Source organism: Chaetodon auriga, chromosome 5 (genome assembly GCF_051107435.1).
Source record: "Chaetodon auriga isolate fChaAug3 chromosome 5, fChaAug3.hap1, whole genome shotgun sequence".
In the NCBI taxonomy this organism is placed as follows: Eukaryota; Metazoa; Chordata; class Actinopteri; order Chaetodontiformes; family Chaetodontidae; genus Chaetodon; species Chaetodon auriga.
This window is the reverse complement of record NC_135078.1, coordinates 9,670,243-9,793,413: the sequence shown is the minus strand read 5'-3', so window position 1 is coordinate 9,793,413 and position 123,171 is coordinate 9,670,243. Positions and strand designations below refer to the sequence as shown.

The 123,171-nt window shown below is 41.0% G+C and overlaps 4 protein-coding genes across 4 annotated transcripts in view; 1 reads left to right on the top strand and 3 right to left on the bottom strand.

Moving 5' to 3' along the window:
* The first annotated feature begins 1,783 nt into the window (after positions 1-1,783).
* On the top strand, positions 1,784-30,460 carry prkg2 (protein kinase cGMP-dependent 2). The gene is made up of 19 exons (XM_076731642.1): positions 1,784-1,936; positions 2,850-3,384; positions 7,041-7,207; positions 11,357-11,470; positions 13,224-13,329; positions 14,329-14,392; positions 19,283-19,360; positions 21,534-21,628; positions 22,006-22,074; positions 22,414-22,512; positions 22,644-22,794; positions 23,099-23,235; positions 24,301-24,390; positions 24,650-24,791; positions 25,235-25,398; positions 25,600-25,722; positions 25,839-25,901; positions 26,290-26,356; positions 27,720-30,460. The coding sequence occupies exons 2-19, from the start codon at positions 2,858-2,860 to the stop codon at positions 27,813-27,815; spliced, it is 2,352 nt and encodes a 783-aa protein (XP_076587757.1). The 5' UTR covers positions 1,784-1,936; positions 2,850-2,857; the 3' UTR covers positions 27,816-30,460.
* A 3,158-nt stretch (positions 30,461-33,618) lies between these two features.
* Positions 33,619-39,191, bottom strand: bmp3 (bone morphogenetic protein 3). Its single transcript, XM_076731090.1, has 3 exons — positions 38,531-39,191; positions 36,374-37,299; positions 33,619-34,354 (listed from the first exon to the last, which is right to left on the bottom strand). The coding sequence occupies exons 1-3, from the start codon at positions 38,805-38,807 to the stop codon at positions 34,163-34,165; spliced, it is 1,395 nt and encodes a 464-aa protein (XP_076587205.1). The 5' UTR covers positions 38,808-39,191; the 3' UTR covers positions 33,619-34,162.
* Positions 39,192-43,940: 4,749 nt separating this feature from the next.
* On the bottom strand, positions 43,941-110,880 carry cfap299 (cilia and flagella associated protein 299). Its single transcript, XM_076731916.1, has 6 exons — positions 110,773-110,880; positions 107,767-107,909; positions 95,277-95,367; positions 57,808-57,950; positions 46,640-46,769; positions 43,941-44,077 (listed from the first exon to the last, which is right to left on the bottom strand). The coding sequence occupies exons 1-6, from the start codon at positions 110,878-110,880 to the stop codon at positions 43,985-43,987; spliced, it is 708 nt and encodes a 235-aa protein (XP_076588031.1). The 3' UTR covers positions 43,941-43,984.
* A 6,133-nt stretch (positions 110,881-117,013) lies between these two features.
* Positions 117,014-123,171, bottom strand: part of fgf5 (fibroblast growth factor 5) — an 11,454-nt gene continuing 5,296 nt past the window's right edge. Inside the window, exon 3 of the mRNA XM_076731940.1 lies at positions 117,014-117,415. Within this exon, the coding sequence (XP_076588055.1) occupies positions 117,041-117,415 (375 nt within the window). The 3' untranslated portion in view covers positions 117,014-117,040. The remainder of the gene's footprint in view (positions 117,416-123,171) is intronic.

Sequence of the window (123,171 nt, the reverse complement as noted above, 5' to 3'; positions counted from 1 at the left end):
AAGAAAAAAAAGAAAAGAAAGTAAAATGCATAACATTACCACACGAGAGGAACATGATCAGTTCAAAGACATACTGAGCTTTGTACTTATAGTTTTAACCATCTTGTACCATCTCTTTGATTTCTTTGCAGCTGCTCTGATGAATAACTTTATTTTAGCAACGACTACATTGTTTTCTGGCCCACAACACTACTGTTTACGCTCCTTCTCACTGCTCTGCAGCTCTCACAGCTGGAAATAAAGCAACCTAAGCATACAGCACATTCTACAGTTTGACCCCACTGCAAATGAATGCTCCCCTGCCTGACTTTGGTCTCTGCTTTTACACACTTCATTGGGCTCATTCACAGTGCATACATGATACAAATCTCCATGCACTGGTACTTATTTGCTTTTGTGTATTATATTTGAGATTTTTCACATCTTCTGTCTCAAATCGAACACGCTGCCCCTTAAAAGCAACCCTTAACCCTCAAACAGCCCTTTAACAGTTGTGGGGACCGGCCAAAGTGTCCTCCCTTTCAAAAAATGCTCAGATCACACCCAACTTTGAATTCAGCCTTCATTTTGACCTCAATTACACTCCTGTTAGGTTTGGTGACTGTATCTTGCACTGTTGTGTTGACAAAATCTGTCCACAGACAGACATACTAACAACTGGGAAAGCAGTCCAAACCGCCTCTGTGGTCGTTCCCGCTATAATAGGTGTCTCCAGGACCACATTTTGCCGTGATGACACACACACAGACTGACGAGGTGAAAACAATCCCGGCAGTGCTGTCGCAGCTGGTAATGACAGGATAAGGCTAAAACAGAGCGTGATAGTGGCAGAGGACCTGACTCATGTCTGTTACACAGTGATGTCTAAACATTAACCTTAGTCAATATGAGTGTATTGACTTGGTTGTGTTTCATTTCTTATCAATTTAACTTTTCCTCTATACGAGGAAGAATGTGTTTCTTTTTATTCGTTTCTCCATTTATTTACATTATTCACATTTCTATTTAGATGCTTCTTTTGACAAACTGTTAGTTAAACTACAGGCCTGAGGCGTGATTCATTGCTAAGTGGGGCTGTTGATGCAATCTCAGATATCACTTCTTCTCTACAACAACCTACATGTTTGAACGTGTGAACCGCCATGCATTGTGTTACCAGGCCTCATTTTCACTAACAGTGGAAGAGTTTTTACGTATGCTGCTCCTTCTGCCTTGAACCGCTGCAGTTACATCAAAAATGACTACATTTTGCCTCTCTCTGTGAATTCACATCACTGCTGCAGAAATGCTTCAGCCTCATGCCCACACGTACAGTAAACATGCAAACAAATGCCCATCGCCTCTCCTCAGAAACCCCATTTGCATCACATCCAAACATAAGTTTCTGCACCCCATCAGCCTCCATCTTCCCTTCTGCCTTATCCTCTCTTTTAAGGCAATGTCTCACTGTATGCATGTTCTAACATGCCAGTTGTGTTTGGGATTGGTTGGAGTTATTTCTATAATTTTATACAGATCTTGGGTTCTTTAAAAGTGATATTTAGGTTGTATTTAGGATGATTGTATTTGCTATTCATGATATTCTAAATCACATGTCTGTTTTTCCTGGATAAATAAAGGTTAACAAAAAAAAGTTAAGCCTCATTATTACAACGAAACCTGAGTGAACAGATAACTGCTTAATTCTTCTCCAAATTTGTTTAAAGGGGTCTACCTCGCTCACACCTCACCTGTCAGTCAGAGCGGCTGCCGCGCGCGAGCAGGAACGCGCACCGCCGGGGAGGAAAGAGAGCGCGAGAGGCAGACAGAGGGAGGAGAGGATACGGACAGCCTGCTGGATGGACGGCTTCTCTACGGATGCTCGAATGTGCAAACACGTTATTTCTTCTTTTAAATCGTCGTGCAGGCTCGTTTGAAGGCTCTGGAAACTAATCAGGTGAGCGCGAGATTCACTCTGAACTGAAGTCATTTATCACTCTGTGGGGAGGAATGACGAGGCATCGTGAGGAGCAGGTGCACGGTCCTCTCAGGAGTCCTTTTAATAAGTGAATTTAAACTGAATTCGTTTTGAATTACCTTCACGTTATAACAAGAGTTGGGGAATATTCTTAGAGTATGAGAGTACGAGTCCTCGGCTGAATGACAGTAAATCTGTTAGTGGCACTCTGGTTTTAGCCAGCCAGTGTGTGGAGTTGAGGCTTTTAAACAAAGGGAAAGATAAGTTCTGTAGTAATGTCTGTAAAAAGGTTTATAGATGATGGCAGGCATTTAGTTTTCAGAATAATGTCAGAACAGTCTGATCTGGCATCTGCTCACTGTATCCAGCAGGAATGTCATGAATGAAGTGGACTGTGTGTGTGTGTGAGTGGGCGACAGTCCAGAACGACAAAAGCAGGATTGTTCTCTGACATTTTCTCCCATATGCACTCTTACTATCTGCAGAGAAAAATGGCTGAAAAGTTCACTTCAGAGTGAAATGCTATCGTTCAAGTTGTTTGTATTTTGACATGTTTTCTTTGAAAGCTTCCTGAGCAGCATCTCCTTCACTGCTGGCAGATAGGGAGTGACTGTCTGTTGATGTAATGTAATACTTCCTGCCTTCTGAATAATAAATGGAGAGGACACACTCATTGACCATTATATACTGATTTGCTCTCTCTCCTCTCTCTTTCCATCTTTCTCCGGTTTTCTCTCCTCACAGCGTCAGCACTTTTGTCTGAAACCTCACTCCCAGCTTCCTCAAACAGATCTTCCTGTGCTAAATGTCACTGTCCTGTCGGAAAAGCTCACTTCTCTATGATAATGTTTCAGTCACTTCAGCAAATATTGACTTTCCTTCCTATCCTCAGGTGATAAGATGGGGAACGGTTCGATGAAATCAAAGCGTTACAAACACACAGACGGCTCTGCTGCTGCAGCTTCCAACAGCCGAGCCCACAAAGATAACGGTGGCAGGTTCAAAAACTCATCCCTGGACTCCCTTAGGGCCCGAGTGGACGAGCTGGAGCGAGAGGGCAAGAGGAGGGATGAGGAGCTTTGTGCCAAGGAGCAGCAGATCAAAGGTCTCCAGGAGCAGCTGGCCAAACAGACGCGAGCTCTGGCCGAGCTGAGCGAGGAGCTGCAGAACAAGTGCATCCAGCTCAACAAGCTGCAGGACGTGATGAGGAACCAGAGCGGAGCCTCGGCAGGTCTGCCATCGAGGCCCCCCTCCATCAAAACCAGTGGTAAGAGCAGCCCCAACCTCAGCGTTCGCATCAAGGAAACCCTCAACAGAAGGAAGGGGGCCAAAGCTGGGGTGTCGGCAGAACCCACATCCAGGACCTACGACTCCAGCGGCCTGCCAAAGTTCTCCTTCGAGAAGGCCCGGGTACCGAAGGATGCAAGGTGAGAGGTTTGTTTTCAGGGAAGTTCAAAGACACAAAAAAGAGGATGAAAATGAGGCCAGACAGAAGGCAGTTAAAAGGTTCACGATACCCTCAGGCTCAGTCCATCTCAACCCGGTGGAGGAGAGCTGCAAACACAAGCAGCAGCAGCAGATTTCAGTGTGATGATGTGCAAAAAAAGATGTCGTAAGGACCAACGCTATTCAGGTCCAGATTTTTCAGCTGCTGGTCAGGGACTTAAAGTCAGGACTGATGAAGACATAGAAAACAAATGTGATATATAATCAACTGTGCGTCCAGGATGAGTCTATTTTGAACATGTAATCCTTGGAAGTACATATACTTTTGTCCATGTAGTGTAGCTTTGATACTCTCATGAAACAATAAATGGCTTTTTCAGTTTTGGTTATTATAGCCTTGTTTACAATTAATGGCAAAAATGCACACAATGGTATTACCTGAAAAAAGCTCCACCCCTCATATGAAAAACAACTGTCATTCCATTGATTTAGACTAACAGTGTGCCCCACCCTGACAGGAAATATATCAAATTAAGAAAGTAAGCTGATCTCAAAATGCTGCCTCGTGGGGACGTTAAGGCTTCAAGCCTAAAAAAAAAGGACACCAAGGATCATTTAGACTGACAAAAGAGGCTCAATGAAGCAAACATTTCAATCCATCAGAGCTCTCTGCCTCTGAAGAAGTAACATGTTAAATATTAAGCTTGCATACGAAAGCGGCCCAGTGGCTGTGAGCATGATCAGAGAGGTCGACACTGAAACCGGATTGATCCCTGATCTTCTGATCACTGGTAATACTGCTGAAGATGCGACTCAGCTGCTCTCCAGTTCGACATACAGCCCAAATACTGGCTTCAGTTATACTTTTCTTAGATTTTTTTTTTTTATTAACAGTAAACAGCGTGTTTCTTAGCAAATTGTTTAGAAAAGAGATGACTGTAAGGTTGTTTTGTATAGCTAGTATGTATAGTGATTTTAAGTCACCTGTCTAATTAATCAGAAGGACCCACAGATAACCATGCTGATAAAGACGAGTTGTGTTAAAAGTTGAAAAGTTAGAGCCTACTCTAAAAACCTGTCAAAAATCAGGAAACTGGACAAAACATTTTGAGATCCGCTGCACTTGATATCACTTTCATATCTGTCAGTTTCCTGGCTCAGCAGTTGCGAGGCAACCAGCGGCGATTCCAGGAAGTTAGTGACTGGCCAAGAAACAGTCTGACACTCGACCCTCTGAACTGTGAACCGTCACTTTCACACTGTGGTTTTTATATGGATAAAATAAACAAGTTAAAACGTGTTAATTAGTGAGCTTTAGAGCTGCTGGGAGATGGATTTTGTTACCTTTGGACAGAGCCAGGCTAGCCGCTTCCCCCTGTTTCCAGCCTTTGAGCTAAGCTAAGCTAATCATCTGCTGGCTGTGGCTTCATAGTTAACTAACAGACAGAAGAGTGGTATTGATCCTGTCATCTAAGTCTCCACCGGAAAGTAAATAAGCTTACTTCGCAAAATATCAAACTATCCCTTGAAAATTTCCTGCTCACTTCATTCTGTTTCACCCAATTCTGCTTTTTACTCATTAAGAAAAAGGAGCTGGTGATGGGAATTCCAGCTCTTCTTAGTGAGCAAGATCATTTGGCTCAGCTCAGCAACAAGAGCCAGGTCTGAAACGCCTCTTCATTTAGTCCCACTTCTGGCTCTTATAATGCAGCCAAATTTATCAATGCGTTGACTGATGATGGGTATATGTGCACATTTATAACTCATATTATTCAATGTCATTTCCTTATCATTTCCAGAATACCAAAAATTGCAATGCATTGTAAAAACATCAAAAACTGCCAACAGTCATATCCTAATGTGTGACCCCAGTCAGTCAGTCCTGTTAGATTTTCCAACATGAAAGCCGAAATTGCCTTTTGTCACAGTAAGTGTTCTTCATATTGTACTACATGAATACAGCGCGCTGCAGTGAATACATGTGAGCATGCAGAGTCTCCCTCTTTCAACCTGATCCTCATGTTTCAAACATATGCTGCTAATAAGCCCAGTGTGCATTATATAACCAAAACCAATGTAAATGAGGCAGGCTGGTACCCTCATGCAGACGGGCCCTCCGGAACAGAATCCTCATCCTGTGTGAGTGACACTGTAGCGTGGTGCAGACCCGGGAAAGTAATGACACATCTAGGTGGGAGGAAGGGATGTGGGTTGAAAAATAAAGGGCTGGATGTCATCTGCTCTCGTTTTATGAAGCCCAAAGTGATAATTTATCACACACGATAAGGTGGATAAACAGACCACCCACCACCTGCGCCGCTCGCCTCTCCGAGCAGCGACTGGGTCTCATGATCTATAGTTTGCATCCAGCCGTGACTCTTAACCTTTGCGGTTTACAACTCCCCAGAGGAAGCGATGTCTTCTTCTCGCTGCAGCTGTTAAAATGCACTACGGTGAAGTTCGACAGCTCATGATGATTTTATGTTTTCGCTGTTACACTTGATTCATTGTCGGAAGGAGCCCAGTGGCTGCAAATAGTCATCTTTTCGCAGGAGACAAAATATTTTTCACGCAGACTAAAAAGTGAGTAATGTGGATGTGGGCGTCCTGGTGGCTCAGTGGGCTCAGGAACGCACCGCATAGCTGCAGTCAGCGGTGGGAGAAGTACTTAAAATGATCCTTCACTGAACATGTATGAAAACTGCAATGGAAAACATGCCTTTAAATCAGTTTTAACTCAGTAAACATAAACAAGTACTATAAGTAAAACCTACTACTATCAAATGTACAAAGTTGAAGTGTTTGTGGTGAAAAAGGCTGTTTGGCTGTTTTGGTGATTTTGATGTTTTAAGATCAGTTGAAGAAGGACATAGAAGGAAGGGAAAGGTAAATTAGGAGTGAAGGATGAAAATAAAGGAAGAAATAGATAAAGAGGGAAGGAGGAAGCAAAACAGCAAGAAATAAGGAAGGAAATAAGGAAAGAAAATGTAAAGAAGGAAAGACAAAGACGGACAGGAAAACAAAATGAAAGCAGAAATGGATGAATGAAGAATTCAAGAAAGAAACAAAAGCCAAGATACAAAGAAGAGAGAAATGTAGAAAGGAGGGACTGACACAAAGAGAGGAAAAGGGAACAGAGGAAGGATGGACGAACAGACTGAAAGAAAGCAAGAAAATAGAAAATAGTGAAAAATGTCCATCCCAATCTTTCAGAATAGGGTTGGTATATTTGAATTGTTTGTTGTGGTCAACCAGCAGCACAAAACCCAAAGAGCTTCACTTCACTAAACATGCAAGACCAAGAAAATAGGGAAGAAATGGGCACTTTTTTTTTTTTTTGCATATTTGTTTAAACATTATTATTTGATTATCAAAATGTTTGAAGTTGATATCAGTTCAGTATCATTTAGTTTTTTTAGATCCTTCTTTCTTTTCTTTTTGTTTCTCTCTGCCTAAAAAAACACATTACAAACAAAAACGTAATGACGAAAATGCAAAGTTAAGTGACCGGCAGTGCGCAGGTCATCCAGTGTAACCATTCAATAGCTAACACAAACGACAGCGTTCAAGATCACCACTTATTTTCACAGCAGACGTCACATTTCTAAGCCTTCCTCTGTTATCTCTGTGTGAGCAGTGTGAAGAAGCTGCTGACGGATGCCCTGAACAAGAACCAGTACCTGAAGAGGCTGGAGCTGCAGCAGATCAAAGACATGGTGGAGTGTATGTATGAGCGCACCTACCAGCAGGGAGAGTACGTCATCAAGCAGGGAGAGCCTGGGAACCATCTGTTCGTCCTGGCAGGTAGGCTCAGTCCTGTTTGATCATCGTCTTCTTGGTCAGGAAGTTAATTAGGAAATGACTTCTTCTGTCCACGTCGTTCTTCTCTCTGTAGCGTAGGTCACACTGGGCCATGCTTTATCAAAGGAAAGGTTGATAATGCCGACCCACAGTTCTTTGCATCAGCAACATTTAAAGCGACGCACCATTTGGCTGTTCACAACGATAAACGATCAACATGTCACAAACATGACAAACCCACAGCCTCTATCAGCCATAACAACTTCAAAGCACCGTTGAGTTTTCATTAGCGTATAATCACCTGAAAATAAGAATTGTTTTTGTTACCTGAGACTGAGCCGGTCTTCTTCCACAGAGTCCACCATGTTTGTACAGCAGCCCAGAACGGACAAACCAAACACTGCCTCTAGAGTGTGCCTTTTGTGTTTTTTGTGGCCACTGTAGGAGAGGGTGAGACGAGGGGTGTTCACTTGATTGCAGTCTGCAACCTTACCACTAGAGGCCACTAAATCCTACACACTGGACCTTTAAGAAAGATGACATGGACAGTAGCAGACTTGTAGGCTTCAGACGTTACGGCCATGTTGCATAAATTATACAATAGTTTCCATACATTTGAGAACCTTTTACACAAAACTAATGCATGACAACTGCAAGGAGATGTGACGCATGACCAAAATGTATCATGTGAGTAAATGTCCACTTCAGAGATGAAAACATCAGATCTGTGTTATCTGCATTAGCACCACCTACTGCTTATCTTGATGAATACAGCAGTGGATGGAAACACATACATTCACATTTTATTTCAATCAATCAAAGTATGAATTTATTCAATGTGGTTTTGGAAAATGTACAAACCCAAATCTCATGATCTCATCATTTGACCGGTGATCTTGAATAAAGCCATTAGTGGGCTTTATTCAAGATGTCTGGTCAGGGAAAATATTACAGTAGTTGTGATGCTATGGATGCCATGATGTAAATGACAAGCCAGATGTGGAGCATTACAGACAGCAATTACTTTGCTAATTTTATTTTCTGTTTTGTGTCCATGCGTATCCTTCCCGAGCTGTGTATTATCTTGCATTTGACTGCTTTTTAAGTGACCAATTATGGAGTTAAATTGTGCTGACTGCAGGGTCAGAGGGTCTGAAATGAACAGAAAAACGTTTGGCAGGAAAAGCTGAGCCACCTGCCACTCTGGAAAGCAGCTTTTTAAGATGCTTAATCACTGTTTTGGTCTTTCTGCATCTTCTCAACCTCCGCCCTCACTGGCTCCTGCACAGCCTCCCTGACCACGAGCCAATCAAATCACAGGGAAACAGCCGATCTGCATCAAGCATGCTTTTGATTGGTTCTCTCCCCAGATTAATGGCATCTAAACTTTTGCGAACATTTGTACCAGTTTGAAAGGTTAACTAACCTAATGTTGTTGGTTGAAGAACGTAGACTGTGATTATTCTGGCCTATGAAAAGCATTATTGGCAGGTGTATACAGTATAAATTCCTCTGGTTTATCAGCTCTTGGCAGGAGAGTGAAAAAGTTAATTTGCATTCATACAGTCACTCAGACACACTGTGTTATGAAGTACATGGAAGTGAAGCGCACCATAACCTCAGTCTGTATTTATTTTTTAAATATTTACACATTGTTTTTCATCTATTTATTTATTTGTTTACTTCTTCGTTTGCTTGAATCGATTCATTCAGTGCTTGGTTTGCAGTTTTTTGATTGATACAGGGCCCCCACAGCTAACGTTTTCCATCTGTAGCAACTGGTAGGTCCCAAATGTCACTGACAACTCTTTCAGAGTAACCAGGCAACAAAGTTTCTTGGATGACCACATGGCACAATGGTTGGTCATCAGCCAGCGTGGTTGGTGGTGAAATTAGCCATTCACAGACAAAATGTCTGAGTATTTGTTCTGCTGTCTGGTGTTACAATGATTTCTGACTGGAGAGGAAAATGCAATACGTCGGTACAGTAATGGAGTCTCTCCAGTAGAGTTAATGTAACCAATCACACACAGTCAGGTGTGTTCAAATGTGACCAAACATTGACATATTAGAATGAATGCAGAATGATGAATCTTTAAGACAAATGATAAAAACGGAATCTTGACTGCACTGAATGAATCTGAATCCAAGACAGATTTTGCTTTTGTGATTGGAATAATTATGAAGGTATTAAAACTGCTCATGATTAATGATTATTCTCCAGTGAAAACCCTTGAAATAGTCACACAGACATCAGGAGCCAGTGATTGTAATCTCATTAATGAAGTCTTTAATTTGAGTTGTAATTTGTGCAGCACATGATTTTATTTCAGGGTCACTGATGGACCGAGAGCCTAAAAATAAATGTTATGTCTAACGTTGCTCCAGCAGCAGGTACAGATGAGGGGATATTTTGTTGTTTCCTTGTCATATATAAATGATTTTAGCAATTTAGAAAAGATATTCTTCTCTTTTTTTTAAGCCACTAGCATAAGTTTTAGCTGAGCTGGACCCAAGGAGTTTTTATTCTTATTATTTGCGATATATCCCAGAATTAATGTTGTAAGTCAAAGGAAATGGAGGAAATTAAGGATGCTTCATGTGCTTAAAGTATTTCTACTGAGTCTCTGTAACAGGTAGCATATACCTGCTTGTTTGTGGGGATTTCTTCAGGCTCTATCCACATCTAGCAGGTGGTGAAATAATGAAAAGCACAAGAAGAACGTTGTGATGTTTGAGCCAAAGGAGCCTGATGAGTAACCTAACCCCTTGTCCTTTGTTAATTGAATTGAATGAAACTTAAATGTCATTCGATTGTGCCTGTAGCCAGGGGCGTAGCACCAAATTCTGGGCCCTGTACACTCTCAATGTCAGTGGGCCCCTATCCATGCCAGTGCACGAGGCGCGTGGGCCAAAAAAAAAAAAAAAGAAGAAGAAGAAGAAGAAAAAGACAAAAAGAGGGTATTTATTTAAAATTAAAAAAGCATAAATAGGGTTTTAAGCTACAGCCAGATCAGATTATATTGATGAGTGGTTCTTTCATTCACCACCTGAATTGATGCATTTGGTCTACTTCTGCTCAAATACCTAAAACATTAGGCTACATCTGGTTTCTGTACTAACGTTTTGATCCATGACACTCTTGCAAATTTTGATTTAAAAACATTTATTCCTGAACAGGAGAACAGGAGACAACTGCACACTCAGGATCAAATCAAATAAGCTGCATTACTTTTGTAATGAGATGGTACAGTATAAATGAACAGAAAAATATTAAGGTTCAATGTGAAAAAAAGAAGCTGTGACTGGTTTCTGCTTTTTACATTAAAGGCCTATGTCATTTTATCAACAGAGCTTGCGATAGTACAAAATGTTGACTGTCAAATTGTTCTTCAGCTTGCAGAAAAAGAAATAAAGCCTTGCTGACATGAGATGTAAAGTGACAACTAACGTTATCTAAAGCTGCAAAAAGCTGCAAGCAGCCTGGTTGGAAACTAGCAAAGCTAAAGACTTCACATGAGCATACAACATCAGCAGCAGCTGTCTGTAGTGGACTACGTTAACTTTAATTGGATTTTGCATAACAAGCAAACTCGGTTCACCTTTTGGAAAGAAAGCAGTCAACAGCTGCCTCCCTTCATTCTGCCTTTTTTCTTTTGCCTTCCGCTCTTTCTTCTTTTGATACCCCGATTTTTGCTTTTTGGGCAGCATGCTGTCTGACCCCCAGGTCATTCAATCCGGGCTCACTGATGTTCCACTTGTCGCCGGTCGCTGTCGGGCGGACTAAACCATTTTGCGCGTCCAAGAGGGGGGGGCCCAGAATGTCCAATATGTTGGGAGGACTGTGACATAAAGTTCATTCTCTCAGTTGATGTTATAAATATATTTGAAATAAATTATGACACCAATAAATTGGAGGGCCCAATTCATTCGAAATAAAAACATCACAAAAAAAAAAAAAAAAAAAAAAAAAAAAAAATCAGGATTGTCATGGGCCCCTCTCCCAACTCGGGCCCTGGGTAGTCAGGTCCACTTTTCCCCCCACTACCACGCCCATGCCTGTAGCACACTGTCTGTCTCCTGTGTCTTTTCATCCGTGTCCTAAATGTGGGTTTAAAAAAACTATTGATTGTCCTTGTTTCATACTTACAGATGGGAAGCTGGATGTGTTTCAACACAACAAACTGCTCACATCTATAACGGTGTGGACCACGTTTGGAGAATTAGCCATTCTGTACAACTGCACACGGACTGCATCAGTGCGAGGTAAAGGCTTTTACATTTATGCAGACAAAGTTCCTCAGAACTCAACTTCTCCTGATCAGACTGTACTTTTGCATTTGCTGCATCAGACTGTAGTGATTCTTCAGTCTGCCTAAACGTGACTGAGCAGTCAGTCGGTGTGCCCGTGATGGCTGAGGATGGACACACTGACCGCTGCAGGGACTGACACTGTGACCTTGTGGCAGACACGATCAAATGTCACGTAACAGAAGTCTGATGCTGTGTCCCATTACCCTGCTTTGCTGTCGCCCCTCCCTCCTCAGACTGTGCATCCACATGTAGTCTAGTGGTGTCCCAATTCAACATTCATGAAGTTAGGATTTCCACACATGATCAGCAGTCCGGGCTGTTCACACTGCAGGCACAGAGCACAGAGGCAATGTGCAGTGAAGGATTACGTCACCAAGTTGTTCCAGGTAGCAGGAAAGTGCTAGAGAAATGTAAAAGACAAGACAAAGATCTCTGTCAATTATGTCTCCTAATACTAAAAAGGGACTGGCAGACAGCTGAGAGCCCGAACATCAGACAGAAACTGGGAGCAGTGACTTGTTGGTGGGCTTCAGAGGTTCTTTGTTTTTGAGCTCTGGACAAAGCCAGGCAAGCTGTTTTTCCCTGATGACCTATTACTTTAAGTTGTGGACAACTGTCACTGACAAAAATCTATCTAAAGACCTAAAGCTGACACTGACTGAACATTGAGCACAGCGGTGAGGTGTAAAATCCAAGGTTTGGTGCTTCTGTGAATCTATGTAGATATTCACATAAGGATAATTAACACCTGCAGAATAGTGACTGTGGCTGAGGGGAAAACATGGTAGCTACCCTTGTTCTGTTACCGGCCACAGTGACCAATGAAAATGAGGTTCCCATCTTGCCCCTTACCCTTTAACAGGATATTTTCTTATTTCCCTGAAAACGCACCCCTGAATGTAATCTGACACTTCTCTGACCTTCGTCTGAGTTGCAGTGACTTCTCAAAGCTGATAATCGCCTGATCTTGCGAGCAGGAGAATCAGAGTGGTCATTAGACTGAAGTAAACAAGCTTTTGCCTGGGTGTGTTGACAAAGGCTTTACATGATATACACAGCTTTGTATTCTGATCGGTTTTCACCTCTTTGGCATTTGGGAAGCACATACCATATGCTATGTGAGTGCTCTTTGTTCAGGTTTGTGTATTTTACCAAGTAATTGACCGGTGGCCCTTGGGGGAGGGACACTGAGTTGACCTCAATATTCAGGGTGAAGTGGAAAAAACGTGACAGTTTGACAAGTCTCTCTCAGTGGGTTTTACATGCTAACAGATGAAGCAGATGAAGGGGAACTCTTTCTTTGCTACTGGCTCATGTCAGACTTTCAATGCTTCTTCCACCTTGCACCAACGGACGCTCGTCTCAGAGTTTCTGTAGATTTGATGTGACTCACCACCACCGATAGAGGACAGATTATAGTGTTTTTCTTGCCTCCTTTGTCCATCTGACACAACAAAACAATACGTGATGTCTTTGCAGAGATAGAGGGGTTTAATTAAACAAGAAAATGGGAAGAAAGATAAGGGAGAAGAATGTTCCTTTTTTTGTCACTCACTATTCCATCATGATTATCAGTCTCAAGTTTTCCTCTGCTATTGGAAACAGCTGCTCCTTTGATATTTACTAATCAGGTTAACTAGTTTGTTGAAAGGTCAGAACCTGGATTGTGTCCTGCTTTCTGATGGAGGTGATGTTGCTTTTACAGCGGTGAACAAAGTGAGGACATGGGCTTTGGACCGGGAGGTGTTTCAGAACATCATGAGGAGGACGGCTGAGACACGACATGAACAGTACCGCAACTTCCTCCGAAGGTTAGCCCCAAGCTGTAGCGACAAAGCTAGCCTCACCTTACTGTAATGATTCTTATCAGCAATAATGTCCAACAAACGTTTCCTATATAAGAAAGTAATGGCCAAGATAGAGGTGGAGAATGACATTGTTCTTCAATGATTTGATGTGCAATATATGATTTTAGTGGATTCCCGTCAGCCAATCAGGAAGCACTTTTTAGGGGACATGGTAGAAATATGGTCAGTAAACATCTACATCAAACTATTCAATGGCCACTAGATGCTAACCAATATTTAAAGAAAGAGAAAAGATTAAATTCCTGAGTCTTAGCTAAATAGGCCATAAACAGAAAATAGACAAGGTGATTGGGGTCTGGGGGTTCTGTTGGACACAATAACAATATGAAAGAGATTGTCTTTAAGTGTGTAGATCATTTTGGACAAATTTTAATGAACAAATTTTGTCCCTTGGAATAGAAGTAGTAGATGTAGTAGCAGTGGGTTTTCTCACCATAGCAAAAAGACATTTATACTGACAGAATATTTTAAAGCTGCATTAAGCAATCGTGGACCACTAGGGGGCAGAAAGATTCGAAAACAAAGTCATGGCTGCAGATCCATGGTACACCACTGCTGGCCTAATTTATTAGCTATTCCGTGGGCAGGTAGCCTGCTGTGGGCCTGTCTCAGCTGCAAGCTTAGTTTGGTGGCTGAGAACAAAACCAAGCAGCTTAAAGAGACTGAAAAGGCTAAAAGCTTGAACATTGAGCGACAGAAAATGATGAATGTGAATTGTTACTGATGTGTGAACTATCATTGACAACCTAACTTTGAAACATGACATCAAGCGTGGATCATGTCATTTGTCAGTTGCATTGTCCTGCCATGTTACTTGATTACAGTGACACAGGAAATATGGTTCTACATGAAAGGACCCTGGTAGTGTGTGCATAGTAATTTGTATTCTAATGTACATGTAGAAATCAATGTTCATCATCTGCGTTTTGTCTTCTCTGTCAGTGTTTCACTCTTGGCTAATCTACCAGAAGACAAGCTAAGCAAAATAGTGGACTGCCTCGAGGTGGTAAGTTGTTCTGTCAAACTATCTATATTTCTACTGGAGGGACAATTAGACTGTTCATTGTATTGCCTCAGTATTGCACAACCCACTGGCAGCTCATGGGAGTCCCAGCGTTGCAGATAGCTGCTGTCAAAATATCATTACCATTTGGCCATATACCATTACTGCGTGTCAGCATATTCTTCCTACCTCCAGTCGGCAAGACCTCACAAATTACCTTGCTGATGAACAGAGCCGATATTATTCCTGTCATCGCCGGGCGCTGTATATTGTTACCGTAATTATTTGACCAAGGCCCCAGAAAGTGTTTATTCAAATGGGGGACGAGTGATTTCTTAAAGATGTGCGAGTGACAGGCTTTTGGTGTGAGAACATACAAGTGTGTAAAAGTGAATATGTGTGTATGTTGAAACGTGCAGGAGAAAGGCTTACTCCAGCTCTCCTCCGTAAGCATTGTATTTCAACAGTGAAGGAGAGAACGGAGCGGAGCTTGTCAGCTTCAGGTCAAAAACAGCCTGTGTCAGCGTCTTTTCACAATGAAAACTTCAAGGACGCTCCTTGCAGTCGTTGGTTGTCCCACTACTTTCCACTGTGGGAGAATTTCCTTATTCAGTCCTTTCTGAGGGCGCCGATTCTATTGCCTCTCGGGTGGGGTGGGGGGGTGAGGGGGACCACTATTAGGCAGAAACCTAATAGTGGTGCAGATGTTCATGGAGAATCTGCCAGATAATATTGAAGCTTCTTGTCAAACAGTCGGTGAATGGAATTTGGTGTGTTCTGGTGTGTGTGTTTTTGCTTGTATAGTATGTCTATGTGTGTGTGTGTGTGTGTGTGTGTGTGTGTGTGTGGGTGTGTGTGAGGGGGGTCCACCCATCCCAGTACCTCGTTTTTAGGATTCTCTTTCAGGTTTTCGGTCTGATCTGCATTTTGCAATTAGAACTGGAATGCTTCAAAGTACAAAGAAGGGGCTCTGCTGTAAGTAAAAACATACGATAGAAATGAAAATAACTTATCTTTTCATTCACTCACGATCCTGGTGTGAAATAATTTCTATAATAAATGTCATCACACAAGACTGACGGTCAGAACTTGGCAGCTCAGTTCACACGCTAAAATTGTAGCAGTCATAGCTTGCAGCTCTGTGACTCCTTCACTAAGCCTGAAATTTGGATCTGGCAACATGACGCAGCTACAAATTTATTTTTGTCTCAAGAGAGGGATTAAATACTGTATATCTTATTTGCTTTAAGAGCATTGTTTACTAAAATGAGGAAGATGCTCAGAATATCACAGAGCTCAAAGACAAACACAGATTGTAAGAGCTTCCATATGATACTATATGTTGTAGTGTGACACTGTGACAGATGGTGAAGCTGAATAATGACATCAGATGTGCTTTCAGACAGCGAGCACTTACCGCTGCATCTGTTTAATGTAATTAATGTTCAGTAGTCCAGCACATATATGTGACCTGCAAATTGTCATCACACTTTGTCGGTTTTATTTAACAAGATGTAAGGTGTTAGAGAGCTTTAGAGGTGCTAGAGGGTGGATGTTGTTACCATTGGAGTGTTTCTGCTGTGCTACCTCTATTGTATGGCTAAGCTAGCTAGGTTCATTCAACCAAAACTGCTATTTGGTTAAATTTAGGGGAAGATAGCCTTTGTGCACACAACTGGTTGTTGTCTGGAAAGTGTAGGTCATTTTAAAGCAAAGGTTTACATGTTTGGAAACACGCTTATTATCTTACTGTCAGACCGTTCCACGATCAATACCACTCTCACATCTGCCCATTAGCAGCCGGTTAGCTTAGCTTAGCACAGAGACTGGAAACAGCTAGCCTCGCTATGTCAAACAGGAACAAAATCCACTTACCGGCACCTCTTAAGCTCACTGCTGAACACATTATGTTTCAGTCCTTTCATCTGTACAAAAACCAGAGTGTAAAAGCAGCCAGAAGAGAGAACAGAAAGTTACAGGTTGCAGAAGTTACTGTCCAACTACGCCTTCAATAACAAACCTTTGCCATTATGCTCTGATCTTGAGTGCATACAAATGCAGAACATGCTTTGACACAAATGGGACATGGACCATGTGGCCTATATGTTGTACATACGTATAAATTCTAGCATACTGTAATTCAATTTTAAAAAATCACTCATACAACCACTTCTTTACTAGGTTTCTTCTCTCTGTGTCCATAAATGTCACTTCTCTGCAAAAAAGGGGTGGCTGAAAGTAACAACTGTCATATTTTACCCCTTTTTAAATGATTCATGCACGTCATGACTGATACTTCAACGGCTCTCTGATGGCAGTGTGATGCTTTCAAGGAGCTGCACAGGACAACCAGTCCACCTGGGGGCTGCTGAAGACTGGGGTGGTCTTAAAAATAGGTTTAGTCCTCCCTCTTATTTTAGTGTCTCTGTCAATGGAAGCAGAGAGAGACATGCAGTTGAAAATGTGCTGTGACTGGTCGATTGACAGTCTCCAAAAATAGGATGACTGCAGCCAAACCCCGGCACACACAGCAGAGCATTAGTGGCTTTCTCTGACACCGACATGAGCAAAGCAATGTAGAGCGTGCTGATGGTAGAGATAAGAGGGCTGTATGTAGGTGATTGTTGGGGGTCAGGGTCTTATGATGAGATGTACTTTTAAGCTTTATAGTGAAAATGTCCTCTTTCTTTCCTGAAAAGGTAATTGTTCGGGTCAAGTTTAGGATTCAAGCTCAGAAGCCGAGTATAACAAACCTGAGACACAATTCAAATGCTGTCGATCCCCTGCACAGTCACTGTATCATCCAGACAGTCTTTATAAACAAAACCATGGCATGTTGTCTCCGCTGTCACGGGCGGGTGTTAAACTAGGCTCTCCTGAAGCGTAAACGGGACGTAAACAAGCTCGGACGCTCAAGGAAAATGCCACTTGTGTCAAGAGTTTTGACAGTAAACACCAGGGAATGTTTACGCGTGGTTGCTCTGATTTGTTTGTTCACTTTTCGCCAAAGTCCTCTATAGTCAAATGGATTACTGCCGTTGTCTCAGCGGCGGGAATCTGGCATCCGTCCCAGTGAACATTTCATCCTGGTCACCTTCATTCTTTGCACTTCCCCTTCTTCGCCTAAAAGCTTTAAAATGGAAGGCGCTGTGGAAGCTCGCTGATTCAGCAGCCTGGCTCGAGTGCTGCGGTCGGGCCGGTGTGTTAGGTTTGTTATGGGCAGAGAGTGACTGACAGCATGAAGTGGAGGAGTCTGTCTCTGAATGAGAGCTGAGCAGACTGAGAGAACATACTGTGCCTCAGAGTCTAATTAGTGTCATCCACTTTTACGACGCACCTAAAACTCAACTAAACATTGAAACTCTCTCAGTCATGTGATCTTACTTCTGCATCAACTGCAGTGTGTCTGGGTGTAAATGACCGACCTTCCTACCCAGTCTGGGGGTTTCCAGCAAGGCCAGAGGAACTCTTTGGTTCTGATGAGCTGACAGATGTCCATTATGATCAAATCAAGACACCTCAAGGTCAAACCGTCGTTTTAAAACAGTGCGAGGGGCATATTAATCTGTAAGCAGCCGTAGCAACAATACTAAGACCTCAGGCTATGTGACCATTTAACTCTTCCTGGTGAGGCCAATGACACAATGAAAAAAAAATGGATGACGATTTGAAAACAAACTGAAATCAAGTCAGTTTTCTTCATATAGCCCAGTATCAGTTTTAATTATATAGCCCAACCAAGTCACAAACCCTCCATCCTTAGACCCTCAATTTAGTTAAGGAAAAATGCCCCAAAAACCCTCTTTGATAGGAAAGAAAACTGCAGTAAGAGCGACAAAGGAGGGATCCTTTTCCCAGGACAGGTAGACATGCAGGAGATATAGAACAGACCAACGTGGAATTACAGCACAGATGATCAGGTTTGATATTACAGGTCGATTGTTAACATACATGTAGGCAACCTGATATTGAAAATGGTCTAGAATTTAAAACCCCGTAATCTGAGCCCCGCTGCTCTTGTGAAATGCTATTAGCAGTTGTGTATTAGCAGGAGGACTACTGTACAGAACGCATATTTCTGATGACTAAAGCTGTTAATGTCAAAATCAGTAATCAAAGTAAATGGACTGATATTTTCTGACAAATGGTAATTTGCGTGTTGGCTTGTTGTTTGTGCCTTAACGCTTACATGACTAGTGCTCAATCAATTAGTTGGTCAATCGAGTAGTTAAACGATTTTGAATGTATTAAAAAAATCCATTCCAATTTATACGTTCAATGGTTTCAGTACATGATCATGTGAAGTGTTTGCTGCTCACTCCTCAGCATTTGCTTGTTTCTCTCAGCTTCATGTCAGTATAAATTGAATATTTTGGGATTTTAGACTTAGCCAAAATCAGCAATTTGAAGCCATGTCCCTGTTAATGTATGGTCATCTCTTTTTTTTGACATTTCTTGAATTAAATTAAGGGGATATTAAAAAAATAATTCACCAAGTGATAACAGAGGTAATAATAATTTTGACAAGCACTTAAATCAAGGGTAACAGAGAGCATGGTGTCAGAACACAAATATCTACCACTGACAAATTCATCCTATCACCATGACCATGAAAGGCCCTCATGACAGACATTAAAAGAATCATAATTAGCACGTACTATTGACCTATACTTCATGGTTCATTACTCCTGTGAGCCCCCAAATCCCCTCCTAATCAGCAGGTTGAGAAGCTCTGAATAACAGAACATCGATGGCTGAACTCCAGCTCTCATCCCGCAGGGGACCAGCTACCAGGAATCAGACCAGCCGGGTCGATTGGTTAAATCAATATAATGCTTCAGCTGTGACTGTTGTCCTCACCCTCCTCACCCTCACTCTCCCCCATCCCACTAGGAATACTATGACAAAGGAGAGTACGTCATCCGGGAGGGAGAGGAGGGCAGCACCTTCTACATCATCGCACAGGGAAAGGTAATGTGTCTTACATGCTGTAAAAGGTCACGTGAACAAGCAGGAGAAACATGCACACACAAACACATCATTTAGCTTGACAGTTATATGACGACCTTCAAACTGCAACTCCTGTTAACTCAAGAAGAAAAACACACCACAGTTGCACAGAGAGACTGATGCTACGAACATTTTCCAACATCAAAACTGATCATTTCACCAATTTACTAATATTTTGTCCTGATTTAAGTTTCTTTAATTTTTTGCCAAAACTGTTAATAACCGTTGGTGTTATCTCAGTGAAACAGGCTCTCCAGACATTCAGGGTCTAATAGAACAGATATATTACTGCCTTCACAAACACTCCCCCCCCCAAAAAAACAAAAAGCTAAATGCTAACAGTGGCGTGCTGACATGGTCACAATGACAATAATAACATGCTGATGTTTAGCAGGTATAACATTTTCCATATTTAGCATGCTAACATGTGAGTATTTTCTAACAATATATCCAATAATTGTTGAGGAATTTCATTCTCAAAGTGGTAGATCGATATTTCTATCACTAAAACCAAGCTGCTTGTACGGCTAAACAACAATAAATGTAAAGTCAAATGATTCAAAATAGATGTAGTCTGGGAGGAAACTTTACTATGCGAAGAGTCCACAACATTACAGGCAAAAATTTAAAACTTACAGGAGAAATTCAGCTCATTTTTTAAGTAAGTTTTTGTCGTTATTCCCCTTGGTTATGATAAGATGTTAAACATGGGCTGCACTGCAGAGATATCTGAGACATTTTTAGACTGTGCAACAATGGCACTCATTAGGGCCAGAAAGCCTTAATCCTGTCCTTACAACAATGAAATAAATCCTCCGCTGCCTCGGTTAGACAATACCGTGTGACGTCTCTACTGCACTGATGAGGGTGCTGCTCCTGCAGGCTCCGGACAAAGGCTTTTCTCATTAGTCAGCATGAGTGTTGAATGACTACAGAATTATCAAAAGCCTGCGTCTCTTTCTGCTTTAAATTCTTCCTCTTTTCCGTTCAGTTTGGCTTCCACCTGAACGTAAACAAAACTGCATGTAACAGTGAATTTAGCAGGCATGTCATCCTGCAGGTACATGTGCAAATGGAGAAGTTCCTGGTGGCAACTTTCAACAATGAACTCACTGATTCATTGACTCAAGTTCTTTGGATCATTGGACCATTTCTTTTAAAAACTTGTATAACAGGTAATGGTCATTGTTGTATATCTGACCCCATGTCTGAAATCATGCTTCAAGGTTACCATGACCAATAGAAACAATGTCCAAAATACAAACAAAAACATTGATTTTCTTAAATAACAGACCAGTTTTGGACAATTCTTCAACAAAACAAGATGTTGGTCAAACTGTATGTGAGTCTGGGAGGTGTTGGACTATGACTCACCCACCCGTCTGTCTGATAAGTCAGCAACCTGACACCGAGCAGCGAGGGGAGATGGAGAGGGGCCAGAGCTGTCCACAGGGGACTTTCAAAATGCCATTATGAGCCGATGTGAGACAGCAGCTCCTCAGTGCTAAGCTAACCAAACCAGAGAGAGACACATGTTGTTTGGGAGGAAGGGGGCTAATACAGGAAATGGCTCTACCACCCCCCGCCCCTTCGTACCCCCTAACCAGGGAGGGGATAAACTCTGAGAGCGCCTGCCACCAGGAAAAACAGGGGAAGTGAAGGTCACTGAGGTCAAACAGAATACTTAGCTCAAACACACCCCAGCCGTTACGGCTGTGATGTCATCGCGGCATTTCTCCAGCGAGTGGGATGTTTGACCTTGACCGGGGTGGGCCACTGGTTTTTAAAACCTCACAAATGAAGAGGAAGTTTCACAACATCCAGGCTGGTGGGGTATTTTTGCTCGTCTATAGGCAGCGGATTGAAGGAGCAAAAGCAGAACAAACAGAGGCAGCTGATTCGAACCCTCTCTGACAGCAGGTCAAGACATGAAGTGCATCAACAACACTTTATTACTCATAGCGCATCATGCTCCAGTTCCTGTAACTCAAAGTCAGTCATTTCAATTTCTTCTAATTTGAGCTTTTTATAATGCATGTAAAAATATTTGGACAAAACTCCAGTAGTGGACTGGACGGCGGTGTGAGGAGCAAGTAAAACATGCTTTAAAGATCCAGCTAACTGTGTCCTGCAGGTGAAGGTGACCCAGTCCACCGAGGCCCACAAGGTGCCGCAGATCATCAACACGCTGCAGAGGGGAGACTACTTTGGAGAAAAAGCACTCATAAGGTAAAAACTAACATCACACATTGTTCTTTCTCTCCTGCCTCTGGATTTTCGGGTGGAAACAAACACTGTTTTAACAGCCAAGACATGTCAAGTCATTTCCATTGAGATTCAGTACCTGCTTTCCATATTGAAAATAATGAGAGGAAGGAGCAGAGCTGAAAAGAGCCTCTGGAGAATATGCAACCTTTCAAAATCTGCAAAATGAGAAACTGTCATTTCATTTTCACTAACCTTTAAGATCATCAAATATAATCTGCTGTACTCTGATTGACAGCTTTAGCTCACACTGAATACAAAGTGCCCTCCTAATCCTAAAATCACGATCGCAGCAGAGTGTGTTTTTACGTGTGTAACGTACGTCTCTGTGTCTTTTCCAGTGACGACGTCCGGTCAGCTAATATCATCGCTGAGGAGAACGGAGTGGAGTGCCTCGTCATCGACAGAGAGTGAGCCTTCTGACGTTTCAAGGAATTAACAGCAAACACCGGCAAAATATTGCTCCCTCTGTAATGGAGGGTTATCAAGTAGCACATGTGCCGGTTCCTGTATGTCCTCCCATTACCCCAATATGATCTCCCTCAGGAAGCACACAATGGGGATATTTTGGTATCTATCAGCTGCTGTCAGCAGTGTTGGCTAAACCGTCTCTCTTGCCCTGATTTCCGCCTTTAATGTCGTTTTTTATCTCAGTGGGACACCTCTGTTTAATCAGAGTTGGGGTTATGAAGCCTCTCAGCCAACATTCCAGTGGTTACACTGTTGACGTGCGGTTCTTGTTTTTCTAGGACATTTGATCAGACAGTGGGCACCTTCAATGAGCTGCAGAAGTACCTCCAAGGCTACGTGGCAACACTTGATCGTGACGACAAGAAGAGACACGCCAGGTAGGCTCAGCGCTGCGTGCTCGGGGCAGAACACAGCAACACTTTTACTGAGTGAAACTAGAAACACAACATGTTTCTCATCAATCATTGATTGAGATGAAGCCCCTCCCTCTGTCTGTGCCACCATCCAGGAAGTCGGTGTCGCGCCACCAGAGTCAGCCGCTATCAGCAGACGTAATCCATCTGAAGGACATGGTGTCAGTGTTCTCACCGTCCAGGCCCTTCGACCACCTGGAGGTCATCGCTACGCTCGGGGTCGGCGGCTTTGGACGAGTAGAACTGGTGAGACCTCAATCCATGAATATGAAATATTTATTTAGACTGTAAATAACATTTGAAAGATGAAATGCTCTGGTAATCAATTTAACTGATGAAAAAAGTCATTACCGTTTTTGGTTCTTTAGCTCTGCCTGTATCAGGAAGGGATATTTTAACGGTCATTATGAACAGGAGGAATTATTGCAAAGCCTGTTTCAAGATGTTTTAAAGGCAAACCTGCAAAATGTTATTAATTACAAATGACAAATGAAAAAGTGTGTTGTGAATACAGTCTGTCTTCATCCCACCCTGCTGTTTCCATCTGCAGGTGAAGGTGCAGGACAAGGACGTCACCTTCGCTCTAAAGGTCATCAAGAAGAAGCACGTCGTGGACAACAGGCAGGAGGAGCACATCCACTCGGAGAGGAAGATCCTCGCTGAGGCTCGCTCGCCTTTCGTTGTCAAGTCAGTCCTCCTGCTCAGCCTCAAAACCCATTTCCACTTTTTATCCTACATGATGAAGCTCTGCTCCATTAGTCTGGGAAAACAGTGCGGCGCTTATTAGTTTTTGATGAGATCACAGTTGAGGCTCAAGCAGATTACTTGTTCTCAGTGGGGTAGAATGGCAGGGGATATTGAGATGTCTGCTAGGAAAATGTAGTTATTTGTTATGAAATATCACAGCAGTGGCTTTCCTTTTGTGACATTGCCATGATCCGATTTCACCGTATACAGTGGAGTCACATATTAAAGCCATTCTTCACCTTGTGAAAAGCTCCTCCTGCTGACCACCCTATGTATTTATTTGACCCTTCTCGTATGTTTTAAATATCATCTCTTCGTATTTCTAATCTGTTTTCAAGACTGATGTAAGACGATCTAGGATTTAAGACTGTGACATGGTGGTTAATGTCCGTGTCTTTGTCATCTTGGACCTGTACGTGCTCCTGGGATTTTATTAACACAAGCACAAGACAACGTTAGCACAAGAGTCAATCAATTAAAATCACTTTAGTTCACAAATCAAGCTATAATTTGTGGAGTAACGTCTGTACATCTGTCATAGTCCACTGCAGTGCATCGTAGTAATAACCACTTGGCTGCATTTATTTCTTTAAGTGCCCTGCTTACTGTTTATGATCCTTTTTACATCATTAGTTCTCTCCCTGCTGCTTTTTCATATGTAGTTTAATATTTAATAGCAGGGAATTAAGCCTGAGTAATGCTGGAGTTTACCTAATGAAAGCTAATGTGCACTGTTTAGGCAAGTGATTATTAAATGTAAATACTGTCAACTAATTTTAGTGACAATTAATTTAATTAATTAATTTAAACAGGAAGAGATTATAGAAAGAAATTCTGCCCCCTTAATATTTTACAACCAGCAAAATCTGATTGTAACTGAAGCCTCAATAATCATACAAATATAGAAGAGAAACAGGACAAATGCAGAAACAGCACGGCCAATGTCCTGTTTACATGAAAACTCTTATTTTGAAGCTGAACACGTCTGTGCTTCTCTTTCTCCAGACTGTATCGCACATTTAAGGATAACAAATATGTGTATATGCTGCTGGAGGCCTGTCTGGGTGGAGAGGTCTGGAGTCTGCTCAGGGACAGGTAGGAGAGACCAACCGCTGACTGATGCCGTCATATTTTTGGAAACTTGCTGGCTTGTGTAAAGTGTATTATTAGTTTACCACCTAATGAGGGAACTTATCCCATCCTGCAATAAAGAATCTCAGGTCCAACTGTCATAAATCACTGAATAATGGCTGCCTCCAAGTGGGTTCAGGTGCTGTTGTGTAATGAGTCCACTGCTGCTGCCTCATGAACAGCTTATAAGCAGAAAGTTTCAATTTGGCTTTCTTGTCTTTAGGGGAAGTTTTGATGAAGCCACTGCCAAATTCTGTGTCGGTTGTGTCACAGAGGCTTTCGATTACCTCCATCGCAAGGGCGTCCTCTACAGAGACCTGAAGCCTGAGAATCTCATGCTGGATACTGAAGGATACATCAAACTGGTGAGTGTGCCACAAGCGATCTAACATTTTCTGTCTTGAAAACATGAAGTAACTGCACAGACAGCTGGCAGGATGTTGTTAGATCTGCGTTGTTAACAGTTTGATCTCCTCTGATGACTAGTGTGCCTCTGGTAGATCCAAGTGATCAAGCTTAGTCATAAATTTGTACTGTGCAATTGGTGGATAATTAAGGAACTCTGCAGCTTCAAGCCTCAAAAATTATCTCTCTAGCTTTTATGTATTTGATTGACCAGCTTTTTTGATGTGCACTAACTGTACTAAAGTTATAGAGAGAAAAGAATGTACTTATCAGGAGGTACAACCAGATCAGATCAAAGGGAGCCAGTAAGCACCTCAGTGTTACTCAATAAAAATACAGGCCCCTTCAAGTTTGCGGTATTTTTCTGGGAAAGCTCGTTGAGTTAACTGATCATCTCTCCCAGGTTGACTTTGGTTTTGCCAAGAAGATCAGATGTGGCCAAAAGACCTGGACCTTCTGCGGGACACCAGAGTATGTGGCCCCTGAGATCATCCTCAACAAAGGACACAACTTCAGTGTGGACTTCTGGTCTCTGGGCATCCTGGTGTTTGAGCTCCTTACTGGCAGGTCAGTGCATGTGGTCATCAGTGCCTTCAGTATCATCCTCCATCTAGTTATCACTTCAGTCCCCTGCTGCTGATTTGCAGTAATTCTTGTTTCCTGGCCTGAATAGAGTACTGCTGAACAACCTTCACTCCAGCAGACCTCTGTTAAATCAAAGCTCAAAGGAATTAAGTCTTTGCCCTTTTTGTTTCCTCCACTCTGAAGTCCTCCGTTCTCAGGGAGTGACCAGATGATGACTTATACCTTCATCTTGAAAGGCATTGAGAAGATGGACTTCCCCAAGAAGGTCACCAAGAGACCTGAGGACCTCATCCGCAAGCTGTGCAGGTACACGATCACCCGGGCAGAACAACATTCAAGATTAAAGCTATGAAAAAAAGAAAAAGAAACTCCAAGTTTCTTTGTGTCAAAACAGTAATTTCCCACCCTGATCTGCTTTACAGGCGAAATCCCTCAGAGCGACTGGGCAACCTCAAAAATGGAATAACTGATATCAAGAAGCACAGGTAAGGAGCTGACTCACTCTGCTGCTGATCTCAGCGTGAAGATCAGCTGCACAAATAAGCACTGATTGAACATGATGAATGTGAGCCAGTGGTTCATGACCTCACGACTAGATAATCACTGAACACACTGTCCAAAGCAGTGGATGCAAAGCATATTCAAAAGCTTATCGCTATTAGACTTAATACAGTCTTCATGCTCTTGCCTCCACAAAAGTTCTTTGTAACAGAATCAGTCACACCATCCAGGGAAAGTACTGCTACCAAACTATGATTTTAAACATCTGTCTCTTGTGTTTGTGAGTCCAACTCATGACTATCTAAGAGAGAGAAAGAGATATAGATTGATTTACAGACATGTTTATATCTGCTCTCTATAATGTGTCTGAAGGTGGTTTAACGGCTTCAACTGGGAGGGACTGAAGGCGAGGAGTTTACCATCTCCACTGAAAAGAGAAGTACGTATAAATATTTATCCAAACTGGTACAACCCTCATTTCCAAAAAAGTTGGGACGTTGTGTAAAACGTAAATAGAAACAGAATGTGATCGTTTGAAAAACATTGAAACTCCATATTTAATTGGAAGTAGCACAAAGACAAAATATCAAATGTCGAAAAGGAGAAATTTCATTGACTTTGAAAATGATACCCTCATTGATGCCAGCAGCACATTTCAAAAAAGTTTGGGCAGTGGCAACAAAAGACTGGAAAAGTTGTTGAAATGCTAAAAGAAAACAGCTGGAGGAACAACTAACAATGAATTGGCAACAGGTGAGTAACATGATGGGAGAGGTTCACCCCTCTGTGACACACTGTGCTAAGAACAATGTAAAACTGCAAAGAGTTTGGGGATTTTATTGTCTGATAAATAAATACAGTGCATTATGTCATTAGAAGATTCAGAGAATCAGCAAAAATCTCTGTCTGCAAGGGACAAAGCCAAAAACTAATATTGGCTGGCCGTGATCTTCAGATGGTTAAAAGGCACTGCATTGAAAACAGACGGGATTCTGTAGTAGACGTCACTGCGTGGGCTCAGGAACACTCCAAAAAACCATCGTCTGTGAACATCAAATTCTAAATGAGGCCATCATTTATTTAACCAATGAAATTTCTCAGTTTGAACATTTGCTATTTTGTCTTTGTGCTATTTTCAATTGTCAGTGTTTTGCAAATCATCACGTTCTGTTTCTATTTACATTTTATACAGCGTCCCAACTTTTCTGGAAATGGGGTTGTAAAACTAGGAGTCTTTGAAAGTTCTAATAAAAAGCAAATGGCAGAAAAATGGATCGGATTGAGTTTTCACTTTTATTACTTGGAGAAACGATAAAAGCTGCCGTGAAAAACACCACTCTGCTATGTGTATGTGAATTTAAACCATTAAACTACATGATTAAATTACTGTATTGAGCTTTTAAATTTTGCATTGTCTTGGAGCAGGCAGCTTTACCTCATCACTTTTTTAATTGTCCATATATTACTAGGTTTAAGATAAACACATGTTGAAAGGAAGAGGAAAATTCCCATTGTGTTGTTGCTCATGTCTGTGATGCATGTGTCAACAAGGACGGCAGATGTAGCAGTGAACCTCTGATTGCTGATGTCTAGCATTCCTCGAGGCTTCTCAGAAGCTGAATATAAACTTTCTTATGATAGCTCGAATGACCACCACAATAATTGACCTTGAAAATTGGCATTTTGAATTCAGGTGCTCTTCCACTCTTCCAGTTGGATTCTGAAAATGGGTGAATAATTCAGGAGGTACCTTAAGAAATGTCTCATTCTTTCCTCCTTCATCGTCTTCCCTTCCACAACAGCTTACAGGGCCGACAGATCACAGCTATTTTGACAGCTACCCTCCAGATGACGACAGTCCTCCTGATGAGCTGTCTGGCTGGGACATGGACTTCTGAGACTTTAACTGCTCCATCTTTCCATTACTTTCCTTCCACTGCACACCTTAATGACCAAAACTGAGCGGGCAAAGTGGGTTGTCAGGTGACCTTACATCACCTCTGGCAGATATGGTGGAGGTCCTCGGGGTCTGGGCAACAGTTGGCGTCTCAACACAGATGCTAACCGCCATGGGAGGATGGTCCATTGAGTTTGAACAGGTGTTCCGAACAGGTGTTCAACAGCTTGTTATGTAACTATCACCGTCCTTTTGGTTAATATATCTGGCTGGTACTCTAGCTAATCAACAGGCCTACAGTGCAGTGCTCATAGCAGCACAGCAGTGGTGGCACGTTAGCATTAAAGCTGAAATCAGTAATTCTTAGCTACTGAGGTTCTCCTCAGTCTGGGGCAGTGGATAAACACCTATATCGAACACACCCAGCAGTGTTTATGGGTGGGAAGCCAGTTAGGATCGAGTCCTTACTTGTTACTTATTACTGGCCCTTTCTGGATGGTTGGGGCACCAATGCAGATACCAATATCGGTCCGATGCTGACTGAAATAGCTGGATCAGGCATCCTGACAGTGGGCTGATCTGGTGTCAGACACCATTATTTTAATAAATGAGAATTCTGTAGATTTATATCTCTGTATGCATTTGTTACATTTTATTTTACAAAGTTAGGAAAGCGATTTTTAAGTCAAGCCTGATGTTGCCGCACACATAAAAAATGATCCCAGTGTCCTCCGTGCAGTGAGGCCAAAGCCCAGGCATTGGTATCAGGACTGAAAAACTGAGATCAGTGCATCCCTAATAACAACCTTGAACTCATGGAAAAGCTTTTCATTGCACACTGCAGATGCCCAAAGATAACTTTTCAGTGCACTTCAGTCTACAGTTCCAGTACTCGTGCGTTAATGCTAGCGTAGTGTTTACAGTATGGCAGACAGGAGCTAGCACTCACAAGTGTTGCAGAAAAGAAAACAGTGAAGACAAATCGAATGGCAAGCGCTGTCCAATTTAATCACTTGCGTGAGAGAGTGGTGCGTCAACGACATTTTCACCACAACTGCAAAAATGCAACAATAGATGCTTTGTTATCTTCACTGTGGTTTCAAAGTTCAGACAGTTATTGATGACAGCTTTGGCAAATTAGCCTGCAGGCAAGTTGTAACTAAGCTGGCCTCCTCAAGCTTCCTTTCATATTACTGTGGAGGGAGTAAGTCTTGAATCAGTGTCCTGCGTCACAGTATTATGTTTTTACATTCCTTAATCAATCTACGCCCATATAATATTATTTTACAAATACCTCTAAAATATTGTTTTGAGACACTTTTCTCTGGGCCCTCTTGATGGTTCCAGATGTGGCTGGTAGGGAGATTTGTGATGCAGCTGCAAAGTCTTTATTTCGTGCAGCTGAGGGACTGTGTGATTACATCTGCAGTTTGTTTATGGCTGTAGGGGAATGAAGGTGTGTAGGGAGGCACCATGTGTGGAGACGACAGAGCAAAAAAAGGCGAGCAGCTTCACAGCAAGTCAGGTTCCTGAGAAGAAAATCTACTTAACGACTTCAACAGCATCTAAGCACAATGTACAACTATCCCAAGCATCGAGATTTCCTTGTGCCAACAGTCTCCCCACAACCCCCCCATCACTGCCCAAACTAGACACACACACACACATGAAGACCTTCTCCACTGATGTTACAGAGAGTGAACATCCCTTTGGCAGCGTGCCTGACCTGAAGAAATATTTACCTTTTTTGAAGCTGAATCAACTCTGCGGTTCTTAGTGTTTTAAGGAGAGAAGGCGTTCTGCTCGGTCTGAGGCACCAATGATGTGAGGAGGACCAGCAAAGAGACCAAAGTGAGCAGAAGATCTCTGGGGTTTACTATCAGGGGAGTTTCAGGAGTTAAAAAAGATACGTATTTCCCATATTTGGGTTTACAGTAGATCGACTGTGTACCATGTGTCTATGTATATACTGTAAAACACAAGCAGCAAAAATACAGTTTATACAATCCAAGCTACTTGTTCCTTTATGTATGTATACCTTTTGTAAATACCATATATATTGTATATATACACACTGACTGAATGTGTGTGCCGTATGTACTGTATGTGATAAAGCACCTGAAGAAGCTGTGGCCTTAAGATAATGACTACTGATTTCGGGATACAGCTGTTTGTTAATATCTCAAAATTATTTTTGACATTTTGCAATTGAATTAAACAACTTTTAGATCAATTTAAAAAACTGTTTTATGGCATAATCGGTTCTAATTATTTCTTTTACTTTCTGACCAAAATGTGCAGATCTTTCACACTGTGGACATTGTGACTTCATGAATAACATGAGTAATGGCTGCATGTCCGTCCATTGACAGGCCTGGATATGGCCTGATAATCAGGCTAAACTGACACTTCATTCTGACATCATGTTCATGTAAATGAGTGTTTAGCACTGAGCTATGTTTGGTCCTAATCAAGCAGAAGTGAATGATGTAAGAAAGATGCCAGTTTAAGACTTGAAGACATTAGTTCTCCCAGTAGACTTACAACAGCCTGTTGTTGTTGTCATCCTCATTTTTATTTTTTTTTGTGTTATTTTCCATGAATGTAGCTAGCTAGCTTGCTGTAAAAAAAAAAAAGAAAAGAAAAGATGACAACCATAGTTTTAAGTCTACCTACAAAGCTCTGATTGGCAAGTTGTTTCTCCAACCAGGGAAACGGCCACCAGTGAGTAATATTTGAACCACTGAAGAAATCAAGGTTTTGGGCAGCAATTGAGACGTCTGCAACCAGAGCAGCCCTGTTATTGAGCATGCTGGTTTACAGGACGCCTAAATAAAACTTCCATCATCAGTGTCATTACACTTGCTTTACCAAAATGACAAGTGGAAATGTCTGCCACCAGAATGGCCTGCTGCTTGACTTGTGCGGATTCATGACTGAATTGTACCTGAAAATAAAGTTTTACAAAAACAGAAATGGAACCAAACTGTTCAAAGCCTCAGAATATATTTAGAGCTCATATTCACGGAGCATTGTTAGCTCTGGAAGATATCAAATGTCTCTTAGCCTATATTTAGGCACTGGGGTTAAAACATTTATAGTGCAATAGAATTTTATGCACACAATTTAGGCTGTTACGGCACACATAGTGTATGATCTACCTATGAGCAAGCTGCTGCTGCAATCCTACAAAATATATACTGTACCTGCTCAGAAACTGTACATTTTTCATTTTTTGGGTAGTATGCAAAAGCATCAGACCAACAGACAAAGCAGTGATCCTGTTTTTATGCACACTGGTACAAAGGGAGAGTATAAAGGAAGCAGATTTTGAGTATTTTGTTTTGTTCGTGTGTTGTTTTGTGCCACTCCCCTTCAAAACCTTCAGGTTAGAAACCAAAAAAACCTTGATAAGATCTGAGTCTTGCATATGTTTATTCATTTCTTTGAATGCTTTGCAAGGATGGTCAGAGCTCTGAGGGGGGAGACCTTTAAACAGTTCACCACACTTTCACATCAGTAGTGACAAATGTCCATCACAGATATAAAGACCATCGACATGTCAGAGCTTTGATCCCCCTTTCCCAGACCACACCTCTACAAGATATGCAACATACAGATAATAAATAGATGCATGTTAAAGGTCATTTCCATATACAAATATATTTTATGAAGCTTATTGTACAAGCATTTCTTTTTTTTACCTACAGCATAACATTTACAAGATAGGATTGAACAGTGAAGTGGAGTAAGCTCTGATAAACTGCTGATATACTGCACCGTATATTTGATACTTGCTCTCCAAAAGACATTAGTGAAGTTTAGAAACGGGTTGAGTCTGAAATGCAGCAAAAGCACAGGCTCCAAAAAAGACTTGCAAGCAGTCATCACGTCTGCCAAGTCATACTAGCACAACCAGAGGAAGCCACTCCATTCTACAGCAAGAACTGCTGAAATCTGTATTGGCACGAGCTGAGGAAGCACACACTGGAAAAAGTGTCAGTACAAAATATATAAAGTTAAAAAATCTGCCCTTAGCTATTGACACAAAATAAATGTCTCTGAAATATCAAAATAGTGAATTATTTGAAATACATTTTAGAATAAATTCCACTGGCGATCATACTTATCAAAAGAATATGCACTATGTTCACTCACTGAAGACTACTTTGTACCATAAAAAACTTTTCTCAGCTGCTTGCTTTGACTTGAGCTTCAATGCAAACTGAGCTCAGTTCTCTGAATGACTGAGCGCCTCTGAACAGGCGATGAATCAAATCAAACTTTTGGAAAAGCAGAAATCCACCCATTCAAAAGGCACTTCATTCTCAAAGAGACAACAGAATGTCATCAACATATTGTGAGCTATATACACAAAACAATGTACAAGTCTATAGAAAAAAGATTTGCTGCTATATTTCAGTCTATTTGCTCTGAATAAATACTTGGTTTTATGAACTCTGACAATAATGCACAAACCAAAGCAGCGTGACAACATGATAAATTCTCGTAAAGGTGTGCCTGTTGCTCAATGTTGACCTGACGTGAAGCACACGCGATCAAATACCACACCGCTCATGATTTATGTAAAATACAGTAACATTAAAGGCTTATGCGACCCAGGAAAACAGATCAGCTCTCCCTGATCTTTCAATATATTACATGTATTGCTCATCAGTTTTGTTTTTTTTTATTTTGAAATAATTGGAATTTGATGGAAATAAGATGAAAAATCTGACTGAAAACTGGGTTTTAAAATCCTCGCAGCACAATTTATCGTTAACGTGCATTATGCATAGCTCTGTTTTCTCTCTATTTTCATCTTCAGTTTCTATTCGCAGAAGCATTTTAAGAGCTGTCCTTGCCACCAGAAGACCCCATTTACTGTAAACTACAGTTAGCAGTTTTTTCTTGGAGCTAGAAACACAACAGCTTTTAGATGTTTAAGAACATAGAATCCAGGAGAAAATATGATTTTAAAGCAATATCAACCTTTAACAACATCCAGGCATTTTTCAATGAAAACTGGTCAAGAACAAAAATAATGAGCCTTAAGGATATGTAAAGCAAAACTGATTCCAGACCAGCAGTGTATATTGACTTAATATTGACTTTTCTTCTTGATACTTTAGTTGATAAAAGCAGATTTCTAGAAGCATTCTGGCAGTTTATAATAGTTTTTCTTCATTAATGTCATTCTATGCTGTAAATACGATACATCAACTTACACATCATGTAATGGCAACAACAAATAAGATCAGCTTGGTATCAGGCTCGTTGAAACCGTCGATGCCTGCCAAGTCCAACGACTTATTTGATTTCTTTCTGAACTTATCACGTCCAACAAAGGTTTCGAGGTTTCCACACAAGCATCAAGTGGCTTTTAGAGTCCTGTGGTTTTACACTTGCAGTAAAAACACTGTGATAACCCTTGTTCAACATAGCAGTTTGTCATTTTGATATGCTTTAACCCTTTATCTTTCAAAATGAAATCTGAAGTTTATTGGTAAAGCTTGAACATTTTCTTGGCGAAGCACTGGCATAAAGGGTCTCCTCAAAAACTCCTCATTCCAAATGTTGATGAAGACCACAAATGAAAAGTAGCTTACTCCTCCACATAAAATAAACTCTTAAAATGTGGGTTCTGTACAACGATGGAGCAGTGATCTAACACAAACGTGTACGGCTATCTATTGTACCGCCTACATCATAATTCTGGCTTTGGAATCTAATATATCTCTCTATAGCAGCCAAGCCAATAATTATACAATAACTTCTCATATAGTGAATAACACAGTGATAGTACAGACATAAAAACATAGACATAGTAACAAAATCCATGCAAGTGCGAGTCTGACTTTGCGGTAATGACCAAAGACAACTTCAAGCTATGAAGGAGAGAAAGATGAGAACGGCCCCCCTCAGAGGCATCAGTTCAAACTGAGGTCATTTTTCCTGAAAAGTGATTTTTCCTCCAGTTTTAGTCTCTCTTACGCCTCGTTGGTATTTGTGTATCTTGACAGTGAAAGATAAAGAGTGGTGCCGGTGGAGACATTGGAGCATGGAGATTTAACTTTCCATCCCAGTTATCTTCCACGAGGATAACTCACATGATCCATTCGTCGCCGTGAACAGACCAGTCTCCTCTTCACCTGCAACAACAGGAAGCACTCTCCTCCAGTGCAAAAGGTAAGTTGCTTTCAACGGGTGTCTGTAAGTGAATGAGCGTGTGACTAAAGAAACAAGAGGAGAGGGTGTTGTTCTGGCTGCATGTGTTGATTTTTTTTTTTTTTGCTTTTCTGGATGACATGAGTTTTATGTGAACAGGCACTGAAGGAAAAAAAAAAACTATCTACAGGCGCAAGAATCTACAGTCATGTTGGGGTAAACTTTCAGCACCACATTCTTGTCCTCATCAAAGAAGAGGATGCTGAGGGAAGACATCTTCTCTGGGACACAGCACGGCTCGGGGATGCCCGGGACGACGCCCACTGCCCGTACTATGCTCTGGATGGTGGCGTGGTTAGAGGGCTTCAGAGCCTAAAGCAAAGGAACAAAAAGGATTAAAAAGGATTCTTTAAAAGCAACGTCTGCCTCTGATTGGATTCCTGATCACTTTGTACAAGAATGTGATTGCTTTGCATATTATCACAGAACTTTCTTTTTAGATGCACTTAAAGGGAAGGATTTTAACAATTTAGGTCTTGTTGTCGTAGTCTTGGTCATCATTTCTCTCAGTAATACTCAAGTTGATGCATGCCATCACTAAAAAGAAGTCTGATAGGGCAAAAAAACACATTTACCAGACTTATTTGGAAGAGAAAAAGAAAGCAAATGGTATAATTATTAGCCAAAATGGTCATCCGTCACAGTTTACAGGTCAAGTTCCTGGTTCAATTTTGTGAGTACTGTGTTATCATAACCAAAAAAATGATGGACAAATCTATGGAAAAAAGACCGAAAACTACAATATACCAATATACCAGAGTTTTTTTTTCTACAACATCCATCTTTCCATCACACAAACTATCACCCAGAGCATTCAACAAGCAGCTGCAGGTAGATCAAAACCCGAGGGCATGAATGCTTGCTCTATCCCTCACAGTTCCCACACCTGATCAATCGCTTCATGTCTAACAGGATCCAATAAGTGACAGGGCTCGTCCCACACATCATAATAGACTAGGCAGAGCAGCTTTTAATCGTAGGCCTTTAGCAGCTTCTAAAGCTTTAGCCTGACAAAGGAGGAGCAACATCACAGGATCACAGGCCTGTCTGACTGAGCAGCAAACCTGCAGGACAGGGAGGGGGTTGCTTTCGCCCGAGGCCCTACTTCTGGGACTAATTACATCCGACTACAAAGGCCGGTGACTCCGAGGTAATGAATTAAGTGGATGGACCTCGTGCATTCCGGCCATGTTTAAAATACCTGTGATGTTATCTTGTCACCAGGGTCGCAAGCTATAAGGGGAGCTGATGTTTAACATCAGTTGAAGCGCAACTCTCTTTGTATGTTCCTTCAAACGTGTAAAATCATATGTCAGGTTGCCTCCACCTGAAGAAAAACTGTCAAGGCTGGCATGAATTACCTGAGTTTCTTCCTTCTCAAGCATGGTTATAAAGTTTTATTGATTTTCGATGTCAAGGTCAACCACCTACTTCCCAGGAAGTTGTGCAAGGACAGTTTTTCACTTTTTGCTACAAAGCAGTTTAGATTACATCATCTGTAGTTTGACCAGTTTTACTGCACGTTTAGTACAGTAGGGCTTCACAGTACCTCCAAAGATCTTAACTCCTAACATATACTGTAGAACATAAAAGCATGGAGAACTTGTATTATTATCTATAATGCAAGACAGATTGGCCTCAGGGACTTCTGATGTAAATGTTATCTAAGTGATCATACTACAGTTACAGTAACTGCAACAGTAAATGATGGACTGAAAGCTTAATGGATAGATGTACTGATAGCTCAACATAGCCTGTTTTATTTATATAATAAATACCATACTGCCTGAAAAAAGCACAGTGTTTGAATGTTAAACATGCAGACTGATGTGTGTAGTCTTCTGTACTGTATGTTGACCTCTGGTGATATCGTGTGCATTAGTTAATATATATCTGAACCATAGTATCTAAAATATATTTTTATATACATTTACATTAATATACTTGGTGACAAAACACCAAATTAACGTGCAAGCATAAAACTGAAATGTTGTTGTGGTTCAGAAAGTGGCAATGACCACCACTTATCTTACAATTTGTAAACTACTATAGCAGAGAAAAGACGATGGCTGGTTACAAGAAGTGCTGGAAATATGACTCATTAGCGTAGTGGTTCCTAACCCGAAAGTAAAGCAGTGTCAACTTGGAACCACTTCTCACAAGTTGCAGATGTCTGTTTGTTATGACCAGCTCGACCTAGAAGTAATTTTTTCCTCCTGTTTTATTCTAAAAATTTTTTAGAAGAATGAAATGGTCAAATAATCCAGTAAGTCTGCTTTCCCTCAGGTTGGGAATCACTGCAGAAGTGCACTACAAGACTCCGACTCTCACCTTTGGCATGGGGAACTGGCAGGACCCTGAGCAGTAGTAGGCATCAAATGACTTAGGTGATATAATCCATTCGCTCCAACCGATATCAGCAAAGTCCACTTTCAGGTATCTCCGAGCGCAGTTCCTGGGCTCATTCCATTGCTTCTTCCTCGCCTTTTTAATCGTCTGCTCATCGAACTGCAGGAGGGGCATCTTGTGCCGCTGATTCTTGCGCGTCTTTTTACGTGGCCGACGGGCCTGCTTGTTTTCAAAAGGTTCGTATGGACTCGTCTCATCCCACCCGGTCGTCTCATATGGATACTCGGGCCCTGGAAGCTCATTGTTTTGCAAGGGGAGCAGAACGTTCACCGAGCGTTTGTGTCTGGGTTGTGGCTGCTCTTGCTCAGTATTGTTTCGCTCACGCAGTCCCAGTTTATGGAAGCTGTGCGACAGGGAGCCTTCTCCTCCCACCGGGTGATGTCTCTGGAGGGTGGCTACCACACTTTCTGGTTCTGAAATGGCCGAGTCATTGGCGTAGACCAGGATGTAGGGTGAGCGGTCTGACAGGAGCTTCCTCCACGGCTGGGGCCCTTGTGAAGCCACATCAATCCCAATAAGCAGCTCATCATGGTTTTTGGCCTGGTTGACCACACGAGTTATGTCCTTCCACTGCCAAGATATGAAGTCCCTGTACAGAGTGGACACATTGATCCGAAAGTGTCCAAGAGTTCTCATCTTGTTATCCACAGAGGCGAAACTCCAGATAACCATGTGGATGTGGCTGTGCCTCCGGGGGCCATGGCGGCCACAGCTTTTGGACCTGGAGCAGCCCTGGGTGCTGTTCTGAAGGTCTCCGATGTAATAATGAAGAGTGGCTGACAGAACGTCTTCTGACTTGGTGAGCGAGGTGAGGTTGAAAATCTGCAGCTGATTCTTGTTTATTGTACCTGTGTATATAATGAGTAATATTATTTACACAATGCAACACAGTGCAGGATTTCAAAAAACACTCATGCCTGTATTCATTAAATACACAATAATGATGATAACATGCACGTTTTTCTGATCTAATGTTTTAGTTGGCCAGGCTATGACATTTCTGTCTCCTCCACCACAATACAATGGTGTTTGGTTTGTGGTTCTAAAAGCATTCAAGCATTACACTTAAAAAACACAAATCCTATCTCTTCTCAGAATTTTCCCATTACTCTGGATCATCCACAGAACACCCTTAACAGTTTGAAAAGGCACTCTTTCATCAAAGATAATAGTTTCACTGAAGACCTTCCGCAGTGTGGTCTGTGGATGATCCAGAGTAACCAGGACAGGGTGCCAAACCTGGACAAACAAAACCAAAACTATCTGCATGACTAGATTCCACTGAGGGGTTGAGAAGATGTGTTTGTAATTTGGGTGAACTCACCCTTTACATGTCATGACATACTGTCATCAGACGATAGGAGGCAGTATAATCTAACAAACTTTGACCCAGTGTGGAAACTGGTCGTCGTTAATGGTGCCCACATCCAAGCGATAATAACACGGCGTAGCCAGTAAGCAATTTTGAGTTTAATAAGATTGAAGTTACTCTAAAAGTTGTTGGAGAAAACACTAACAAAAGCACCTGAAACGCAGAGGCTCACTGCAGTGAAAAGCCTCCAGTTCTGCCGCCAGGCTGGGCAGCTGCCAGATGCTGGCTCGAGGGAAAACCTGTCTGGACTATCTGACACGAAAATCTCAAGGTGTGAAAACAATTGTGTCGGCATACGATTGTGAGTTGCATGCAGAGATCTGTTGCAGAATCTTTGCTCCTGGCACAGGGAAGGGGTAACAGGTTGATGACATTTCCATGACTGGATCAACAGGTGTATTTCAGTGTCAGCTCAGTAAACCAGTATGTGAATTGCACCAATTTTAAAGTGTTTTTGTAGCTTCTTTTTAGTCTTAAAACCTAATTTTCTACAGATTGTTACTGTGTTTGTGCATTTTAAATACTAAATCCTAAATTGCGCATTCTGTGGCCGCACAGCTCGGTGCACGTGTAGAGTAATTCCAACTGAGCGAGACAGGAGACTCAAGTTTAGTTCTAGAAAATGTCAAACCACAATACACACGTGTGCCCTTTCTAGACTGGCAGAACTCAGTGCCGTCAACATGCGTAAAACTTTGGACACCTACCCCAGTGCGCTTTGAAACTGCGGACAGTGTTGCCGTCCTTGAAGGGAAATCCAGCTCGGTTGTACTTGGCGTAAAGCATCTGCATGTGTTCCGTCATTGTATCCTGTAAAAGCAGATCCTGGTCGTCTTTCGCGGGGTGATTTTTATCCAACGAATGCGTAAAATCCACCTTTCGTCTCTCGGGCAAATTGTCTGTTTTCAGCATCGCGCAGTATCCAACGCATAGATAACTCCATCCGTAAAGCAACACGACCACAGCCCGGGAGTAGAGAGCCATGCTTGAGCCAAAGCGGAGGTAGCAGCAGAAAAAATAACAGGCCTAGTTGTAGAAAACCTAGCACGTTTCCAAAAGTGGTCCCTATCTCCAAAAAGACATACCATCACCTGAAGAGGAGCCCTGTGTTTGAAAATGATACCATCACCTTTGACACCAGTCACAGCAAGACAGGAAGGTGGGCAGGAACAAATAAGAGCGTTATCCAAGTGGCCTCACTACTTCTGGTAAATTGCAGGTCTAAACGTGCGACAGTCAGTAAATGATAAAATTCCCGGCGCTCAGCAGAAGGTGGACTGGGGCAGATGTGGGAGAACTAAGCTACTAGAACAGCGGCGCTCCTGGTTTTGTATCCGGGCTCTGGGCTGATTTCAGGACCAGCAGTCAACCGTCCCTCCGTCTCAGCTTTCATTGAAGGTAAAGCATGTTGTGCTTGGTATTATAGGGCTTGTGGGACCAGCTGGGTATTCCTCGCGCACACACATACGCACACTCAGAGAGAGAGAGAGAGAGAGAGAGAGAGAGAGAGAGAGAGAGAGAGAGAGAGAGAGAGAGAGAGAGAGAGAGAGAGAGAGAGAGAGAGAGAGAGAGAGAGACTGTGTTTCCTGTTCAAGATACTTTTACGCACATTCAGTCTGGGGATAAATTATCAAATGTTATCAAGAACTGAAGGAGGCTATTATTTTGTCAGGTGATTTGAGAAGGATTTTAAAAAATCGTTAACGGACATTCCGCCGATTTATTGAACTGATTTCAATATCTAAACTGCTGCCAGAGAACAGCCCCTCCGTGCGTAATTTCTACTCCGCAGAGCTGTGCGTCTGGGCCGCGCTGCTGAATGAAGCGGCTTACTGTGGGCATTAAAGGCTCTCTCCCCTATTTAGTTTAGTTCAATGGAGTTAAGCACACACATCCTGTACCATCACGGTCCGATCCGGATGCTGTACTGTGCCCACCCCCCCCTCCCCAACGTCCCCCAAAACAGCCCATCCAGGCGGGGTTGAAACACCCCATCCAGCCACCCTCCACCCCAAGCCACAGGGCTTCTCTTTCAGGGGCACTCGTGAGGAAATGATTAGGGCATTTCCCCGCCCTTGGACATCTGATGGCAATAATATTAGCATGCCATGTCCTTCATAGCAGTCAACTGAATGGGTTTAACCCTTCCAACCGGGAGGAGATGGGCAGGAGCGACCAGATGTAAACAACAGCAAAGCAGCAGCAGAGTGAAGTCAGCAGGTTGCAAGGACATGACTGGATCAACTCAGAATAATCAATCAATCTATCAATCAATCAATGCACTGTTTCAGGCATGTAACCCATAAAACAGACATTAAAGGAATAAAAGGCTAAATGACACAAAACACGTTAAAACATGCTTTTTATATTATTCCTGACATTTAAAATGAAGGAATCATAACTGCTTGGACCTAATGTGTATTTGTTATGATGCACATGATGGAGAGGTTTATACGTGTGGAAACTACTGGATTACTGCTGCCAAAATGCTACACACACACACACACACACACACACACACACACACACACACACACCTATCTATCTATCTATCTATCTATCTATCTATAAAATAAACCAGTGCCATTATTGAAAAAATAATTGAACCAAAGTCGCTCTAATGATCAAACACAAAAATAAATTGGTACATGCTTGTTCATGAATGTCAGTGTGTCAGGTGCCCCTGACCATAACTTTGGAAGAGCCTGACTATTGTTTTAAGACACAAAAATGTGAACCCCTCCTTTAAGACCTGCTTAACATTTTGAGGTACACATCCCTGGAGGTTTAGTTCATCCAACATGGGGAGTAAATCAATCAGTTTCCATAAACTGGGTTAGAGTGAATAAACTTGGCTATGCAAAGTGTAGTTTCCGCGAGTCGCCTTAGCCACCTTACAGAAAACTGGAGAGGTCTGCAGGAATTTGTTTTGTTTGGGCAAGTCGCAATTGTTCTTTCATGTCAGCTAGTATTGGCCATGTTTCATGCTACCTGGAGAAGAAGATCATGAAGACGAAGAGCTTTATGGGAATATCCTGTAAGAGGGCGACAGCTGAAACAGCTTCTTCTTCTTTGGGTTTTTTATAGTGGAAATGGCTTAAATTTTTATTTTATTTATTTATTTATTTTTTTTCAGTTTTGCCATTTCCAGCAAGCTTTTCAAATACAATATTTCAAAATGTGCATAAAAACACCCTGATGGAAACAAGTCTAATGTGTCAGCTGGACTGCATCATTGTTACTAGCCCTCATAGGTGGATGAACATGTGGATGCTTGTTACACCTGCTGATAGGCTCCCCAGGCCCTGTCCTTGTCCATATGCTGATAGCATGTATTCATCTAAGTCGTGTAAATTTAGTGCCAAAATGTCATGGCTGCAGTCCTCAAAAGCTGCAACTGAAAATGCTCATTTGTTCAACACTGCAAATTTTTATATGTATGAATTTTCACTTGCTTCAAATTAGGGTTGGCTCTGCTTTTCTTAGCTGGGGTAGAAGAACTTGTCTGCTTTGTTAGCATCCATCAAAGGCTCAAATATGGCTGGTAATGAAGTGTCAAACACATGAAGAAGCAACAGTGTCAAAAAAGATGCAAACTACATGAAGAGACATCCAATTAAGCTGAAACTGAGCTTCTTACATAGAGAAGGCTAAATAGAATGCCTTCACTATATCCAAGGCCCAGTTTAGTCTGAATCCACCTCTTTACCTCATGTTGTGTATATTAGACGCAAGTCAGGCCTCAAACTAATAAAACCACGCTTCAGTTAAAACCCCAACAGCTTAAAAGCCCAATAAAAGAAATGAAGAGGGATATAACCATTTAAATTAGACTTTACTGTGAAATCATTACTATTTACAGACACATGATCTGTCTGGGTGAGTTCCAGCAACTCGTTTTTTTTAAAGGGTTCGGTCTTCCACAGAGGTAAGGCACATAAAAAGTAGCCTGTGCATTTCATGAGCGATACTTGTTTGTCAACCCACCAACATTTTAAATTAGTTTTTCACGTGCACATCTGCTGTTTTGATGGGCTGGCGCTCCAACGATTGATGCCACTTCCAGGGAGGGCGAGCAGAGCGGGGTCGTTCCATCGCCGTCACCGTGCCACATGAATGAGCTGCGGCCCATAAACTTGAACAGCTGTAGATGAGGGTGAAATGTTTGCCACCTGGCCGGTTTGAGTGCGAGTTACAGCCCATTCAAAAACAAAGCAGGGCAGGTAGTGAGACAGTCAGGTGGACAGTTCATCGATTGTTAGAGCCCTCGCCCTGAGGTAAGATCTGGCCTTTTAGAAAGAGGTCAAAGAGGAAATGACACTGTCAACACAATCCTTCTGCCAACTCTGAACGTGCCTCTCTTCCCTCTTAGTTCAGTTCGCTTTGTTGAGACAATAGCAAGGGAAAAACAGTTTTTTCAGACATGTTTAACACAAACAGCTCAAAATAGACATTTAAAAAAGTATCTTCAGACATACAACAACAAAAACACATTTAGAAAAAAAAAAGAAAATTAAAAAAGCGCTTCCGTCCAGTCAATCACATTGTTTTGGTAACCCCTTAAGACTTTGACAAAGTTTGTTTCATCATCACCCCAAAAACAGGCCCATCTTCTTTAAAAAACAACAACCAGAAACACACTGACTAAGAAAACCCAAAACCAGACCCCCCTTTCCCCAAACTCCTGCTTTTACAGAACCAGAACCCACATCCCCGTGTCACCACACATATTGTTTCAATGAGGCAAACAGGGTCCAATTCAGTCAAAACAGACAAACAGATGCAGCCAGTGGAAGGCTGCTCTGGTATCAGGGTGGCTAAGTGACATTAGAGGTTTGTTTCAGAATGAACTAATTTGTTTGAACCTCGTAACTTTCCCAAATAAATTTCAGCTGAATGGATGCACGGGAAATGAGTACAAAGGCATGTTAACTATGGCTGCCACTATGTTATTGTGAAGGAGTCGTTTAATATGTTGGGAAATATGCCTTTTTGCTTTCTTGCCAAGAGGTAGACGAAAACTTTGGTTTTTGTACAGTTGTTGCCTTTGAGGAGGCTGGCTGTTCCCCCCTTTTCAGTCTTTATGCTAAGCTAAGCTAACTGGTTGTAGATTCATATTTACCATATAAACATAAGCGAGGTGTCTTTCTCATCTAACTCTCAGAAAGCAAAGCACATTTCCCAAAAAATGTCAGTGTTGTCGAAAGAATATTGGTGATCCCCCCCCCCCCCCCCCCCAACCTCAACTGTGTGTCTGCAGAGTCTACAAACAACAAATTTATGAACAAATAACAAAGACCCTGTAATTTGTTATCTTATAGACATAGAAAATGTTACTTGTGGGACAAATGATTCCTACCATGTGTTTCAATAAATACATAAAAAAAACAGTTAATCCGGAAATTAAAAGGGAGCAAGTTGCTAAAAGTCTTCTGTACTTCCTAAATAATCCCAAAAGTAGGTTATTTGTAGAGTTGTCTTCCATTAAAAATGTCATAGTGAATGAATAATATGTAAATGATAGAGCACTTTGATGTCCTGTAAGTGTGCCTTGCATCTGGGAACATGCGGAATGCTTTAAGCCCATTACCCATTCTTCCAGTCCAATTGGAGCTACCGCAGCCTGGGGGAGGACATAAAAGCAACCCCCATCATCTTTCAAAGCTCTTACGCCTTTAATTTGTTTAGACAAACAGCCCAAAACATGCCAGGTCAAACGATGGGACGAACCCGGGGTCCCAGTGCAGGTTCCTGTCCCTAACTAAGACTACTGCTTGGGAAAGGCCAAACAAACTGAGCCAAACTGGGTTCTGTTCTTCACAGAAGAAGAAGGATACAGAATTTAAGGGCAAAAAAAACTTTAAAATGATTTTGTCGCTTCGGACGAGGATAATATGACAAAATCTGAAGTAACACACAGAATCAGAGTTATTTGCGACGAAACTGCTGTCATATTATAGTCCATCCACTTCTTCCTCTGGGCCTCCTCAGTTTAAAGCTGTTTTTTTCACTGCGGCACCTCCACCCAGATGGCATGCATGATATGAGGGGAACAGTTTGTAAATGATAGTGCAACTAAAGCAACTCAGTCAAATTAGAGGCTTCCATTGCTCTCCAATATATGCCATATGTATGAATGTGTCGGCAGCAGCCTCTGAAGCTTAGACTGTCCTGATGTTGTGGTCGTAGATGACGACATGGATGTAGAGGTCCGACTGCAGGAACGTCCTGTTGGAGTCCTCACCAGGACCAGACTGGAACCCAGCACAGATTTAGAGCAGTTAGTAGGGGTGTTTGGACAGTGTTATCTGCAGTCTGTTAAGGTGCATTCAGAGGAATTCCAAAGTGATTTTCCACCTTTCTTCAATGATTTTTTGTGTTCATTCACTGAAGTGTGCTTGAGGGTGTGTGTGTGTGTGTGTGACAGTTTTACTCCTTTTTTGCTTCTTGAATATAAAGTTTCATGATCAAGCTAGCATTTTCAGCTCATGTGGATGCATCATTTCATGGCACCACCTTTTCCTTTCCATTGACTTTATATACATCTGCTCTTCCTATAACTATAAAATTTGCCTCATTTTCAGTCTGAGCACGCCTTGACAAGTATCTTAAAGTGTCATTCATTTTTTCTGACCACTAGAGTGCAGACAGTCTCTAAAGCAATGACCCTCTTAACATACCACTGGTCTTTCAAATTGCTTAACATATTAGCAAATAATAATAAACAAACTTAAAGCTGAAACGTGTTTCTCTGGGCTGCTTGTAGGTGAATGTCCACGAGGTCTGGAGACATTTGCGTGGTGTTTTGAAGCTGCCTCCTGACAGGCACTGAATCAGCCAATCAGCTTGCTTGACGCGCAGTTCCACACAAAGTTAGACATATTTGACTTTCTAAACAAGTCACTTGCTAACTTTTTCTGTCTGCCATTCAGTGCTGGGCAGGCCGCATACGGTGTGTTTATCTGAGCTATATCACTATAAACAGCTGCACAGTTTCATACAGGGGTTAATAAAAGTCACAAGACTCAACTATAGCATGTTTGTTTAACCGGAGAACCAAAACTATGAGCTAGAGGAAGCTAAAAAGCTGCATACAGCTTTGGAGTTGATGCTAATTCTCAGCGCGTTTGGAACTACGAACAACACCTTTCCCATTACAAAGAATCATTAGACTCAGTGTTAATGTAAAACATGTCTCTTAATGCAGGTTTATTCAGAACACATCTCTTTACAGTAACAGGTATATTAAATGGGAGGCCAAGTGCAGCATAATTTGACAGTGACAGTAATTGTTCATTTTCGAGATGTTTTCAGTTACTTAGAATGTCAGAACTCACATGGCCCCACCACTAAGATGTGACGGCACTGCCAGCTGGGAGCATTTACTTAAGGCTAAGTGTGTCAAAAGCTTCTAGTGGGAGTGGATCCATAGCCAGCCATTACACTCAATTTACACTTTTACCTCAAACACACTTGTGGGTGTCCTAATAAGTCAGGCGGTCTTCCTTTGTGAGTTCACAAGAGCGTAAATAGAGCTAGACCAATACAAAAATGGCACATTAAGAGAAAATGGGAAATGCTGGGTGAACTAAATGATAAGCATCTTTTTTTTTTTTTTTTTTTTTTCTTTACGGCAGCCGAAATGTGTCATTAACACGTCATCTTCAACCGAAAAAACAAAACAAAGCTGTTTTACTGAGATTGAATCAAGCCATTGTCATAACTGAAATATGACAAACCCTCCATCCCCCAACCCACTTTTTGGCAACGACAAAAAAGTGGTCACGGTATGACAAAGGCAGAAAAACAAACAAACCACCCAAAATGAGTTGATGCGAGCCTTGATTTTGGAAGGTTCAGCTGCGAATCTGCGGCCACATGAGCAGCTAGTGAGCTCATGGTGGGTTAAAAGCCGGACGGTCCTGTGCTTCTCCGTGCTGAGCCAATCTGGGCTGAGCTGAGCTGGGCTATGGGCACAGGGGTGGTTTGCTGTGTCTGGCTTCCTATGCCTTCTCTTGTGTTTTTAATAGACAGCCTGGTCGGGGCGGTGCTCGACCGCAGCTAGAACACTGTGCTGCCATTTTGGCACTTGGCCTCAAAAACGCAGTCCCCACAGCTCTGTCTGCAATTTCAAAATAGTTCAGCCCCACCAACTACTTCCCTACCCCCCAGCAAAGAGGAAAACTGGAGAGAAAAAAAACACAGCCTGTCAGTCGTTTTTCTTCCAGGGCCCCTGCTGGACTGAGAGTGTGGAGGAAGCACCTGTCTCGACCCCTTGATCCTCCATTCTTTGTGCAGGTGGAAAGCAAATATCTCTCCCTCCCACTGATTTCTTTCTCCTTCTCTCTCAGTCTCTGCTTCTCTTATACTGTAGGCTCCCTCTGAAAATTACTGTCTGATATGTGGCTAATTAAGACTCCCTAAAAACGAGGCAATTAGCAAAGCTGGCAGAGAGGTGATAATAACCGTTTTAAAAGTTTCAACATTTTTACATTGGATGGTTAAAACCAGAGACACTGGGAGAAAGTAAGGGAATGGAATGCAGCAAAAGGTCCCAGACCATATTAAATAAACAGGATGTTGTGGGTGCATGGCAACTTAGCTTCCTGAGCCACAAGGACAACATAATTAGTTTTTAAAGAAGTCCTTGGTGCAGCAAAACAGATTTGAAAAGGGGTTTTTTTGCCCCATAGGCTTGCTGCTTTCCTGGGACATTTTTACTGCCGTGGAACAGGTGAACTGATCTAATTAGCATGGCCATTTGTCTCCTTGGGGCTTAGAAACAGAACAGGACAACAACAACAAAAAAAACCTACCAAGGGGTCCACGTTCATGATCTTTTTGTCCCTCTTGTTCTTAAAGAGAAGGCCGTTAGGGTCGTCATAAATCACCTCAAAGTTAGGGCTCGAGTTGGATGTGGACACCTGTGTCTTCCAGTTGTAGTAGCTGTCGAAAAAAAGGTAATAACACTTGTTAGATGACTGAGGTGAAGCCATTTTTGAAGCTTTAAGGTGCTTTTAAACACTCAGCAGTTGCGCTTGCTGTGCTGCACACGGACATAATCCTTAAGAGAAACACAATTGAAACCCATGTATTTCAATGAAAGAGTGAAACCCGTAGCATACAGGCAGGGTGGGGGAGTGGCGCGACATTGTTCGATGTTTTCGTTGTAAAATAAAAATCATTAAACTAGGTCAGCTTTAGATTAGACGCTATGTGAACCTGCACCATTCTGTACTGTTACTTCCATTGCGTTCGGTCTATCCTCTTGTCCTCTGTTGAGATGCACCAAATCCATTCAGTGTGCTTGTGTTTCACTGTCTAAACTGGGCCTCATATTTACAGTATGGATGTTGGATGAATGAAATAGACAGTGACCCCACTTGCAGACTGCGTGCTCCAAATGTACACAGCAAGTCAAAATGCTCAACAGTCCCTGAATTTCACTTGAATTTCAAAAGCGTGGAGAGTTTTTGTTTTGAGGCTGGACTGTAACTCATCACTGTAACAGAACACAGAAGATAAACAGGGGACACGGTTTCATTTTCCGGTTGCAAGCAGGAGTGCAAGTCGAAGTGGCAGAGCTTCACAGGACGAGTATGTTGACACTTGGTCAGCAACGCGTTTCAGCTCCAAATGTCTGCACAGAGGATAACAGTGGATACAAATGTTGTGAGTGTAATTTCTCTGCTCAAGATAAAAAATATATGATATTATATATATTGCATACCTAAGTGGTAGTTATGTTTGCTACCTGATCATTTCGCATCCTGCTTTCTTCCTCCTCTACAGGTTCACACAGCAGGAGACTTTAAAATAACACATAAGCACCATATTGAGGTCACGACTTAGCATGTTTCATGGAGGAAAGAAAACTTCATGGATCGCAGAGCGTCACTAAGCCATTGTTACCATATCAGCTCTCAACAGCAGGTTATAAAAGGACTTTGCTTTGCAGAAAAGAAAGTAACCTGCAGAGTAAAGTATATTTTGTGAGAGAGACAGAAGGTAAAGGTCTGTTTCCAATTTGATTGTGAGGGCGCTGTGTTGGAGTTCGCCAAGCCAGGCATTAAAGTAAAGCTGTGGCTAATAAGCAACTGAAACCAAAGAAAGGGTTGAATTCCAAAATAAATGGCCGATTAATTTACAGCATCCGACTAGATCCTGCTCTGCTTTTAGGTTTTCTGTTATTTTTAATACAGCAGAGCAACAGTGTGCAACTTTGTGACAGAGTCAAAGGGACAGAGATGTTTGGCCCTTCAGGGTAAATGAATAGGTTTAGGATGTGATTCATTAACATGTGATATATTAAGCAAATGTTTACACCTGTCAAATCATTGATCAACTAAAGACTGCTAAAGCAGTTTGCTGGAGGCAACATGTTTGCTGAAGAAAAGGAAAACATTCAGCGTGACATTTGCTGCCACAAACCTGGCAGACCTCTGTCCTTGTTGATGTGAAATATGAGGCGGGTTGGGAGTTGAAAACATCTCATTAAGGTAGTGTTGAATACTGCATTGTTCCCATGTTAAGTTTGGATTCAGCACAGGCTTTTGGTCGAGAGGAGCCAGGCACAGAAAGGAGAAAACCAAAGACACAAGTCACAAAATTGGTTTAAATTTGGTCTAAAAAAATAAATAAATAAATGAAAATCAAAACATTACTGAGGCCAGATTGAGCTTTACTGCCCCAGCCTGTTTTTAATTCATCACATTCATTTTAGGACACACTTATGAAACAAACCACTTTTTCTCTACTATGTTACGTACTGTCCGAGAAATTATCGCTATTTTATTGTTCTGGAATGTTATTTTATTGTTATTCTTTAACTCATCATTAGCTGTTCACATCACAAGTAACACAACTGCACGTCGCACTTTGAGGCACTGAACTCGCTTTAGTGAGCCTCGACTGCTCGAAAGCAGCAGATTTTAGTCCAAGAACAAAGTTGGACCTCGGGGAGGAGGCTCAGTGTAAATCTGGGAAGAGGTACGTTATGTTAGGGGGGTTGGGTGGGCTGAAGCTGCAGCAGCAAGTTGTAAATATGGGAGCATAACATAATGGAGAGGTGCCAGCATGCTGCAGGTTATATTTCACTTGCTGTGATGCTTTACTGGAGCCAATACATGATGAACAGCTGGCATAAAGTATTAATGACCCACACTATGCAAAATACATCTCAAAATATTGACATTGTGAGACCTCTGCAAAATATTTCGGCTGTTTGGCTGCTGTCAAGATGTTTTCTGCAGGATCTGTTTCAGAGATAATCTCTAGTGGCTCATAAAACCTGTTTGCAAATACCCATTTGCATTCGAGCCATAAAAATATTTTCTGACTGCAACATATCAAGCATGCTTGCTACAAATTACAAGAAAGCATATAGTACAAGCAATATAAAAACTAACCCATGTGGCCTTTCCAAAACCCACAGACCCCCACCATGCAATTTTGGGAAATGTAAATACATATTTTTGCAGAATGGTCTGTTTTTGAATAGCTATGAAAAGGTCCAGGTATTCCAGCCAATAACGAGAGTGACTGACTTTACTGCTGGTATCCTGGCAACATGGGTTTCCTGAACTGGACATTTGTCATATTCCCAAAAACAGTTATTCAGAATACGGGGAAAGGATCGATCTGCATGTAGAGGCTTGACACAGAGACCCAGATCCAACTCCTGGGAAAAACAATTCAGTCCATTTGTGGACCATATTTCAGACAACAAATGCTGACCAAAGCACTGAACAGAGGCATTGAAGAATACAACTCAAAATTATTACAGACATGGTCTTCAGCAATTGACTTCAGCATTCAGAACTGAAAGACATATGTTAACTTGGGACTAACTTGGACTTGCCATCAATCACTTGAGACACTTCTTACTTATTCTGATAGAGTTGGGACTGATTTTGACTAAAGACTTGATTTGGACTTGTTTTGATAAACTTTTTCTTGATAAATGACTTGGATTTGTCTCAAATGACTGACTTGGGACATGACATGGACTTGTCTTAAATTACTTTAACTAGAGATCTTCTCTGCAAGACTCTGAAAGACTAGACTTGAACTTGGGACTTGACTTAGACTTGTTTTGATTTACCTGAAACTTCTTTGTACTGGCCTTGATTGACTTGTCTCCAAGGATTTGAGACTTGACTTAAATTGCTTTGATTGACGTTGAGTTGACTTTAGTTAGTTTAGTGTGCACCAGAGATTGTTTAACAGCTTTCACATCAGCCTGAAAGAACTAAGCAAAACTGACAAATGCATCAGTGTAACAAATGTGTCAAAGAGAGCTAACGTACCTAGAAATGATCAAAATGGACAGAAAATCAGTTCAGTAAATCTAAATCAAACGACAGCCTGGTAGAGAAACACCAGAAGCACCAGAGATTTTATCCATGCTGTCCACTTCTTGTAGGCTCTACAATATTTTGATTTAATAAAATACAATGAATTTCAGGCCATGTGACAGTTGACACCAGCTGATGTCTCAGATATCTGTCTACCATCTCCTGCCAGGAAACACATGCACTGGATGCCTCTGAACAGTCCAAACTGTTTGGGGAAATACACTGATGCATAAAATTATAAGGTATGATAGGACGAGAGGTCTGGCATTTTTTTTTCTCAAGTTGCCAGCACAGCTGAGTGAAGCAGGTTCAGAATAGACTGCTGCAATGCCCCAATTATGAAATACAAATTGAGGTTTTTTTCCTTAAAACTCAGAGGAAAATTATATTGTCTGAGTCTTGCTTTCAGACATATGCATACTTCTTCTCTTTGTAAATTAGATCTGACAGTAGTTCAGTGACTATTTATACCGGAATGCCATACAACAATTAACATTTTTTGGTCAACCACTTTTATTCCACGGTGAACCGCTCACTTTTGCTAGAGAAATGGGACAGATGTGAGATATTTTAACACCGAACATTAAAAAGACTGACGAATGTGTGAAAAAAGTATTTTTGAAGCCATGCCGAGAACTTCGTTCATACGCTACTTGGATGTGTTTATTGGACCCACCTCCCCCACTGTCCCATATGAACTGTCACCAGGGCAACTAACTGCACGGTCGGTGCACATTTGGTCACAAAGAAAGCTCCAGCAGCTGGATGGCACCACACCCAGACACATGGACCAGTAAAAGTGTGGGAACCTGGATTTGGTGGAAACAATGACGGTGCTCCCAGCACCGGTTCCTGGTTCCCTATGCATTTACCATGGCTGTTTGACACGTGCACTGTGTCCTTTCACTTTCCATAGTTACCGTGCTTAGCTGCATTGTTATCTCCAGGCGGTCATTTTCCAGGGTAATGTCAACAGTCTCATTATAGGGCTCAGAGGAGCTGGACTCTGCGCTGGATGGATGATATATATCATAAAAGAGCAAATACCTAGCATGTGTATTCGTTCAGCAGTTTTTTCTGTAGCGGCTGAAGAACACAAGTCCAGTAACTGTTTCTGAAGTTTATCTTTCCCGTGTAAATCACAAAAGGCCTCTTCAGTGTTGAGAGGCAGAATGTAATGGGTTGAATTTACTGTTCAGCCTTCTGGGGTGTCATGGATCTGATTAAACAACAAATCACAGATGGGCCATGACCAGTTGACAACCCCATTAACAGATCCTCATCTAACCATCCACATACACACAGCTTTAATCGACTTTCTCATTATTTTACTTTCATCTGGGAATTTATTAATGTTTGTTCTGAATATTAATATAGAAGTGAAGTGTATCTGCTGTCATGGGTTGGTAAAATTGCACACTTTGGTGCTAATGGGTACAAACAATTATTCACGTTTTAGACATTCACAGTAGATTATAGTTATACTGCATATTGTTTATTGATATATATATTGTTATTTTGAGTGCATTGCACCCTACACTCATATCAGTGTGATACCATTTTGCATAATCTTTTGAGACGTTTCAGTTTGCCATCAGGTTTTCCATCAGATCCACACACACAAACACACACACACATACGTACGGCATCGGCCAGATCCATTACATAAGGCAGTGACACAACTGGGTGTTATCCCATATTCCATTTGAATGGAGCTCAAGAGGCTAATAGCGCCTTAACTGAGGGAGGTTAGGGGTCACCCTCTGTTTGTAAAAAGGGCCCAATACCTTCACTCATATTCAAAGAATGCTCACTAATGACAGCTCATCAGTCTGGTCTGATAACACCTTGATGAAAAAGATTTATGAACCCTGATAAGAGTTTTTGTCATTTTACATGGACAGAACAGCCCATCAAACTTGCCAGGAGGTCTCTGATGATCATGCTGCTGTTGGAACACTGAGTTAATCTATCAGAGACAGTGCAAACACTATCAGCACTGAGAAAAAGCAGTGCGATTGGATTTAACCCTGAGGATCCAGCCAATGAAGTATATGTGCACCATGTGTGAAGATCAACACACGTGACATGGAAAGTTCCGGCTTACCAGCAAATATTTATTGAGTTGGCAAACTCTGCTGTGGTAGAATACCCCCCCCCCCATTAAAGCTCGGACACAATGCTTCAAGCCGGGCCGCCAAATCACCTTCGGAGCTGGAACAGTTTCTCTTTTGTATTAAAAGTTAATAAAATAGGACAGCAGTGCAAATATTTTTACAGCAGAAAATGAAGCCAGACACACAGGTGCATTGCAGAGGCTGAGCGCGGAGGCAATATGGTTTTGGCCTCGGAGGAGGCATGCGCTGTGCTTCAACTGAGCAGATCCTTCAGGTTCAATCTTTCAGCCTGTCGCCAAATGCACGCAGGGCAGAGCGAGCGTGCCGGAACTTTTTATATGATGCAACGTTTCAGTATGTTTATTAGAAAGATTCATTCAATAAGTAAGGTACAGCACTGCTACTTCAGAGGAATGTATCCGTATTATGTAGTCGAGAGGATATTGAAAAAAAGTCTACTAGGAACAGTGCCTTAACACACTGTAACAATTTAAAGAGGAAAAGAATCAGTTAGGACGATATATGTCAGATGTTGCCCAGCCTCTTAAAAGTCTTTACTAAACACAGGGACTGAAGCGGGAGAGAGATAGAGAGAGGAAGGAGGGGAGCAGCCAGAGTGCATAAACAGATGGTCACTTTGCTGGGGAACATTAAATAGACATCAGAGATGCTGTAGGCACATCTGGAGTGGCAGGAAGCCGTGCGCATGGAGCTGCAGATCTGTGGGATAATTAGATGAGGGACTTTAGTGTGTGTCTATTTATGTGTGTGTGTGTGTGTGTGTGTGTGTGTGTGTGTGTGTGTGTGTGTGTTGGAAGCTCACAGTGAAAAGTAATGGAGACAAAATGAAGTGAAGATTTAGCCTTTCAGTGTGTGACACTGTATATTTTAAATGTTTTTCTTTTAATGCCACATGTGCAGCATCAGTGACAGATTTTGGTTGAATTTCTATAAAGGCGCACACACACTTCGCCGTGAAGTTACAGGAACTGAAACAGACTAGTTTCACATGTGTTTCGGAAAGTTATTGTCTCTCAGAGGCAGTTATATAGTCTAATAAAACCACAGTCATTCATATGTTTGGACTTTTTTGCAAGTTCTTATCAGTTATCATCACTTAATTTCACTATTTACAAAGTTTGCCAAGAAAAGTGTGGTTTTATTAATATAACTGCCAATACTACTTCTATTGTTATGCGGTTTTGTGGTGTTAAGTGCTTCTTAGATGTAAACTTTCTACAGATGCAACAAGGAAAATGCTGTGCTTGATTTACTTTAAGCAGGTTTTCCAGGAGGTCAGAGGCTTACAACATATGCCTTTACAAATGATGTTTATATGACCCACCCACCCAGTGTGCCTGCTAAAATAAATCAAGTCCAGCATTCAACTGATTTCTGCTCCTTGCTGTTCCTATAGAGTCAGTGCAAACAGCAACGTCCTGGAGGTGACCGAGAATGCACTGTAAAAGAAAAAAAAATTAATACGTACTTCAAAATGTACAAGCAAGATTCAACCTGATTAAGATCTCTATGAGCCATGTTTTTAGTTGTCTAATATGTCAGATGAGTGAACACAGAGATCCATTAATGACAAAAGTCAAAGCTAACAGTGTCCCGGCTGAAAGCTGTGGTTCCTGTTTTCCCAGCTGACGGAAAATTGAACCAAACTGTATTATGATTTGGTCTTGCTTCCGTAATTGCACATATTTCAAGCTGGAAATGACAGTTGATATAAGAAATAAGAGAGAGAAGCCCTCGAAAGAGTTCAAAAAGTTGTAAAATCGCCTGCATGTACAAATGTTGCGACAATTAAATATGAATACATTTAAAGGTTAATGTCAAAGGAGAAAAGTTTGATGTATTTGGTTGTACATGTTGTAAAGTGCTATCACACCGATTACACAAAACTGCAAAGCAATGATCACGTCTAACTATTTTCTCTTCTTCTTGTCTTTCAAATTCTTATACTTTGCTCCAGGGAGACACTCTGCTACTGCTCTTTTTTTTCCTCGAGACATTGCAGACTGTGTGTACGTGAACCTATCCACCCTTCGTTGCTGGAGGTGGGAGGTGGAGGCCAGAGCTGGCGCTGGTGTCGCTGCTCTGTGTTCTTTGTGGCTGTGGAGGAGGAGGAGGGACAGGATTCAGAGTCCTGCGGTGGGAGGTTTAGTGCACTGAGTGGGCAGCAGCTCCAGCATCTGCTCCCTCTTAGCGGCAACCACACTGGGTGTTATTGTTCCCGACAGAGATGAAAAAAAAAAAAGGGGGGGGGGGGGGGGGGTGACATGGGAGGGGAGAGAAAGGGAGAGGTAGCAAAGCTTGTAACACAAGGTTAGAATAGTTGAAAATAAAGACAGAGAGATGTGTAAATCTGATGATGTAGAGTTTTAGTGGGTGAAAAAAGAGAACGAGTATGAAGTCAGATGTCACATGGAGGGAGGGCAGGGAGACCCGTGTAGGGGGGAAGCCTCATAAAAGCATCATTAGGGAGTAGGTTGTACCTCCAGGCATGCTCGCCCAATGACTCACACCTACAGCTTGTTAGGGCTTCCACTCGCCAGAGAGAAGGCCCAGTTCAAGGCCACGAGCGGGGTTGTGTGTCAGAGCACGTGGTGAGAAATGGATAAATAAAACAACAAAGCTTCGCATGTCTGACACTTTGGTTTCAAAGAAAGGGAAAACCACTTCCAAGAATAAAACACAGACTGTCATTCTTGTTGTACTTCGGCTGCTGTTGCAAAGGCACTTTTCTACAAACCAAAATATATCACGCTTTTAATATTAACATGGATATTTTGCTCACAAAGCTGAGGATCTCTGTGATGCTTGATGACTGACTCGCATATTGTGCTTATGAACTTTAGAACAATGACATTCTCAAAAGGTTTGTGATAATTAGTGAAATGTTTTTAAGGCAGCTATGCAACACACATCTTGTATCAATGCCAATACTGTTGAATGACAGGACACTGCATGTGTGTCATTATGTAAGAACACTAATAATGGAGGTATGCTTGGCTGGGCCTTTAATACTGTGATACTTCAAATTTTGAGTATAATTAGTAACATTCTTTAGACAGAACGCAAAGCAAACTTTCCATGCTGTGTGATTGTATATGAAGTCAAAGCGAAGCCGTGAGCAGATGTGAACAGTCAGGAATTCGCCTGGGATGGCGTGAATTAAGGCGAATATGCATTCACATGCACTGAAAATCTTTCAACTTGAGCAAAAACATTTGTGCAAATGTCAGGGCTTTATGAACCCAATTAATGAACGTACAGAGTTAAGAGGAAAAGGCAGAGAGGCTGAGGGGAAATAACAAAGAGCTGGAATTTTTGGCGAGTTCTCAGATCAGTCAGAGTCTGAACTGATTATAAACACACTCCGGACACACTGGTTGGTACGCACGTATGTAGCTAACAAGCTATAGCTACGTTTGGGGCAAAGTTGCTCATAAAAGCAATCTTAATGCTCTGAAAACCTGAATGTTTTTTTTGTCAAATCAAGGAAAAAATGTACTTTTTATTGGTTCTGCAACCTCTGTCTTAGTTTTCTAGTTTTGGCCTGACAGTCTGTACATGAACTGCCAGTTAACCTTGTTATCTAAACCACTTATTTAGAGGTGAAAACAAAGGTGATAGTCAGACTCTGCTCTGAAATACCCATATCGTTTTCAGAGCTTCTTGTGAGCTACTGTACTTCTTGACCTATCTGCTCTTACTGTAGATGCACTGGCAAGTAGTTTTACAATGTCATGAAAAATGATAATGGTCACATCAGGTATGCTCTGTATCACTTTCACGTCCAAATACTTAGACAATATGGTCAAACTGGGGATTTGTTTACAACCTCTGTGATTGTAATGTTCGCCCTAAAGGCCTCTGTAGTAAAGTGTGACTCCTGATTTGGTCGTGATTGGAGCTGGATACTAAAAGCAACAGGAGTGGTGGTCGAAACTGAGAAAATAAGATCTAGTTCATTGTCAAAAGCAAAAATCACCTTCAGAATCTGTCCACATTAGGACATTAGAGACCATGTTCTGCCTAGTGTCAGTGAGGTTATAGTGGGTGCATGTCATTTGGCTGAACTCTGAGAATAACCATGTAATATGCTCTCATTCCCCTCTTGTCCAGTTGAGTTTGTCCTCAAGAAATTTCTCACACGTATCTGAAATGTTGGTTATATGTTACTATGCACGAGCATGTGGAATGTGGGAATGGTTTTGGCTCCGGTAATTTGCTGACAGCTCTCTATGTACACAGCTCTCCCGATAGACAACAAATTATAAAGATGTTACCTGCCCCACTCAGGGATACCAACTAGACTTTAGCTTCCACCTGTGAGGTCAGCAGTTCACTTTTGGTTTGGCCTGGAATTGTGCAACTGGCACTGATGAATGCAGCTGTTCAACATGTATAGTACGTGATACATCTTTGCTAAATATACAAGATCTAAAGAACCTGAAGACTTGGTTTTCAAACCAGTAGTATCACTTTCTTTTTAGCAACTAGAAGGATTTTAAGATTGTAAATGTTGGGGCTCTTTCAGCTATTTTTTTGTTTGTTTGTTTTACTGCCCACAGCTTTATTGTTCTGGTGCACAATCATCCCTTATCAACCTTGTTTGCAGCACTGTACAAGACATGCCCAGCACCAAATGGAAGCCAAAGTTAGCAACTAGCAGCTGAACATATGGAGCATTTTGAAACTAAACACTCATATATTTCCCTTGGCATATTTCCCTCAACATTAGGTATGAATGGCTACATCAGAACTGGTTAACACTGTGGTCTTTCAAGCAAACCACCCAACAACTGTCACACGAACTCTGCATAGAGGCACATGGAGACAGCTGACTAGTGCTACAACTAGCAATTATTTTCATTATGGTCTAATCTGAATTGCTTAGAGCCCCAGGTGCTTTAAAAGTGCTTCATTTGTTCAACCAACAATGAAAAAGTCAAAGATATTAAATTCAAAAGGATATGAAACACAATTGATTTTCAAAAGAATCCCACTTCAAATCGGCAAGAGGAAGAGAGAAAAGCACATCAGTTCGTTGATCTATTTATCTCTCAGTGTATTTTCGGTAATCTCTGTAATTTTGAGGCCTCCCATGGTCATAAAATCTATTACATTTATCTGTGATGACAAATTTACTGCACACTGAAAGAAGATCACAATCTCATGGTTTAAACCCACTTTAATCCTGATTCTAATCATGTCTGACTTGTTCAGACAGGTTCAGCACTTTGGCAGCTCTACTCAGCTTTTCTTTAGAAGTGTATGCTTATTCCACTTCTATGGTGAGGCCACAAGGGCTGGTGCTGTACATACTAACTATACTGGCCCTTTGCACAGCTCCTTCCAAGCCTATATTGGTCTCTCACGTCAACCTGAGTCTTTAATCCTGGATAATAAGATTTCCTTACCCTTCAAACCTTGTCAAATCCCACTCGAGTCAAGGCCTCGCCAACCAACGTGGACATGCTACAATGGAAGGAGACTTACCATAAATCCGAGCGTCCTGGCATGAGCCTCTTCTTTCCGCTGAAATATGGTTCAAAATCTTGCGTCTTGAGTCTGTGGGCGTAGTCTATATAGCCAGATACTTCCTGTCCAAGAGTATTATGATCCCTTATGAAAATGACCGACTGTAAAAAAAGAGAGAAAAAGAAGTAAACCCTCTGTGTAAATAATCATGGCCATCAAACCTCTCCTGAGTAAAAGCCATAAAGCCCAATGTCACTTGTTAAAAGTGGACTGATAGAGGGGATCTGTTACAAATCCTCCCACTTTGAAAGACAAAGGCTCATGTTATACTTTGAATCAGGTCCAAATCAGAAACTCCAACCAATGTTGTCTTGCGATGGCCCGAGCTCACCGAGGTGGGCCGTCTACAGAATATCCTGCTCAGATAAATGCGTGGGACTCGAGCTGAATCCTTCGACTTACAGTAACGAGAGTCTCAGTTCCGTTCCAACACACCTACAGTCCAGGCAAGAATGTAGCTTGAAATGACATGAAAAGTTGACTGAGCTTAAACTTAATGCTGTAAGTTGTGTGAATAGTTAAGGGGGTAAAGTCAGGGGAAGACCAAAGAGGGCCCTCAAAAAAATGTGAGAAAAACTAACAACCTTCCATATTCAAAGGAATTAGAATAGAGTTAAGTTGCATCTTATTTTTAAGTTTTTAACTTGGCAATTAAGCTTGTCTTAGTTCGGTGTGAGAGAGAGAAACCTCCTGAGCTGACAGAGGTCAGTCGGAAAGTTTTAACAATCACATGAAAAACACTGAAAATGGAACACTACTGCTTTGTTGTTGAGATCAGGACCTGATCTCAAATGGGAGATTAATGTTTTGTTTTGTTATTTTATTGTTTTTTCAAGAAATCTACTCCAAAAGGGGGCAGCAGACAGTCAGCCTGGTCCAAAGTAAAACCCAGCATAGTTAGACCCAATCTGAGATGTAGTCAACCTGAATAGACCCAAACAGAGGCAGAACACTGGCAGCAGCACGACGCTCCACCACTTAAGGGGCAGCACAAAAACACTTAAAAAGTATTTTTTTTTTATGCTGAAATGACTATGATGTACCATATGATCAGACCTGAGAGCAAGATATGAGACGATTGACACTCTGACCCAAGAGACAGGATAATCTACCCTTGCTGAATGCTACAAAAATGTTATTATTCAATTTAGTTTCACTGGCCAAAAAGGCTCAGAAACACAACAGCCAAACATCAGCTTTGGGGTTAAAGATTCCGGCCATGAACTGCAGCATCCCATCTGAAACAGGCCACAGACCTTTGTTACATCTCTCTCCCTCATTTCCTGTCAATTCTCTCTTTCTACCATTGCTGTTGAAGAAAAGAATGTAGTAAAAAAGAAAAGAAAAGAAAAAGACCTACTGGATGTGAGGGTGACATAAATAACCAAACCTATAACCCAAACACTGATTTCTGATTAGAACTCAATGAGTAAGAACAAAAAAGGCTCGGATTCTCCAACACAAGCCATCACAAAGCACATAAATGCACATACATCTAAAGGCAGTTTCCAGGTCTTTGAAGTGAGCTCAAACCAGACATAACCCGGAAAAAAACAAAGGAAAAAAAGATGACAAATGGTTTTGTCACCGGATTCAGACGAAGGAAATGAAAGGCAAGTTGTCCAAATCCCCTCAGGTGACAGCGGAACATGAAATCTTTTCATGTTGATTTGATGGTTCAGATAACACATGATGACAATGGATGGGAAGAACTCCAAACAGAGGACACACTCAGGTGTGAAGAGGTTGTTTTGTCTGCCAAAGATAAAAAGCTCTTCTTTCTTTCTTTCTTTTCTTTCTTTCTTTCTTTCTTTCTTTCTTTCTTTCTTTCTTTTCTGCCTCATCTTGAGAAAGGAGGACTCTTTTTGTGTCTTGTTTACTCTGAGCATGAATGAGTCCCACTTGCCGGCCTACAGTAACACAGTAAGTGGATCCAAGCGGAATACCTCAGCCAGTGATATCACATTTGTATAACTGTCAGGACACGGGCCATCTGTGGATCCCTTTACTAAAAAGGCGTGAGATAACTAGCACTCCAGAGCTCAGAAGAAAAGAGGGCTCCTTTCTCTCTGCCTCTGAAACGTTTAAAACAGATGCTATCAGGTTCACAGCTGGCTGGAGGCCTGGACCAGATACCCTATCTACTGGCTTCTGTCCTCCTGCAGCCAGTCTTGAAAAGACATCATCAGGTGAACCCAGCATATTCAAAGCAGGCGAGTAACATTTGGGTAAAGGTGATAAAAATATCAGTTAAATTCTTCTGTGGAGGATACGTCAATCACCGAGGTCGGTTTGCTAAATGAACCAGTACCTGTTTCACAATGTAACAGTGAAACATACAACATCTCACTTTGATACAATCTTTGGTCCCTGGCTGTTTTCAGGTTTTAGAATTGCATCATCTCAAATTGTGAGCCAATTGTATGCAGATAAAGCAGTGGCTTTACATAGAGCAGGCTCCTCATTGGCTGCTTGTTATGCTTCTCTACGCAAAATGCAGCATCTAAACTGCTAATCTGATTATCTCTGTACACACATGCTAGAAATTAGATTATACTTGTGGCAATATGTAGCAGCTGTGAATCACAAAAACAGAAGTGAGAACAGTTTAAAAATAAAAAAAATTGCTCTTATTTCTGGATAAAACGCTTAAGGCTCATGGTATAGTTTTTTGTTTTATATAAGTCAAAAAGAATTTTGATTCTGATCAGTAAATTGTTTGGAAATTCAATTGCAAAATGTCTACTGTAAGAGACAGGACTGTCTTTTTTTTTTTTTGGCAAATCCAGCAAATGAAATATCTGACAAATAAACACCAAAGTTGTATTAAGCTGGAATTTTACATTAGCCATGCCGTTAACATGTTTTTGCTCCATTTTCTTTTTCAGGTTTTGGAGGCATTTTCTGAAGTGCAGAAAAGCATTAAATCAGGGCAAAACGTATTTTAAGACTTGTCCAAAAGTACATGATTACATTTTATTTTACTCACTGGCCTCCAACAGGTAAGCCAAAGTTCACCTCACTCTCAGGGAACTGAGGGAAGAACAATCAAGTCAGATGCTTATTTGCTGCAAACAACCAACGTGGCTTTCCAGCCTCAGTGTTGGAGGGAGCTGGGGGACCTCCACCTTACACCATGGAAAACAAGTGGAGGCCTTACGTCACCTGCCAGCAATTACCAAGAACAGGTGCTGTGACCTCACAGGGCAGCGAGCGAGAGGCCTCCTCGCTTTATGGCAAACAGCAGTCTGGTTAGTGCCTGAGAAGCTGAGCGCTGCACAGGTCCCAGGTAGACATCCCAGCTCTTTGTGATACTCAATATTCAGTTTGCTCCTCTTTGAAACTCTCTTTTTTTGAACGTGTTCACAGTTGAAATTTCAGCTGGATGGAAGGAAAACACCAGTGACCTTAAGATGAAGGTTACATAAACCGTAAAGAACAGTAGAGCAGGAGTTTCCTTAAATCCATGATCTGTGCAGCTAATAAATACAACAAAGCATCTCAAATCCTCGCGGGTACCCCACCCTCAGAAAATCCACTATGAGCATGTTTATGTGCTCCGAAACAAACTGTGAAACTTGAACAGTGTTGACAATCGTAATTATTGTGGTCTGTGAAAACTGTGGAGGGATCCCGTGCCTCTTGACAATAAGTAAAACCCACACAGATGTGAATTACTCCACAGACCTTTGGCTAATCTTTCAAAGCCCCACGGCTGAGAGAGAGGGATTTACAAATTCAAGTCAAACAGAAGCTGACAGCAGGCTGACACGTACTGTGCCCCTCCTTTGTGCTTTGACAATGTCCTACAGGTGGGGACACAATGGCTGGACCACCTGACATCCTGTGGCAGTGTATGTCTGAATGTGTGTGTCACTGCCAGTGTTTGTGTGGTGTGTATGACACACCAGAGCATGACTGTACAAAACTTTCAAAGTTGGCAAATTGCTTTAAGATGACTGTAGTGAGTTAACCATATCCTTTTAAATTTAACATCCGCTTCCTGTTAATATGGTGTGAATCTTTGACGAGTCTTTTTTAACTATTGTTACCTGCAAAGGGGCTGCAGAGACTTCACATATTACACAAACACACACATTGGCCCCTCACATATAAAATCAATGAATAAGTCCCTCCATCATAAATTACAGAGGAAGAAAGTGAAGTGAAAAGGTCTTCTGTCTTCAGCTGATTACAAAATAAATTCAATTACACAAAGCTGGTTTTACTCACTTATAAGTGTGTTGTTAGGTTTGTCACCAGGTCAGTGAGACTAACCTGTAACACTGACTGCTTTTAGTTTAGTTTAACTACCCCCTCCCTGACACACACACACACACACACACACACACACACACACACACACACACACACACACACACCAACCCCCCCCCAGTCCCTGGGAACAATCCTGCAGTGTCAGGGAGCTGTGCAGGTGTCTTGCGGTGTCAGCTGCCATACTGTTTATTATTGGTGGGCTGCGCTTCAGGAGGAATCCCGGGCCATCACTAACAACTGTGTAAATTTGTTGGGGTAAGGAAAACATGGCCTGTACTACAGGAATGTTTCTAGGTGGGAGCCCTTTTTCTGGCCGGGTTTACCCTTGTCCCCTTTCTGGATATCCCTTGAGAAGAGCAGTGTGGGCGTATGTGTGTGTTTGTGTTCCTTCATTCAGATCCCCATTGGCTACTGTAACGACTACTGTTGTTACAGTGCTCCTCCTGGGATCAACATGATGATACTCCAATAAGAAAAAAACAAAAAACAAAAAACAGATGACACTTAACATCTGACATCCATAAGACTGAACAGGACTAATGACACACACTGAGACAAAACAACACAATAATTCAAAACCTGTCAAGTACGATAGATAGCAGCGCATAATTATACACCTATTAGAGATTTAAAGTCATCAATAAAGAAATATGCATCCACTGACTGCAAAGGAATCAGGATGGATCATCTTTAGGAGTGAAACAGGACTATGTTTAATCACTCCATTTCGCATGTACATAAATACAATCTCTATAGAATCAATCTATTTATCTATTGGAAGTTCCTTTCTATAAGAATATCTAAAATATTTAATTTTTTTGTTCTTCAGACTACAAATATTTCTGTAGGTTATACTTAAGGTCTGTATTTATGTTAGTTTTTCCTTCAACAATATGTTCAGCTTTGACACATGCTCGGTATATATCAATGTGTGTGTGTTGTCCAGAGAGTCTGGGGAGGGGTTCAGGAGTAGGACGAGGATCATTACTTATTTGAGTTGGAAGTGACTTCACACAGCCTGCTTGTGTAATAGATGCAACGGTAGAAACCATATGTGCTGAGGTGTGTTGCATCCGTGGGGATCTACCCGAATTACACATCCTGTGGGATATATGATGCAGAGCCAGAGCTGACTTACTGAGGAGTTTGTATGCAGCGAACCAGGTCATAGCAGCAGCACATTATAGCTGGCACTCACTGCTCTCACTTCAATGTGAATGTAACACTGACAACTTATCATGTTCTTAACAGTCATAATTCAGTCCCTTGTTTTCCCATTGTTCCAAGAATGCATATTTTACTGCTACTGCTCTTTCACTTTAATCACAACAAATCGTTGATCAGCGTTGAGGTTAATACCCCAATAAAATGATGAGTAATGTAAGTAATGCATGTCCAGACTCCAGGGTTTAAGAACAAGTTGTCCGCAATCTGCCCCAGTGAGACAGTACAGAGTAATGATTGCGCCATCACGTCACCAAAAAGAGTGGAAATCACAAACACACAGCTCGGATGGAAAAACAGAAGTTCACGTTGAGAAAAATGGGCCTCTGAGGGTAAAGTCAGGCTGGAATATGGACTAATGCACCACTGTATCTGCAGCATTTCATCTTGAATGGGAAGTCTGTGGAGTAGTTCAACATGACCGATAAACTGACATTTTAGAATTTCTGCTTTTGTACAGACCTGTGATAATTAGTGACCTTTCGAGGTGTCGGTAGGTGTATTTTTGGACAAACCCTCAGTCGTTGTGTCCTCATGCTTTTAGTCTTTAGGCTACATTAACCACCTTCTCTCTCTACAGAGTGGTATCGATCTCCTCAGATCACCCCAGAAAGAGAATCAATAAGACTGTTTATTGAATTATTCTTTTAAATATGGTGGGACTGAATATATGACTAATCTCACGGTCTGTCTGATAATCGCTTGATTTGTCAGGTATTTCATTCCTTCAGATATGACAAAAACTTCCATTCTCACCTGGTTATTTCATCTACAAACAGGTTTTAAATTGAAATGTATAACATCGCAATATGCAATCTATTTATATTGTGACACATAATTACATATCTTTCCTAGAGGATTTTAAAAATATTCGCCACTTTCACCTCTGTGCATGTAGTAGTGTGATGTTAAAAAAAACAATGTAGTTCTGTATTACAGCCTGACTGATACTGGATTTTCAAGGTCGATGTATCAGTCTTTTATTACAACCAGCACTTGCAGGAATTGTGGGAAACAGCAGCTGAATTTAGTTCATATCAGAGACATTAAGTATTGGGCTACACAGATAGCACACACAAACACACCTACTGTAAGCACTCACTCATTGTAAAAAGTGTTGGAGTGTGCCTTTTACATACAAGAGCAGGGTTGTAAGTTGTTTGTACAGTGCTGTGAGTCACCATAATCTGTTTGAGCACCCTTTAACGCACCCTTTCATCACAACCCTCCACATGGGCTGCTGATAGACTGCAGCCACCCTTCCCAGGCTTCCCCACACTCTCTCCTGGCAAATGCTGCTGCTTTTCCATCCACTAAAAAGCCTAAATCCCAAGTTTAATTTTAAAACAAGTCTATATCTGCAAAAATAAATAAAGAGCAGGGACTTTGATTGTTTCCATCCTGGAGAGAGATGAACACGTTTCAGCTTTGCCCCACAGATTCAGTGGTCACTATGACTTGTTTACTATGCAAACACAGTATTCTAAAGCTTGTCATTTCTGTCCCTGTGCCATCATGTTACTCAGATACCTCAACATCACGTCAAAGAAAATCATTTCTAAAGCTTTTTGTTGTAGTTGTCATAACAGGCCTCATTGTGTGTGCATGCAATAAGGATGGAAATAATCAAAAGACATTTCTTTTCCTTTCGTTTATAATTACAGGGTGTGTCACTAGACAGATGTCTTGGCACCGGATACAAAAATGCACAAGTTAACTGTTCAAAAGGACTTCTTGCCCTCCACTGTGGTTTAATGTTATATCTGTATTCTCTTAAAGGCCTGCACAAAGGCTGGCCAGGCCACACAAAATGGTGCAAAAAGCCTTTTTCTCTCTCGCAATGCATCATTGCATAGAGGAGTTTCTTCTTCTGTTACTTTACTTTTCCTTTGTAGCTCACCTGTTTATTCTATTTAAGGTTGTTGATCTACTATGACAGTAACTTAATTTAATGTCAAATTTATATTGTTTCCCTAATTCCTTGAGACCAGGGTTGTGACAGTGAGTATGAGTGTTTGTGTGCATGTATTTCCCCAATTTGAGAAATTCAGGGAAGAAGCATGTAAAGGACAAAATGCCAGTGCTTGAAGGATATGTGGCATCAAGCCCAGATTAGGTAATAATGCAACATACAGTATATATGTAATTTTTTGGCTGATGCACAGTTAAGGATACTGGGGATGTTTAGTTCTTGTTTAGATGTCAGTTTAGCAAAAAGGCAGATTTGTGCATCTGTTTACCCCAAGTGCTCTCCATCTGCATCCATAAACAGACTGCATGGGTGTTTGTGCAAGAGACAGAATAAATAAATCCAGAAGCAGGTGTCCTCCTATTGGGCTTTCTAAACACCCAATGGTGGACAGCTACGCCCAGTGAGGTTAGCCATGAGGGCAGAACAACTGTGGCTAGATACCAAAGGGGAAGCGGCTCGGTCAATCAGTAAGGAAGGCAAGAAAGCTAGCTCAACCCTCGGCTACGTTGGCCTCTGTCTTTTTGGAGAACTCACCAGTAAAGCCATCACCACAAAATAAGTGGCTTGAACCCACACACTTCAAATTACAGGGCACTTGGAATCAGAAAATGCTATCCTGCTTTTCGCAATTGGTGTTTTAGAAATTCTATTAAAACCTCCTTAGTTTGGCCCACGATGCAGCTTTGCTGTTTTTCTCCGACTGCATCGGCTCATGTCGGCTGGAGTGTGAATTGTGTTTTTTTTGGAGAATTTTCATTGTCCTCACAAACGATGCATTGCAGCAATAGGCCAACATACTGCAGGGTAGACATGGCTGCATGAAAACACTGTAGTTTCTGATCTGGAAGTTCTGGTTGTCTTTGGAAGAGATGTTGGATGTGCCTATTATACTCTAGAGCTCACTGGGAAAGAGTAACATAGTCACACTATGCTCCTTCTGTAGTAGGTGCCAAAGCAACTTCCTGCTGCCGCATAAAGCAGTGATGTGAACATGAAAAACATGACCTGGACTGGTTTCCTAAATCCAACACTTCAAGTAGCTTAACAGGAACTCAGTCTTTGCAAAACCAATTTTAATGTTGATTTTTGTCACAAGCAGTTTGAAAATAAGTCAAACAGTCCCGTGCATAATTTGTAATTCTACTTTTCCAGTCAACTACAGTAAAGCATTACCCAAAACTCACAGCTAGAAGACAGAAAAGCAGCAGGAAAAGGCAATACATGCAGACTGATGACGACAGAACTGGCAGGGTGCTTTTGCAAGATTTGCATTGGTGGACCATCTGCTGTGCAGTTCAGCACTCCGGGAACGAGTGAAATCTTTTAATAAGGCCCTTTTTGTAGACTTTTTTTTCTGTGTTTTTCTGCCTGCTTTTACTACCACGACAACTAACTTACAATGTCCAAAACTCACTGCTCAGTAAATAACAGAATTACTCTTAAGTATGCAACCTGTTAAAGAAGGGAGTTAAAGCTTTGAAATCCTTGGCAGGTGGCAGACATTTTCCTAGTTTCACGACTGCAGCTGATAAAGGCCTTCCCCATATGGAGAATAAGCTGTCAGTCTGACAGGTGGCATCACTTAGAGCGCTTGGTGCAGAGCCCTGTAACAGAAAAGAGGTAAAGTTTCTGCTCCCTGGAAGAGAAAAAAAAAAAAAATCCTGCCCCTGCAGTAAATTAGTCGCATGCCTGAATTCAGTGAGGAATTACGGGTTCAGAATAGCAGGCGGGTCTGGCACATGTGGTCAAAACACAAATCAGTCAAACGCCATCTCAGCTACGGATTTTAGACACCAAAGTGACCAAGCAAGGCATATCTTTTCCCTCCCCTCCACTCCTACAATCATTTTCCACATTCCACTGGCTTTTAAATTACCAGTGGGAAGAAGAACACAAGTTTAGCCTAAAATATATGTGAAAGCACTGCAAGAGAGTTGCTTGTCCACTGGTGAGTTTGCGAAAGCTTGTCTAAAAAAGATGAAAAACCGGGATTATGGTGTCATTAACTTTGTGGGCACTTTAATCCTTTCTGTTGCATTTCCTGTAGTGTTCAGGGACCAAGTCTTTTATTTCAATGTGCAAGTCTGAGGGCTGGCCCATTGCAGCAGCTGTCCACATGTATGGACTCTTTGGAAATGTCACTAAGATTTACTTGTGTGTTAAAAATGATATTCAAAGATGAAGATATAGAAACTCTTCTGAGGTTTTCTAGCGCTCAAAATAGCATGTGTCAGATAGATGTGCTATGGCTTTGTCCTGCCTCTATGAAACATTAGTGCATTATAGTGCAGAATCTACCAGCATATTGAGAAAAAAAAAAAAACTCCAGACCACGACTTGCCACCTCAGGGTAAATCTGGATGTCTAAATACTGAGCAAAACCTCTGCTTACTTAAAGAATTACTTACTGAAAATATGTGGGACTACAATTTGCTTATGCAATGACTATATGGTATTGTGGATTCGATGTCTTTACAGTCCAGATGGAAGGCCCAAACCTACAATAAGACATGAAGAATAACATTAGTGTAGGCTGACTTTATATCATCTTGAACTGCAGCACCACAGTTTACTGGATCTTATAGCCCATGTGTGTGACTAGGCAGAGTTTCTGACTGTCAATACTGCATGAACAGAAGTTCCCATATAAACTGTTTGTAGAAGGTGTAACTGTGCAGAAAAAATACACTTTAACGTCTTATTATTGTTTCTTTTTATACACCTTAGGCTAGTTTAACTTAATTATTGCCAATATTAACCGACATTAAAAATAAACCTTTTTTTGATTCTATGAATCATCTTGGCATCGTGACCTTGTTGCTGTGCGATCTTCCTCCTCTTCCAGTCAGTTTGAAATCCCTTCCTTATGTGGGACAATCCCACATTATCACCTCAAACATAAACGAGTAACGACTAATGGCCTCTTTAAGACACCAGAGAAGTCCAAATTAATGCCTGGCATTATCCGTTGTCATTGGCAGAAAAATCTTCAAAGAAGGTGGAAATGACATCTGAAGAACAAAGTACAAAATCTTCTCAAACATATCCAGAGAAAGGTGAACTTTACTCAACAACAATGGTGACAAAGTCCTGCACCAACATCGGTACCTCTACTGTAACTCCACCCTAATCACTGTTGGCAAACAGGTTAAGTCTAGAGCTAGAGACAAAGAAAACCAAGAATCCAACTGAATAAACAGTGTATATCCACTAAGCCTTATATAGCAGAAATGCTAAATGCTGTGAACTCTTGATATACAGTTAACTCTCAAAAAAATCTATAGCTATTTTTTCTAAATGACCTTGTCTTGTCCTTGTCCAGGAGTATGATGGGACAAGCGGAGCTGTGAGAATATCATGTATTTCCTGACCGAAACGAGCAGTACGCGTCTTTCAAGGTACAAAAGATGAACACATAACTAAACACCAAAGTGCTTACACACAGAGATCTGCTTGTGCAGGTGTGTGAAACTGGTAACAGCTTGTGTGCTTTGTAAAGCAAGCATTTATTAAGATCTGAGTGCCTGAGAATTTGTTCGTGAATGCCAGACATAAAAGTCTTGAGGTTTTCTAGTCTTTGTTTTTCAGTGGGGAGCTGCTCAGAATCTAAGCTACTGTGTTTTCTTGGGGGAACAAAAGCGAGACCTTGAGGTAACCGTAGCTGTGTTAAGGATTTTATTTCTCATACATCTGTGTGAAAAGAGGGCATGCAAACAAGGTTACCATCTGTGGTAGACACCATATCATCTGTGACAACTGATTCAACACTGTGGAAGAACAACATTGTTTTTATTGAAACTGATAGGCTACAAAATGAACACAATAGAGGTAAGACTGTCAATCATCACCTTACTGGGTTCTCTGGAAAAATAATTTGCAACACAGGTCTAGTTTTTTAATATCTAAGTACAATGGAATATCAAAAAAACAGTTTAAGGATTTTGAATAGAAACCTTGGTTGACCCGAGGATCACACTTCACACATGGACTATGATTTTATCTATTGTACGAGTCTTTAATCCATTTGTCCTGCATCTACTGTATCTTGCATTGGTTAAGAAGCTCTTAAAACATCTGACCAAAACCATGAGCTTTCCTGAACCTTAAACAAGCCCCCTACACATAGACTTAACCTCCTTCCTATGACCTCTGTGCTGTATCAGGATGGCACACTTCCTAGATGGCAATTTGTTTGCCCTTGAATATAGCTTTTCCCCAAAAACACATGTAGAGAAGCAAACTCGACATATACAACACAATCTTGTTGAGGATTAGATTGAAGTGCAGAAGAGGTTCAATCATGTGCCAGGTCCCAATTCAGTGTTACTAACAGGTACAGTATTACTACTAATTTTCCTATTTTACTGGTTATATATAGTATATAAGAATCAAGGTAAATATACCATTTTGTCGTAAAATCTTATGATATAAGACTGTATGAAGCTATGATTTTTGGAATTTTAAACTTAAAAAAAAAATGTTTTTTCCAAAAATATAATACTTTTTAAAATAATTATTGCTATTGTGACTGAAGGAGTTCCTGGAGCTGTGTTAGCTGTCTATTGAAATCTGTGCAGCTGTGATTAGCTTCTATTTTCTTTTAGTATGCATGTGGACCCGAGAAAACTGAATTTATCCCTTTTTCAGTGGGAACACTATATACTCGAAGGTTTGAATTACTATGCAGTAATTAGGTCAAAGCTAAAGTATACATTTGGTATGGCGCTTCAGCAGCTGTGTCTGTACAACTGATTTAACACAGAGATGACATGCAACGTCTGACGTTAAACTGTACATCACAAACATCCTGCGAATCGTTCGACTGGAAACAGAAACAAATTCATCCTGGTGGGTCTGAAAACTTGTCACTGTCACCTTGGAGACAAATCATTATAATGTGGTTCAAATTATCGTACGGAGTTACCCACAGTGCAGCTATGCAAAAATTACACAGTACCCTTTAGTGGGCACGAACAAGGCTGCCACAAACAACTTTATTTTTGAGTGCACTCCCTTCCTGTTATTTGAGGCGGATGTTTTAACAGATTTTTGAGTGGAGGCAAAGACATGTTACGTTGGTCAGCTGCATCTGTAGCTCAACAGATACAGCAGTGCCCACGAGCTCACAAAGTTGCAACTTTAGGCACAGACGTTGGCTACACTGACCACATGACGATGATCCAGCAGTAGTAAACAAATAACAATCTCTCACTGCGACACTCACTGGAATTTAAAGAGTAACCAGCACCCTCCATAGGGATGACTGGACTCTGAGGATCTATGGCTCACACGACGAGTACTGTGCCAATGCCAGCTCACAAGATTTCAAATCAATTGTTTGTAACTGTCATGATACAACAGATGTGTTTCTGGGAGGAAAGTGGAAAACTGACAAGTCCTCCAACAAATTTATTTCAAACAAGATTTTTCACAATCATACCAGGCCAGCAGAAAGATTTAAACTGTGAGTTAAAGTTTATGAAAAAAGTTTGAGAAAGTAAAAACTCTGTTAACCCAGTCAAACAGCATTTCACCACATGCAGTGTGTAATGGGTTAAGGATTTAATTGCATTAGTGATCCAATCACTGACAGTTTCAAATACACCATAATTACATTTCCGAGAACGGCACAGATGTTACACCTGTCCAATATCCCTTTCCCGGTCCTGCAACTCTTCTGTAACTCAAATCCACTCCAGCTTCACAAATTAAAAGCAAAGACCTCACTAATGTAAAACAAACATGCATGTTTCTTTGATCTGTTGCACTGAAACCACGCAGATGCCCTGCCAAGTTTGCCAGTTTGTCTGATCCTGTCAGTACAGGAGGTTACAGTTTGCAGCCTCTTACGTCATTATGAGGGGGTGTGAAAAAAGGTTGTCAAACGGGGGTTTATACGAGAAATATTCAATATCTGTACTTTGAAGTGCTTGGAAGCCAATGCAGGTGTAAACCTTCACTTCAGTTCAGGTGTGGAAATCAGAGGGTGGTGGAGAAAAAAAAAAAACAAAAAACAAGGATGTTGAGAGGGAGTTGTCCTCTGAATTACCTCTGTGAAAACACACTCACCAGAAAGCCCCTGAGACATTATTATTTTTCTTCTCTCTTTGTCTTGGACAAAGTTTGGTTGAGTTTTGTCAGATGAAGTGAGAGAAAGAGGGTTAGTGTCTTTATTTCCCACGTTTTTTACTGACTGCATGTCTGAGTGGACACAACTGTGGTGTAGAGGTTCAGCAGGAAAAGGACGGCCTCCCTGTTCTGTATGCACGGAGTAAAAGTACAACCACTGTGTAAAACATAAATAAAAACAGAATACAAACAAACTTTGTTCACCGACAACAGATTTCCAAAGTGTCCCTGAGTCAATGTAGTCACATCTTTTATCCAATCATGTGTTCACAAAGTGGTGAACCTCTCTCCATCCTTGAACGACTGAGCCTTTCCAGGAGGCCCCTTTCATACCCAATCATGATACTATGGTTTAGCTTCCCTGTGACACACTGACAAACTTTCAAACTGGTCTTAACCACAAGATTTCTAGGTTTAGAGAGATATTTGGGGAATATAAACAAGATAAAAAACACACAAACAACATATTGTTAAGTGTGAAACATGTAAAAAAGAAACAAACATGGATTGGTACAGGTATAGGGCTTTATCATGCAAATGCAGTGTTTACTTCTGCTGGACTTTATGGCCTTCTGTCTGAATGCTGCTGGTGCAGGATGTTGAAAAGGCCACATTACTAAAGTCCATGACCAACCACATAAAGCTGTAAAAATGACTGAATCTCACAGTCATTTCCTCAACATCTTGCATCCTCTGATACAGGAAGCCACATAGTAAATGCTTAGAAAGCTTCATCTTGATACTGTTTACCGCAATCCAAACACCATGCTTTAATTCAGAATCACGGGTGAGGCGACGACTTTCTGGGAAAAATCTGATATCTGAAGCAAAAGTAAAATAAAATAAACTCATAGTGTATGGTTTTCAGGGAACACATGACTATCTACACTTTCTCCAGGTCGAAAGAGAATCAGCAGCAACAATGACTGTGGTTCAGGAGAGCTGGACTTTCCAAACTGGGAGAAAAAGGGAAAAAATACCTCAATACAGTTGTAGTAACATGTTAAAGGACACCGTGGAACAGACTTTGTGCTGCAGGTTTAAAGTCTTACAATGCTAAACGAGATTAACATGATTCGAACATAACAGCTCTGAGGTTTGAGCTTGGCCAGTATTTACTTTTAATGTTATAATGTGTGAACATTTAAATAAAGCGTTTGCACCCCATAAAGTCTTCTTGACAGCTGTGTATGATCAAAAACTCTCACTTACAAGAATCCCACACACACTTGCTAACTTGTTCTCGGAATTTTTAGAACCTCACAAGTAATTATTCAAGTAATGAATTACAAGTATAACTACAGTTTAAAAGGCTCGTTCTTTTTTCCATTTTGCTTTTGCTTTAAATGTTAGACATCTCTACAATGACCCATCATCATGACTTGTCTTACTGTATAACTATTAGATCACTGAAATTCTAAGCAATCAGTAGCAATGTGTGCAAAGGTTACAGTCCCTGCGAACTGACCACATGGATCTAACAAAACACTGTATGACTTTAAAATGCTAATGAATCCACTTGAGATGAATTAGACGTCTTTGCTCCAGCACACACATTCTCCCTCAATGAACTCCACTTACGCCTTGTTCCCACTTTTCATGTTTTAGCCTAAACTGTCAATCCTTTGACAAAAAACAGACTTCAAAGTCCCTGGGTGGGGCACAATTTCCTCCTAAAATGTTTGGAGATTAGTCTGATCTTTGCAACTCTACCAAAACGTAATTTGCGGACATAAAACAATTACCTTCCTGTTCAAAGCAAGTATGCCATGCATTATTACAAAACGTCTTTGGAGACATTTCAACATTTTACGTCTCCAGGATCCCCATTTTTGAAATGTTAACATTTGTGGTGTGTGTCTGTCACAGCAGGCCTCTCTTTGAGGGTTTGAAGTGAACAAGCACTTTTCTAATTGTCAGCTCTTGCTCCCACTGCACATTAATCTGGGCAGCGCAGCCAGGGATTAGCTCCAAACAGAGGGGAAGTCCCTGCCCGTTGATCTCACATGGACCACAAGCACACGCGCACACACATGGGCACATACACATACACATGCACACACACACATTCACATACAGTACATACACACACAATATTGATTCCAGTCCAGGAGCTAATGAGAGCCAGCTTTTCTTACCACTCACTGCATGTGACATGATGGAGTTCCACTGTATTAAGTCTGTTAACATTTAAGAATATAACAGAGTCAAGCCAGGAACCACCGGCGCGCTAGAGGCAGCAGGGTGGCCTCATGGTTACAGCAACCACCTTGTAACTAAAAAGGTCACAGGCGTGATCCCTGCAATGGCCCATATGTCCATCAAATTAAATTGAAGCCAAACCCTTTCATTCACTGTAACAGGCTCTAAATGTCAGCTGAACACCAAATGTGCAAATGATATGCTTTGGGACTGGAATAGGGCCTTTATAATACAAATGATGCTTTCAAGTTCATTGGTCAGCACTTCTGTTCTTTACTGACGTTCATATGACATTTGACTGTGCGTCAAGCTAGTTTGACTTTAAACCCATCTCTTTCATATGTCTGCAGCACATTACTGCATGAATTCTGCATAGTCAGGTTGGATTTTGGGCCTGAAATATAAAATTTACTACTTGACAATAAAGCTGCTACATTCAATGTTTTTGTATCTATGGTGTATCACATGACTACTTACATGTGAAAGGGGTTGTTTGTAGTGACTAACCCACAGAGGGTTATCTCCCAACTCTGCACTTTTAATCAAAAGTAATGCTTGGTTACTATCCTTTGTTATGAGAGAAACAGTGCGTTCACTTGTTACTTAATGCTTTATAATAAATGGGCTAACTTAACTAAAGCAGCGAGGATGGAAAGAGCGTACCAAAGTCAGAGTGTGGCTATCAGTGGCCCAAGATTTTGATGTTAAAATCTTGGCCTTGGGCTCTGGATCTGGTTTTAGAGAGTTCATCACCAGGCTGTGGTCAGAATGAATCAGGCTGGGTTAGGCTCATCTTGGAATTAATTGGATTGGGTTGGGTTGGGGTTTGTATGAATGCGGCTGGGTCAGGCCCTGACCAAAATTAATCAGCCTGGGTTAGTCTTAGTGTGGAATTAATTGAGCTAGGTCAGGCTTGGACAAGAATTAATGGTGCTGGGTCAGGCTGGGTATGTACTACTCTAATCCTTTGGCTTGTTATGGCAGAAACATGGATGATGCACAGTTAAAGCAAATAGCTCCAAGAAAGCGTCACTATAAATTAATTAAGGACAGAAATTAAAGCTGCATGCAACAACTGAAAGGGTGGCAGTTGATGGTTTTAGGTTAACTCTGAACTTAATAACGTGACATCATCATCTCACTCATACATCTCCACTTCAAAGGATGCTAAAAGGACAAGAAAAATAAAAGATCTTACATTGTAAAGTCTTACCTTCTCTGGACGGACCACTCCCTGATGTTTTTTACTCTCCTCAAAAATGAAATGTGTAGCTTTTGCTGTTGGACTGTAGATATCCAACACCAGATGTAAATTTAGAAAACAGGCTGAATCTAATGCAGCTCAGTTAGTGGGAACGGGACTGCTGAGCTATGATTTAAGATGATTACACAGGTGTATTTTCATAGAAAAATGCACTGAGGAAGGTTGATTGAGACTGAAGTGTCTGAACTTTGCTCTCTGCCCCTCTTTATAAAAGATCAGTATAATTTTTGTCTGTTTTGTAAGCCATGAGACGGCTTTTCACCACTACACTCATTAATATAACAAAACCTTGCCTGGTCCAACTTCAAATAGAGCTTTCACAGCTGTATAAAGAATTATATGCCTATGAACTGAAACTAACACACACATGGCCGCTGTAATAGCCCTGCTCACGGCATAATGATGAGTTGTTCTGTGATTACTGTTTACCCTGCTTAAAATAACTTACTAAACAGGTGCAGCGTTATCAGAGTCTTATATTTGTGGACACATTCCCGGGCAGACAAAGCCACAGGTGTAAGGCTTTGAAAGGGAAAGTGTACATAGCACAATCAGTTCTTAAGACGGACAAATGACTGCTGGGGCACAGGCTGGGCAGAGCTTAAGAAAAATGTTTGCGCTAAATTCAATTTCTTTGTTCGTGGAGTCAATATTGAAAGTGTTTGTTAAAGGCAGATTCCTGCAGAGCATTATTAAGTTGACTGTGAGAGCAATGCATGAGGTGATTCACTGAGCAGCAACACTTGAGGGACTGGGTCATACAGCGACATTTGCAAACTTCAAATAGGGAGATTTGCAGATATGCCATGTAATTAAGTCTTATTTCTTTTTAGACAAACTATTTGAAGAAGCAAATGAGGTGACAGTATAACCAAACTTGGTACAGACATTAATATGCTCCAAAAAAACCACTGTCTGTCAGAGGGACGGTGGAGAAAGCTCAGTCTCTCAATTAAATCTACATCCATGATCCTTCTTAAAAAATGTGGTAAGATTTTATTGGTGGCTAAATGCAGATAATAATTTAGGTGGTCAAACGCTAAGAAATGAAAGACCTGCAAGAGATTGATATTCCGTTACGTAATTAAAGGTTGAGCGGACAGAAATAAACACAGCAGAAGAAGGTTATGATTAGGCCTTTGAAGATGCAGATAGGCTTCAGGATAAAGAAAACTATGTTTAGAAAACTGCATGTGGTAATACAAGAGATATGCCTATAAAGAGCTGGAATACTGTACTTCAAAGTTTAGACCTCTATACAGTTTGACTGAGCTGCATACACAGTCCTCTCAAGTGCTGTAATTGTTTAAGGATGTTCAGATTATACATCAGCATGGCAGATGTACAGACGATTCAAAACAAAGACCAAATGGTTCAACTGCAGCCGGCAAGTCCTCCAAACTAAATGGTTAAATACTCTGTTTTTGATGGCTCTCCAAATAACCCACATTAGCATTTTCTGAAGAAAACCATTGCAAATGGCCATTTTAAAACGTTTGTGACCTTTTCCTGAACTGCCATCTTTGAGGTTACGGTATGGTTAGGTTGAGAAAAAAAATGGTTAAGGCCAGAGACATATCATGGTTTTGGTTACCAAAAGTACTTGGTTAATGGTTAGGGAACCATGATTGTGGTTTAAAGAAGAACATCTCGGTTATGGATAGGGAAGGAACCCTGTCATGGTTAAAAGAAACCAACATCTGAAACAGAATGCGAATAGTGGTTTTCCACATCATGTTGTTGACCAATCCACCCACCTCCTGGCCAAGAGGTTTTGTGGTTCTAGAGCAATGTTATCCTACGTTCACCTTTGTTTGTGAAAGTCATAAGCACATGGCCACTAGAGGGCCTTCTCATGTTAGCTTAAATTTAAGTCATTTTATTCATTTGAACAACCAATGCTGCCATTTTTCTCACCAATACAATGATTATTTCACATATCAGGGCTGGAACAATATGCTTACCTCCAATTGGACACCATCACAGTACGTGGGGTCCCATTCAATATGTATTACAATTCGATATTACAAGTTATTGCAATTTCTGTTTGCCTTTTTAACACTATATCACCAGTCACATTTCCAATGACAACGCACATCACATGTCAGTCTTTGTTTCATTTCAGCAGCATCACTGCTATACTTCATGTTAAAGTGATAAATAAAATACAAATTTAAGTAAACTGCTACATTTAGCTGTTCATCATGGCAGTGCCATAAGAAAATAATGTCAAAAAGCTCATTTCAGCAGAGCATATGAAATATATGCCTGTAAGCACACATGGCCTTTAATATTAAGCATGTTAATTAAAATAGAGAGTTTGTTAAGATAATATTTTTGCAGTCATGATGCTAATTTCTGCTAGTGTGCTAATGGTAATCTCCATTGCATGTTAGCATTGAGCTAATGGACTAAAAGCCAGCTATTTATGTATTAAATTCATTCAGGAATCAAAATATTGGTTAAAAAAAAAAAAAATCTTTTCAAGATACTGAAGTGACTTATTTCCCCCCAATCTCTACCTTTTTATATATGTATTTTACAGACGTAATTTTTTTCGAATAGTCATACAGAGTTTTTGTCAGTTCTGGAGGGAACTGACAAACAACTTCCTCTGTTGTTTGGATGTGAGGTCCTTTGAGGTAAAGTGTTCTAAAGCACTTCATTTCTTTTATTTGCCAGTTTCTTTTTTTGCAGGATGAACTTCTGAAAACTTTTTTGTTGCCATGTATCCCCCTCAAAAAAATCTAGATGGCAACAGAATCAAAATCCAGCATACGTAATAAACCATACATAATACAGTGTGTGCCTCGACATAAGTTAATGCATCTGATATATCCCAAAGGCATGTCAGTGGCCTGTCCCTTTAAAACAACGTTAAACCACTGAGTAACATTAATAAGTGAACAAGGCAAATGTGTCCTGCTAGTGAAGCCACAGTATCCCAAAGCCTCAGTTTCAGCTAATCTGAAAGTATGCTGAGTGTCCTTATGTGGGGAACAATGAGGGTGTGTGGTGGGAAGAGGAGGAAATCTTACACATACCAAGCAGCCGTGCAAAATTAACTGAAGTGTGTTTTTAAGAGTGGGAGGGAACCAAAATAAATCTTGAAAGACCTGACTATCATGCTCCTTGTCTGACTCTTATCCAAGTTTAGCCACGCACACAACTAGAGGTTAATTCTTTTGACCTGAGACAAACTCTTTCCACGTTATTAGCCATTTCTGCCGTTGACAGAAGCTTTCAAAGCCTGTTCGTTACAGACCAAACATGTCAGAGAAAGTACCAAGAATGCCAACCATCTCAATGAGGCAGCAGCCTCCTGTTTGGTGGTCGAGATGAGTGAGCTGTTCACAGGACTGTGAGTAACAATCAGAGGCAATTGCTCAGTTTCTTTTGGCTTGTGCTTGATAGAAGTACAATCACCCATAAATAAAAATAATTCCATCACTAATCATACATGTTCTGAGTTGTTTATGCAGTTTTTACATCAACATTCAACAGTGGAAGTTTTACAAAGCATTCACTGTTAGATTTTTAATTTCCAGTTAACTCCTTATTTCATGGTTGGGATGAGAAACACTAAGAAAACCTAAAATTAGGATATTTTTGAGCAGGAGTTGATCAAATACTTATACTACAAAATGCAATTCAGTATAGCGAGCGTTCTAATGCACAGTATTTGTTTGGACAGCCAACGAAATCATGTTTGGCCCAAATCTAAAATGTATTTATTTTTTGTTTTACTGTATTTGTTACTTCCCAAAGTGAGATGCAGTGATACATTTAACCAAAAGAATTTATTGGATAACTAGCTTTGATTCTGTTAATAAACATGACTACTTGCATAGTTTGGGCACATCCAATAAATCCTACAAATCAACTGCAATGTACAGTCAAGCTGTACATAGGTTATTATTTGCTTTCATACCCAACACATAATGTGAGTTCTAATATTTCAAGCGGTCAAAAAATGTTGTCTTTTCCACAAAGGCTCACAGATGTATTTAGTTTTAAGTATCCCTGTGTATTTGGTTTGTGCTTTCAAAATGTGTATACAAAATAACGCAAACAATTGTATTAGCGCAAAATCCACCTACTCACTTAAAGTTGAAAGAAACAAAAATAAATGGGAAATCTGATTATAACGTAAAAATATTTTGTGTGTGATTAAAGGTGCTTTTAGAAGACAAAACTTTACAAACTACTGACTGCATCTTGTCCATTCACTTCCATTTACTTAAATCACAGTCATCTACAGGCAGCCAGTGACAGCTGCTCAAGACAGACCACTGGAGAGGGGAACCACTGGAGCACTGGGGTTAAACACCTTGCTCAAGGGCACCTTGGTACTAATCAAAAGGTGCCCTTGAGCACTGGCCATAGACTTCGCCCACATAGCCTTTTGCAGGGTTTAAAACTGATGATCTCGTGGTCACAAGTGCATAGCTAACCTTTAGGCTACTGCCGTAGTTATTGCTCAGCACCTTTTTATGCAAGGATCTGTGTTTATTTAGAGAAGTGGTTGTTAGTTGTGTTTACTCTGGGCGAAGGTTAAAACGTTACATGCCTGGATGAACTCACTCTTAACACAGGCTCAAGTTCCAGCGCAAACATTTCCGTAATATTGTCAGGCTCTCAGAACCGAAAACCAATCAGTGTTTAGAAATTCAGATGACTTGTTTATATTATGAGTAGTAAACACCGAGGTGAAAGCTGTAAATCTAAACATGATACCCAACAGCTGAAGCTTTAAAACAGGCTCAAAATGTTCACAAATATGTTTCAAATTAAATGGAGGGGCAGTTTCAAAGCATAATCTCCACATTTGTTTGATTAGCAAGTTTAAAAAAGAAAAAAAAGTACAAAGGTAGTTTCACACAATTTGTTTTCCCATAATTCACCATTATCCCCACATTTTCTTAAGATTTACCTTTATGCGGTTACTGCAGCTCCATCGATGTATTAGAAAGTGTGTTTCAGAGAAGGAGTGCATTTTTAGCTACTGTGGCATAGGAGTACATTGTTCACAGATGTACCATCAATTTCTAACACTGGTGAGACCAGATGCAGCCTTTTATGTATCAGATTCTACATTTGAAGGTATAAATTTGTTGCAAATATGTCTGTTTGTCCATAAAAGGTACAGTCTGGCATCATGCACTGCACTGCACTGAAAAAGGCTCATTTGACCTCTTGTTATTGGAAAGTGGAAACAACTTATCATGTATTTTTGGGATATGGGGAAACTTTTTTTTCCCCAAATTTGATTTGATTTTATTACAAAAAAGAAAAAAAGAAAATAAACACTTCATTGTATTCTACTGCAGCCACTGATGGGGAATTATTTAACTATTTAATAGAATATTATAATGTTTTTCATGTCACATCACAAAGACATCAAGAAGCAATTTCAGGTGATTTTTTTTTTTTTTCAGATATGAGTCATAAATAAGTGAGGCTTGGTCGAGTGTGTTGAGCTGGCACAGCTAATGTTCAGTGATAATGGAGTCCAGTGCCACAGAGCTCACGGCTCACACCTGTGGAACTTCAGAGATGGCTGTACTGCAGTGACCACCGCACTGTGACACAAAACAGAGCCCCTCCCCTCCTTGTAATTTGAAAGTTATTTTACAAACCATTATCGTAAATTTCTCTTTGTGAGCTCTTTCTTTAGTATCATTTTATGATCCGTCAGTTGGCCCTGAGGGGGGAGGAAAAGGCGGTGGGCTGAACTTGCCCTGTGTGGGTTAAGTGGCAGCTCAATGTGTCATGGGAAAGAAAACATGCCCCCTGCGGCTGGCCTGTTTAAGGTATCCTTTCAAAAGGTTATCGTCTCACTTTAATGCCAACATCACAGGCTGGTCTGGCCCCGAGCTACTCACAAACAGGAAGTCTCTGCTAATCCTGGTCTTCCCTAATGACGCAGAGGAATTCTCAATATTCCCATTGTCTTCCTGGCTGCATTTCCTTGAAGTGTTCAACTGCATTGTTTGCCTCTGATTCTTAGAAGTATGAATTGGGACAACTGGGATTTCTGAAATCCGTATTGATTGTGAAGGCTGATGACTCTGATGCTGTCGGCAGTGTTGTGTTGGATTTGGACTAATAAAGTTTCATTTTCTGTGTACATAGGGCTCTTGTTTCAGCTGTTCAGTCATTGTGGCTTTAGTTGCTCCTGCTAAGTCGTCAGTTCTTCTGTTTATTCCAAACAAACCGCTTCTGCTGTCACTAAAACATCATTTCCAGTACAGAAGAGGTTTTTCCACGATACTGAATGTTCAGAGCAGCAACTGTAAGCTTTCAGCGGCTTAGTGTAGGATTGTTGGATTGCATTGTTTTGCATCAATCAGTGTAATTATTGATGGAAATGTAACTGTATGATAACTTAAGTCCGTGCAGAAGAAGTATTGTGCCACTGCCTGGTGTGCTCTGAATGCTGATGCACAGATTAAAGCCCGGCCTGTCATGGGTATAGTCCAGTCCAGCTCAGCTCCTATCAGCATTATTCCAAAGCACTCAGGCATGACATCTGCCAAGAGGCCTGCTGCAGGGATTGGCCTCATCACCAGGAACATGTCCAAGTCAAATATTGTTGCCCTCGCACATTGTGGGGCAGCACGCTGTCACAGCTCCCCTTTAACCAGGAGATGATGTTTATGACAGTGCTTGGAAAATTAATGGCGCTGTTTCCATACAGGAGGAAAAAAAAAAAAAAAAAAAAAACGTGGGAGGTACAGCATACCACACACACTCATGCATTTGGATGTGGTGGTGAGGGGAAGGTGGGGTCAGGGCTCTTGTTTTTTTTTTTTGGTTTTGTTTTTTTTCATACACCACTTCTTGTCCAGTGTGTCATTGGCAGCAGAGATACGTCCGACACCATGCTTCAAAAAAGTAGGATCAAAGTGGATGACATAAGCCAGCAGAGCCTTCAGAGGAATAAGATAAATGTACAGAGTGGAGTCTTTATCAAAGGCCTGCCTGTTTTAAGATCCTGATTAAAGCTTGCAGAGCTCCCCCTCCCCCCTTCCCAGTGGAAATAGGTGTTCAAACATGATTCTGTTTTAGTTGGCCTGCAGCTCTGCTGAGAAGCTCCCCCTTTGGGCTTGCCATGAGACTCCTGCAATCGCCGGCTGTCACACTGCAGCACAAGGAATTCACAGTGTTTTTACTGTGTTTTTCAAACCATGAAATTCACTTCAGTTCAGCGCTGCAAGAGGAAAAGAATAATAGAGACTGTGATTTCGTTTGATCTCTGCTCTCTGTGGCTCTGAAATAACTAAAAAGGGGGCTTGTGGTTTAAGACAACTCTAACACTGTCCAAAGCAATAAGAGGCATGCTACATGTCTGGTAGTGCAAGCATGTTTATCTATTTCACCCTTTTCCTGGTCTGTGCTGTCTGTTATCATACGGTTCTCTGCTAAGACAAGATGAGTAGATTTTGTTTTGTTTTTTTGTAAAAGGGGATAAGATAAATGAGAGGGGTGTCCATATTACAACCAGGCCACCGCTGTGATATCAGCTGAGCCAGATGGTGGCTGGAAATACGTAGCTGATAAATAAAGTGGAGCTGTAAGTGCCAAGAGGGAAGGATGGAAGGTAAATATCAGCCTTCAGCTAAATACTGGGCAATTCTAGCTGCGGTTTAGAGGTTTATCTACTGTACCAGCCACTTTGGTAGGTAACTAAAGAAAATAGTTAAAGCAGGTGGTGAGTTCTGGCCAGGCACTGTGGTAACTGTGAGTAAATGTTAGCTTGGATATGTGTGTGTGTGATTTGGAGTGCAGACAAAAAATGTGCTGTAGTAAGCTCCTGAAGTAAACAGTATTATTTAGTAATTTGTGAGACCAGCGGCTTCTGTGCTGGACTTAAAAGAGATTTCAATATCAAAGGCAAGTGATGGTTTGATATATTCTTCCTCGGGTTTTCTGATGATGAGTGTGGATTTCTTGAGGCAGATGTTCTTTTCTCATTTGTTCAGTCTAAGTACAGCTGCTAATATCCAAGTTCTTCCCTTATTTATTCCAACCAAACCAGTTACTGCAGCCAGAAAATGGAGCACTTCCTGTTTGAGGATTCTTCCCAGGAAGGATCTTTGGCATATTTAGAACAACATGTAAACAAAACGTAAAAGCATCTGGCCATGTGTTATTGACACAGCTAACCAAAATAATGGGAGAGCAAAGTGGAGAGAAATTAGACATCAGTTTTGGAATTAGGCTGCTTTTCCTGAGTGAGTTACCATAGAGCTGTCTACCTGACTGGTGCTGCCAAATATGAGACCCAAACCTCAGCCAGGACCTGAGGCTTTTTTGTTTTTGAATCCATCCAATGCATTGCCAACACCTCGTCTCACTCCCTGTTCTCCTTTGACACTGCATATCTGCTTTCAACCAATGACACACAAGAAAGCAAAGGACTAGCACGGTCAGAGACAGAGACAAATTTATTAATAAATTACATTTAAAAATAACCAACTGGGCCATTCTGCTAGCCTGCTACTTTACTGCTTTAAATAATAAAGTACGTCTCCCTCTTCTTCTCTAAACAAAGACTGAAATGAAAAAATATAACCATTGAAAAACAAGAAAACAACTAAACCAGGACTGAAAAGCAACGGAATGGCCTAAGTAACAGAACTCTATGCCAACATGAAATGTTTTGCTCAGAAAATGTTCCACGAATCACTGGGCAAAGAGAAAAATTCCTAAAATGCAACAAGGAAATTTGCACCTGAGTGTGAGACTATCCAACTATTAAGTCATTCACAGCTCCGCTGAAGCATTCAGAATACACAACAAACAAGTCTTCAGAGCTCGCTATCTGACACAAGATAAATAGGTTACACATTGCTTTTCTGACAAATATGGGTGGGCACATTTTCACTCTTGTTTGCCTTCCAATAAAGCTCATTAAAGTAAAATCAGTTTCAACACCTGTATGTGATATGTAGGAGTGTCAGGTCAATTCTCAAGAGGATACAAAGGTTTTGATAATAACTGTTGACCAGTCCCACACATCAGTGTAGAGGAATTTTGGCTCATTCATTGTTACAAAATTGCTTCAACTCAGTGATGTTGGTGGGCTTCCTTGCATGAACTACTCTCTTCAGGTCCTTCCACAACATTTCTATTGGATTAAGGTCTGGGCTTTGGCTCAGCCATTCCAAAATGTCACCTTTTCTCTACTTTAACCATCTACGGTAGACTGGCTTGTGTGTTTAGGGTCATGCTGCATGACCTACCTTTTGTTGAGCTTCAGTTTATGAACGGATACCCTGACATTGTCCTGTAGAAATTGCTGGCACAATCCAAAATTCATAGGTGTGTCCATGATTGCAAGCCAACCAGTTCCCACGGAAGCAAAGCAGCCCCAAACCATGACGCTGCCACCACAGTACTTCACAGTTGGGATTAGGTTCTTATGATGGAGCGCAGTCTTTGGTTTTCACCAAACACAATGCTTCTAATTTAAACATCTGTCGACAGATCAGTCTTCCAATAGCCCTCCAGTTCGGCCACATGGTCGTAACAAATTTTAGATGGGCAGCAGTGTTCTCTTTGCCATCCTGCCATATATACCATTCTTCCTCAGTGTTTGTCTGATAGTTGACTCATGAATATTGTCATTGCCCAATGCAAGAAAAGCCTGCAGACCCCCACATGGTAGCCTGGGGTTCTTTGTGACCTTCTGGAGTATTACATGCTTTTCTCTTGGAGTGATTTTTGTTGGACAATCACTTAAGAGTGGTGTTGAATTTCTTCCATATGTACACTATCTGCCTGACCAGATTCTTACTCACGATTTGTAACCTTCCTCCATCCTGGTGACTTTCAAAAACCTTTTGTTTGTGCACATCAGAAATCTCCTTCATTGAAGTATGACACACTACCACACACCTGACTTTGATAGCAAAAACCCAGGTTTATATTGTTGTGACTACAATTACCCCTTTAAATGAACTGATAATACTAGAGGTCCACATATCTTTCACAAAAGAGATTTTAATGTTGGATAATTAATAAGTGAATAAGTATATTTGTATTATTTGTTGGGTCCTCTGTAAGATTGAAGGTTTTAGAACTTGAATTAGGATTTGATCACATTTTAGTTGGCATTTATGCAGAAATAGAGAAAACATCTAGAGGGTTCACAAACTTTCTAGTACTATACTGTACTGTGCTGTACCTGAATAAGTTAACTTAATGGAAACAGGCACCAAAATTGAATATATTTTATTTAATAGCAGGTAACTCCAAATCCAAATCCATTGTATTTGTTAATAGACTCAAACCATCTGCATTTCTCTCTGGCAAGAACCTCATACATGTGTTAATATGCATTACAATGACGTGAAAATATGCTGAGAATTTGGCCTGTTTAAATTTCTGAAGCTTGAAAGTTAAACCATGAGCTCAAATCTTAGGCATTTCAGTGGGACTGCGTGTAGGAAACAAAGAGATACGCTGACATTGACCTGATGAGAAACTGTCCATCAATAGCAGCTGGTCTCTCAGGATACAAATCAAAAACACAAACTCCTGGACTTGCTCGCAGACGGCAGGGAGGGATGAGACTGTTATTGGGCTGAGGACAAGGTGAGAAGGTACAGGGGCTGAAGCCTGGACGCCTCTGGAAGACATGTGCACTGCTGAAAGTAGGAGAGATGCTGTCCAGTATTTACTCAGGTGGAATAATACACAGCCAAAGCAGTCCAGTGTGTAGTGATAAAACAAAGAAGATTCTGAAGAATGTGCTCCATATGTTGCTAAGAGCAGATAAGTACTTGCTGAATTCCCAGATTGGGTATCAATGTTTTGACCATAAATGGATTCCATCATTGCTCAGGGGGCTACCTTGTTAGCCAAAATGATTACCTAGTGAACCTTAGTAGCGCTTAAAGAATATCCTCATAGCCAAGTGTGAAGGAGTTTGCATACCAAGGCTGAATTTTTCACCTTTAAGGAGAAAGGAAACCACATGGAGCATTTCACAGGCTGAGAAATGGAACTGCAGAATGGCTTCAAGATCTACTTTTGGAGCAAGGACGGCCAGTTTGACACATTCCTATAGGCTGGAAGCTCAGAGTATTTTGATCGAGTTGTTCCTGAACAGCAGCCAGCAGACACTGCACATTTAAAATTTGGTGGTAAAACAGACCTTTCCTGCATTGTTTGAATAGTTTAGATTTAAATTTACCCAATGAGGACTCAGTTGATGATTTGTGCTCTCTCTTGTCCTTCAGATCAGTTATATTTTATATATCCTCGTCTTTGAAATGAATACAGTAGTTACAAATTGCTTTAAAGATAAATCTGACACACACTGCACCTGTAGCCTCAGAGGAGTCTCACAAGTTGATTTCAGACTTTGAGTAACCATTGGCTTCCCTCCCCGACAGGAGGCCAGGAGGAAGATAGGTCTAGCCACAAACTGGAACAGTCTAATCACTATCTTGGAGGAAAAAAGGATGATGTAAGAAGAACCGGACACAGAAGAAATGTAAGCAAAGGCAGCAATGTGTGACTGCACTGGCTGCAAAGATGAAACCATATTTTTTGTTATTTTAGAATGTGGGGCTGGAAATGACTTAGAGAAGAAGTTAATAGACGGAGGGCATTCATTCTATGTAAGATGTTTTTTGAATGTTTTCATCCTTTACTGTTGATTTGAAAGGTATTTTAGTGAGTCCATTTGCTGGTGCAGCAGATTTATTATAGGACCTGCTAAACAAAGTGTTGGTTTTGAGCCTAAGGAGTCACCGCAACACCGCCTTCTCATGGCAGGTGCACATTCCTCCAGGGACAAGCCAGAAACCTTTACGGTTGTATTTAACACAGATGTTCAACCCTCCCCAACATACAACTAGCACAAGCACCGTGTGTCTTCCTAATACATGCATGGGAGTTAGAGTAAAAACATGGTAAGGTTCATGAAACCGTGAAAAGTGCAAATGAAAGGAATGCAAAAGATAATATGGCTGTAAATAATGATTACTTACAGGAAGAATGATTTCAACATCAGAGTATTAGTATCTCAGACAGGGAGACGCCTGTGACCTTGACATGTCAAGGGAAAACATTCAGGCCAAACTGAACTCTGCAAAGTAGTTTTGACAAGAGACTGCATATTATAGGCCTGCTGCCATCTTCAAGTTTTTAAAATGACTAAACCTGTATTATCAGTCATACTTAGAGATAAGCCCTGTCTGCTCTGACTGAAATGGCTTAATGTCAAACTTTCCTTATCTACCTTTCCAAGTATAAAATCAAGAGCAAAATACAAACTCTCTCCTGAACACACATTAAGTAAGTGATTAGCGGGTAAAATGATGAAGTGTCTTGGAGGATTTATAAATCAGCAAACCCACATGCCTTCTCCCTGCTACTGTCGACGAGCAATGATTTCATGTTGTTATGATGCACCTTCTAAAAAGCTGCTGCAGCTTCCCATGATTTGGCAGCTCTCCTGTATCAAGGTTGTCTCTTTGGTAGTAGATGTGTGAACTCGTGTCAAATAGGATGCACTGCTAAAATAACTTCCTTACATGACAGTCTGAAGAGACAATACCATACGGGCTAAATGTGCAACAAAAAGAAACAAATAAATCATAATTCATTTTGTCACTAGGCCTTCTTTTGTTTCCATTATTCTCTGCCTGCTTTGGGGGTAGATAATAAATTTCAGCACTACTTAGCAGGTGACAGTATTGATGTAAGCTGCTTACATCAGTCACCTACCAAACACCACGTAAAAATGAGTCAAAGGTTTGTCTTTATGAGATGTATATTCAAAAACTCACAGTTGTAAAATAACCTGGAAAATCAGTACTTTAACCTATCTTTCTTCAAAACAGGTTATGGGAAGCCCAAGGTTACAGGAAGTTAAATTGTTGCAGTGGAAAAGGACTATAAGGATGTCGAGTTCCTGTGTGTCTACAGTCTTTGTTGCCTGTGATTTAAGAGATATTAATCTGAGAAAAAGCACAAGAGACTGCCTTAATGCCAAAAGAAAGGAAAGTAATCCCCTCAATAGTCTGTTTCGCAATAAATTTTCAACTATGTCCAAAATGAGAGCTCGTACAGACTGGTGACAAAGACCAGTCGCAGTCTATCCAGACTCCCAGATGGCCTCAACCTAATGCAAGACTTCCTTTGATACCAAGTAGACGGCTTTATACAATTCCCCATCTTCTCAGTGGCAAATCAAGCTGAAGGATGTTTTGATGGTTTGGCAGTCCACAGCTCAAATGCATTCCCAATGTATTTGAAAAATCCACTAAATGCACTGAGTTAAAAAAAAAATCCTGAGAGATTAGATTAAGTGTATCCATTTTCATTTGCTCTGAAAATGGTCCAGGGGCCACATTTTTGGGGCAATGTCTCAGGACAATAGCAGCTGTTCACAGGAGGGAGGGGCACAGAAGAAATCATTACAGTGGGGCTCATCCAGGCTTCCAGTGGCAAAACAGCGAGGTGAGTAGTCCCACTCGCATTCTGGGATACGTCTGGTATATTATTTGACGTTTGATTTCATGGGTAAACAAACCTTTCATCCGCTCTGAAACGCTTCCAAATGGCCCACGGCATGTTCTTGCTGCATTTGGCTATTGTAACTTCAAGTCCAACTACTTATGCTTTCATTAGAGAAAATAGTGCATGTCAAAGCTCTGCTAGTGATATGAACAGCATCTCAGAGAGGAAACCCTGTCTCAATAATTCAAATATATAAGATAACTAATTCAGATTAATAGCAGTCTATTATTATCTTTCGGTTGCCATGTATTAAGGGCTCTAAAAGATAATTGTATATAACATGAGGGCGGTTTAATCTTTCCTTTCCTCATACCATTCCAAATCCCTCAGTGGCAGATATGGTGCATTGAGAGACGGGGCACAGCTGCCATGTTGGCTGTGTGGACTAACATAACACATAATGCTTTGGCTATCCATTTTCTTTTTATAGACTAAGACACTAGCCATGAAATCCACATCTTGTAATCAGCCAAAAGTAATATTTCACAAATAAAGGTTATGGTTTTCCTCAAGCTCTGCAACTGTGAGAAAGTGCAGCCCAAGTATTACATTTAAAAGCTCAGAGAAAAGTGGCTCACATGACTCACATGAATCAAGGGCCAAAATAACAGAAACACAGAGTTGGTTTTATGTCATTCAAGGTATAATCATGTAGTTTTTTTTTTCTGTGTCTGTATCAGTTATAGTCAACTCTTAGGACTAAACAAGAAAACAGATGCTGACTGGGTGATTCTCAAATATCACAATGCTTGCTTCTTCAGACAAAAAGTCCTTTTTGTCCATTTGATAGATGGTTGCAAACTGTTGGGCCCTTATCCCCACCTCTCCACAACTCTGTGACACCATTCAAGTCAAGGTCATACGATAGCCCTGCAGGACTCATTCCTTTCTAAAGGCTGTCCACCTTGGTCCTGCTGCTTTGAAATCAAACTTGCCATTGTTATTTTTACTGCCCATGACAAGGACAAAGGGACTGGGCAGCGGGGACACACACACAGCTTGTAATGCAATAGCGCTGGGAATTCCTCTTTAATTTCAATGCTATACTTGATCTCTGGGCTGCATGACTGACCACCTTATTATCTATAGCGACAGGAGCTTATCAATACAGAACTCACTGGGTCCACAGACCAAAGACAAACACTTCCTTTATGCAGGATGTCCCCTCTGGGCATGAGACACACAGCGTAGGCCAACCAGCTAAATTCCACAACTGAAAGGGTGGGAGACTGAAAATCATTTCTGAATGATCTCAGTCAAATTAGTCGAACAAAATAGTAAAATCAAGGATGAAAAAATTCACTCCTTCTAGAGAGCCTTCTTCACTGTCTGGGAAAAAAAAAAAAAAGTATTCGTATTGAACTAAATTTATTTAAATGACAGTAAGTTTAAATGACAGTAAGTTGAGTATTTTTAACAGTTCAAGAATAAGTTAAGTTGAAATAAATCCCCCACATACATCAGAGACAAAACAAAGCAAATTTCACCAGGATGATTTTAATCCTTTACAACCAATTATTTTTTATTATTTTCTTCTTGCTCACAAAGTTCGACAGATTGAATTCGAGCACCCTTGGTTTGCTCTTGGTTACCGACGCAACAAACTGACTCCTGTAACAGCTCTGCTGCTGCTTGGGAATGAGCTGAGAGCAAACACACTCATTCACTCACTATGGCAAGGCACTTAGCAAGGGACGCTGTGTTAATGAAGTTCCCTCTTGTTACTGAGTGAGTGATGGCTTTAATGATAACATAAGAAACATATTTATTAGCCTCTTGAGGGCAGTGAATGTTTACTTTCAGGGTTCATTGTGTTCTTTAGTCATTTGAAAAGTCATTGGTAACTAAATAAAAGTGATTAAACAATGTTTGATAAGTACATTATCATCATCAATCATCATGTGTGCCAAGTCACTTCTTTGTAGTGCTCCTTGAACAACCAAGTGTTATTCACTGTTGATGAAATTATACCATCTCATACTCTCAGATTAATGTAATTCATTACATTGGTTAAAGGAATGTGGTTTTCAAATGATCTTGTTCAATGTGGTATTTTCTTCACCTTCTGCACTTTAGAGATTTTGAACACTGAATCCATGAAGCAAATTTTAATCCAATTCACTGAATTCAAATTTGGAGCAAAACTGAGGGTGAAAGCTAAATGTTATCACCCCAAATGTCCTGTATAGTGGTACATTGCACAATGCAGCGCTACATGTAATGTCTACCAGTGTCCAAGTGTCCAAAAATTTTGCTGCATGGCATGACAACAAAGCCATGCCAGAATATGATGTCATAGTCACAGCACTTAAAAACCAGTCCAGTCCAGTTGTGATGCATTAACTGGGCATATTCATTTATATACAAAAAAATAAAATAAAATAAAATAAAATAAAACTAATCAAACTAAATTTAAGTGTGAGGTTCATCAGTAATGTTCATTTAAATGTCAGTCTCACACATTCAAATGAAACTTGCTGGACGGTTAGAAGGGTTACAAGTGAGGCTGCATTTTAAAACTATATCTTGATATTACAAGATGCCATTTATGGACATGTCTGCTATTTTCTCATGAACTACTGCACTCACTTGAAGAAGAATAAAATCTGGCACCCATATATGCAATGATAATCTGACACCGCATTGTAATCTGAGTTCAGATACCTTTCTCATTACATTTTATTTATTTAATCCATGCCATAGGCATGATCTCTGTGTGCATATCACTTTTGGCCAAAGAATCCAACAAGTGCCAGTAAATTGCGCTCACTGCGTCATGTATAACTGCTTTTGTCTGTGCCCATTCATTATTTCAACATTACTTTGATATGTTGCAATTTCACAATGACACCATCAGAGTCTCTCAACAAACAACTGAAAACAAACAGGGAGCCGGGTGGGTGGTGGCAACACACCTTCAGTTTCAGATGTGAGCCTCTCAACAATGGACACCCTCAGGCATCCTGTGCAGGTGTGACCTGGTTTTGATAAAAAACTTAACTTCTTACCCAGTGCAAATAAAGCCAAAGCTGCCCAGGTGCAGCTTTTGTTTGTGTGTGACTTTTGGCAGTGAAGCAGCTTTCGCAACAGGGCCGGGGAAGTAAAAGCACAATGAAGGCAGGGCACTGAAAGCTTTACAAGTTCAGCTGATCAGAGAGATAGCAGAGGGCTTCTTCTACAGACCAAAACTGAGTGTTTGGAAGAAAACTAGAAGTAGAGAAATGTATCAAAGTCACTATTTTGAATGCAAAATAGGCTTCCCTTTTCCAAGAATTCCTTTGCCTCTTGAGGGGGAAACGGGGGGGGGGGGGGGCAGGGAACACTCACAAAAGGAAGATGAGCTCTGTTCATCAAGAGTCATGTCTGCTATCAATCTTTTGTAATGCCGTGTGGGCCAGGACGGAAAAGACAGAATAACCTGACAAGTGTATTAACTGACAGGTGTAATTTCAACCTGACTTGAAAGGCTGAGCATGACATGAAAGGAGGACAAAAGAGTGACCCCTCTGATGAATGAGACAGAGGATGACAATGAAAATGTCATCCATTTTAAGGAGAGCCAATAACTCAGCTTTAAGCATTTTCTTTTCCTCGTCCATTGTGTGCCTGAAATGGATGATTTTCTGTGTTCCAACAGTCCTTCACAACAATGATGAAAGCCTTCATGATAAATTAAGCAGGAGATACTTGAGACACTGTCTGCAAACAATACAATAAAGACAGTGAAAAAAAAGAAAGTCTGATCAAGCAAATTAGGCCATTTGTGTTTGATTTAGATTCTAAATGAGCTTAAAACCTAATTATCATGTACCTCTGACCACGAAGGAAGACTGGCAGATATATTTTTACAAAATCGGTGGGTCTGTTCAGGTATCCATGACAGAATGACTTAAATGTCTAAATAACAATAATGTGCAAACGAAAAAGAGTGAAAAACATGTGTGGCCTGCTTTGCATTAGAGTGCAGGAAGAACATGCAGATATGAAATCCTGGAATGTGTTAGTGGGACTGACCCTCAGGTTTGAGAAGCGTGGCAGAGAGGAGCTTGAGTCATGTGTTTCAAAAGGCCCTCAGAAAGCCCAGAGTGAACAGTGTGAAAGATACCCTACGACGCTGGGTGGTCTTATTATTGAACCTTATCAAAGATTAACGTGGGTAATTTGACACTTCGATGAAGAGGATTTCAGAAAGCAAAGGGAGGAAATCCAAACCTAACGCAACTTCTTCATACTGCAGAATTGTTAGCAATTTTTAGCAGATGTCAGTATGAAAATAAAGCAGGTCTAACATGTATTAATAGCACATGGATCTATACATATATCAGAAAATTACAATTAAAATACTAAAAAACATACATATGGTGAAATATGAATTAAAAGTATGTATGAAAGAAGGTACAACGTGTTTTATTATATGCCCAAACGTGTGCAAATGATGTCTGGAATACATCTGTATAATGTAAATATACCAATGAGGTCAAGCCTCGTCAAACTGTGATTACCTGTTACTTAAACAGTTTCAAAGACCAGAGGTATTAGGCGCACAAATGTGGGTTCAATTTTAAACAGAGCGGGGCTTAAAAGAAAATAAACACCTTCCTGATCTGATTTTTCAGCAAAGGAAGCTCTTAAGAGATGAAAAATAAGAAGAGGTGGGAAAATATAATGTCAGCAAAACAATGTTGGGAATACACAACATGATATTTAGCTTGTTTTTGTTCTGGCTCTCCTTTCCGTATACAGGAAGAGACGTTTTAAATCACTTAATTTTTCACTGGAGGTTTCTTTGAAAGGAAAAAGCTGCACTTATATCTCTCAAATGGCTGAAGTTATGAAGGGCTGAAAGAAAGATGGAGGGGGGGCTTTGCATTTTACTGTTTACACAGTGAACATCCAGTGGGAAAACTTCTGGTGTTACTACCTCCACTCCACTCCATGCACTTCATGTGATCTCATAATCGCAAAGCCCACAGGGGCAGGTACATGGAGGTCAAACAAAGCTCCTTTTTTGCATGCCAGCATGTCATAAGTGAATCATTTGAAGTCTATCAACTCTCACACTCCCTGAAGAACAATGCTACATGTGCTAGGTAGAATCTCTCAAATGGTACATGTTCCATCCATCAAAGACTGCAAGTAGTGCCAGGGAAAGGTGTTAAAAGTTATGTTTGTAGGAAAAATAGCCAGCTTCATGGTCAGAGCTTAAAATCTGTCCCTGGTGTATCTCAGTTTAATTAAGCATGCAGGCTTTGCCCAGGAATCGAGAACACCTCACTGTAGGGCTCACTTAACAGCTAAGCTTGACTTTGACAAGACAGATATATAAGGAAGTTGGACAAGTCCAGAATGTGTTGAGCACCTCAATGAAGGAGCATTAGTTCTATTCCGAGACTGATCTGCCCTCTGATCTCATGCTCCATCTTACCCTCAATCTTGAACAAGACCTAAAGATAATTGAACTCCTTCACTTGGGGCAGCAACTCTCTCCCAAACCAAAGGAGCCATTTTCTGACCGCTTTCTGGCAGAGTACCTCAGGCTTAAGGAGGTGTGGACTTTCATTCCAACTGCTTCACACTCTGTTGCAAGCTGCCCCAGTGTGTGCTGGAGGTCACGGTCTGATGAAGCCAACCAGACTCTCTCTACTCATCAGCTGCACCTGGACATTGTGTCCATGGAAATCAGAATCAGAATCTGTGATTGCACCCACATGCAACTGCACATTTATGGGGAAAATGGACACAGCTCTCACTGCAGATAAACAAGGACCGGACAGCAAGTGGTAACTGTTCTGGCACTCCAGTGTTCCCACTGTACCTCCTACATTGTCGTAAGATTTATGCTAGTCCACAGAGTGAATGTAAACAGTCAACGGGCAAACTTCCATGTTCCAGGCAACATTAAAGAGGTGTGGCAACTAACACAGCCCAATACCATCCAGAGCATTCATCATTTTAGGCCAAATCTCATACGTCCCTGCCACCACACTGCAAAGCTTTCAGATAACCTCAGTGATCTCTGCCAGAGAGACTGGCAAGGGAGTCCTTATCTCTCATGACTCAGCCGGCATCTACTTGGCAACTCTGTGCATAGACGTGAGCCAAAATATATCTGGTTGGTATTGTGCTACCACTAGCACCACGGTACGACTCTTTCCTCACCCATAAGGTGGTGCTTCACATCCCAAAAGCCATTTTTTGTAGCCAAGGATGAGTTCACCAAGGCCCCCACTTACACCTGTCATTCTACTGTCAATACCTCTGACCCTTAGACCTCTTGCAGGTGATGAGATAAGTTATGAGTATAAAGGCTTGGATATAACCCAAAAGCAGTTCTGTTTCTACTACATTTGGTGTCTTCCAAAAGGCAGACATGTACACATTGAGCTACATGGTTTCTATTTATAATTTCAGGAATAAAATAAGTTCAAGCACTTAATCAGTATTAATACTATCTATGTCTTACATGACTGAGGTTATAAAGAATAATAACGAGTGCTAGTACTCAATAACTATTACCATTTGATTTTGAAAATAAGGCTGATATTGATACCAGGACTAATCATACAGTGAAGGTTATGAAAATTCAGAGTTGTTGTGTGAGGTTAAGTAGAAATAATAGGAAAATTGAGTCAGAAATGCTCCTCAGATTGGATGGAGAGGGGTGCACAACCGGTTCTCGCTGCATTTGGGGAGGGTCAGGGGGGCATTTCCAGTCAGCTTGACACAGTATGGATTTTGTTTCCATCCTAATGGAATTGCAGAAATATTTGAGGGGAATCCCATTACGTAGCAATTGGAGTGCTGTAATAATGTACTCACAGTCATTTTCCCACTGCGGTTGGCCTCCTCTCGCTCTGCCAGGGCTTTCAGGAAGTTATCTTTGAGTTCTTTTCCTGCACTTGCCAGTGTCCTGGAAAAGACAACACTCAAACGGTTTGAAATGTTTCTCTTAACCTGAAAAAAAAAGTCACATGAAGCCCCGAAGGTTCTTTATGGAAGCTTTTCACCCTTGAACACACTGTAGCTTCAGGGTACTCTAGCCCATCTCTGCTCAAACATTGATAATTAACTAATACTACTAATATTCTTTGCTGAAATGGACTGAGTAATTTTTTTTTTAATCTACTTTGACATTATAGGAGAGACATTGTACCTGATACCTTTCCATGTCCCTATGGCTTTCCTGAAGTACAAGTACATTTTCATTAATCAATTAATTTGTTAATCAATTGATGAATTAACATCCGAAATCAAATAGAAATTGTGTATGACATGCAGCTGAAGTCATGAGGTTGACCCAGCTTTTAGTATGCCAGTACAAAATGCTTCACCAAAGCAGCCAAGCTCCCACGACACTCCCAAATACTCCAAATACTCCAAATGCCATTTTTTGAGAGCAATTATCATAAATGTTGAAAAGCAAATGTTTTTACTCCGAAAGAAATCTAAAAACTAAAAAAAAAAAATGAAGAATGTCAGAATGTCACAGCTGCCTTTGCTAATTTCAGGATGCAGAGCAATATTAATCATATCAGAGTTTAATGACTTTATATAACACCGTGGCAGCTTTCTACACTTTGGCTGGCTTGTTTCCATGGAAACATGGTTTTGGCGCACACTAATGTATCCACACCTGAAACAACATTGGCACTAATATTTGAACAGTTAACACTGCAGTATGAGCAACAGAACTCTGGCATGCATCCAGAATTAACTGTGCAAAACATTCATCAGGTCCACACCGAGTTAACATCTTAAAGGCAGTAAACAGGTCATTGGTAACCTCTCAGTGGTGGTTTAGAATGCAGAAGAAGAAAAACAGTGGAGAACATGTTAAAAGGCCACCCTTCAAATCAAAGCTAGAGTACATAGACATAGAAATACATAGAACACCACTGACTTCGGCTATCTGAAATGATCATGTGCTTTGAATATTCTTCGTTTTACATTTGCAACATGGATGCCAAACTGACATGCTGGCTTAAAATGTGTACTGATGAGCATTAAGTGCCTTGCTCAAGAACCCTTTGACAACAAAATCACAGAAGCAGTACTTGCAGTAACAAAACAATACTCACTTTGATACCTTACTTTCAAAAACATGTTCTACAAAAGCCCTTTTTCCATTTAGACAGTTTAGAATTTAGAGAAGAATTTAATCTAAATAAAATGCAATTTGCAAAATTATGAACTCAATCAGGAAATATCTGATCAAAGACAAGTTAAACAAGATAATGAATCTGATCAGATATTGAATGTCACTTTTTGAGACTTGGGGCAGCTGTGATTCAGGAGGTAGAGCAGATTGTCCACTAATTAGTCTGCATGTAAAAGTGTCCTTGGGTAAGGCCTACACCCCAAATTGCTCCCAGCGGCTTTGCCATCAGTGTATGGACTTGTGTGTCAATGGGCGAATGCTGACGTGTTGTAAAGTGCTTTGAGTGGTTGGTAGGCTAGAGAAGCACTATATACAGTACATGCAGTCCATTTACCAATTACTTGCTGCCATGGACACACTTGCTCTGTACCAAAATAGTGTCGAGGTTCAATGCTTAGCCCTTCACAGAGGTTGTGAGAGGAAGTAATAATTCCAAACCTCCCTGCAAACACCTGTGAGTTTCAACCAGCAATCCCATAGTTATAAATCTGTTTCTTTCATCTTCATGTTACAGCGGAATATCCAAAAGTGCTGAATCCAGTTCTGTCTACTTCACCGTCCAAAGAGAAGACAAGTTCAGTTATATTCTACATTAATGGCTCCTCAAATCCACTTTCCATCCCCAAAGCACTTTAAAAAGCCACAACAAGCACAGACAAATGCCAAAGCCAATCTCTGCTCTTACCCCAGCTTAACATTACAGTAAGAGAGAACAGGATCTGAATGTTTCAATTTACTAGAATTTGGAAAAGGATTGTAATTTATACTCGTAGTTTGGCCCATGCCCCATAACGAAAGTCTTAGAGGAATCACACAGTGGTAAAAGTGCACAGACAGCACATATTTGGAGGCTGGAACCTCACTCCATCTTCTGAGTGAGTGAAGGATTGCTGCTGGGTCATGGGGGCCGAGGCCCCAAAGTAAACACAGGTGTTGAGGAGGCAAGTGACTGGGGTTACCCCATCCAGTAGCTAAAGCAACACACACAGTCACGGAGAGCGAATAATACTTCAGCAAAACATATGGACCGCTGCAAGTTTGAGTTTCCCGTCAATTAACAAATTTCTTATCAAGCCTCATTTAGGAGGGATAACAAGAATTTCACTATTAAATGACGGTTATTAGTGGCTAATGACGAGGTTCTAAGCTAACTGATCTAGCCATGTGTTTTAAGTGTCTTGTTTTTGGATCGTGGTCAAGGCAGGTGGATCCTGGGATTATTTGAAAAGAAGTGTGGAAGGGATGTGGACAGTCATCATCTGGCTTGTTGAGAAAAAAAAAAAAAAAAAGAAAAAAACATCTATCTAAGAGCATCTGTCCAAGAGATATTATTTTGTGCCAGTTTAAAAGGGCAAACACTACAAGACAACATAAATCTAAATTAAGGAGCTCTATTAGTGTCAGTGTGTCTGCTTCTTGCATACTTTGCTTTCCTGACTCCTGGTTTTCGAGACGCTGCTGGACTGGCTCCATTCGAATGAATGAGTGGGCTGCATGTTTTTGAATGGTATGACAAGTTGTTGAAAACTGACAAAGCAGCTTTGGAAATCTAAAGAGTCGTGAGGCACAAACATTTGGTGGAAAGCAGATCACTTGAGCAGTTATAAAAAAAATATTGCAAACCTAAAGCCAAGACCAAGAGCATTAGGTGTTAACATGCATCTTGAAATCAATGTCATCACCGAGCTGCAGAAAAAGATGCTAAGAGCCAATACCTTGTTACAATAGCTACTAACAGTAACTCAAAACAAATGCACTCCTCCGGTCAAGGTCAGTATGAGCTGCGACAACACTCGCTGTTGATTTAACAGTGTTTTCAGTCGGTCTCAATCAATGTGCCTCTTGGTTGTCCGGAAACTCCTGTTCACTGTGTTGTAAATTACAGTTTATGTAACGCTTTGTCCACCTCGGCTGGAGACGAACAGCTGTTACTGCACAGCAACTATCCTCCAAGTGTGTTTACACATGCATAAACATAGCATGACAGTGAAATGTACTCAGCCATACCAAAACGCAGGGGCCTTCATGCTGGACCTCCTGAACTGATGTTTTAACCTATTTATTCTCAGTAATATCTACATGATCTAACCCTATCGGGCATGTTATGGATTACACATGTTTTGTACTACTGTGTAAATTTAGGTGTATAATAATAAGCAAATGTCTGACAGTTTGCTGTGTAATGAGCAAGAAAATGTGACAAAGTAGATTATTCCATTATTCCATTCATGTTTGAATTTGTATCAAGTGTCATAGACGTACAACAATTCATCTCTTTGCTGGACAATTTCACGATCTGACTGCAGAGCTTACTTTGATCTGTACCAGGTTGTGCCCTCTTTCACACACACAAGTAATCCCAGAGTGTCATTAAAAAGCTGTTTGAGGAATAGGAGGGCATTCCTTCTTAATTTGTGGCTTTTGTTTTGCAAATAAATATTCAGCAACTGGACAAATAGTGTTTTCTGAGAGATTTTCATTTCATGACGGTTAACAGATGTCGTGCTTTGAAATCATTTCTTCTTTTATTCTCGAGACAGATTAACAGATTGAAGCTTTCATTAGCGTGCGGCTTTCGGCGGTATGGCAGATGGGAACTTTCAATAATACAGTGATTTCTTAAGAAACAACACATACTGTACCAGAATATTTTTCCTCAGAGTGCTTTGGAAAATGAATCTTATGGAAAATATTATTTTGGGCTGGTGAACGTCAAGGGAAATTCCACACAGCATGACAATTTACTTTATTTTGGGCTTTTTCTAAAATCCTCTGTCACCTCTGATTACAATGAGCCGAATGTATCAGTTACACATGTGCTACGCATGATATTCTACCTGAGCTTTCTTTGTGTATTGTGGCCACCTTGGCTTTTGGGGGTTGGGGTGGTTGCACATTGTGCATTGCCTGCCTGAGCAGTGCATTTGAATGTGGATCAAAGGGAGTCACTGTCATCTTTTTTTATACTGAGTTCTTACTGAAGCAAAATTAGATGTATTCCATTTAGGGAACATGCAATACAACTCCTCTATATTCAGTGATGGATACTGTAGTCCAAACACAGAGAGAAAGAAAGTAAGGTTCATGTTCTTAAGTGAAATCTGGTGTGTTGATTTGGATAGAGCTGCAGGAAACTTCAAAGTTTTTGGAAAAGAAAATCTACTCCAATAGAAGTCCTAAAATTAGAGAACAAGCTCTTGTCCCTGAATGTTAGTCTGTCGTGCACATGTTAACAGTGTGGGCTCTTCCTCATCAGTTTATTAGCTTACATTATAATGCAGAGCAACACATATGGGATCATTTAAAAGTATTTTTCAACTCATTTCAACTGCAGTGAAGAATGTCCTTAGCAATGAAATTCCGACATGTCTCTCTTATTTCTGGTTATATACCACTGGAACTACTCAGGAGTTGGAACTCAACTTTCTTTGACCAAAACTATGTATAGAGTCACACTTACACTCCAAAATCAATCAGAAAGTGGCAATACTTAAATGACATTTTAGAGACCTTGAGCTACAGACCATGCCTCAGGGGGAGCCTGGCAGGCCACTTACTCCAGCATACACATCCTCCATCTACAGCACATAGAAGTACAAAGAGGAAGATGACAGCTCGGCCTGTTAGCCTGATGAGAAGAGCTATATGATGTGGAAACCACTTCCTGCCCTTCATCAGGGGCACTGAGCTGCAGTGTACTGGTGTCAGTAAAAGCAAGGTGGTTTCTATCACATATGATCAAACATCAGAGACTTCGCGTCCGAGGGTGCAGGATGTGAGAGGTAAAAATGAAAAAGATCCCCAGTAAGTCAAAGTTACAGAGGGTCAGACAGTCATTAGGTCTAAAGGATTTAAAGAAGAGGAAATTACTGTAGAACTGGTTGGATCTAAAGGTGACATGTTGGCCAGAATCAACTTTTTATACAATTCATTCCGGAGTGTGCAGTTATATTATTTGGGTCTCTCTAAGCTCTTGCTGCACATTGTAAGAGAAGTGGGATGTTAAGTGAATTACAACAAACAAAGTTCAGCGTTATCATTTTTCTTCTGGTAGACATGCTGCAGAAGAAGGCCATGACATGTCATGGCACAGTACTTTTTGGCAAGGAAACATTGAGTGCCTTTTAATAGTTTTGCATGTAACAAAGCAGCATGAATAAATATGAGATCTTCAGCATCGTATCAGGGTTGATTCAGGCATATTTTAATGGGTTGGTATCAGCTAAAATGTAGAACATTCAAATCTGATCCTTCCTTACTAAACTCTACTGTGTGCTGTCCCCCTCAGCCTGCTGGTGCTGCAGCGCAGCACTCTACCACAGCATACAGTGCATGCATTTTGCTATAGCAGTGAAAATTGCCGGGTGAATGACTCTGAGCACTGACACTCAGTTTAGCAAAATAGAGATTCCCTATGGTACAGTGCTAACTCTCTGTTTCTCGTTAGCAGAGAGGAGTGCACAAAACATTCAGGTGGCATCTTGTCATTTTAGCCCGATGCTAGCTGTCACTTTCACTGGTTAAAATGATAAACTCCACCGGCAGCAGATCATATCAGCTTCACTAATGTTAATTCGAAGAATGACTTGATGGCAGGCCACAACGAAACTTCTATTAGTTAGAGAGCATGCTCATTTTCCCAAAATATAAAGAGGAGATGGTCCAGCCCGTCAGGTTTGCTCAATGTGTAAGTCAATGATGGGCTCAACCAAAACTCAAATCACGCTGAAATCACATTCTCACATTCTTAAAATATTGTCAAATAACATTTATCTAACATTAAAGCCAAAGCCAGAAGTCTCACATCCAAATCATCAGCAAGAATGCTGCATGCGCTTTTGTAGGGAAAAACTTTATTAACTTGTAGTCCTTTCACGATCTTGCAACTGGCTTGGGAAATCTGTGTGTGTCTTGACTATATTAGCAAGGATTAGGATTTGGATTAGCAGATTCAAAGGTAAGAATTCAAGTTTAACTTGAATCCAATTTACTCCTGCTATTAACACAATGTATGTGGATATCTTATCTCTACGAAGGATAAATGAGTGTCAATGCAAGGTGTAAATGCACAGAGAACACACTGCGATCAGAATGCTATCACATCCACCAAACCACATCTAAAGAGAATCTTACTGTGATTGCAGTGTGGTTGAAAGCTCCAGAAACAGCTGGTGAGCAGGCCTTGAGTTTAGATTATTTTGTCAAAATAAGTCATATGTTTTTAGGTGTCTTACATATGACCAGTGAGTGAGGGCAGATGTTTCATTAATCATCAATATGAAATATGGAATGACTTCTAAAATGTGGAAACATGCAGGCCAAACGACAGCTTGTTATTTATTATCTGCTGCACCAGCTGGTCCTAAACTGGTGTGTATGTTGATCTATGTGCTGTGTGGTGGGATGTGGTGGCGAGCTTAAGCCTGGCAGGATGTGTGTCTCTGGACAGAGCTTGCAGGGGAGAGCTCCAAAGTTACACACCCGTCCAAAATCACAAAGTCCGAGGAAGGCAATTGGCTTGACAGCACATGTAATAGAGCCTGCAAAACCTCGTCGCCCAAGGGCCCTCACCAGAGTAGCAGTCGTGGAGAGCGGCGGGGTTTGGCTGGCTAAAAATGAGCCTGGGATCAGCTTCGTGAGGCTTCTCATGTCAGTCACATCCACAATCTTATTTTCGCTAAGCATCTGGAGGTTGGATCCGCAGTGAAATGTATTCACTGTGCGTGTTCGTGGCACTGGTTTTACTTGGCACAGCAAGTGATAGCTCACTTTTAATATAGAGTAGAGAGTTAGAGAGAGGAGAATTCTTGAGGCAGACTGTAAAAACGCAGCAGTACAATGGACAATGAGCATGGCTGTGGTTTGGACGATGGGGAGATCGCGGGGAGCCCGATGGAAACCTCGCAGGGCTGCCGTGAGCACGCGAGGTCAGGACATATGCTGACATGGACTTCTGGGCCTGAGCCAGAGCCGGAGCAGAGAGGAAACTGAGGCCTCACGTCTGCTCAGCAGTGCTCCCCTGCTCCTCTTGTTTGTCTCTGACATTATATCAACAGTCATTCTTATCTGAGATAAAACAAAAGACCCTCAAAACTTCTAATATGTCCGTATTAGAAGTTTTGACATGCCTTTGTTTGCATTGAACAGAAAACAACCTCCAACATCTGGTTGAGGTTGAGGAGTTCAAGTGATTTGGAATATCTAAAAAGAAAACAAGACATTCGTGTTCTGCTAAAGTCCTGAAGTACTGATGTGACTCTAGCACAAAACCCTGAACTGTTAACTCACTACTGGAACACAGGAAGAAATGCAAGCTGTTCACTTTCTTTTGTTGGGTTGGTGTTTGATAGCATCTTAGCACATCTAAATGCAAACTAAAATTCAGATTTCTGGCCTTCAGATCAATTTAGGATCAGCATTTAACATTTCAAGTAATAAAAGTTAGCTTGATGGCTGAAAAATCAGTAAGTAAAACCAGGTATTTTACCAAATCCAAAATTAAACCCAGCTATCTGGACTCGACCATGTTCTTTTGCAACTTTTGCTGATTCTGACTACTCACTCGGCTTCCCCCTAACCAAACAACCACACAACTGACTAAGCATCCCATTCATTCAAGTTTCCTTCTTCAATCACGTATTGAATTTCACTTATGTCTGATGAGAGCACCAGGTCTTTTGTTTGGTCTTTTTGTGATGTGCTGGCAAAGCCCCTCCTTTCACAGCCAAGCTGTCAGGAGGAGTGTGGTGTCCTTAAAAATGAGACAGGGCAACAACAGGGCAACATCTGATTAGCATTCAGGGCACTATCTCCACTCCCTTGGTATTTTATTACCACAGGTGCAGGGGCATTCATTGATCAGATGCACGCTACAGGCGAGGTTAGCCCTTAATTGAAAACAGCTCTATTTATACACCTGCAGGCACTAAAGATCTCCCAGGGAGCACAGGGAGGTTGAAAAGAAGAGAGAGGAAGGGGGAAAAAACACAGAGCAGTGACAGAACAGTGAAAAAAGGCATGCCTTGGGAGACATAGGTTAAAGCCTACAGGGAAGGAAAAAGGCATTCCCAAAACAGCATGGCTGCCCAGTGCCATGAGAGGGTAAGCATGCAGGTGCAAACGTCTGAGGGGAAGAACATGTTTTTCAAACAAAGATTACCGTTTGTTGAAAAGAGGCACAAATAAATGCAAATCTAAATGGATGGTTATTCCAAACAGCACTTTTAAAAAAAAAAAAAAAAATTGGACAGATTTTTTTCTTTGCTAGCCAAAGAACAACTACAGTTAGTTTGTTTACCGTCCAGCTGCCACTGTTTGTGGCCACACTCGCTTTTCACAACACTGTACTCATTGTGCTCAGCCACTTTGCAGGTGGTTCATTGCATCCTGGGCCTCATGTTTTCACAATGTGACCATAACAGAAGGTCAGAGGGTCAGTTTCTTTGGTGGAAGTCCAATCAGAAAACCACAGAGGAAAGAGCAATCTGCATTTAGACACGGGGGGGGAGCTCAAACCTGCCACTTTTGATGGAAAAGGTCTGCAAATGCTGTACGTTTTTTATTTTTTCTGTCTTGTCAAGGTCTTTTGCAAGATGTCAAATGTGGGAAAGCAATGAAAGCTGTTAATTAGTTCAAAACTAATATATAAAAAAATGATGCTGGCTTGTAGTCGCCTACAGGTTGTTGGCATTGAAGCAATAATCCAAACAACAGGTGAAACATGCTAAAATTCTTTACCCACACTTCACTCTCAGGTCGCATGATGACTGACAAAACTGTGAGAAATTCTCGAAGGCAGCAGATGTATCAGATGTCTATTTAAGGGTTAAATTCAATATGGAAATGTACATTAATTTGCTATAAGCTATCATTTACCTAGAACTGGATCACATTCAATATTAAGTGCTTTCCTTTTGAAATAACATTACCCTGCTGGTTAATTACCTTGGACAGGATTCAAAAACCACTTGCTGCGGTCAGACCAGCTCAGAACAACAGACTGTGAAACTGCTATGAGTGATGTTTCTCCCAACAATGTCCGATTATTAACAGAGCACTTTCATCTGTCTGCTGCAGAGTGATGATGAAAAACAAGGTACTGTATAATTGATAATGGCAAAAAATTACACAGCAGAGTGAGCCAGGAGGGGATGTTTTGATCTATAGTTTTGAATTAGAGCCAAATTTTTCATTTAGTCTCTCTTTAGTTCCGCGAACAGGTGTTTTAGCATCCAAAACAAAAATCATTCAGGTGACCTGGGCAGATGGAAAGCAACCAGTGTTTGAAACCTGGTACAAAACATCTTTTCAAAGTCATGTTTTCTTGTTCATGGTTCCTGTCAAATTCAATATGAAAAGGCAAAAGGGAAACAAATGTGCTCCCCTAATAAAGTTGTGCTGTTGACACTTATTTAACGCACGTGCCTGGTTAGGACAATGCTACATTGGTTTTGCACTATGTCCTCTGTCCAAATGTGGCTTTGTCATGGTAGTGGCAAAATTTCAAAGGAATATTCAGCTGAATATGTATTTTTTGAATATCATATATGAATCTACTGAATGCCTGAAAGGAGAGTAGAAGTGAAATTAATCGCTAATGATTGAATTCACTTTTCTAGCAAAACCGTCAAACACTGTATTTCCAGCCTCTCGACTGTGAGGATTTGCTGCTTTTCTTTGCCATAAGTTTTTCAGGTAATGATAGATTAGATTCCAGTGGAGAGCCGGAATCACAGAAAAAAATAAAAACACATCAAAACTTCTATAGAAACTACTTCAGTCAATCATTTACCAACAGAACTTTTGAAAAATGTTGTCTAACCTAAAGCAGCGCTACAAGACAAAGACAGTATTATACAGATGTGTTTTTATGAACCTTTAGATCGATGTTCCATTTTCCATTATCCCTTTCAAATCAATTTGACTGGATGTTGTCAACATGGAGTTTGTGATCCTGTATTCCTTACAAACACATCTGAGGATCACAGCCTTTGAAGCAGTCTATACATGGATGTAGTTCTTGGAGAAGGAACAGACCACTGTGTATACAACATCCCAATGTTCCCGTACAACATTTCCCTGGATCCTGTTGGGACAAGATGAAAGGCTTTGTGGCCTAATATCACTGTAACTGCAGGTGTGGAGGCTCCCATTTCACCAGTGTCACTGATGTTCACAGACATTTGGCAGGGGGGGCAGACAACAGCGAGACATCTGCACGTTTGGATAAGCATCTGAGGGTTCAATCAAATTCAACACCTAGCAGGTAAATGTTTGGATACCTCCGAAACCCTGTGTGTGTGTGTGTGTGTGTGTGGTGAACAGTCTTATTTGGAGTCTGTTCTGGCTTGTCATCAAAGGAGATACCACAACCACATGGCTTTATCAAGAATGAGAACAATATCACTGTGATCACTTTCCTCAGGAGGGGCAGTTTATAGAGGACTCCAGTTTGTAGTTTTGTCATCCAGCTTGTTTATGTTAACCACTTTTATTTGAATTTAGACAGATGGGCAGCCCTTGTTCAAAGGAAAGTCTTGTTCGTGTAGGACATGGACTTGATGAATTACTCCCATTTATCCTGTCTCTTTGAAAAATGCAATTCTAAAGGATTATATAAGCTGCTCAAACCACTACCGCACCGGATACAACTATGAAAGATTCAGATTTTATGAGCTGTCATGCTTTGATTAGCAGAGCAGACCCTCAGCCAAAAAAGCATTTTTCATTTTCCTCTTGATACTGCGGCTGCCGCTCACCACAGGAGGACAGAAACCCCGTCTCAGAAACACACTCAGTGAGCTGCTTCACTGTGCTGTTTAGGCTCGCATGGGTAAATGGTAAATGGACTGTATGTATATGGCGCTTTTCTAATCTGACGACCACTCAAAGCGCTTTTACAACATAAGTCTCCATTCACCCATTCACACACACATTTGTACAACAGCTAAGCCACCTGCTCATTACGAGCGTTATCCATTCACACACACTCACACACCGATGGCACAGCATCGGGAGCATTTGGGGGGTTCGGTATTTTGCCCAAGAATACTTTGACATGTCGATTGCCGAGGCCAGGGATCGAACACCGAATCTGAATAAGCATCTAACTGCGCCTTTCCATTGACTTTGTATGCAACTGCATGTGTCGCATCACATTCTAATTTTAATGGCCACTGCAGGAGGGAGGATCCTGACACAGAGGGAACCGGATAATAAAAACACAAGGTCGTTTAACCAAACTGTTGAACGTGGCTCATCTTTTGAAGCAACGCAACGCAGTAAGATTCTCCAAACACATGCAAACACACAGTCCTGGTAGAATACAGTATGTAGTAACAGGAATGGCATAATTCTACTGTTTACCCCACAATCGTTTAAGCAGGGGATAAAATGATCTTTGTGAGAACTTTAGCAGCACCTGAAGCAACACACCAACTCAGCCACTTCAGAAAAACGCACTGCAATCTCCGCACTGAACGCTGTTTCCACCCAGTGTGAGTACAAGGCCTAACAATAACAACAATAACCCAATACTTAATCAGACTCCACAGGGCAGGTTTCTCTTGCCTCCCTTACACAGGGAGGTCAGGAGTCAAAGGTCAGGACTACAGCAGCGGTCTTGAAGCTGCTAGCCAGTGTTTGGCTCAACAACAACAGGGGATTAAAGCACCCCAGTGTATTTTTTGACATCTTGTAAATCTGAGATCACACAAAACACATCAAAAGTCGAGAAAAAAAAATTAACTATAGGAAAAATTCAATTAAAAAAATGGAAAATTTAGGCCCAGGCCATTTTTTTGTCATATCCTTTAACCTCCCAGCTTCCGCCATAAGGGAGAAGACTGAGGATCAGTCATTGAAAATATTATTCTTTCATACTGAATGAAAAGTCAATACAATGAACCACAGACCACTAACACATACAGGCAGACACTGGGAGAGTAACTTTTCTTCTCTGAACCACACTGACTGATTGATTCCCAAATCCACTAACCGCATTCAGACATTCAAACAGCTAAATTTAATTTTCAGAATGTAGCGCAGCTTCCTGACATCCTAGCATTTGACTGGTGGCTGGTGTGAGCTTGTCTCCAGTCTTAGGCACACAAAGGACATCTCAGTGAGCACGGTGCGTTGGTGAGAACTCACATTGGCTGTGTCCTGTCGTAGAACGTGTTGCTCTTCACAGCCTCTGCAGCGTGTGCAGCTGCTTTCTTCTCCTCAAATTCCTCCCTGCTCAGGACCGTGCCCTTGTGGCCGTGCTCCACCAGCTTACGGGCCAACTCCCTGCTCTGCAAAGAGCAAAGAAAAGGAGAGGAGTCGGTCGAGGAGAGGGGACAAGGCCTGCAGGCAGGGCTGAAGATTGTCAGATGTTGTCAGTCTTGAATTCTGGCATGGTGAGCTGTGACTGCTGTGATTTATTTTCTCACCGCTCCTCTTGGAGAGCCCTTTAGGAGTGCAACTACTGTTTTTACTATTATTAAATGTCAGCAGTCGTGAAAAATGCCTATCTCAATTTCCCTCAGCTCGATGTGATGTCTATTTGCTTGTTTTGGCTGCCAAACAGTTCAAAACCTAAAGAGATTCAATTAAGTATGATAGAAAACAGAGAACAGCAGCATATCCTCATATTTTAGAAGATGGAACAAGAGAATATTTGGCATTTTTGCGAGACAAACGTTTTAGATAATTACTTTCCTGTCTGTCCACTAACTGACGAATCAGTGGCTATTTATGAAGCATATATCAAGTTTCTGCAACATCCTGGATTTGGGTCCAGTTCAGCAATTACCACTTAGTACTGACAAATGAAATTTGAAATTCTGTCAGCCAGGAAGATTTGGATTTACTCTGCATGCTGGCCTTTAGTTTAAAATTGTTATTTCACTCCCTTTGCCAAAATATGGATGTGATATCCTGCTCTGCAACACCACAAGCTTCAGATATAGTTTCATTTTGTGGGTTTAGTGTGATTTCATGCCTGCGCACAGGTCCATTCATTTTCTAAGTGCGTGTGTGTGAGAGCTCACATGTGTCAGTGCTTCTGCAGGGATTGTTAGCTACATTATTCCAATCACCGTTCGCAGACCCACCGTCATTAAAGCCAAGCCATAAAGTCATCATCTAAAAACCAAATCTTGCTGTCAAATCCTGTGGCTTGTCAGATCAAAGCTTCGGCCACATGTCCTCCTACCCAAAATCCCAGCAGCCGGGCCTGCGTCCGCACCCGAGAGGAAAAGTTATATTTTCCTTCAACTTTGATGTGGCTCACCAGAAATGAGTCTCAGACATTTGCCGGTCCTAAAATTGGCCTGAAAATCATTGTCTTTGTGTTCAAGGCTCATTGAATAAGTCTATTTGAGCGAGCTGCTGCTTACGGTCGACACCAGGGCCTGAACTAATACTCTACATCCATCCTAGCAGAAACCATACTGACTTTGTAATTAAAACCTCTTTAGCTACTTTTCTGAGTTTGCAGTCATAGTTTGTGACAAGCCCTAAATAAAGTCATCCAGGAAAAATAGGTTTATAATTAGCTGATTTATCAGAACCTGGGCCTTATCAGCATGAGTGCACAGGTTAGATGACCCATGGTGACTGTGTTATGTCACAACACAGGGGTGACTGAGTTTGATAGTGATTGACTGCAGCTGATTATCAGGTCAGATATGAGTTGCTCTATTCTCTGTGTGGACACAGGTGTTCAAACAAAGTGGCCACCACAGCAGCAACTTATATCACTAGCAAGTGTGCCATCTGCTGGGCAAACACACAATTGGCTTTTTCTGATGTACAGGTTCAATCCAAGCCTATTTAGAGCTATTGGTAGACCAGTTAGAGTATATTTAAGAGCAAAAATCTCAAAGTATCTATGACAAAGATCATAGAAATATGATTAATTCCTGTGTTGACATGGAGAGAGAGAGAGAGAGAAAGAGAGAGGCAGACAGATAGATAGATAGATAGATAGATAGATAGATAGATAGATAGATAGATAGATAGTCTTTATTGATGCTATGAATCAATGATGCTATGGTCAACATTACATGTCAACATGATCATAATGGTGAACACATTTTGAGGTACAACAGCATTTGCAAAAGAGATACTAAAGACTTCTGAATCCTTGAAACAAGAAAATCTGAATAATTTTCAGGCTTTATCAGGACTTTTAGTCCCAATGTCTTGTGGTACCATAAATGTGGGATTTCCACTCCTAATGGTCACACTACAGTAATTGCAGTTAGGAGGGGTCAAAGTGGGTCTACAACTTGAGATAAACTCAAGTTTTGCAAAACAATTTTTTTTTTCTCTCTACTTTTCTAAATTCTAGGAGTGAAGAGTCAAAGAAATATTAATTCATCTACATCTCATTCATCTCTACATTCATCTTTCTCTCATAAAGGACGCTTCTTGATTAGCCCACCGTTTAAACCCGTCAGCACACCTGTGTGTGACTGCCACCTAGCGTGTGACCACATACGCTACACCGACAAAAGCCAGCCTTTGTGTGACTCCACACACACCGCTTTAATACAGCAAATATTAATGTGGTTATAAAAACTGTGCAGAAAACGAGAAACAACGATAATATGTAAACACGTGTTGTGTACTCTAAATTTGACACATTTAAGACAGACCAAGTTGCCGACAAATGCGTCGTTTCGAATGTAGAGAACCATTAACCAGGTCCCATTCCAAATTTGGCAAATGTGGTATACCATCACCGGCAAGACGGGCATACCTCGTAAAAAGCCCATTAAATTAACGAATTAACAATCTTACGGATGCAAGGTTCAATACGGCATTGCATTAATAAAAAGTCAACGTGTAAAATCTGCTTTCATCTGCTGCTGCCTTGAAAGCACAGACTCTGAATGAACTGATGCTATACTACAAACAAGAGCTGGTTGGAAGATTGTTGTACCTGCCGAATTCAACAAGGGGTCTTGGTGAGTTTGAAAAAGTCGATAGTTATGTTTAAATGTCGTGCACTGTTGCAGTGTTATCAAGAAAATCTTAAAATGGCAGCTTAGTGAGTGCGGTTCTGACATACATAGTATACAAAACAAAACAGAAGCGGGGTTACTTAAGGACAAATAGCAAGGACGACATAGAGGGTTAACGTCAATAGTTTGTACCAAAGTGACTCACTTTTAAGTAAAATAAATCCATTGGCGTAACTTTGGAGTCCAGGTAATCTTCGTAGACTTTAAACTGTGTTAAAGAGTCGTGGAAACGAGCGGCGGTGCTGTACTCCATCTTCCTGCTCTGTGTTGTTAAGCGCTGCCATAGAAACCGCCGTACCTGTAATTCATATAATTTGGCGCCACATCACAGGAAGCGGAAGTAAACACGATCACGCCCCCAAATCCAAAAAGAGCACGTCCTTTATGTAAAAAAAAAAAAAAAAAAAAACCTAAAATGTAAAGTACTGTTGTTCATTCAATATCAATATTTTACAGACTTTAAGGTGAAATTGAAAAGAAGCAAATGGTTTGGCAGTGAAATTGAAACCCTGGTTTCAATTTACTGTTTCACAGTAAAATGTATGGCATGTCAGGTGTGTCATACAGACAGTTGTTGATTCTGATTGCCTTTTTCTACAAATCTGTATCTTTTCCTCTGTGATCTGATACATTACAACATCACTGGAGTGAAGACAGATAACAGATTAAACTCAAGTGTTTTCCCGGGTTTTAGATTGTATTGTTTCCTTGTGAAATATTCCAAGCTAATCGCTGCCTCTCTTTCCTGTGCTCCAGGATCATTATTTGGCTACCAGCCTGCATGTGTGCTCTCCAACGCACTACGACCTGCTACCTCCAGACAGCCCATGCCATTCTCCCCAATTCATCCACCCTGCTCCAGTTGGTCCAGCCATACCTGATCGCTGTCTTGCCCTCTGCTTCAGCAAGCTCATTCACTCCTGAGTCTGCGTCTGCATTTGGGTCCATGCTGCATAACACTGGGTCTAACTATCTTTGGTTCTCTTCAGATCTTTTTCTTTAAATTTATTATGCATGTCAAGTTTGAGAAAGATTTCCACAAAGCAGGGTTCAACCTCCAGAGGCAAAGCCTTCGAGGTCTGTGACACATCATAGCTATAATAAAATGTTTTCTTGTTTCTTTCATATCTCTTCAATCATCTTGTGACCCCTCAGGTTTGTGATGTCCCAGGTTGGGAACCACTGCCGTAACAATTTAATACAGACATGCTTGTGCGGAGTCATTACGGTGGCTCTTCCTCAAGAGGATCAACATGGTAAATCATCGACTTCAACTCATTCTAATTGAAAATAAGTAATCCCTGTATCACAGGTGTAAAAAGTACTGCAGATCCTCTGTAATACTGTATGTCTGTGTTTATGTATGCCTGATAAACTTCAAGGAAGTCAATTTACACTTCATATTGGGCCTTAAGCTGGCCTAGTGTACAAGATGACAAAGTTATCCAGTCCCATGATGTCAGTCCCTACATCCTGGCAAATCTACACAATCTGGCACCTTTACTGACTGTAAAATACAGAATAAAATGTTCAGTGTGAATGTTCTCGGCTCCATTTACAGAAATACTGTGACTCTTGGCCGTCATTATCCTGTTTTATTATCATTTTGTTTAAATTTTCTCATTTAGCATGTCTTTTAATGGCTCTGCGATGACGTCCGCGGAAAGTGAGGTAATGATTAAAAATGTTGTAATGAATGTGCTCTCGTCCAACATCCAAGTAACTTATGGGCAACGTGAGCATTCGCAGGCCGACAAATAAGACACAAGGAAGCGGAGGCAGATGGTAAGGCCAGCCCGGCGGGCAGAGGAGTGAAGATGTAAGTTAGTTAACGAGGGAACCTGCTCCTTCAAGATCAACTTTGAATAAAGACTGTCACGCAAGCTTCATCTCATCTCTCAGGTCACCAAGTGTTTCTTTATCTAGAATTAAAGGCCTGCTTCATTATTTAACACCGGTATGAATTATAAACGGCAAACTGTTGTTCTTATTTTGTGTTGAACAATCTTTTCCATGGTGATTACTCTTTCTCTCTTCTCACTCATGTTGCATGATTTTCTGATGAATGTTTAGAAAAGGTAAAAATGTACAGTACTTACAGTCGAAGTCCTGCAGCACTTCAGTCGCTTTGTCAAGAGGATCAGACAACATTTGGCACAATTCGGCACTTCAATACATGACTCTGGTATAATATGGTTTAATGGCTAATGTTAGCAAACTTGGCCAGTTTGCCGACTCTTTTCTTTTTGTCTTAGTGTTATTCTACTTTTTAGCTTGGCACAGATAACGTTTCAGTGGTTTCAGTGTGCCACTGAAGGCAAATGATTGGTACCTCACTAATACAGCTTCTTGGCACCCATTTTGCCAGTTCTCATAGTTTTGTCACAGGGATTACTTGGAAAGATTCAAATTTCTTTTAGTTTATCTTGGTGAAAAACATTATCACTAAATTGTACTTCTTGAAGAATGTTCTAAGTACACTTGGTGCTATTTTTGTTGCGTTCAAGTATACTAAAGTGTACTCAAGTAGTCCTTGAGTACCACTTGAATAATACTTGAGTGTACTTGAAGTGTAAATAGTTTGCTGAATTGGCACAACTTTTTGCAAACTTTAAGTGTACTCAAGTACACTATTGAGAATCAGGATTCATTCAAAACACACGCAGTACACCTGTATTATATCAGCAGTGTCTTGGAAATATACTGAATATACTTAAAACGAAGTGAAATGAAAGCATACTTTAATTAAGTAAGGTAGCAGTGTACTACAAAGAACTTTTCATAAGTACACTTTATTACTGTTGAAAGTATTTGTGATTTAGTACACTAAAGTACTTTAAAATACCACTTTAAGTATTGCAGAATTAGTATAAGCATTTTTAATACATTTAAGTAGAGCCTATGTAGAAGCACACTTAAAACTATATGTTAAATTAAGTGAATTTGTACTGACTTTTCTACACTTAAATATATCTGTAATACACTAAAATATACGACATATTGACCCAGGTATGAACCTTGCATTGGGTTTAAAACTGTGTGTCCTCAAATTAGCTATATTCACACAATATCCACATGTGTATACTCTTAGATAATATTTAGATTTAGGTAGATTCTACTTTTCATATTGTGACCATAAAGAGACGACTGGAAGAAGTACACATGTGAACGCAGGTTCCCCAGGAGGACACACACGATGGAGGACGTGAGCTTCAGATGTGTAACCTCTCAGGTAGTGGTTGCTTCTCCCTGGATTCAACTGAAGGATGCTGTGTTGCTGTGTTGATTGGGCTTGCCTTAAGCCAATCAATAATTCTTTTTGCGGTAAGTTACTCTAATATCTAATCCTGAGGCAATCTAATTGTTAAAAATTAATTTGAAACATTCCTCTTTCTTTTTAATCTTCTTCTTTTATCGTCAAGGTGTTGATGACACCACATCAGTGTGGAGTTTGTGACTGTGAAGCATGATAGTGCTAAAAATAAGCATTGATTCCTCAGACAACCAGGCCTGGATAAATTAAATGTAATTTAAAAAACAAATTTGAACTTGTTCCACAGCTGTACACACACTATTTTTCTAACGTTGATGAAGCCGTTGTTTTGGGTCCTCGGGATAAAAGAAAAGAGAGACACAAAATATTAACAAGGCTAAATACTGAATCATTAGAGTCAGGGCAGGAGGATGCACTCCCACTCATACAGTATGTAAACGAAGATGGAGAATCTTGGTCAGTAATCAGTGCTCAGGCCTGTTTTAGACTACAGTAAAAACTGTCATGACCTCAGAGGATTTGGAGAACCTCAGCCAACTCAGTCCTGTCAGCACACACACACACGCACACACCTGTCTTGCATTAGTCAGCCACTGTGATCCTGAACTCTTTCTGTGAATGAAGTAACGGCACATAAATACATTTTTCTTATGTATTATATGCTTCACAGTACACGTGAATATCCGCTGATATATTTGCTTTTTAATAGTCATATTACATAAAAACTCTTCTTCATACATACATTTTTATAAAAAAAAATTCTGGTACAAAAAATATTTCTTTGGGATGTGTATGAGGACGACACATGATGGGAACACAGAGGATCATTAAAAAACAAACAGCATCAAGATATCTACAGTCCATGAGGGCCCCAGCGCACGGAGCTTTCACTTTGCCCGACAGAGACAAAAACACTGGCCACAGTATAGATAAAGTTCCACTGTGATAACCTGTGTATTAACCTTACAAATCCTGGAAAGTAAGAAAATTGTTTGAGGAAGATTGGATTCATTTTTGGTGCACATCTAGAAATTACTAGGAATTTTTAGTCTCACAAGGTTGGTAGATTTTTTTAATTTCCCTATTTTCTTATGAACTGGTACTTTAGTCCCATGATTGTCATTTTGTGTATTTTTTGGCACATGCTGTTCAAGACACAGATCAACAATATTTTCTATAATAAGGATAACACATATAGATTCTAATGCAGTCTTGGTGGATGTTTGTACACGACTCGAGTTCTGCACGGTCTCGACACTGAGCTGCACCATGTCTGCATCTTTCTCTTTGAGACCCAGCATTGAAAATGACTGCACTAAATTTGAGACCAGAAGCTATATTTTTGTCTATTTCTGACAGTTACTGTAGCTTGCCAGGCTAATGCAGTACAGTGATACACTCTTGCCTCTTTCCCTCTCAACAATGCGCATTGCATATCTACTTGCAGCACATTGCACACATGGGAGCAGATTATTAGCAGAGTCAGACAGAGAGAGACAGAAATACTGTGATAAATTACATTTGAAAATGACCAAAACTGAATCCGGTCCAAGCATGTAGCTTTACCCAACAATACGACCTGAACCTGGCACAAAATCCCAAAACTTTATCACCATCCACTGCAGCAGAACTCTGGATCTGAGTGCTTTCTGGTTGCTTGTCTTTTGGTGTTCTTGCATCAATCTTAAGCACATATGTGCATCACTTTTGGTCACACTGTGGAATAAAACCTTGCACTTTAAAAATGTCCCATAGTACTGTGTAAAGAAATGAGAAAACATCCATAAACAACCTTTTAACTCACAATTCTTATGACTGCAATGTCAGTACAAAGTGTATCGATCCATGTTTTACACTTTGTTGTAACAGGCTCTCAACTGTTAAAACATTTGTCACATACATTGTGACATAATATACTTGGGACATTTTCCCATTGGTTAATACACAGGTTCTAACAGTGGAATATGATCAAAGTAGTTTGACCGATTGTCCATTAGAATTTCTTTGAATGCTCTTTCAAAATGCACCCCACCCTCAACTAAAGTAAAGACAGCATTTAATTCATAGTTCAGGCTCTTGGGGAGGCTAAGCTACGTACTTTACAGCCAAACCCGCCTTTCTCCCCAGAGATGTCCGTATGTTCCTGAATGTCCATTCCACGGCTGTCTGCCATCTGATACACCTAAAGCCTCAACCTTCCCCAAAACAAGTGACCACTCTTTCTCGGCATCTTTATCCCCGCGGTGGCAGCGTGGGCTCCTCCTGGGTGGAATGCCTTGAGGTCATGACTCTGGATTTTTTCGGGGACAGCCGGTTGCTAAAATGATAGTTTTGATGGACAGTTTTCTCCTTGATCCCTCACAGCTGTCCAGGAGGAGGGGGTAGTCTGCAGAGATCCAATCTACGTTTTCATGTTGATTATCACAAATCTGGTGTTAGGGAAGGGGACAGTCGGTCAGTGAGGATGTTTAGGCAGGAGACGTTTGAAGCACTTTCCAAGTGAGGTATGAGAGGGTGTTTCATGTCTCAAAAGTGGTTAAAAAAGATGCCTAAGAGACAAATTCATCATTTAACCAACAGGAAGAGCATATATATCTGCATTACAATTACTCCTCAGTGTTTACAGCTGAAATCCATGACCAATTTTTTTGTCTAAATGTCATGTTTTCATCTGCATGGTAGAGTGCATCTTTTTGGCTGTCAGTGACAATTTGGTTACTATGATCATCATTTTTGTACGGTCCCTTACCAATTAACAACCGATATATTCAAAAATCCTTTCAAGAATATGTAGCAAATGGAAATGAAATGGATTTCAGCTCTGACAGCATCTGATTTTAAAAGCCATTTTTCAAGCTGGGGCACTGCTGAAGTTCACCATGGACACAAATGATAACATAAAGTAGGACAGAGCATCATGGACTCAAATGGAAAGACAAGTCCCAGCTATGATCACAGCTTCAGCAAAGAAAAGCTCAGCAGTAGTACCTGGCAGCCCTTTGAGGGTTTTCACACACTTCATAGATACCCGGAATGCTTTGAATGTGATAAATGACCATTGTCAGTTTTTCGCTCTAGTCCATCACTTATATGGGCGTCCGATGTCAGAACCTTGTATTCCCAGACGAAGTCAAACCCTCTATCCAAACCGGTACTTGGGCCAGTACTTGACTTGCGTACGTCTTGGCGTTGTTCCCGCATGGACGTTAGCCTTCGCCACAGCAGGTTTGGGAGGCGGTGGTGGCGGCGGGGCTTTCCTCCTCTCTTTGCTCCTGTCTGTGATGGTGAAGCCTCGTTCGCTCCTGTCGTGCAGGCTGACCCTGGGCAAGAAGTGAGTGGACACATGCTGGGACTTGACCCGCGGGCTGGAGCCCATTTTAGCTTTCCCTCTCTTATTGAGGGCCACAAACCAATCGCGACCAGTCCTGTGGTTCCTGTGGATTAGTGAGGCATAAGTGTTGTAGCTGTTCTCCTGGAAACGTTCCCTGAACTTACAGTCGTCGGTGAACCATTCCTACAAAAGAAGGGAAATATAAGGTATTAACAGGTGTTACCTCTTGCCTTTTGCTCTTGGCTTTAATCTTATGGAATTTGAAGCTCATTGGCTCAGTCAGTGAGATTATTTGTGACTAATTTTTAATTAACAAACCTTCAAAACTGCTCAATTAGTAAATTGTTCCACATGTTCCTTTTCTGAACTCATGATATTGGATCTGTCCGCGTGTAAACAAGACTCAACCACCGAACATGTGGGAACTCTGTTTGCATGCTACCATGTAACCTAACACCGTGTTTCTCTTGTTAACTGCTGCTAAGATAATTGTCTTTAAGTCACGGAAAGAAAAAGTAATGCTCCTATTCCTTTACAAGAAAGCTCCAACCAAGAGGCATCTGGGAGCTGACCTCTGCCAGATTCTCCCTGCTGGTGCCGTTTTATTTCCTTGTTAATACTGATCTGACACAAGGGCACACACACACTCATGCCCACACGCTGCTACAGTGAGAGACGTTTTGTGATCTTTCAGATGAATTGTCCTCACTGTGAGGAAAAAAGCTCAGGGGACACCCACTCTTTAAAATAGCAATGACAAATACCTGCAAAGTACAGGTGATTGGATCATGTACAGCTGTACAAGTCAGAGTCTGTGTGTCATAGCACATCTACATAAGGGACAGCTTTGTTTCACCATGTAACAATGTTTCAAAAACCATTTGACTGAAACTGTTTTCTCACACAATAGCTACAAAATGAGAATGTTAAGGGCGGCTGACGTTAGACCTATTATTGTATATAATGACCAAAAAACTAAAGGGAAAAACATGCAAAAATTCCCCAATTTCTAATCACACTGAGCTGGATCATTTTTGTAAAACCATAATTACAACCAAATTCACAGTGAGAAAATACTCTATCATCTCCAGCTGTAATTGCACATTGCACGTCCGATTGCTGTTCAACATAATATCGTCTGATTGTGATCTGATTGGGTGTAGCTGCTCGGAAGAATCGGAAGATTCCACTTTCATCTTGGGGGTGGGTTTCAAAGTCATCTAAATGACTTTCCTTATCACAGAGATGCTTTGACTGACAGCAGCAGAGCCTGCTTTGTACTGGTGGAAAACTCATCATGGCCTGTGTATTAACTTCAAACTGAAGACATATGGGCTGCTGTTTTTCCAATCACGGTGCTTGTTACAATAGCATGAACTGATCAGCAGGATCAAATTGGGATCTCAGGAGAGGTTTTGGGTCACGCAATGCTATAAAAAGAAATTAGCATGTTTGATGCATCAACATGGTTTCTGCCTTTGGTTGAACAATGTTGATGGTTTTCATTTGCACCTTGTGTTTTGCTGTAATTTACCAACAAACCTGAAACATCTTCAATGGGATGAAATGAGAGGCGATTTCAGCTGTGGCTTCTCATTTGTATGGGTTGTGCAGATGATGCTATCTACATGTGAGCTATGTAGGCTGGTCAACAAAGGTGGATTCAAATGCTGTGTATACATTAATGTATCAGCAATAATAATCCAATAATCATCGGTAATAATCTTCCCATGCACACCACTGCTGGTCCAATGTGACCTTTATAGGTTGGCTTACAGAAAATAACCAAAGTAATGCCAAAAGCTTTCCGGGTGGAACTTCTACATTTATGTTCCACAAGCAGACATCAACTGTAATTAAACCGTATTAGACTGAAATTATTTGGGGTTCAATCAAACCTGCCAAACTGAAATAAATTGTGCACCAAACCAAACGTCCTCCACTAAAATGTTTGGGACAATGTACACATGCTTAGCAAAAATGCAAAGACAACACCAGCATGCAGTATTACCTTCTGCTACACCACATTCAGAAACGGAGATGCAGATATTCATTGAATGTTCCCGTTTTGTGCCTAAAAATATCTCGGGTGGGAAACTCTGACATGTACCAAGGGATGCCTGCTTTCTTGCTGCAGTATGACTTCCTTGTATAACCTCCTGCCATTCTGAAATAAAACAAACTGTTCTGCTTTGCTGAAGAGTGAAGCATAGCAGAAAATGATGCCATTACAGCGTTTGGTAAACATGCCAGTCACAAGAGAGTGCGCTGCGGCCGCAGCAGAATAGTACAAACCCTTAAGTTATTCAAAGTGACCGACTGTTCCTTTTGGCTGTTGTTTTTAAAAATGATCAGAAAACTTTACCGACCTCCCGAGTCACTGCTATGGGTGGATTGCAATGATTTAACAGAACGCTGCATTTGAGCAACATACCAGCTCTGGTACCAGTCAGGGAATTACACATTTGGAAACAAATCCATTGGAGCATATATGAATGCAGACACACACACATACACAGGCATGTATACACACACAGGCACACACACAGGCACACACACACACACACACACACGGACACACACACAAGCATGCATACCAGGAAGGAGCTTTGGCCCCTGCTGTGTTTCATAGGATTTAATGGCTGCAGTCAGATTCCAGAGATCTTATTGTTAAAATCATAATGCTTGTACAGCTGTTTAACCTGGCTCTCGCCCTGCTGGATTGGTCACACTCTTTTAAAGGGACCTTTCCCATGATCCTCGGGGGTTAGCCGTATTGAGGGCAGAGGTGGAAAGTTACTGATGACTAACTTTTTTTTTTCCCCTCTACCTAAACAATGTTGCTTCATAAATGTGCCCTTTTCTTACCACTACCACAGACAGATGGATAGAGCGTTTTATTAATTCCATTTCCACTAAAATCTGAGACTACAAACTCAACTACAACCACACTGTGATTCTCCAATAGGTAATGGGTCTCTAACTAACTAGCTGAAAAACACTCAACAGATAAGAAGTTTTAACTACAACATAACAAAAAGATGCCAATGGATCATTCTCCAAATTCTCAGGGAGCTCTTTCCAAGGAAAACATTCCCTAATGCGAAATGTTCACGTTTCACACCTTCACTCTGAGCCAAATGCTGTCATGTCAGTATGCTAACATGCTAATGTTTGGTACATAGTGTTTACCAGTCTCATTGTATTGATTGAGCATGTTAGCATCCTCACATTTGCTAATAAGTACAGCTACTTGGAATGTCATCAGTTTTGCAGATATTTGGTCATACACCAAATTATTGGACAAAATATCAACAAAGTTAATGCAATCCATCCAAGACTAGCAACAGTACTTTTTCTGATGGCAGTAGGATTCTTTGGCATAAACTATTTTTTTTTTATATAATCTGTACAAATGTACATATACATATTTGACTTTTATATTTTTATTTTGACATCTTTATGTCACTGTGCTTGCTTTTTTTTTTTTTTTTAACTTGCTGGCTGTAACAACTAAATTTTCCCAGTGTGGGATCAATAAAGTCCTGTCTTATCTTATCTTATCTTATCTTAATAGTTGCGGAGACATTTCACTCGAAGCCAAAAAATGTCAACCTGCTGGTTGCACTAGAGGCAAACTAAAGGGAAGATCAGATTGTAATTAGAAGGCAATCATCAAAGTTAGTTGGGCTCATCCTCTGGAGATCAAGACTGTCTGAATCACATGTCATGGCAATCCATCAAATATTGAGATATGCCACTCAAAACCAAAAACGTCAACTCTAACTCAAGAAACTGGGCTTGTAATGAACTGGTTGGGAAAGTTAAACGCTTAATGGTCTGACATGAAAAAAGTGTCTTCAGTATTAATACATCATAGATGCAAAATAAACAAAGTGGGACATCTCAAACAAATGACAGAAACCAAACACATGAGATAATCCAGGTGGTTTCACTGATAAAATCCTCAGTGCTCTTTCAGCATTTTCTGTCGCCATATAATTCTACTACAGTCGTCTATTTCTGACTCTCTCTCTTCTCTCTCTCCCTCACTCGGCCACTGTTTGTTCAACGAATGCAGGTGACCCATTCACCTTTCAAAAGATTATGTTTGTGCTGTCTTGCTGAGTAGGTCATGCGGAGCAATGTGCATCTGTCTCCATGCCCATTATTCAGCCAATAAATTGCCACTGTGAAAACATCTAAATATTGAATATGACAGATGATGCAACAAGATAAGGTTCATGGTGTCACCTGACACCCCGCCGTGAGGCCTGAGCCTGTCTGTGGCCCCCGAGGTTTACATCCGCCCCAAATCATCAAGGCGGTTAAATAGCGCAGTGCAGCTGCAGCCACAGATTGGAGTTTTAGTTATACAAATATTTCTCTGAGGCAGAGCTGCTCCGGAGGCAAAAATAAGCCCCAACTGCAAGGTTGGTGCCAGAGAACCAGTCTCTCAGAGTGCAAAGTATCTACAGTAAGTAGCAGGGCTGTACTACAAAAAAGAAACTCTGATTAAAATATCAAACTTAATTTTACTGTGTACAACTGCAAGTTAAATAATGAAAATAAAAAGTCTATAGGCCTGCTGTCAGTGTCTAGAGGCTGCCAAGTGTTATATGATACAAACAACATAGTGACACTTTTTAATATAAGAATATATAAAGGTCCAGTGTGTAACATTCAGGGGATCTATTGGCAGAATTTGGCAGAAATTGAATTTAAAATTCACAAGTTTATTTTCATTAATGTATAATCACCTGAAATAAGAAATGTTGAGTTTTTCTTACTTTAGACTATCTACAGAGGGAGCAGGTCCTCCGCAACACCATGTTTCTACATTACCCAGAATGGACAAACCAAACACGGGTTTTGTGGCCACTGTAGGTAGGTTTGCTTGGAAAGGGAGGGGTGAGGTGAGGGGTATTCAGCTGGTTGCAATCTGCAGCCTCTAAATCCATTCTACCCATCAATATTACCATCAACATTAATCTGGCCTGCCATTATTTAAACTGGTGGGCCAGGTGGGAATCAGACAGCATGTGTGCTCCATCCACTAGAATCCATTTTGCCTGTTGTTGGGGCTGCTTCTTGTTATTTCACACTTTACAGTTGTACTATGATACTGTTGGTGCATGAATGAGTACTCAGCTAAAAGAATGTGGCCACATGTCGCCCAGATCACCCCCGAATGTGGTCTGAGCGATCACAGCTCAGTACATCTTGGGTGCATCCACGCCTGTACTTAACACATTACCCAAGACGCAGGTTAATGCCAGGTGTGAACAGGGCAGACATGTTTCACATCTCAGGACCATGAGCATCCGCGCCAGATTTAACTGTAACAGGGTCATTAGATATCAGACATTCTGGGTTTGGAACAAAAGATTTTGGAAACTGTGATTGGTAATGAAATGAAAATGTTCCTTTTCATTTGCACTTTCCAATCATTTACCACTAACATCACAAACACGATTTTGGAGGAATAGCAAGCTTGCTAACTAGCTATATTAGAGAGCTTGAGGCTCATAAAACTACTCTGACTGGAAGAGTCTCATGTTATTCAGCCAAAAAAACAGTTATTCCTGCCCTTAAAGCAACTGTGACACTGAGAATCACTATAATCCCAAAGCAATAAATTATAATAATTTGTGGGTTGTAGAATAAGTGTCACCGATAATTCAATACAGAAAACAAAGTGGACTGCTTTTCATGCTGATGTGCCCTTAAGCAAGGCAGCTCCAGTAGAGGTGATCTTTAACTAAACCTGCTCTGTGATCATGAGGATAAACAATGAGTTATGCTACTGGAGGATTTTCAGCAAATGTAGTTTCTGTCCTTGACTGAGGGGCTCATCTTTATATCAGTAACACCTCATCCTGGATCCCTCCTGTCCCGTAATGCTGGAACCTGCAAACAGCTCTAAAGGCATCACCTCC

Coding starts and splice junctions, on each gene's coding strand:
- prkg2 (XM_076731642.1), top strand. CDS start 2,858: ATGGGGAACGGTTCGATGAAATCAAAGCGTTACAAACACACAGACGGC. Junction 3,385..7,040: donor CGGGTACCGAAGGATGCAAG/GTGAGAGGTTTG, acceptor CTGTGTGAGCAG/TGTGAAGAAGCTGCTGACGG. Junction 26,357..27,719: donor CATCTCCACTGAAAAGAGAA/GTACGTATAAAT, acceptor CTTCCACAACAG/CTTACAGGGCCGACAGATCA.
- cfap299 (XM_076731916.1), bottom strand. CDS start 110,880: ATGGAGTACAGCACCGCCGCTCGTTTCCACGACTCTTTAACACAGTTT. Junction 46,770..57,807: donor CCAGGACGCTCGGATTTATG/GTAAGTCTCCTT, acceptor TTTTTTCGACAG/CTACTACAACTGGAAGACAC. Junction 44,078..46,639: donor TCATGAACGTGGACCCCTTG/GTAGGTTTTTTT, acceptor GCTGGGTTCCAG/TCTGGTCCTGGTGAGGACTC.
- bmp3 (XM_076731090.1), bottom strand. CDS start 38,807: ATGGCTCTCTACTCCCGGGCTGTGGTCGTGTTGCTTTACGGATGGAGT. Junction 37,300..38,530: donor CAGTTTCAAAGCGCACTGGG/GTAGGTGTCCAA, acceptor TTATATACACAG/GTACAATAAACAAGAATCAG. Junction 34,355..36,373: donor GCCAGTTCCCCATGCCAAAG/GTGAGAGTCGGA, acceptor CCTTTGCTTTAG/GCTCTGAAGCCCTCTAACCA.